The following is a 102,528-nucleotide window of genomic DNA, read 5'->3' on the forward strand; positions in this document are numbered from 1 at the left end:
ACGGTTCCCCAATTGATTTGCCAAAATCAGGCATAGATTCGTACACCCATATCTGCAGAGCTTCGACAAATCCGTCTATGGTGTAACTCTGCTTGTTTAAGTCCTTCTCCTTAACATACATAATCAGGTTCTTGAAATCAACTCTTCCCAAGGGATAATCAAGAAATGCATCTAAATCCATGACTAGCCTAGCCATATTTAGACGGGTGGGCGTTGATGATTTCCTAGCTTCTGTAAACCCAACGTAGATAGCTAAATAACCCAACCTAATACGCTCTATTCTATCCCAATCGTTTGAGTTCTTACATGCTGCAACCAATTGCTCAATACTCGGACCGTTGTCTAAATTGACTCCAAGCTTCTCCCAAAACTCTTCCATCTCGTCTGAAACCTCAACCTGTGGCTGCTCCAACGACTCGACATCATCACAGTTAAGTCCAGTGATGGCTTTAAACTCATTCAAAGAAAATCGTAAAGGGTTAGATCCAACCAGACTTCAGATTTCGTACTTTTTGTTGTAGACTATCTGAAAGGTGAGCATATGGTGAACCAGTCTGGAAGCCCATTCGAATTCGAGCTTGTAGAACTGTAACAAGACACCTAGTCGAGATTGATAAATCTCGTCCCATTCATCCGTCTCGAGAGCTTTGTACAGTTCAGCAAACAGCTTCGTATTGTTGTTGTAATAGCCGATGCTTTTTATTGGAAGCGGCTCATCACCTTTCGTGTAAAACCTCCGAGGAAATTCTGGTTTTCTCTCCTCGTCCATTCTGCAAGATAAGATTAGGTTTGGCGGGGAAATTAAAAAACGAGAGATTAAGAAAGAGGAAGACAAGTCCAATAAGTCTATGCGTCGAATTGAAAAAGAAGGCTACTATCGAATTGCAAAAGAAGTCAACCTTCGGTTTGATCGAAGAGGACAACGGCGGCGAAGATGCGGCGAAGATGAAGATAAAGCGGTTGGGTTGAAGAATATAGAGTTCGTCGAGATCTGGTACAAATAAGTTAAACAAAGTAAGTAAACTGACAATCCGAAAGATAGAGATTTAGGTTTAACATGAACAAAAAATGGGAAAATCAACCGTTAGTGCTAAGCGATATAGATAAGCGGAAGGGAATCGTTTTCTAATTCCTTATGAGGAAGAATTAGAGATAACTATCCTATGTTATCTCGGTTTTTTAAGTTGTATAAAATTACAATAATTATAATAATCCCGGTTTTATAAAACCAAAATCGTTTTATTAGAAACAGTACCAGAAAATTAGGAAGAAATTATAAAGAAACTGGTTAAAACCGGTTCCCGCTTATCGGTAAATTAAACATATAAATATTACCGCCAACTAACGTCGAATCAATTTATACCTTGTAATGATTATGTTGACGACTTCTCTGGCAGACTTCTCCACGGGAAACTGGACCGTCTGCAAATCCATCAAATCAAATTAATATTTGTACTATTATGCTGAAGACTTATCAAGTAGACTTCTTTCTGGTGAAACTAAAACATACTTTAAACTACAAATCCATCAAATCAATTAATTTTTGTACTATTATGCTGAAGACTTATCAAGTAGACTTCTTTTTGGGGAAACTAAAACATACTTTAAACTGCAAATCCATCAAATCAAATTAATTTTTGTACTATTATGCTGAAGACTTATCAAGTAGACTTCTTTCTGGAGAAACTGAAACATACTTTAAACTGTAAATCCGTCAAATCAAAATAATTAATGCATCGTTAACGACGATGAACGAGTTTCTATGGTACAGGGAAAAAAGTTGCGTGTATATAGAATTCTACACTTTTAAGTATAAAGTGATATGATATAGAAAATTTCTAAGAGTTACACAGACGTGAATGATAGATAATTATACACTTATATGATGAAGTGAAGTGATATAGAGAAAGTTTCAATTACCCAACCGTGATCAGTCTCCAATTAAGCGTGGATGATTTATATTGACCGATACAAGTATATTGACCAATCACCAATTTTCCGTCGTGAAGATGAACTACGTACTATTTTTTTTTAAAGAGAAAAGAAATGATTTACAAATAACTTTTTTGGTTGCAGTTTTAAAATAATCAAAAGGCCCGTGCTGGTTTATATATACGAGACGAATCAGTTACAATGAACAGCTACATAATTAATAACGCAAACCATCGTGTCGTAAATCATTAACGAGTAACACAAACCATCGTGTCGTAAATCATTAACGAGTAGACTTCGTCTACTGACTTCTTAATGTCAACGGGGGAAGTCTACTAAATAGGTCATCTAATGAAGTCAACGATATCGTCCAAATATTACAGAAACTGAAGCAAGTTCACAGATTACAGACATAAATACGCCATTCAAACAAACGGCCACGATAAAGAGAGGTTCACAGATTTTAATTGAAAGATCTACGAAGCAAAAGAGATTAATACAACAATAAAGATTATACCGGCGATTAAGACATTCTCGACCACCGCGCGTACACGACGGACTGACAGACGTAATTCCTTCATCTGATCTTTCACCTTGTCTAGCTCCTGCTGAACCCATAGCATTTCATCATTTTCCTGGATGGCTGTAATAGAATCCCTTTGGTCAGCAAGTCCACTTCTCATTGCTTGAAGTTCTTGCGTAACAGCCTCATCCCACCATTTCATAATATGGTCCTCTCCATCCTATACCGTACCATAGAAATAAATATACCATAAGAATATTATCTATACTCAAATAATAATTATACCAAACGAATAAACCATCATACAATCTAACAACCTCATGGTTATTGCATCTAAAGAAAATCTTTCCAGGATTGTCGGCTGTGGTGGAACATTTCATAACGGTTTCCCTTCCGCAGAAACATTTGTCAGGAATTCCAACTGTCAGGCCAAGAAAGTTTATTTCGGGTGGACCTTCACTCCATACTTGCAAAGAACTAGAAGATGGCTGAGTGTAGCTGTGTAACCCCATATCTGAGTGCAAAATGAACAAAAAACTATGAGAACATATATATTTTCGAAGAAAATTAGCTAAAGCGTTACAAAAGCAATTAGCCGACGATAAATGATGAGAATACTTATATGAGATGTCCTTGAGTTTCGAAAACGATAAATGATGAGGATAAAATCTGAATTTTCGAGAGCAATAATATCGGAATTTTAGAGAGAGAAATTGTGGAGAGAGAGAAAGCACATACAAACTAGGGTTGACTTACAGAAATAAGTATTTATATGGTTACTGAATCCGGTTAGGTTAAAATCAAGAAATCGGTACGCATTCGGTTAGGTTCAGCTATTGGTTTGGTTAAATTGTCTGTGAAATTAAAATAATATAATATTAATAGTTGATGACATTACAAAGTCAACCACCAATAGTCTACAGAGAAATCTACTTAAGCAAACCCTAAATCAAATAATTTTAACCTAATCAGCCTTTCCTCCCTTAATTTGACTAGTTTATATGTAAATTTATTTTATTTCAATGCAGGAATTCTATGTGGTTATTATTTGGTCAATAGGTTTACCAAATTATTTTTTATAATTTTTAAAATTAAAATTTAAACTATAATTAACGAGTAGACATATCTTTATGTCTACTCTTTGACGTCAATTAGAGTCTACCTTAAATGTATCTATTGCAGACTTCTTCCGGGTTACATTTGTCATTTCGGCTTCTGTTTTTTGTTTGGTTGTAACGGAGTCAACTGTAATTTTAGCACCCTTAGTGGTTATGTTTTTCGAAAATCGAATATAGGATCTACAATTTCATTCAAATGCAAATAAAAGTACAAAAAATGCAATTGTCCCATTTTGATTTGGGTTTGGTTGAATTTTATTGGGGGTTTTTGGTTCGTTTCAATCTCTTTTACAAGTTTAGCTAAAAGGACTTTCTAAGGTGTATAATTTACTGTAATATTGAAGTTCTGAATAATGACAAAAACAAATATATTTCTATTTCATCACCGTAAATATATTTTTAAATAAAAATATTAAAGTTGGCAAAACAGAAAGATACAAACGTATCGACACATTTCGTTATGAGGATAACTGGATAAGAGCTCGGACATTGGGTATATATGTGCATATATCGTAGGCTTCTCAATCTTATACGCACTTCCCCAATTTCCATATTTCTCACTTTTCTTACACGACTTGCTTAGAAGCTCAGTGTCTTTTTTTAGCTACGATTATGTATTGATCGAAGAGTGCTTTGGTCTACAAGTTATTTCACTTATCAAAATATAAATTGCTATAAGTAAGAAATTAATTTATATATTAACTAATATTTGACATATGCTGTCATTTCTTCATATAATCCACAACACAAATTCATGATCATTTAGAAATTAATGATTAGCCTCAACTAAGGCACAAATATAACAAATTCTTATTAGTGGTTAATATGTGGCTAAACATATGCATATGGATTTTTTTGAAAAAAACATATGCATATGGAAAATGCGTGGCTATGCAACAAAAATTTCAGATAGTGTTGAAAAACATAAATAATTGGTTCAATATAAAATGTAAAAACTTAACTTATTAGTATAAATAGTATTTATCTATAGTTTGTATTTATCATGTAAAGATAACTCTGAATATCTTTGGATTGTGATCTTAGCTTAGCAATCCTAACCACCTATTGTATAAATATGTAATTACCTTCTTCAATAAGAATCATCAATTATTATATTCTACATGGTATCAGAGCAACTGATCCAAACCTAATTTTTCTTTCTTACGCCTTCTTCTTCTTCTTATTCTTCTTCTTCCTTCTCAAATCAATCTCTTTTTCCATCTCTCGTCTTTCTCATCATGTCATTTGACGCCTCCTCCACCTCTTCTGAATCAGCCCCTGTTTTCAATGTTGCTGAACTTCACAAAACATTGATCTCTCTCAACATCACTAAGCTCACACCCAACAACTTCCTCACCTGGCGCCTTCAGATCCGCTCCTTACTTGAAGCACATGAGCTTCACTGCTTTATTGCTGATGAAAACAACACATCATCAGAAACGATCACCACTACTACTGCTGTCAACCAGATCAATCCTAACTTTGCTGCGTGGAAGCGACAAGACAAGCTTCTCTTCAGTGCCTTGCTTGGTTCTCTCTCTCTTCCCGTCCAGTCAATTGTTGCTCGTGCCACAACAACTCGCCACATCTGGGAGATTCTCTCCAACACTTATGGGAAGTCCTCCTGGGGTCACATCCGTCAGATCAACGATCAACTCAAGGACAGTGTCAAAGGGAACAAGTCTGTGAATGACTACATGCGTGGTATTATTGCTAAAACAGATCAGATTGCATTGCTTGATGAACCTTTACCACATGAAGACATTCTGGACTACATCACTACCGGTCTCAATGAAGACTACAGAGCTATTGTGGAACTGGTTCAAGGCCGTGACACACCTATCTCCATTGATGAGCTCCATGAAAAACTCATTGTCCGGAAAAATGCCTTGAAAGCTGCAGGCGACACCAACACCATCTATGTTCCTGCAACTGCGAACACAACACATCTCTCTCGCCAGTCAAGTGGTGGCTCTCATTCCTCTCTTGGTGGTTTTCGTCCCTCATGACCGTATCTTGGCAGGTGTCAAATATGTGGTGTCCAGGGGCATGGTGCTAAGCGTTGTCCACAATATCAGCAACCCACACAACAGTTTTCTTACCCTGATCCTCAATTCAACTCTTTTCGCGGGTCTGCTCCTTCTCTGGCTCCACATTTGCCACTTTCTGCTCCGCAGTGGCGACCTCAAGCTCATCATACCACCAGCGGTTACCCACCTAACCACACCCCTTGGCTCCTTGACAGTGCTGCCTCGCATCACATCACAAGTGACCTTGGCAACCTCTCTCTGCAGACACCTTACAGCGGTAACGACAATGTCATGATCGGTAATGGTACTGGACTCCCCATTACCTACACTAGTTCAGTTTCTTTTCCCTCTCATGTCAAACCTTTGCAACTTAAACATGTTTTATGTGTTCCCGATATGAAAAAGAATCTTATTTCGGTAAATAAGTTATGCAAAGCAAATAACATTATGGTTCAACTATGTCCGTATGATTTTCAGGTGAAGGATCTTCACACGGGGACAACACTGTTCAAAGACAAAGCCAATGAGGGAGTGTATGAGTGGCCTATTTCCTCTTCCAAGCCTTTTGCTTCAGCTTTCTCTGCAATAAAGTCATCTCCTTTTGAATGGCATTCTCGTTTAGGACATCCAAACATTCAAACTCTTCGTACTATGCTTTCTAAGTTTTCTTTACCATGTTCTTCCTCTGTATCGTCTTCCTTATTTTGCAATTCATGTTCCATCAATAAAAGTCACAAACTTCCCTTCTCCACTTCTACACTTACAACTACTACACCACTTGAAATTCTTTATTCTGACGTATGGACGTCTCCTATCACTTCAGTCGATGGCTATAAGTATTATGTTATTTTTGTCGACCATTATACTAGGTATACATGGCTCTATCCTCTCAAAACCAAGTCTCAAGTTGCTCATATCTTTCCTGTTTTCAAATCTCTTGTGGAAAACCGATTCAACAACAAGATTGTTACTCTCTTCTCCGATAATGGTGGTGAGTATATTGCCTTGCGTCAGTTTCTTGCCCATCACGGGATCTCTCATCTAACTAGTCCTCCTCACACTCCGGAACACAATGGAATGGCAGAACGAAAGCACCGCCATATTGTCGAAACAGGGCTCTCTCTACTCACCCATGCTCAACTACCACACTCCTATTGGACCTACTCCTTTGCGGCGGCAGTAGACCTCATAAATCGTCTCACTACTCTGAATCTCGCTGACAACACTCCTTATCAACTACTGTTTTGTGATACACCAAACTACTCTAAGCTGCGTACATTTGGATGCCTCTACTACCCTTGGATCAAGCCATATGGTCACAACAAGTTCGATCCAAAATCAAAACCGTGTGTCTTCTTGGGATACTCCCCTACACAGAGTGCATATCTCTGCCTTGATGTTGATACCTCCCGCATCTACATCTCTCGTCATGTTCACTTTGTTGAATTGGTATTTCCCTTCTCTCGTCTCCTTGCTCAAACACAATCCTCTCCTCCAAACACTACTTACTCTGATTATGTGATTGCTTCTCTTGTTCCAATCTTTCCTCAAACACCTATCCTGGCCACTCTCCCGTATTCTGCTTCTTCACTTGCGGCTTCTACGATACAAGAGTCGGATCATAATGTTGCTACTGAAACAGAGGAAGCGACTGATCTGGTTGACACAGCTTCGTCACTAGTTCCAGTGACTAACACTCATCCAATGGTTACTCGCTCTAAGAACAACATCAAGAAACCAAGCACCAAATACATTCTCCACACGGTTCTACAAGAACTGGAACCTGAAAATCTTACACAAGCCTTACAAGACAAAAAATGGCGGGGATCTATGAGCACAAAATATGATGCTTTCATCCGCAATCATACCTTTGATCTGGTTGATAGAGCTCTTGCTACTAAAATTGTTGGAAATAAATGGGTGTATAGGATCAAACGCAAGCTTGATGGTTCGGTGGAGAATTACAAATCTCGTCTTGTGGCAAAAGGCTTTCACCAACGTCCTGGCCTCGACTTTCAGGAAACGTTCAGTCCGGTTATCAAACATGCTACTATACGTCTTGTTCTTGGTATTGTTGTTGCTTCTAACTGGCCTCTTCAACAACTTGATGTTAACAATGCTTTTTTGCAAGGACCACTTGAAGAAGAGGTCTACATGCTCCAACCTCCAGGCTTTGTCGATAAAGATCACCCAAATCATGTGTGTCGTCTCAACAAAGCGGTGTATGGCCTAAAACAGGCGCCTCGTGCTTGGTACACTGCCCTCAAAGATTTTCTGGTGGGTCTTGGCTTCACAAAGTCGCTTGCTCATGAATCGCTCTTTGTCCTCCACTCCGGTAACTCCTTCGTCTACATGCTCATGTATGTCGACGATATTCTTATCACGGGTACAACCCTCTCTACCATCACATGTGTGACTGATCTTCTTGCTGACAAGTTTTCTCTCAAAGATTTGGGTGAGCTCTCCTACTTTCTTGGCATGGAAGCATATCAGACAAGTGAGGGTCTTCATCTTACACAGACGAAGTACATTACTGATCTTCTTCGCAAGACTCAAATGGCTGATGCAAAGTATGTTGCTACACCAATGTCTTCTGGTCAGGTTCTCACTCTCTCTTCTGGAGACATTCTCCCTGATCCTTCCGTGTATCGTGCAACAGTTGGGAGCCTCCAGTATCTTGGCTTGACTAGGCCTGACATTGCTTTTGCTGTCAACCGGTTATCTCAGTACATGCATCAGCCACGCACTCTTCACTGGGAGGCAGTCAAACGTGTTTTGCGATATCTTGCAGGCACAACGAACATGGGACTCTTCTTCTCTGCTACGTCTCCCCAAAATCTCCATGCGTTCTCCAATGATGATTGGGCTGGGAATCGTGATGACTACACTTCTACGGGAGCTTACATTACCTACTTAGGTCGACAGCCCATCTCCTGGTCCTCCAAGAAGCAGACTGGTGTTGCTCGGTCCTCGACAGAAGCAGAGTATCGTGCTCTCACTGCGGCTGCTTCTGAAGTTAAATGGCTCACATCTCTCATGATGGAACTTGATCTTAAGTCCACTGATGTTCCTATTATCTACTGTGATAACATTGGGGCTACTTATCTCTCGGCAAATCCGGTGTTTCATTCGCGCATGAAGCATCTCGCATTGGATTATCACTTCGTTCGGGAACAAGTTCAAGGCAAGCATTTTCGTGTTGCTCACATCTGCTCTGCTGATCAGCTCGCTGATGCGCTCACAAAACCCCTCCCTCGTGCTCGGTTTTTGGAACTTTCAGATAAGATTGGACTCTGTCGCCGCCGTCCATCTTGAGGGGGCATATTAGTATAGATAGTGTTTATCTATAGTTTGTATTTATCATGTAAAGATAACTCCGAATATCTTTGGATTGTGATCTTAGCTTAGCAATACTAACCACCTATTGTATAAATATGTGATCACCTTCTTCAATAAGAATCATCAATTATCATATTCTACGTAACTGACAACAACAAAAAAAAAATGAATAGTTTTCATTTAAAAGCACGAATGCTGCGGAATCACAAACTATGAAATATAATAAGCTACACGATTACAACAAAAGCTAAAAGACATGAAAGAGTCACACAAAGGGTGAACAAATGTCCTTAAGAGACATGAGACTCTCAATGTGATCCGGAATAGGTTCGAGACAATACATGGGCTCGTTACAAGATCCATAGAAGCGCCTAAATGTATCATATTCAAGTGCTTTGACACTTCGGACACTTTTTCTGACGGGGTCATAATAAAAAGCAGAAATATCCTTAAACCTTAATTTCATCCGTAGATAAATAAATTCACCAGTATCAGTCGCAACTTTTAACGTAGCACTCCTAAGCAAATCTCTTTGAGGTAGAGGTATAATATTATCTTTATACGACCATTCTTGTTTATCAGCATCCTGCAAAACCCATATCTTGATAAAATCAAAATTATTGCAAACCCATGCTAATTTTCCTTGGTAACTCATTATAGATTCATGAATCAAGTTATCAAGCGTTGATCCAACGACGTCACCAGGTATTTGGAGTGATTTGAACTGTTCAGACCTCACATCAAAACTCATAATGACTATCTCAATGCTCTTACGTGATATATTTGCCTTATAATACACAACTCCGTTGATGGAATACCCAAAACCTTTAGAAAAATGTAGAGGGCTATTCTCGGTCACCCTCCACGCTTCTTGACTGCCCAGTGTAAGAATTCGTGGCTTTTGAAATGTGTCCCGAAACGCAAGACCTTCTGCCAACGAAAGTAGCTTGTATGTATTCTCCGTAGGATCATATCCTAAAAAGCTTATTACGTACTTAGACATTAGTTCAATAGGCTTGGACAATGTTACATGCTCTTTCATGGTGGGATTCCAAATTATAACCTCTGTTTCATTTTGGAAAGAGATCAAGCCATGGACAGAGTTTCGATAGTACTCGTATCGACCTTTTATAGGGGGAGTAAAACGAAAACTTTTCACGTCAGAATAAGTTGTGATGGACTTCTCATCAAATGGAAGCGAGCAGAAGATTTGTGTTGTATCATCTTGGTTGAAGGTGAGAAGAAGTCTTTGGCGAGGAACTGATGATTGTCTAACCGCGAACGAGTTGATGAAATCTTGTTGGGTGGTGATCGACCACCATAGCTTTGATACACATCGGAATCTCAAGATAGATTTTGCAGGCAGTCTCATTAGTATCTCCCTCGTTAGATCAACGGGAATATATTCATGATCAGAAAATACTTCATCATCATCATCGCATTTGTTGTCGCCATGAAAACTAGTCGATAAAGATTGTGTAGTTGTTCTATGGATTTCTTTTGTCTTCTCTTCCATGGCTCTTGTTTTTAAAACCTTTAATTGATGGTATCTGTTTTTGGTTCAGTTTTGCATTTATATATATATATATATATATATAAATGTCTAGGTTCATATTAATTATTTATATCAGTTTGAATTAATGTAAAGCACAAAAAAAAAGTTAATTAGATTTGTTTCTTAAAACATTTAAACTATTGCATATGTAAGGTTGGATTTGAACTGAAATGAGGTGATATGGCGTCATCTCATAGAAACAATTAATAATATCTTATTATATTATATAATAAGAGAAAGTTTTTTCTAACTATGCCAAATAATGTGACATTTGGTACTCTACTTTTGTGATACATGTCATTCTTATTAATTTTAAATTTAATATTATAGTTTTTATTTAATTTTGTTTTATTTGTATCTTATATGATGTATAGTTTGTTAAAAAAAAGATAATTGTTGTATAGTTTGCTTTTTGAATTTCAACATTGTTACAAAAATATATTTTTTTCTATTTTTTTGTTTTATCAACTAATATATTTCATAATGAAATCATACACCATAAAACCTAAAAATCTTATATAATAAGAGGGGGTTATTGGTTCTATGATTTTAATGGATTTGGAAATCCAAACAAAAATCATATGTTATTCAATCATTGATTTTAAAATACTTATTAAAATTATGTGTTATTGGTTCTATGATTTACAAATACTTGTTAAAATCCCATGTTATTCATTTAATGATTTGTTTGGATTTCAAAATCCACAGTATGTTTTAAATGGATTTGTATGGATTTGAAAGTGTAAAATAGAAGGATTCAAATCCAAGGATAAAACATGTTATTTCAAAATCCATGTGTTTTGATTTTGAGAATTTACAATTCCATATGAATTTAGAAATCACTTCTCCAATAACAGCCCCAAAGAGAAGGTTTTTTCTAACTTTGCCTAACAATGTGATATTTGGCACTTTACTTTTGTGACACATGTCATTCCCATTAATTTTAAATTTAACATTCTATTTTTTTATTTGACTTTATTTTATTTGTATCTTATGTGGTGTATAGTTTGATAAAAAAAAAGATAATTGCTGTATAGTTTGCTTTTTGAATTTCAACATTGTTACAAAATATATTTTTTTCCATTTTTTAGTTTTATCAACTAATATATTTCATAATGAAATCATACACCATAGAACCTAAAAAAAAATATTGATCAACCCAACTAAAAAATATAAACAAATTAAAACCAAATAAAAATAGAAAATGGTTTCATACTTTTAAAGTAAAACATGAAACCAAATTAATTTATGATAGACTAATTTAAAAATATAAAATATTTTCAAATATATATATATATATATATTATATTATATTTAATAATCATATATAATGTATTAAAGACACAACTCAAATTTGTATTTAATAGTATTCTATAAGTTACAGTTTGAATGTCTTTAAAACATATGTACTAAAAGAAAATGGTATCATAACATAATTGTTTTATCTCCCTCAATAAATAATAGAAAACAATAATTTCAAAATTATTTTATTGTTAATTATACTATTTATTTTAAAATGATTAGAAATAGAGACAATTTATAGAAGAAAAAAATATTTATATTAAATTTGACACACTTTTATTATCATGAATTATTATAAAAAATTAGTTAGACTTAGAGTATAAGATATATGTTTTTGTGATATCGTTTTAATAAATTCTTTTAAAATTGACTTATCATATTATAAAATTATTTGTTGTTAACTATTACTTTTAGATATGAAAATAAAATTAATCTATAGGACAACATAATTTATCTATTTCTTAGATTACTTATCAGTTTTTTTTTTGGAAAAAAAACTATAAATAAATTAATTTTATCATAATTATTTAACGAACATAGAAAAATTAATTAACTTTGCTGTAACTAATTGTCCTATTACTATAAAATGGTTTCATACATTTCAAATAAAAACTAAAACCAAATTAATTTATGATAGAATAATTTAATATAAAATATTTTCTAATATATAAAAAACTCACATCATATTCAATAATCATATATATTGTATTAAAGACACAACTCAAATTTGTATTTAATAGTAATTTATAAGTTACATTTTGATTGTGCTTAAATTATTTGTACTACTAAAAAAACAGAATGGTATCATAACATAATTGCTATATCACCCAATGATATAACAGAAAACAATAATTTCAAAATTTAATTTATTATTAATCATACTATTTATATTAAAATAACTAGAAATAGAGACAATATATAGAAAATAAAAAAATATATTAAATTTCACACACTTTTATTTTCATGAATTATAAAAACTGGTTAAACTTATAGTATAAGATATTTTTTTTGTGATATCGTTTTAATAAATTATTATAAAATTGACTTATCATATATAAAACTATTTTTTGTTAACTATTAATTACTTTAGATGATGACAATAAAATTAATATATAGGACAACATAAAATTATCTATCAAAAAATCAAGTAAGATCTTACACTTTTCTTTCTAGACTATTTATTGGTTTTTTATTTTCCAAAAAATATAAAAATATAAAAAAATATATAATTTATCTTAACTATTTAACGAAAATACCATATATAGTTGACTTTGCTATAAGTAATGGTCTTATTACTATAGTAAATACTATTTAAATAATTTCAACAATACATTGTAATCAAAAATATCTTTAACTTTTCCTCTTTTTCATGAAGCTTCTATGAAACACTATATAACATATATAAATTATAAATTGTAGTTGAACTGTAGTATTATGAATATTATTTTTTAAGACATATATTAACAATTACATCTGTTCATTTCATAGATAATTGAATAAAAGCTTTATTTTATATTTCAAGTTAATAATTCATACATAAACCACGCATGGACTATATATCATTGTGTTGTGTGTTTATTGTTTATGGTGGTTTTTAAATTATTATTTGCCTCAACTTTTTGTAGGAGATTCTTATACCAAAACACCATACTAGCAACTTAATTGTAACAAACCAGTGGCTAAAAATATCCAAACGAATTAAACAATGCAGATCTGTAAATGGGATATAACTCACTTTTTGACAGCTATAAAGTATAAACCCATAGGGGAATTTTTTTTTTTTTTTTTTGACAACCCCATAGGGGAATTTGAAGTCTAGGATATGGCAATTTAATATTCCTTTTGTTTTCTGTGATGAATCACATATATATAATATCCAGTAGAAGATCTTATAAATATTAATATATATATATATATATATATATATATATATATAATTACAATTAGTTGATTGTATTCATTAACTGAATGTAGGATTTTTATTTTTATTTTTATTTGTGTGATCAGCATTTGATAACCACTGGATATATATATTTATGAAAATTTTAATATATCCATAACTCATTTTAATTATATTTTTTCTCTACTTTATGTCTTTATCCAACTTGCTATTTATTTAATTTGGTATACTTATACTTATATCAGATTGGCAACCGCATTTAAACATTATATGTTCGAGTCAAAATTAGAATAAATATTCAATAAAAAAAAGATCATTATACCACATACCAATAACTCAAAATTAATAAATCACCACGTCTCATATAAAATAACTTTTTTACATAATTCGGCCATATATAGTAGTATTCACTATTCAGTCGTATATTAAAAAGGCATTATTATTGTTAATTTTGATATTAGTGAATATATCAAATGCGAGTGACGGAAACGGCGATCATGTGGAAGAAACAAGGTTTGTCGATAAGAGTGGTGTCCAATTTAGCTACCTCTGCGTATCGTTCGAATAGCTTATTTTTCATATCCGAACCGAAACGATCCGTAATGAACTGGCCAGCAGCGTCTTCAGCCAACTCAGCCCTTTTCTTACCGTATAGTGACGGATCTGCAATCCACGTCATCGGAGTCGCGTTCATGTTGTCGGCTATCTTCAGATTGACCATTTTCTCTATTTGGAAACCACCACAACGATCGATCGCCGCCTTGACCTCCTCCGTACTTCTCAAGTACACTCGGATGTTGAAACCATCTCTTTTCTTCACGTCTAAGACATCCTTTTATACATGCACCAATAAATAAAAAAACGTTATATCTAAACTCCATATATTAAATTAATAATATACAAGTGACATCATCATGGACTTTTAATTATTGTCTAACCTGGTCTACTAGAAGTTGCAATGCTTGATCCATGTAACTTGTGAAAGGATGCTTGAGACTCGAGTCTTTGTCATTGTCACCTAATTGGTTCTTCGACCAGGAAGGTCGACCACCAATCATCATAAACAATGATCCTCCGATCTTGATCTCATTTTTCCGATACTTCAAGAAGTTCAGTAAGTCCTCTTCCGCTTGCTCCGCGTATGCCCTCACCACTTGCTGATCAGCCCCTTCTATCCACGCCTTCCCTTTGTTCCAGCCTTCCTCCTTTACTTTTGTCGGTACCGAGAAAAGAATATAATAACGCAGTTATAGAATTAATATGGATCTTTTTTTTTTGGTCTAGCTAAGATCTAATTTGTTATCAATTTTATTTTTGCTGATTAAATTGTTATATACCTTCGAGAGCCATTCCAAACCCCCGGCAGTGGCCACATGGAGGCTATCCGGCATATGCAGTTCAGAAAAGATGTTCTCGTGAAGTCCATGATAGATGGTGTGAAAATCAAGATTTTTCTTGTCATCGATCAAAATGTCTACCGCCATTGGATCTCCATAAAGTGAACCGTATGCTGACCTCAGCAGTGTACCAACAGTTTTCTCCAGAGCTTTGTCCTTGCCAAAGCTTCCTATCCTCACTTGCTCTCCTGACTCATGCACCTGAGGGAAGCGACTGTAGAATTCCATGGCTGAAGTAAGCATGATTAATTTCGCGGTAATTTTCTCTGTACTCTTCTAACTAATAATGAAACAAGGAAGGATCGTGAAACGTCTTTATATAGCCGCAGATACATGCACACACATACATGTATGCAATTGAAGGTGTTCTATGCGTCATCTACCAACGCTTACTTTTAAGTATATTCGGAATGCCGTAGAGAACCTTAACATCTAATTTCAAAAATGGACAATAGGGGAAAGTTTGAAAATGCTCAAAAACTCTCAATAAGTGGAATTCCAAGTAAGTTAATTGATGTTATGCAACTTATGTTCCAGCTGTGCCAAATAGATCGAGATACATGAATTGATGAAAGAAAAAAAATGAGTCTATCCTTGAAAATGTACATAAATAACAAGTAATATACTGTTGTAGTATCAGTTTATGAGTGGGCTAATATCACCAACAACTATAACATTGTACCTTTGTTATTATGTCATCGCATTTCGTCTACCAGGTACTCAAAACTACCTTATTTTAAAAATTTTAACTAACTGCATGCTATCCCCACTTGCAAGTTACAAAAACGCACACATACAACTTAGGTTTCCTTTATGTATTGTTTGGGATAATATTCAAATCAAATTTTCACTAGTGTGAAAATTGAGTTTTACTTTTGGTGTGATAAAAAGATATATATCTTTTTTTTTTTTTTTGTTCAAAAAGATATATATCCTTGAAGCAAAAAAAAAAAAAAACACGCACTAGAGAGTAGAGATGGGTGGACATTAATTAGGAGCAGTTTTGAAATTATGATCAAAACTTTATCTATAAGTAGAATTTCCACAGAAACAGTAAGCATTCATCATGAATACGTCCAAATTGACTTTGCATTCATGACGAGTAAGATAATCAGAGAGCAATTACGCAATCACTTAATTATCCATTAAGTAATGGTTTGGTATATATACTATATAGTTTGATAGTTTAATCAATAAGAAAACAATAACTCTCCATCATATAAAATATTCATTCGTTTTATCATAAAACACGAAATTATTCCACGGATGCTAACTAAAATCAATAACTAAATATTTTCTAGGGAATATTAATGTATATATATACTAGAGAGAGTCACCCTAATTCCCACTTGGACGTACGTTGTTTAATATTTCAATTGATCACCCTAATTAAAAAATAATGATATTCTATAATTTGGTCCATGAAAGAAATGTACATGATTTTGTTGTGATCCAATGTCGATAATAATAACTTTTGCATTTATATTTTTGTGCACAGTCAAACATTTTTTCGTACACTTTATGTATATATACGCATATGATCATCTGCAATTTTTCATTGTTACAATCTTGGACTTAGTTCATTTTTTCAGTCTACAAAAAATGTGAATGTATGGATGTTTCAGAGTGTTTTTGTCTCAAAAATTTGAGGGGCTTTCTGAATTAATTAGATATTTGGGGTTCTTAAAACAAATAAAACATAAGTTAACTTCCAAGGGTTTGTTTACTTTTTCATTCTAGTTGTTTAAGTATTTAATTCCTCTGACGTTTTCAAAACAAATACCGTTTAAATTAGGAAAACGTTAATTTTTCCTATGTTATCTGTCTCTCCCTAATAAGGTTTCGAAATTATAATTAGAAAAAAAAAAAAAAACCTTCCTCGAGTATTCTTTCATTTGGAATTTTTTCAGCTCATGTAACAAAAAATTTCATGGAGCTGACATTATTATTTCTTCTGATAGCATTATTATTGATATCTCTCTCCACTTCGAGTTCCATCTCGGGTATGTCTTTTATAATTGTCTTCCTTATTCCTCCATAAGTAGTATTTTGTTTAACTCTCTCAATTTCTAATTCAGATTAGATTTTGGGTGTTTGGAGATGCATGATAATGATCTATTGGGTCCTTAATTGTAGATAACGTGTTCGAATGTCAGACCTCGGTTAGTGGAAGGAACCTTCTTCATGCCAAGAAAAGTAAGTATGTAACGTATCCCTTTTAATTTGATGGTTAGATATATTTGGCAATTTACTTTTGCTTTTGTAAGCCGATGTGTGAGTAAGACAAGACTCATTGACATGTCTAATTAACAATATTGATGTGTGAGTAATATAACTCTATGAACTCATTTACTTTTGCTTTTGTATATGTGTGAGTAATATAAGTCTGATGGCATGTAATATTGATGTCTGTATAGTGTATACTACATGGACTCGTAACAAAACCAATTTACTCAATCTTGATTTTAATATCTAATAGTATTTTTGTGGGTGGGTTGTTGGGTTAAGTTTCAAATCTGATTGGATGGTATATCAAATTTGTGTCATATATAAGTGGTGTGACACTGCACTCGTGTTTTCGTTGGTTTGAAACAGAATGTGAAGTTAACTTTGAGTATCTGGACTACAAGGTCTTGACAAGGCGGTGCAAAGGTCCAGCGTTTCCAGCTAAAGAATGTTGTTTGGCGTTTAAAGAGTTTGCATGTCGTTATGCGACTGAGATCAACGACATGAATAGTGATTGTGCACAGACAATGTTCAGCTACATGAATATTTACGGTAACTACCCTCCTGGTCTTTTCGCTAACGAGTGCAGAGAAAGGAAAGATGGACTTGTTTGCCCTATACCACCTCTCTATTCACCTAACCTAAACGCCTCCTCAACCGCTGATTCGACCACACCTCGTCTCATCACGCTGTTGATCTCTGCTGCGACTGCTGTTTTGGCTTTCTTCGTGCTGACTTGATCAATCAAAGGAAAGTGAAAGAGCTAACGAACTGTTCTATTGACCACTCGTCGTCTCATCACCTTTCTATTTCACTTTGATACCTCATTAGCTAACAAAATAGATAGAATTCTCAAACTGTTCTGTTACTGACCAAGTGTAGAGACTAGTTTTATCTACAAAGAAAAGAAAAAACAACAAAAGAAGAAGCGAGACTTATCTTGATCAATTTTATTACCAGAGGCAAAACTTATAGCCGAAATGTTAACAAGAAAAGCCAAAAGCCAAGAAAAACTCAGTTTGCATCAAAAATCAAATGTCATGTGGGTACAGGAATATCTGGCTTCGGCAACAATTGAGACAGGAGCGACAAAACTACTGTTAGCATCAATACTAACTGTATAAGAAAGCATGAAGTGGTCTTACATGCTGTCTTCTTGATGGTTCCGGTGATTTCTATGCACTCGTTTTGCAGGTCTTGAGCTCTGTTTGTTAAATTTGCAGCCTTCATTTGTACTTTTCCTAGCTTGTTCAGCGTCTCATGCGTTTCCTCTTTTGCCAATGACTCTTGTTCATCAATCAACTTCATCTGACTGTTCAAGTTATCAATAGATCTTGAATATATCAGATATTCAATCTCGGCCTCAATCTTCTGCCGGAAGGTATCTTCAACCATGGTCTCTGTTCCTCCCAACGAGTGTTTGTTATGGTTCGCGGTGGATTCAAGCTCACGGATGTGTGATTCTTTCACCTCGAGCATGGACCTTGTTTCTTCTAGCTTGATCTCCAGTTGCTCAACATTGTTAACCAGGGTTACAATCTCCGAGTGAGGTGAACTTACTTCGCTGGCTTGTTCATGATGCTGTGGCATTGGTTCCTTCCCGATCTCCTGAAATTGCTGAACCTCTGCATCCCATTAAACATGATAAGTCATTTTTCATGTGATGTTATTAGTTGATTCCAACATGAGAATGCAGGCTCATAACAAGATATAGGTATGGAACAGACGTAAAAATAATGCAAGATTAGATTGCTATACCTTTCTCAAGAGCATCTCGCAAGGCCAAGAAACCGTCGATGGCCTCTGTTAGTGGATCAAGTTCTTCTGAATAACGATTGTTCGTGTTTACCGACTCTTCTCCTTCTCCTCCGGCATCATCTTTTCTCATTGAAGTTTCTCCGTTCATATCGGCTTCATCGCCATTTTCTCCACTGTTGAAATCCATCATTCTTCCACTCTGCTTTCTTGAATCAGATTCCAAGCTGGAATAAGAGTTATCCTTGTCAATATCGAGCCCCTTATCTCCTCTATGTTTCTTACTATTCTCTACACGACTGTTTCCTCTCTGACCTGAACTAATCATTGGCTTCTCATACCTAATAAACTTGGGAGCTCTTGCAGCCGTCGAGGACTTGCTGCTACTACGATCATCATCCTTTTCTAAATCAATACCAGCTGAAAAACCAGTCCCTGCCACAAACCTAGAGTCATAACCAGTACTCCCAAGTAAATCAAAACCATCACCGGTACTTTTCAACATATTCACAGACCCAACAGATCCTTGACTCTCTTGTTCGACTTGGGATGACTGAAACATTATCTGTTTACCATGTGAATGAGCAGCACCTGACACCCTTTTTTTCAAAACTTTGCTACTATTCTTCTCCGTATTGGCAGACGTGTCCTTAACAACAACAAGATCTCTCCTGATCCGTCTCCATTTTCTCAACCCTCGTCCCTTGGAAACAGGAGAAGAAGAACCACCAACAGCACCAGCACCAGGTGAATCAAAATCATCCATGGGTTTATTATTATTATCAGTACCGATTTCAACACAAGTAGAAGACGTGGAAACAAGTTTCACACTCTCATCTGAGAAAGACCCGTTGTCCAAACTCCTACCATCATCATCATCATCATCATCATCATCATCATCAGCAACGTTGTTGTTGCTGGCACTTTGTTGAATCAAAACATTATCGTCAACAGACTCAAGCGCAGAGCTTTCACTCTCCAAATCCATCAATAATCTCTCTCCCTCAAAAATTCACAAGATTCCAAAAATCATATCGGCTTCAGAAGCAAGGTAGCTCAAAATCAATAACCCAGAAAACAAAAAACCAATCAAGCGGGGAATAATCAAAAGTCAACTCACCACCAAAGTTACAAAACTCATTCGTTCCTTGACGAATATATAAAGGTGTGAAATTTGCCTACCATGCGCCCACCAACATCTACCAGATCAATCAAGAGCAATTGAATGATTCCCAAAAATGCAACAAGCTCGCTCAATCAATGGAAGAACAACACATACATACATACGTATGGTTCTGGGGAAAAAGGGTACGAAAACGCAAAAGAAGTGAAAACCCTAATCCCGATTCGATGATGATCGGATTCGCAGATCTATCTATATTAACAACCCCTTCAATGTGGAAAGTTGCATTGTCGGAATATAAAGTTTATTCCTTTTTCTTTTTTCCTCACGATCAATTTTGTTCCTTTTAGAAAAAAATTCGGTTTTTTCTTGTTTTGGAGAAAATAAACGAACACATACATAGAGACGTGTGGGTGGTTGGAATAAAACACGTGGCGAAATCGGATGCACTCTCAGTATCAACTTAGTCATTTATTGACCGTGAGATTGGACACCTCATTCATTCCTACAAAATATCATTTCATAATAATGCCTTGGGGCTTTGGTTATTTTCTTACATTGTTCTAGGACTGATATAAAAGTTGAATGATACCTTTCAACTACTAACCTAAAAACATAGGGTACACTGGACTGGAGAATAAACAGAAGATTACAAGGTTACGATCATAAAACACAAAACATCACAATCTTACATCCCAGAGGATTAACGCAAACGATATGGGCTACACACTCATTACACTGAGAGAGATAGAGAGAGAGAAATACATAATATAAGGCGAATCAGAAAGGCTTCTCGTAGCCTCGAGCTGGAGGTTGGTCCCAAGCTTGCAAGAATGCTGCACACACATAATTAGTCAATCAGCTGTGCTATATAAGAAGGTAATAACAAAGGCGAAATAAAACACTCTACAAGTTAACTGTTGCCGCCTTACTCAGTGGTATTTCGCCCAGTGACATGAATATCGAATCATCGTCTGTGTTATTTACTACTTGGTCATTTCCAATAGCTCCCTGAGACGTTTTCAGACGAAGTTAGTTAGCACCAAAGCCCAATTCTATCCTAGCCTAACACTTGACAAGTAGAGTAAGTACCTCTCGATCTTGAAGGCTAACTGTGTTGTTATTCTGTGGCACGCTACTGCTACCCGGGTTTATTGGAGGAATGTTTCCAAAGGAATCAAGAAACTCTACCATCATGAGCCCTTCATTGTAGTCTGTAACATCATCAATCCCCATATATGGAGCAGCTTCTTGCCTGTTAGATATGTCAGTCAAAAAACCCATTAGCCAAATGTAAAACATGTGTGTACATATATAGTTGTAAGAGTAGGACTTAGCCGCACTTTCTTCCCTGATCATTGTTGGACTTTACCACCTCTGGAGAATCATCATCCAAATCAATCACTTCTATCTCTTTACCATTGCTCATCCGAGTACTGGTACTGAACTCAAGAGACTTACTAGAACTGCTGATTGAGAGATCAAAATCAACAGCTTTACCAGATCCCCTTTTGCCATCATTCACATCTGACGCTCCCCCTAGATTTAGGTCACAGATCTTAAACGAAGCAGGAAACAGCTGATGTTCTTCAGCATACCCAGGACCTGTTTCGCCCGTGTGTGTAGAGTTATTAACCAGACTTTCATTGCTGAACCTTCTTCCAGCAGCACGGTCAATAAGTCTTTTGTTGAATGAGCTTGGCTCTTCTTCTTCTTCTTCTTCAGGTTTGCATTGGGTTTGGCGTTCATTGGCTTCAGAAACTGGCAAAGGAACCCAATCTCTCTGTCTTTTTGCTGCCTCCTCCAAGTCACTGTCTTCACAAGCCCGTTTATCACCTACTTTCCCCACCAAATGTGATCTGTGCAGATTAGGCAATTCTAATCCTGAATTTTTCTCACTATTATCCCTGAGAATGCTATTGGGGAAAGAATTAGACCTATGACATTTACTGTTCTCAACAAATTGAACAAAAGCCGAAGCTTCAGCTTGGTCACTGATATTTCCATCGCCAGTACTATCAGCTTTTCCAGATGATTGGTCTCGAGTCTCACATCGTTTTTGGGTTTGATCTTCTTCTAGGAGTCCAGAATTATGAGTGGTCTCCCTGATATTTTGACTCAAATAATGCCTTGGGCCCTTTGCAGTCAGAGAAGAGCGTGTCCTCGTAGGCACCTTCTCAAATTTACACAGTGTTGCCAAATCAATATCACTCTTGGTGAGTGATTCATCAGCCCCACAATGCTGATCAATAGATGCATCTTCAAAACGTTGATGGATTGATCCATCTTCGGTAGCGGTCTGGTTCTCATTCTCTCCACCATTATTACCAACAGACCTACCTTTCATCTCTCCTGATCCAGCGCTCAAGCTAGAAGAACCTTCAGATACTTTTGAGATTTCACAATCGTGTAATATCTCTTTCCCGGCACTTGAGGAACCTGTCTTGGACTGTGCCTCATCCTGGAGATTGTACTTGTCCAGCACAGACTCAGAGTCACCCGCTCCTTCACGCTTTCTCATGAACTCACCGGAGGCTGACCGCTGAACAGAACTAGCAATATCCTCAGCAAGTGGCTGCTCTTCTTGATGCCCAGACACAGAGTCATCACCTGTCTCGGCCTCAAAAGCTTTACTCCTCTCAGACGAAGATCCGCTCCTCCCAAAATCCGAATCATAACGGTGAGAGTGAGACCTCCTTCCTTTCAAACTATTCCTGGAGCCAGCTGAGCTATAGCCATCAATATACCTCCTTTTATCTGGGGGAGGAGGAGCTGAAGCATCCATTCGCGATGCATCTTGTGACCTGGAACTCTGAAACTCACCAGACTGCTTCCTGAAATTACTACCATTCTGCCATTTATTGGAAAGCACAGTTTGTGGCAAAACACCCTGAGAAACCAAGTACTCTGTTGCTAGACGACCTGCCTCCATGAAAACGTCGCCACCACCACCACCACTTCTACGTTGCACAGGTGGATGAGGGAGAGGCGGAGGCAGCTGATTCAGGTATGATTTAGAGCGTCCCCTTCCTCGTCCGTATCCACGGTTAAAGCCACGGTGCTGGTGATCAGAACCATAGAAACCATGTCCTCTCATAGGACGATCAGGGGAAATTCGAGAACCCATTCCAATAGAACCAGATCTATACCCATTCCCAAGATTACGTTGCCTAGCATGCATCTTTCTTTGATCCACTAAATATACACACACACACACACAAAAAAACCCCTAATATATATAACACAGTTCTGATTCCAAGGAACTCACAGTAGTAGTAGTAGCGAAACCATTTTTGTCTCAAAACCAAGGAGGGGAACTTTTGAGGTTATTATTGCAGCTTCACAGAACAGAGCAGCTTCAATCCGAACTTGTTATAATTGGGGGCAATCCCTTGTTCACAGTCCCAGCGAGAGAGAAAACAAAAAAAAAAAAAAAAAAGGAGAGAGGAAAAAATCAAACAGTACGATGATGGGATCTCGAGTTCGGTGAAGATCTAACCTCTTCTTCTCTCTTGTCCGATCATAGGGGTTTGTTTCCTTTTGTCCGATTAGGTAGAAGGAACGAGTAATCTGATTCAAGTTTTCTCACTTACATGTAAAATAAAGAAGAAGAACCCTAGAGAATAGTTTCCTCCTCCACCACCACAAAATGATACAACACAGTCAACAAAATCACAGGTAAGAGAAATCACAGGATTTAATATTCCGATCTCAGATGACGGGCACGAGTCTCAGTCACTGTAATTCTCAAATCAATCTCCAGATTTCAGCGGCGAAGATATCGATCGGCTCTATTAACGATTTTTGTTTCTTCTTTTTGGGGTTTTTTTTCTTTCACATTTTTATTTTTGCGTCTCTCCATCAAAAAAGTGTTTCTTTCTACAAATATATTTATTTTTTATTATTGGGATATAAAGAAGGAAAGCATGAACACGCCACGTCAGCTGCACTTGTACTAATATCATCTCACTTCACGCGCTTCCGTCGCACGTATGATTCAGTCTCTCTCTAAGGCCTACCATTACTATTTGCGATATGGACCAATCACATAAAAAATAATATAGTAGTGTTCAAGTGTGGACTTTGATTTGTACTAATTAAAATATCTAATTGTTTATTCTCTTTGGTTAACTTGGATTTTTGTAGAAACGAAATCTGTGTATATTGTTTGTCCCACGTTCTACTTGAACTCGATTGCACACGTAAATTAAACAACCTCTTAAATTAATATACATGGAGATAAAATGATATACAGAATTTTATTCTTGTTTTTAAAACATAATTCGGCTGTTTTCTATTATTATCATCTTTACTTCACGCGCCTTTTTTTTAATGTTAATTATATACTACTAGCACTTTTAAAAAATATGTAAAACATGATTAATTTACAAAAGCTAGTTTGTTAACATACTGTAAATAATTATTTTACAAAAACTTTTATACTCGTTTCCACTAAATTTGATGGTTATTCTGGTATTCTTTATTTTTTCTAACAAACAAGTCAAACCCTTAAATAACTTACCAAGATTGGATTAAAAAGTTTCTTGTTAGTAAAAATATTTTTCGTTTTACCATATGAGAAGTACTTACCATATCAACAAAAACATAAATTATCTATTAGTAACTATTGATAATGACTATTATTTTAGACTATAAAAATTTTCGGCTGTATGGACTTTACTGTAGTAATTGTCAATGTATTAAGATCAACTAGATTCGGATGATTTTAAAAACTAAGTTTACTAACTCATTTATAATTTATTATGTACATGCAGGTTATGTTTGTAAACATATTTTTTAAGAATGTTATTAACATTTATAATCCAAACTCGTACCAATTTAGTATTTAATTTGTTTTTAATTTGGTTTAGACAAAAAAAAATGATCAAATTTGTTTTGTTATTAGTAAAGACAACTCTATTTAAAAAATAGTAAACTAAAGATGGTATGTCTAATTTAGGACAAAAATCCAGCATATCCCTATGTGTCATGTTTTCCATCTCATAACTATGGTTTTAATAATAATTTTCCCATTTAAGATTGTATATTTTAGTCTAACAAATAAAGATATATGTGAAAATTACGATTTTAATTGTTTAAATATTTATTTGGTATAGCATTTATAACATGATCTGGATTAGTGATCAGCTATATTTTTATTAAACTCGTAAACCATCAAACCAAATAAAAACACTAAAAAATATTTAAATTTCATGAACTGGATAACCAATATATAGTTGTCAAAGGGATCAAACACGTCCGTTATACCAGCTCCGCAATGCACAAAAGCACTATTACCAGTAGAAAATATGTTCCACATATACGACATGAGTAAATATTATGTCTGATCGGCATGTACCCTGCTTGAATTCGCATTATCCATAATTCCCCTCATATATTTATCAGCAATATATTCGCTAATAGTTGACCTATTAATTCTTATTATTGAAAATATTGTCCATTTATATTGAATTACATTTATTTGTTTTAATTTTTTTATAACTATTATAGAACATAGTTTAATGTTTTTTCTTTTTTGTTTTGAAGTTTTTTATGTCAGATAAATTGAAATATATGTTACATAATATATTGGAAGCATTAACTTATTTTAATTCTAACATGACCCTGTATTTTGTTTTTTTTAAAATTTATATTTTCATCCTCTCCTTTCATCCCGTTTCAGTCCCATTATTCTTTTCTCATTTCCTCAAAATCATGTTCCCAAAATTTAGCACACAATCACGTTGATAAGTTATACAAACGTTTGTATATCATAATTAAGTATCCAAAATTTATACAATATACTGTATATATATATATACATATAGTTTGCATATAAGAATTATGAATTTTAAATTTTTTAACATTTGTAATACATACGTTTTATTTGTGAGATATTTAGAATCCCAAATTTTAATGTCTGATTTTTAAGTGTGACATAAAATAATTAAATACAATGTGGGAGATATATAATCAAAAGATTGCTATCTTCCCAATTATTTTTAAAATATATTTGAAAGATTGTTATGATAATAACATTAATATTTTTTATATACACCAACCAAAAAAAACTAAAAATAAACTCAAAGAAGAAAATAAGTATAAGAGGGTAAGAAATTCTATAACATTGAAGTTCTGAAAGTCAATTTAGTCATCCAAATTTTATGATCTCGAATCTAATAATTTTGACTCTAAGACCGAAACTAAATAACAATAGAATTGTTGGATATATAATATATTAGTGTGCTAAATTAAATTTGGAAGTATGAAAAATTACAAAAACTCTAATTGGATATATGAAGATTTAGTCGAATGACTCGTCAAGTTCTAATCGACTCCAAATAACACATAAATTAGAACCGAACACAATGTAACTTGAGGTATTAATGATCCCCACTAAGATACAAAGAAGAAAGCTCGATCAGGGAGGGGGAGTCATCTTCAACATTGTGGACATCATCGAGACATGCAAATCCATGTTATCTCTGAAAGATATATTTGTTTTGCCTCTTTCCCAGTTCACTGCAAAATTTATTATGATTTAAGAGTATATAAAGAAAAAATCAATCACACTAATATGATTTAATACCAATAGGCTATGTGTAACAATATAATCATAGATTGTTTTAAAAAAAAACAAAAAACAAATAATCATGCAGCAAAAGAACACTATATATATATTATAATTATTGTATATATAAGTACTAACATAAAAAAAACTGTAACTATTCAAAAGAATAGTAAGAGAAAATCAATTATAACTACTTAATTTTTTTACAACATCCGTATTTTAGAAGTTGAACAGTCTTGACTTTTATGTTTCACATGTTTTTGAAGAGTTTCAAATCTGAAACACTAAAAGATAATGAAAAATAAAAGTCAGAAAATTTAAAACTCAAAATATTGATGCTGGAAAAAGTTTTTGTGAATGAACGTAACTAAAGACTTCGACACGTCTTATATAGTGATGAAGATTAATATATCTTTCCTAACACAATATATTTTAGGATACTAACGAAAAAGATTTGAATAGTTATTTTAGATTTATTCATTTAGTTTTAAAATATAGATTTTAGTATAAGGAAAATCATAACATAAAATCATAAATATTCTTTACGCAGATATCTCACAATATATAACCAAATTAAATTTTTATACATATATACAATTTTGAATTTAATTGCTCGATTTTAAATTTTTAATTGAAACAGATTTTTGTTATTTCTATAAACAAATTTAGATGATTTTGTATATTAGGCAACATCAAAATCAGAAATTATTGTTTCCGGATCTTTCTCAAAATATATAATCAAATTAGGGAAATATGTTTACATATATACAATTTCAAATTTAATTGTCTCGATTCAACCTGTTTGGTTTCAAGGATTATACATATTCTTATTTCTATTTAAGTGGCATTTCATGCAATAATCTCTTAATCTATGTCTACTTATTAAAAATGCTTCCCTTTTAATAGTGTAGATTAGAACGTATATTGTTAGTAATTTGTGTACATTGTTAGTAATATCTTATAGAGATTGTGATTTTAAATCATAAGAGATTATATAGAATTTAAATTTGGACAATGATATAACAGAAATTATGTATGAATATTGCATGTTTATTATATTTTTTTCATCTTGATATCAAGTTCAATTTTTGTCTGTTTCCGTTTTATATAAAGAAATGCATCTTAAAATAACTGAAAACAATTCAAGTGTCAATTAATTTATCAATGAATTTATAAGAAGTTTTATATATTAGAGGAACAAAAAAAATTGTTGACCTTTATGTATTTTATTTCTAAAGCGAAGTTTATGAAGCTTTTAAAAATAATTGAAAGTAAAGAGTAAAAAGAAAGAAAAATGTTGTGAAGGCTTTAAAATTACTTAAAGTAAAAAAAAGTTTGATTGGGAAAAAATACAGTGAGGACTTTAAAAAAAAATTACGGTGTTAATAATGAACGTCAATCACCCCCTAAATGTGTGTGTATTTTTTTAGATAAAACCAAACTAAATGTGTTAATGCATGTTAAGTCGGAGATGTAAAACACAATCAATATTACTAGTGTGAGTACTAAAACCGAACTAAGGGGATGATTGGTAACGACTATTAGTTTAGACAATAGATATTTCGGCTTTATAGGCTTTGATTGTGGTAACTTTCAATGTACAAGGATCAATTGGTAAAGATTATGATTATAGAGGTTGTGACTTTAAATCATATAAGATTGTATAAAGAATTTAAATTTGGACAATGATATAACGACAAATTATGTATGAATATTGCATGTTTATCCTATTTTTTCTTGATATCAAATTCAATTTTTGTTTATTTCTGTTTTATATAGAGAAATGAATCTTAAGATAATTGAACACAATTCAAGTGTCAATTAATTCATCAATGAATCCCCTATATATTAAAAAAGAAGCATTTTTGAAGAAATGTTGATGTGTCGTCGCCAGAGAGCTTTGTGCCCAATTTATTATTTGCCCTTAATATTCTATAATATTACATAAAACTGTCATTATTATTCAATTTATTTATATACACAATATTTCGTTCCTATACATTCTAAAATTGGTAAATATTATTCAAATATTAATTAATATTATCTCCTACATATTTTCGAAATTATTTTCAAAACCTATGTATTATAATATAATAAAAAATTATAACATGAGATGTTTAAAATATATATTTAAATCATATTTTCAAAAATATAAATAATATTATATGACGAAAAAAAAATATTATTTTTTATTGTTTGAAAATTTTTAACCAAAAAAACATTGAAATTAATTTTGAATAATAGATATTGGAAAATCTTTAAAAAAACAATTTGACGGCATCTTAAATTTATTTTTAACTATAAAATATTTGAACTTATGCAAATCCTAATTTTCAGTTTTCCATATAGAAAATTGTTGATATATAAGACTAACGTATATTAAAGATTCCTTAATTTCAAAATTAACATATTAAAAAATATAAAATCTTATATTTTTTAATATTATTTCTTAAATATTTCGAGTAAAAAAATATTATATCCCTTATGGAGTATGGCTACCGGGACGGGTTTGACCCGCTAAAGAATTTAAGTCATTCGTTTTGTGAAGTTTTAATCTTTTTGATGGTTTTTATCCGTTTTATAATTTTACAAGTTTTATACAATTCTGATTGGTCACTAATTCGGTAAACGTTAGATTCGGGTACGTTGTTTTGTGAATCTTAATTTTATGGTGAAATCTTTATTATTTCAAAAATCACAAACTGAATGAAACCAAACTAATATAAATTTGAACTGTAAATGATTTAACAAATAATTATATCTATAAATCTCTATGTGTGCATAATATATTACAAACCTTAGAGTAAACATAGTTTTTGAAATCAATATGCGGGTTCGTACCTAGTTTTATTAGAAGTGTGTATCATAAGGGAACTGTGTATATTTCTAAAAATAGTTAAACGGTTGGTGAAATTTTTGCGGATTATTTTTTAAACATTGTAGAAAAAATATTAATTTTTTTTGTTCGGATCTTGAGAAAAATAGGGAGAAAATTTATCTAACCAAGCTGTGTAGTTTCTTTTGCCATACATCTTCATTGTGTTTAGGGTAACACCGATAATCAAGAACGAGAGAGAGAGCAAGAGACTTTTACTACACAAGGTTTCTTATATTCCTTTCGATCATTGTTTGTGAACAAACCCATAAGAAAAGAGAGAGACAGAGATAGGCAGAGGAACAGAGACCAGCCCCATGTTTCGATCTTTCGTACAGTCTAAACGGCGTCTGATCGGTGTCATTTACTGCATGCATTAATCAATCAATCCGGTATTTATCACTCTTTTATCTCCATCGTTGTACATTTTTCAGCATGAGTTCTCTCACGTTGTGTTTTTGGATTCGAAACTTATTACAGAAGCTAACAATTAACTTTTCTGCTATCATTTTAACTAATAGATTTTAAGGTAATAATAACTTGTGTCACATGTCAGGTTAAGCCCTGTAATGGCTGATTCTATGCAAACCAGCTTTCACAAGACACCAGGTTATTCAGGAGGAGCTCTTCGTGAAAGGATTGAAGCGAGATCCGGGTTTAGTGCACCAAGTTTAAACACTGAAGATATTTTTCAGTCAACATGTTTAACCATCTCTTCTCCTGGTGTTAGTCCTGCAACTCTGTTAGAGTCTCCTGTTTTCCTCTCAAACCCATTGGTAACTTCTTTCTTTTCAACATTGTCATTATCGTCTTTCTCTTTCGCCAATCCGTATCTGAAATCTTTTCTCACTTGTAAGCTCAGCCATCTCCGACAACTGGGAAGTTCTTATCACTACCTTCTGATAAGGCTAAAGATGAGTTATTTGACGACATTACCACATCCTTGGCCTTCCAATCCATTTCAGGAAGTAGCCTTGATCCTACAAACAACGGTTTAGAACCCGATGACTCCCAAGAGTATGAGCAACGACAGCTATGCGGTTTAGGAGACTCGATGGCTAGTGGTGCACCTGCAGATGATGGATACAACTGGAGAAAATACGGACAGAAGCTAGTTAAAGGAAGTGAGTATCCACGTAGTTATTACAAGTGCACGCACCCAAATTGTGAGGCCAAGAAGAAGGTTGAACGGTCTCGGGAGGGTCATATTATAGAGATCATATACACAGGATCTCATAATCACCCCAAACCTCCACCTAACCGCCGCTCAGGGATTGGATCCGAACAAGATGGTTTTGCTGGAACCAATGAGAACATAGACTGGACATCACCTGTATCTGAAGTCAAATACGGAAGCCATTCTGGATCAATGCAGGTAAAAAGCGAGACTCAGTTCGGATACGGTGATGCAGCAGCTGATGCCTTCTTTAGAGATGAAGAGGAAGATGATCGAACGTCCCACATGAGTGTTTCCCTGAGTTATGACGAAGAAGTAGATGAATCTGAGTCAAAGAGAAGGTAAGAAAAATCACCATTTAAAATACTTAGAAAGACGAGATGTTCTGAGTTCTGATGCCATTCGCGTATCAGGAAACTCGAAGCTTATCCAGCAGAAATGAGTGGATCAACCCGAGCCAGCCGTGAGCCAAGAGTCGTGGTGCAGACCACAAGTGACATTGACATCCTCGATGATGGTTATCGCTGGCGCAAGTATGGGCAAAAAGTTGTCAAAGGAAACCCGAATCCAAGGTTCTTGTATCCAAATGCTCTGTTCTGCTTGCTGCTCTCCCTTCGTTGCATCTTTTGTTCCATGAATTTCCATCATAATCTGCATTCTATATTACAGGAGTTACTATAAATGCACAGCTAATGGATGCACCGTAACAAAGCATGTAGAGAGAGTTTCTGATGACTTCAAGAGCGTTCTAACAACTTATATAGGCAAGCACACCCACGTTGTACCAGCAGCACGCAACAGCAGCCTCGTCGGTTCAGGCAGTTCAGGGACTCTCCAAGGCGGTTTAGCGACTCAGACCCACAACCACAATGTTGTGCATTATCCAGTGCCACATAGTAGATCTGAGGGACTAGTCAGAGCCAACTCATCTCTATTTGACTTACCGCCATGCCTAAAGCCTCCTGCAGGTTTCTCTGTTTACATAGGCCAATCTGAGCTTTCTGATTTTTCAATGCCTGGTTTAACTATTGGGCAAGAGAAGCTTCCCAACCAGCCAATGCCTGACATAGGTGATCCAGCTGGCGTAATGTTGCAGTTAAAAGCAGAGCCGAAGGTGGAACCAGTGTCACAACAGGGACTTGGATTGTCAGCGAGCTCACTGATATACAGAGAGATTATGAGTAGATTACCACAGATATGAAACAAATTTCTTTGTTCACTGGTTATTTTAATTTTGAATAAATGGTTTTTGAGGGAAGGTAAAAATTGATTTGTTTCCAAAGTCATTTCACAAAATTTGGTTAGACCTAAACTTGGCTTTTGTCTAAACAAAGCTGACGCAGAAGAAAAACTTCCTTAGCTGTTTGGTTCCCAAAAGTACAATGCCTTAAAGAGTTCTAACTTTCCCTTCACTTAGGGACCAGACCACCTAGAAAAAAAGGTTTTACACTGAAACTAATCTTTACATGAACGCAGTCCTACCGCCTCTTCGGCTGTTTCGCTCGTATGCAGTGTTGAACTTGTCAACCACCTCGTTCATGTTGCTGCAATTTATAAAGAAAACAAAAAAAGTGAGAGATCAATTTTACAAAGGATTCTTTCAACAAGACAAATTGACATCTGTATCGGTCAAGTTATAGCACAAGATTAGATTAAAGTAGAAGAAACGTTTAAATTTCCCTAGCTACGTGCTCATTATCTTAATTATAACAAGGATGGTTGAGCAAGGTCCTCAATTTACTTCTTAACCTAAGTAAATAAAACTATTACAATGTATGCCTACACCAAGTACAGGTGATTTTATCTGTCTTGGTATCGTAAAACATTTAGTGTATCAAGCAAAAGACAAAACATTGGCATGCCTGTCCATCGTTGTACTTCAAATAGTTTAGTTTAATGGAATAACATGTCGAGCACATACCTGACACAATTTGTGATCATTGCTAGGTAAGACATCAGCAATTTGTCGTTGTACTCCTGCAAAAGAATAGAACATCATGTTTTTAAGGATATCAATTCAGAACAACAAGATACAATAAGAATTTAGGAGATTCAAATTCTACTTTTTTCTAACCAACATTGCTAGAAAGAGGCAAGGCACTACTTACCATCATGAAATTTTCATGAAAATTTTCAGATTTTGCGGCAGGCAAACTTCTGAGCAGACTAGATACTTGTCTCAGAAGTGAGTTATCGCAAGCAATATCACCTAGATGCAGAAGAATCACACAAGAAATTAGTACCACATTACTCTTGATCAATATCAACTTCTAACCCCCTTTTTATTCTTTTTTTCCCCGTAGGGAAAACACATATAGATATATTCCAGGCAAGATTAAGGTACAAATTACAAAAACTTGATGAATAAATAATAGAGTGACCGACTGTTGGGACTTGAGTAAGAATATCAAAATACCTTTCTGCATAGCGACGAGATACTGATAGAGCACTCTGATTCTGCTATTTAGCATCTTGATAGCACTATGGATACCAGTAAGATGAGCAGCCACTGCAAAACATCGAGGAATCAACATAAAACTCCATGCAATAAAAAGTCAAGATAACAATAAATATGCAGTAGGGTACAATAATTGCTTACATTGAGTTGCTGCTGAGCCTCCATCAGATGGCTTAAGATGAGCAACATGATCAACCGATATCCTTTCAGCTTCAACAGTCTGCACGAATTTACAACCACTGCTATGTTATCAAAATTCCACTCTCATATCACACAGATAAATTAAAAATCAAGTGACTAAAACTCATACCTCAATCGTATAGCTTGTATGCACGAAAATCGACTGAGGGATCCCATCAATGACATGAAACTCTAGTTTTTGAAGACAATCAATTGATTCTAATAGTCAATAAGATGATAATCTCTAAAACAAAGAAGTCAATCAATGATGGAAAAAAAAACAATTTACCGCTTTCGTAGATAGTCACAGGAAGATCCTTCTGTGAGTGATTGATAGCCGGATTTAGAAGAACATATACAGGGGACTCATTAATGTCCATCAGCTGTAGATGAAAACACAATCAGTACTACAACAACAGAGAACCATATCAGATTGAAACAATGAAACTGCAACTCACAGCTTTGTGGATAAGCATATCAGATTCCGTAGCGTCGCTTCCCGTAGAGTACCATCCCAATATGTAGAACTTAGGGAACACCTTCTTATCTAAAAATCTCCAAAAACGTACAAATTAGAACCAAAGCGAGAACGATATAAAGAGAGAGAGAGAGAGAGTGTATGTAAAATAAAGCTTACAGAGTTCTTGCTTCTTCTCAAGGAAGGATCTATCGAGAGTATCAGTAGTAGGATCAAACAAAAGCTCGAAGCTGTTGAAGATCTCAACCGTACGGCCGATCTGGAGACCGATCACGCATCCATAAACCCTAGGGTTTTGCAGTAACATCGCGTCGGCGTTGCTGGAGCCATTACCGGTTGCGCAAGAAGCGGCGGGAGGGTTAAGCTGAGTTTTAACCCTAGTGAAGTGATCGGATATGTTGAGCATCACCAGAGGATGCAGCTTGAACGTGAGACCGCTCGACGAAGAAGGCGCCATTGATGTCGCTCTCGATTTTTTTTTTCCCGGCGCTTGTTAATTGTGTCTCCTGCTCCCAAATTCTGAAATCGGATCTTACACTCGGGTCATGAATCATTATATAGTCTTGGCCTCTTGGGCTTTCTTTCTATAAGCCTAGCCCATTTAACTTTTATTTTCCCCAAAAAAAAAGGACTAAAGCATGAACTTAATTTAGCAATTTTAGATACAGAATATATATAGTTTAAATAAAATAAATGTAAAAGAAATCTCTATTTTTAATATTAAGTTACTTTTGTTTTAGATAAATTTAAATATATGATACATAATAACTATGCTTTGATTTTTAATAATACTTTCTTGTGTTGGTTTAAGAATATAGAAATAAAAATTAAGTCAATAAAATAAAGATCATAATGACTTAATTTTATTTAATACTGTTGGATATTTTAATAAGGTTTACTTTTGAATTTTAATAGTACATTATATTTATAGATTTGTAATTATTGTTTTTTTTTATTTTAAGTTTCAATTAATAAGAAAAATAATGTCCACATATATAATTATGTACTACAAACTATCAATGTTTGACAGGAAATTACAGATTTGTATTCTAAATGCAACATAATATGTGATCTCATTTATTATCCAAAAAAAAAAATAGTTAAAACTTCATTTTAAAAATATCAGTTAGATTTATTTAATCAAAAAGATAATTCTATATAGTGTATGAGAAATCCCACATTAAAAGTGGAAGAAAATTTTGAGTAATACATTCACTAAGGAGCTACATAAACCAATCTACACATAGAAAATTAGTTGAGTTGGAACCCACAAAACTTAGCATAATGTATAAATAATGTTATAAGTTGGAACCCACATACTTATTTTAGTTTTTGTATCACTAGAAAATGAATGCTGAGGTATTACAAAAAAAATCATCAGCTCGGACTTGGCTTCCGTAGTGGTCATGTGAGTATGGAGACCACCAAACGGCCTTCAGTACTGCTCCCTTACTCATATCATTCGACACATTAGATTGGCTATCAATACTTCGTTAATCATGTGGTTAAAGTCATTGGGAGGCGCTGGCGAAGAAGCTCCTGCTGAACAAGTACACTACAGACTGGAAACAGATTATGGCGTTACTAGGAGGTGAGGAGCTTGACAAGACCACACAACTTCTCATCAGCTATGCCTTTCAGAACACACTTCACTCAATATGGTTAAAGAGAAATGCTCGGCGTCATGGGAACAACCTGTTACGGAGGCGAGATTACTAAAGCTCATTGACAAAAACGTCCACAATTGGCTAAGCACTCTTAGAACTGGAAGGATATAAACATCCAAACCTGGTTTGCAGCAAGATTTTATTAGCCTTGAACTTATGATTTCATAGGTTTATTTTGTTTGAAATGTGTTTAATAACAGCTTTGTAAAACGTTTATTTTCTTTTGAATATAATTTAACATTAAATTAAAAAAATAAACTTAGTTCATTTTACGGTTGATTTGTTAAACCTTACTTTTCAAATAAATTAGTCGATATTACAATCATGGAATCTCGTCAAACTCATACGACATGCTTTTTGACTTATGCTAACTTTTTTTCTCCATCGTCTTGACTTTGCAGAAGCGAGTAATTGTTTAAGTGTACATAGCAGTGCTATGAAGATGGATTTGGGCGGTATATAATTTAAATAACAGAGTAACAGACCTATGTTTCGTTTTCCCGAAATCAACTGCCAAAAGTTACAACAAACGATTAAGAAAAATGAAAGTGACACATTAACGACTTAGCTTATCTTTTTCTTCATTCTTCTTCTTTTTTACCTATGCTTTGTTTTCCAGGAGGGCAGAAATTGAACCAAAATTTTGTTGATATACCGAATAAAGAATCGACGACGTGACATTATACTAAACTCGCTCTATGGTAGAATGTCTCTGCACCATATAGCAAAAGTTCTCTGAGGATGCTAATTATCCGTAAAAAGATTACAAACATTGGAGATATATAAGATGTTGTTGCATATTTATAAATGTATTATCAAAAGAAAAAATAATCACTTTATCCAAAAAAATTAAAAACAAAAAATCTTAGTGTGGACACTGACTGACAAGTGACAGCGACTAATCTCTCGTAACCATCAACTCATATTTATAGATACCAAAATTAAACGCAACTGCTAATCTCTCTAATCTTTTCCTTTGTCAAAACCAACTGCTAATCTCTTTTAGACTCTAGAGATAGCGACATATCTTCATTATTTCGTAGTAATTCATACAATTTTATTAATATTTAATTTTAATTTCGTGGGAAACATTGAAATTTGAAAGCGTCTACTAACATAAAGTTTCTCTTAACAACTATTTATAAATCGCAAGTTAATAATATTTCTATATTGGTTCTAACAACATGAATTTATACTAGTTTAAAACCGCATAGTGAGTTAGTGACACATCAACGACTATGTTATTTTTAGACCATTAGGATTTTTGCTGGTAATTTCAAAAAATAAAGATCTTATATATTTTCTTTTTGAATATAAATGGTTCATAAAGTAACGCATCCAGTCCAATATTTTAAAGTTATATGTTATGTCTTAAATTGACGTTAAAACGACGACGAAGTAGCCTTTGAGTGGATAATGTTACCGATCGAGTAATATATATATAGAGACTAGAGAGAGATGTTTGATCCTCACTGAGAGTCAGTAAGTTCTAAAACCAAATAGATCCTTCTTTTAATTTATTTAACTACATTAGCATAACGTTCACACCTTTACACACAAAAATATGGAGTCGTCGCGGAGCCTCGAGCACGTGCTCTCCATGCAAGGAGGCGATGATGTCGTCAGCTACGTGAACAACTGTTACGGTCCCGCCGCAGCTTTAGCCTTGAGCAAACCAATGCTGACGTCAGCTATCCACTCTATTAAGCTTACCAAAGGATGCTCCTACTCTCACCTGAAGATAGCCGATCTAGGTTGCGCAATCGGAGACAACACCTTTTCCACGATCGACACGGTGGTTGAGGTGTTACGGCAGAAGCTGGCCGTGGATAAAGACGGCGCAACCGAGCCGGAGTTTGAGGTCTTTTTCTCTGACTTGCCTTCTAACGACTTCAACACGTTGTTTCTGTCGTTGGATGAGAAAGTGAACGGTTCCAGCCGGAAGTACTTCGCGGCTGGCGCTCCGGGGTCGTTCTATAAGCGGCTGTTTCCCAAAGGAGAGCTCCATGTCGTTGTGACTATGAGCGCCTTACAATGGCTCTCTCAGGTATATGTATTATCATCCGCTATTTATTCAACATCGTTTTAAGTACTTATGTTAATTTTGGTGAATATATGAAGGGTCATGAACAGTTAAATATATTTTGAAGATTTTCATAGCTTCATAAGGATACTAAAACTGATTTCTAAATGATCTTCATTTCTTATAATGTGAATGTTAATGAACGATATCAAAAAAAACAATTGATAAAGTCCGACGAACCAACTTTATTTCTGTAACCTACAATGTTTTCATTTTTTTAATGAAAAACCATAAAACGTTACATTTCCTTGTACATTGGATATGATGTTAGATACCCGAAAAGGTGATGGAGAAAGGATCGAAGTCATGGAATAAGGGAAGGGTGTGGATTGAAGGAGCAGAGAAAGAAGTCGTGGAGACATACGCGGAGCAATCAGACAAGGACTTAGCCGAGTTCTTGAAATGTCGCAAAGAGGAGATTGTGGTAGGAGGAGTGTTGTTCATGTTGATGGGTGGTCGACCATCTGGCTCAGTCAGCCAAATCGGAGATACTGACTCGAGTCTCAAGCACCCTTTCACAACTTTGATGGATCAAGCTTGGCAAAATCTGGTAGACGAGGTAATCTCATGATGACGTCATTATGTTTCTTTTGTGAAGACTTTCATGTTTTTATGTATGGATTTTACAAAACGTCTCTTTGTAAAAGGGTTTAATTGAAGAGGAGAAACGAGATGGTTTTAACATCCCGGTGTACTTTAGAAGCATGGATGATATCGTTGCTGCGATTGATCGTTGTAGTGGTTTTAAGATAGAGAAAATGGAAAATTTTAAAATAGCTGATCACATGAATGGTAAGCAGGACGAGTTTATGAAAGATCCGGATTCGTATGGTCGATCCAGGGCTAACTATGTTCAAGCCGGTTTAAAGCCGATTGTTCAGGCCTATCTCGGTCCTGACCTGACCCTTAAGCTCTTCAAACGTTACGCAATTCGAGCTGCTGCCGACAAAAATATTCTCAACAAAGACACTTTTTATCATATGATCGCTGTTTCAGCAATTAGGGTTTGATGTTATTATCTATGTAGTATTACCAGAGTAAGACCATTGTATTTCATATGTATTATACTGTTTTCCATAACTTTTGAAATTTTACAATCTTTCCCTATATACTTTTTTTTAGTGAACAATATTACTTCGGATAAGAAAAACTACAAAGAATGGATCGGAAAAGTGAAACAAACCATTTATGTATCACACAATACGTGAAAAATGAGAAAAAGAGAACCTCGTGACCGCCAATGACACTTTCCCACGTGACACTCATTAAAACTTCAAAATAAACTTAATTCTTTTTTAACCCAAAACTTAAAGAAACTATCTCCCACCAGGCAACAGCCCCGTATTCATTCCTATCACACCACACACCACCATGGCTTCTTGATCAATTTCAAATCCTTAAGACAATATCCCAAACAAAACAATGAAAGATCTCTCTCTCTTCTTCCTCAAGAAATACTCTATTGCCTCGAGAATGCGAGGAAGAGGTGCACGTAGCGGCTTCGGGAGCTCTTGTGGCGGCGATGGCTCGACCTCTACACTAAACCAACATCAAAAGAACGATGTGGGCCTTTCGGTTACTCCTGAAAACACTCCTTTCAGTGGAGGGTCGCCGAGAACGCTGGAGGAGATGATACTTCAGCTAGAGGTTGAAGAAGATCTTGTTCGAAGAGCTAGACTCCGTGAATCTTACTACGGTACTTATGATAACTACGATGATGATGATGATGATGATAAGTTATCTCATCAGCCCGTTCGGATGTCATGCGTTAACAGTTCCGATATTTTGAGGTGCGTCAAGCTTATTTATATACATAGAAAATATTCATGAGGACTCATGAACTCTTACGAATACTTGCATACTTGCTTTACCTATTACAGTATGGTAATACTAATAATTAAGACGAATATCCCGTTGTCGATAGGAAAACAACTACCGATTTTGATTTCGTTTTACGAAATAAGTTATTAGTTTTATGACAACAAGTTATATAATTTATTAATTTCAGAATGTTTCATTGTCTATTCCATATTATGTTTTGTTGCTTGTATATCTAACTTATGTTCTATTTGCGTAAGGTCTGCGAGGAACGCGTTGAATCAGTACCCACGTTTCTCGTTGGACGGTAAGGATGCGATGTACCGGTCATCGTTCCGGCGCCAGCTTGGCACCAGTGTTGACATGACATTACAGGAAGGACGGAGATCCCACTGCGGGGACCAACGGACATCGAAGAGATCAAGCCAAGCGAGCTTGGAGACAAAACGCCTGCCTCGGACGGTGGCTGGAGAAAGTGTGGTATGGTGCAAGACAGGGGTGGTTGCAAAGCTGATGGGCTTGGAGATGATACCTGTTCCGGTCAAGGGGAAGAAGGGAAAAGATAAGTTAGGGACTCTGCTCAAAAGGGAGCGTCTAAGGAGGAGAGAGCGGACGTTGGACATTAATGGTCGGATCGGTCCAACGACTGAAGCTTCTTGCTCGTCCGAAGGATTTAACATGACGAGCCCATTTAGAGCGGTTGGATCACCGAGTCGCGTGGGTGGATGGCCCACAGTCCCTTTCCCATAGAGTCGCGTTTCAAAACTAGCCTATTGAAAACCTTCATGTTATTTATATCTAGAAATTTTCATCACTGATGGATTTAGTAACTACTTTTTTGTTTCTTATAAATTTTCAAGACTAATAAAAATTAAGATTCTCAAAACTCGAGCACAAATATTTTTCTCACTCGATTAATTCTCTCCGAGACAGAAATCTTAGGAATCAGGTGAACAACACAGTATACTAGTTCTGTCTCAAGCTCAGATTTTTAGTTTCAGATAGAGTCAGATGTTCATGGACGAGAGTACACTGCGACTCAACTGGAAAAATACCTAACAAAGTTTGTTTGAGAAGCCCCAAAAAAATTATGGATTTGTGTTGGATATATCATACAGGAAGTCCTAGCTCAGACATACTCATGATCCTTTTGTTCAATGCAATCCTCTTCTGTCGCAAGAGCGAAGTCATGGAAGCCACCTAATGAGTCAAGACATGAGAATTTGATGAGACGTTCATTGCATTGAAGCTAAAACAATGGGAGAGAAGAATAAAGTCAGACTCACTTCGGCTCTAAGCTTGATAGCATCCCTTCCAGGAATTTGCCGAAGTCCGTCCATCAAATCTGCAGAGAACAGAGATCTCTGTGTAAAATTGAAATCTGACGTAGCGGCATCATCAAAGATACCATCGGAAGGGAGAAGGGAGTAAAAATAAATCTTGTTCAACATTACCTGCAGCTTCACATTCAACTTTGTGGACGGACTTAGCAAGACGATGTATATCATTTCCAGAGTTCCTATAGATATAACAGAAGTAGCCAATAGCCATATTAACACAAATGATGTCAATAGCTTAGTAAGATAAGTGGGAGCGTCGATGTTTGGAACATACATGAGTTCAGAGAGACCGCGTTTCATATCCTTCTCTGCTAAAGTCGCCCTCTCAAGCAATTTCTTGCTCTCCTTTTTCATCAAGTCTACAGACATGTTCAACTCCTGAACATGCTTCTCAGCTCTCAAGAACTGTGCCTGATGAGATGATTTTGAAGTGGATGTAAAAACAAGAGAAGGGACACAAACCAGGGAAAGTATAACAAAGAACAAATTTGAAGCCAATGGCATGGTAGACCTCTTCGCTTTGAAATCGGCCTAGTGTTTGACGAAACAAGAATCTTCTTGGGCCTGTAAGCAGTAGAACAACAGAAAATCAGATTCAAACAAGACACATCCAAGTAAAACAGATGTAATACTATTTGGATGCTCCTACGCAAAGGAAACTTGTAAGTTGTAAAAGCGATAAGAGAGTAGAGGTTATACCTCGCATCAGAACAAGACTAGCAGCGACACCAATCCCAACAGCAGCAGCTGGATGCTCTTTTGCGTATGTCAATTCTTCTGCAAAGAAAACAAAACCAGCAGAGGATACAATCGATAAACCGTGACAAATCTAGTGAATCATGCGAGGAAGATTATATAGTTTCAGATCACTATAAGATGCACTACAAGTACATATGAAGGTTTTTAGGCAAATATCTGTTATATGATTATATAACAATGGTTTGATCTAAAATACTCGTTCCTAAGCACTACATTAGTCTACAAGTATAATTTGGCTGCAAGTTACCTGTTACTTTGCTGAAGAAAGCATTCTCATAGGTCTTATATTGAGTCAAAGCATGTGGAATGAAATCCTGCAATTTCAGAAACCAAAATCAAAACTACAACAGGATTGTACGGGATACGAAGACACAATTGTAGACTGGGATCACTGCCAATAAGTTCTAATGCTATTATTCAACAAGAAGATTTCACCATATGAACAAAACTTAGCACCATGCCAATACATAGAAACGTCTAATCAGAGCAAATCCTGTTTTGAATCGAACTCATTTCAAGTAATTAAAGCTTATGAGATATTGAATTCCAAATCCATGGTTTTGTTGCTAAGAATCTCGATTCGTAAGAAACGTCATGGTGAACAAAAGAGAGAGATTAGTAACCTGTATAGAGCGGAACTGAGAGGTCGAGTTTTCACGGAAGGAACGAGCAGAGCGCATGGCGGAATCCGTCGATTCCTTCACCGTCTGTTGGAGATCACCCACCCATTTCTCTGCTCCTCCCATGGCTTCCCCCACCGAATCAACCACACCGATCGCTTTATGCTCCATCGCATCAGAAACAGTTTCAGTCGCGATCGCTGGAGCCGAATCGTCGGTAACGCCGGTTGCTTCGGTTTCGCTCATCGTCTCCGATTTGCCTTTTCTGACACCCGAGACAAACGCTACGCTTCTTCTTTCAACTTGAGAATCACCTTTCACCGGTTCGGTTCGATTCGATTCGGTTCAATTTGATTCTAAATTAGAAGTTGGTTTAAATCGGTTAAGGTCGACCCGGCCCCTTTATATATCAATTTGTAGTTAATGGGCTTTTAAGATTGGGTCTGCAACTTTACGTTGCATTTCTCTTTCTTCGTCTTCGTCTTCGTCTTCGTGTTCCTTTCCTCCATCATTTTTTTTTTTTTCTTCTCCCACCATTTCTGCAGACCTCTCCTCCCAGAAGATAAAAAAGACAACAATAAAAGAGGCTCTCTTTCATCTTGGTGGAGATCTCTCAATTAAAGAAGAGAAAATATTTCTTTCTCTCTGGATCTCCAAAAAGTAAGAACATTTACAAGGTTTGGTTTTGTATCTGTTTTGTTTAGATTACTCTATGATAATTGGGATTTTTTCTTTTCACGGATTAGCTCTAGTTCCAATTATTCATTGGTTGGTAAAGTTTATATTTTTTCGTCAATTATATAATTAGTTTATTCGTGTTTGCATTGAAAACTTGGTTTTCTTGCGTTTTCCTGTCTGAATATTGAGCTATTGATCTTAATGAAAATGAGTTTTTTTGGGAATGCCGTTATGTTTATTTAGATCTGCTGAAACTGAATATAATACGGATGGAACAAAGATGGGAAATTTATTAGGTTTTCATCATGTTCTTTCTAATTATTTTAGAAACGAGAGATTTGGGTGGGGAAGGAAAGCAGGAGGAAGAGGCAATGGCAGCTAGGTATTGGTGTCATATGTGTACACAAATGGTGAATCCAATCATTGATGCTGAGATCAAATGTCCCTTTTGCCAAAGCGGGTTTGTCGAGGAAATGAGCGGTGAGATTACTGGTGGCAGCAGCGGTGGTCTAAGGGAGGTTCAAGACCCTGAGATCGATTTTGGTACAGACCGTGCATTGTCTCTATGGGGTCCAATCTTGCTTGGAATGATGAGCAATCCTCGGAGACGTAGAAGGTTTAGGAGGACAGAGTTTGGTGTTGATAATGATGATGATGAGGAGGTCAATGGTGCTGCTGATGATGTTGTTGGTGGAAATGACCGCAATGTCCATCATCTTCATCATCATCGTCGTCATAGGCACAGGCAACAAGGTAGAGAGATTGATTTAGACAGAGAGTTTGAGTCTATCCTTAGGAGGAGACGGAGAAGCTCAGCTACCATACTGCAGTTGCTTCAGGGGATTCGTGAAGGGATTACTTCCGAGTATGAGAGCTCGGACCGAGACCCGTTTAATCAGTCAGCTGTTGTTCAGGGATCGACGAGTTTGAATCAAAACCGGAACAACACTTCTCTTTCTGCTATTGGAGATTACTTTGTTGGACCCAGTTTAGACCACTTGCTTGAACATCTAGCTGATAACGATCCTATCAGGCATGGGACTCTTCCAGCTCGAAAAGAAGCCGTGGAGAATCTCCCAACGGTCAAGATAAGTGAGCCATTGCAATGCTCGGTTTGTTTGGATGATTTTGACAAAGGAAGTGAAGCTAAAGAGATGCCGTGTAAGCACAAGTTTCACATCCGGTGTATAGTACCGTGGCTCGAGCTTCACAGTTCGTGTCCTGTCTGCCGTTATGAACTCCCTCCTGATGATGAGACAAAGATAGATCCGGTAAGACCGAGAACAAGAACTCTAGAGATCAACATAAGTAATGAGAATATGGAAGATGATGCAAGCATTAATAATGTGAGCGAGAGAAGGTTCTCTTTTCCGTGGCCATTCAGCGGATTATTCTCTTCCTCCTCTTCTTCATCCGCATCCGCCTCAGGGTCATCTCATCTTGGTGAGAACTCATAATCAGGGTGAAGGAAAACATCATCACTATTCCTCAGTTTGTAGTACATAAAATCTTGTTCACTCAGATTTTTGAATATAACAAATAAACACTTTGGATGAATGGAAACTTCTCTTTATTTGTTTTATATCATCTTGCTTGACTTAATGTGCTGCATAAACTCAAACTATTTGCATTTTGCACAGATGAATCTGATGATCATATGGGTTTGTTTGTGATTCAATAGTTTCCGTTAAAAGTACTTCTTTTTCTTTCTCTTTTGGTGTGTAAAACATAAAAAGATGGACACAGGTATTTATGTAGAGAGGGAGGGGCATGTGAATTTGGTTGTGGACTGCATGCAATATCTTCAAATACGAATCCCAAAGCTCTGTGATCACGAGCCAAATGATTCACGTTACACATTTTGGCAAGATATATTCAAAAAATAGACTTTAGTTATGCAATTGCACTCGTACCAAACAAAGCAGAGTATGGTCCAACAACATTATGTAATGTGTGAAGTTTCAACTTGTCAGCCAAACACAAAAAAAAATCAAAATCAAAAAAGACTTGGAGTTTCCATGAAAACTTTATGAATAATATCCAAAACGCTAAGAAACTCCGGAAAAACGCATAACGCAAAATGAGATCACTTGACAGTCAAGATCTTGATAACAATAGCGTTACCTGTGCGGAGGAGAGCCACCACGGAGTCTCCGGTCTTGCACAGCTGCTTCTTTTTCCCGTACTCTGTCGCGAACTCGATAGTCTCTTCTGTTGACTCGTCAATCGAGGCTCTAGCTGATCCAGCGTACAGCACCGGGACTAAACCGCGGAAGATGAGGCTGTGTCTTGCCGGTGCCTCGTTGCTACACGACCAATCAAAAGAGTCGGACGTGATTTCTGGAACTACAACAGACAAAATGGGTATCCCTGGTCTGTACTTAGCCACCAGTTTGGCCGTGCTACCTCCTCTGGTCAACACCAACATGAGAGTGGCTCTAGAGGAAGTAGCGGTTCTGACTGCAGAGGAAGCAAGTGACTCAATCGGGCTCATGGGAACCTCAGCGTGAAGCATTATTCTCTTGAAGATGTCTCCATTGTCCAGTGTGCTCTCTGCTTCCACACATATCTTCGCCATTGTACGGACAGCAAGCTCTGGATATGCTCCTGCTGCGGTTTCACCGCTCAGCATGACACAGTCCGTACCATCGAGGACAGCGTTTGCAACATCAGTAGCTTCTGCTCTTGTTGGTCGTGGGGATTTGATCATAGACTCGAGCATCTGAGTCGCTGTAACCACTGGCTTCCCCATGAAGTTGCACTTGTAGATCATCACTTTCTGAGCTAAGAATATCTTCTCGATTGGGATCTCCATTCCAAGGTCACCTCTTGCGATCATAAACGCATCCGAGTTTACCAAGATGTCATCAAAATTGGCCACACCTTCTTGGTTTTCAACCTGACAATATATAAAGTAACATATCATAAGAATTTGAACATAGAAATGTGATATTAGTTTGAGTGGCGTTTATATGTATACCTTTGACATGAGAAGAATGGTTTTGGCATGTTTCCCTAGTAGCTTCCTAACCTGCACCAAGTCTGAACCTTTTCTGACGAAAGACAGAGCAATCATGTCGATTTGATTTGGAACTCCCCATTCAAGAATGTCTTGCTTGTCTTTTTCAGTTAGAGTTGGGAGATCAACCACAACACCAGGGAGATTAACGTTCTTCCTCTCACCAAGCATTGATGTGTTCTCACAACGGCAACGGACCGTGCCCTTTGCTTTGTCACAAGAAAGAACCTTTAAGGAGATGGTACCATCGGCACAGAGTATCCCCATGCCTGGATTGACATCTTCAGCTAACTTTTTGTAGCTCATGCAAATCGTCTTATCATCACCTTTCAAGTCATAGTCTGTCGAAATGGTGATTTCTTGGCCTTGTTTCAACTGGATAGGTTTCCCATCCTTTAAGAACCCGGTTCGAATCTCTGGTCCCTGCCAAACAAATCCAAAATCCTTTGTTATAGCATTATTCAAAAAAACATACCCCAAAACATATAATCTATCAGGTTCATGATATTATTAATAATAAGGCCTCTACAAAAAAAAAGAGTACGTATCAGCTAACATTAAGCTACACATCCACTTCACATTTTTATTAACTTTCCTGTAAAAGACAAGAGAGTGAGAATTTCAAGCAAAGACTCTATTGACAGTTTCTATAACACAAACGTACCATATCACAAATATCAGGAAACAAAACAAGTGTCCTCAGATCAACAATGAAATACACCAAGCAATACAGAAACAGGCGTGAACAGAGCCCATCAGCCCAAATCAAAAGAAAACACCGCAATGGCATCCCTATAGAAATGCACATATATCACAGAAGTTTTTAATAAGATTGACCTTGGTGTCGAGCATGACAGCACAGAGCATGCCAGTGTTAAGCATAGCCTGACGAAGATTGTCGAGGGTCTCCTGGTGATATTCATAAGATCCATGAGAAAAGTTGAAGCGAGCCACGCTCATCCCCGCCCTAAGAAGCTTCTCAACCATTGGAACGGATCTGGACGCTGGCCCGAGTGTGCACACGATCTTAGTCTTTGGCCTCTGTTCCATAGCCATCGTAGTAGCGTAAACGATCTCAATACACAAAATAATAACAAAAGACGATCTGGCCGAGACGATCAAGGACTGTGATGATACTGTGTCAGAGAGATCTGATTTGGAGGACAAGGCAGAGACAGATCTCTTTGAAACCTTTGATGTGGAAATGCAAGTTTGTTGGTTGGTGGGAGGTGCAAAGGCAAAAACCTAAACGCAGGTTGCTGGAAGAAAAATAAAAATCACTTAGGGGCTAAAATGAAGAAATTATGTTGTAATTTTTTGGTTTTTTGTGATAGAAAATAAAATAGCCACGTAATAATAAAGATTAATAAATACATCATTTTTTTGTTTTTGTGATTTCACTCCGAACAACAATTATATCCGTTTTGTTATCATAGAATCTAGTATTTTGAATTCAGAAGTCTAGAGTAACAAAACATTAATCACATAAACCCCCAAAAAAATGTTAAAACTCAGCACACTTAACAAAGTACATTACAATGTGTAACACTTGATACTTGTCTTGAAAGAAACCTGCCTCATCAATTTTATACTAGTATATATATGTATCAGAGTATAACGTATTGGCCTATTAGCTCAGTTGGTTAGAGCGTCGTGCTAATAACGCGAAGGTCACAGGTTCGATCCCTGTATAGGCCATTTTAATTAAATTTAGTCAGGGCGACGATAAAACGTCGTCGTTTGTTTTCCCTGAGATATTTTTCTTTTCTTTTCAATTTACGGATATCGTTATCTGCTTCTTCTTCTTCTGATTAACACGACGAAGCAGAGAGAGAGAGAAGAAGAGCTCGAAACAAAAAAAATGGAGGGAACCATATCGCCGCTTTGCTTACGTTCGTCCTCGAGTCTCTGTTACTTCTCCAGTAACGTTTCACCAGATTCTCACCGTTCTATAGGATTTACATTGGTGGATTCGCTCCGGCCGACGAACTTGGTTTCCCTAAGGACTGGAAATAAACGGTCGTCGTCTCTACGGCTGTTTCTATCCCCGACGAGAAGCGCTCTACGTACGCCGAAGATTTCCGCGGAGGAGGTGAAAGATGTCCCGATGCCTAAGATAGATAAGAGCGGTCGATTGAGCAGTCCTCGAGCCGCACGCGAGCTCGCTCTGTAAGCTTCATTATCTCTCTTTGTTCGTTTCTTAATTCGTATTCGCTATTTCGCTGGTGAATTGGAGATTTTGCTGGAAAAAAGAAATCGTCTTTACTGAAATTGGGACGATTTTGGTTATCTTTGTGGCTTCGTGGGACTAGAATGAAGCTCAAATTAGAGTTCCATGAGTATTGGGTTTAAGGTCTTATCCAAAACCCTAAAACCTGAAATCAATTTTAGTTTAGATGGGATAACTCTAGACTATATACACTTTGGTTTCCACTGAAATGAACTAGTGTATGATTATTTGCTGTTGGTTTGAATCTGTTCTCTAATTTTCTTATTTTGGATGATCTTGACAGAGTAATACTTTATGCCGCATGCTTAGAAGGATCAGACCCTATTCGTCTCTTTGAGAAGAGAATAAATGCAAGAAGAGGCAAGTATCTCAACTAAACCATGTTTTTTTTTTAATCTTGTTTTTGTTTCCTGCTTCAACACAGTCATGAATATAGGACCCATTGTAATCTCTGTGATTTTTATTAGTACTATTTCCTACTTTGTGATTTCCTACTTTGTGAATCACTTGCTCAATTTTTTTTTCTGGATTTAGATGCTTGTGATGAGTATAATGTTTGGCTTTGTACAGAGCCTGGATACGAGTTTGACAAGAATTCTTTGTTGGAATACAACCACATGAGCTTTGGAGGACCCCCAGTTAAGACAGAAACAAAAGAAGAGGAAGATGAGCTTGTGCGCCATGATGAAAAAGAATCGAAAATCGGTTGGTCAAGTTTTTCTCTTCTGCTTTACTTATTATATATAGCAAAAAGACTCTTGTTTGGATCAGCTAATGGAAATTTCCCTTGTAAACGACATACTAATACCTGTTTTTTAATCCTCTTTTTTTTCTGCAGAAGCAGAAGTGCTTTCAGCTCCCCCAAAGCTGGTGTATAGCAAACTTGTATTACGGTAATCTATAACATGTATCGATGGATAGAAATTGCTGCTTACTTTACTCCAAAATAAATCTTGAATACCCTATTGCTACTATTTATTTTTCCAAAGGTTTGCAAAGAAACTCTTGGCTGCTGTGGTTGATAAATGGGATACTCATGTCGTTATCATCGAGAAAATCTCGCCCCCAGACTGGAAGGTATAAACTAAACACTTAAACTTCAACTACGGTCGAGTACTGGATCCTTTAAAATTAAGGAACCACCAAACTCAAAACTTCGTTGCTTAGCATTATCTTCCGGTGTCTCTTTATGTGATAGCTCACATTATTATTAGCTGTTTGGCACCCTGAGCTCAACAGTTGACTTTTGAATTAGCTTCTTTATTTTGGTTGTGTGATTGTATGCATATCTGTCTTTCTCTTACCACCGATAATAACCTTATGGATGTTTTGGCAACTATTCGCAGAGTGCACCAGCTGGAAGAATACTAGAGTTTTCAATTCTTCACTTGGCAATGTCTGAAGTGGCAGTACTTGAAACCCGACACCCAATAGTCATAAACGAGGTAACATACAGTTAGTTTTGCAATGTGATACACACCTTGCTCTTGTTGTGAACTAACACTTGTTACAAAAATGATGTGAAAAAAGGCTGTTGATCTTGCAAAACGGTTCTGCGATGGATCAGCGCCACGCATAATCAACGGATGCCTAAGGACATATGTCAAGGAAAGAGCGGCAACATCAACACCTCAAGCTTTAGAATCAAAGCAAGAAGTGTCAGTATAAGTTAGAAGTAAAACCTGCAATCTACGTTAGGAGGCAGGCAGGCAGGCAGCCTCAGGATTTTGGTCGTCGGAAAAAGCTCGTAGGCAAAGTGTTGATCCCATGATCTTATATATATATAGACGGAGTCACTATGAGGAGAGATTCTGTCTTCACAGACCGCTTCAGGTACGAAGGTTTTGATAAACCTGAGACTGAATCTCTATCAATTGCAGCTCAACATGAATATTTGCTAAGAAACACAAACATGCTCATGTCTGTATTATTAATATATATTACCCTAAGATTTTTATGATTTTATGTCGTAGTCGGTAGTTTTCATGTTTATGTCTTTGTATTCTCCTTCACTTGTGTCCCATATTTGAGAAACAAAAAACAAGCTGTATAAGTGTATAATCAGTTTTTTCGTAAAGTTTTCTTTGATTCCTCAAAATGGAGATGTTTTTTACTTACAGTAACAGAGAGGTAAGAGTTTTTTACTTTTTTTGTTGTTGTTGTCTTACTCACGTACTAAAAGGGCCCTTGACAAAAAAAAAAAAGCCCAAACCAAAAGATAGAACCCATGAGAGAGAGCTGATGCTAAAACGGGAGCGTAAAGCATAGAGATTAGGGCATCTTCTTGTAATCAAACCTACTCGTGGCCGTATATAAACTTCTTTGTATTATAAGTTCATAACAAACAACCTCGCGGCGTATTTATATATCTGTTTATCAATCGATTCGATTTTTGGTGAAATCTCATTAGCAATGGCTTATCTATAGTTTTCGTAGTCGTAGATTCGAAATGTTTTTTTTTTTTTTTTCGTTTTCTTGAGTCTTAAGAGAAAAGAGATGGTGAGGATGACGAAAAAAATCATTCGGATTCCCTTTGAATTCCCTACGGGAAAGATGTGATTATATAACCAGCTACTTCTGACTCATCCATCTTCTTTTTTTTTATTCCTTTGCTTACTCTGCCTTGGTTTGATTTAGTGTGAAGTCTTCTTATGAAATTTTTGTTTAGTTTAAGTAGTCTTTGATGATGAAAGATGACGAAAAAAAATCGTTCGGATTCCCTTTGAATTCCCTTCGACGGGAAAGATGTGATCACAAACCAGCTACTTCTGATTCATCCATCATTAGATTTTTACTAATTTTTTTCAAATCTTGATTTTCTAAGGAAAAAAAAGTAGGCCAGTGATGCAAGAAAATATTTGCTACTCTTGATGAAGAACTTTGTTCTTTCACTTGATGATTGGTTTTACCACCAAGATCTCTGAGGCCTTTTTTTTGTTTTCTTCTACTTTTTTTTTTATTCCAATTTTATCAGTCATGTTCTTGTGTTTTAATTTACAGATATCAATTCGAAGTAACCAAAGGTTTAGACTCGTGAACAAACTTTGAAATGTTTATCTTATTCGTCAATGGACTTATGATGTGAAACCACTCTAGCCACTATTCAGATTTTCTCAGGCCAAACAAGTTTAGATTAAACCAGACCAATTAAAAAGCAAGAGGGAAAAATATTAAAGAATATACGACATCTCTGATATTCAAAGCTAACATGTTCAATCGAGCAGAAGCCGACATGATGGGGAAGGCCTACGTACAGCTGCTAACTCCCGGACCATCCGATACTTCTCTCTAAAATCATTTGAGTCCAAAGAGAAACTTTTCTTTAAACCAGTTGCATTCCCTAGGACATATGTTGCCAATTCTTTATCTCTTACTCTACCTTTATACCCACTCCACTTGAAACCTTCAAGACTGGACAACAAACTCGCAGGAACAGAACTCGGCCGCTTCCAGCAATTCGGGATCTCTGAACTAGGAAGTCCACGGCAATAATGATGCTGATAACAATTACCAACAATTACACGGCAATGATCACGATCAAAAACATACTTGTGCTAAAAGTGACAGTAGAGAAAAAAAAAAAAGACTTATACATACATTGGTGAGTGTGAGAAACCGTAGTTTAGGGGAATCTTGGAGCATTTGAGTAAGAAGATCCCACCAACCTGGAGTACACGTACATATCTTAAGGTCAACAAGGTGACGGACGATTATTTCAGAAGGATTCATAACCTGTTAATATAAACAAAATTTTAAGTCAGAATAGTACGGAGGAACAATATATATATATACATGCTAATCACAAGATTTGTTATTACCTCTGGTAGTGATAAACATAGATAAAGGCCTCTGACCCAACTAAGCTTTCTGAGATACTTCTGAGCAACTGATTTATTACTAGTCCCAATACGTGCCATGACCAAATCAGGCATTTTCCGACGGGAGTCGAGAAGAACATAATTAGAAACAAAAAAATATTTCAAAGGAGCCTTGATCACATTACTACTACCCTTTCCAAACATCTCGTCGAACTTTTTCTCAAAAAAATGCCGTCCTCTTAAGGAAGACACATCAGCAGTGTATTCTATAGTGTGGCCTGCCATATGTATCGTACAGTCGCCATCGACATTAGGTCGTGCTAAACTCAACTCCTCAAGATTAGGGCAACCGTATATAAGCCTAAGAACAGAAGTTTTGTCTGCGAAACCGGGACTCCTAAGGTATAGTTTTTTGAGGCAAGGGAGGCAAACCGCTAAAGGAACATCCACAAGAACGCAATCTTTGATGTTGAGTAACAAGCTCTCGAGTGTTTCACATGTATATAAGCTACGAGGCAAACGGAAGGATCTTTCCTCAGCATAAGCAATAGAAATTTCAAGCTCACGCATACGACGACTAACTGCAATATCAATCCATAGCCCAACATCTACATCACGGCATTCAAGGTTAAGATTAAGATTCTTGAGAACCAACCTCTCTAGAACTGGACCGTTATGTTTTAGCAAAGATCTGTAAACAAACTGCGTGAATCTTTGGTTTTGACTTCTACAACAGTATTCAAGTTTTGGCACCGATCTCCAAAGGTATCGCCATCTTTTGGACAAACGACTCGTGACAATGACATCTTTTGTTGGTATAAATGACAGTATTTGCAAGAGCAAGTGATCCGGACATTGACTGATGATGTCCATATCAACACTACAAAACCAAAAGTCGAAAGACTTAAAAAGGATATATATACATATATGATTCGAAGCACAGACACACAACACATAAAAACAGAGAATCACAGTAAAAAAAAAAAAAAAAAAATTACACTGATTGTTTGGAGATATGCGTAGTTCCTTGTTTGTCAAGATCTTTAGCTCTTTGTTTCCTCGGCGACTAAGGACTAAAAATTGACGAGAAAAAACCTAAACCCTAGCAGAAAGTAAATCAGGGGGCTGTAAATCAAGTCAAAATTACATATATATATATATATATATAGATTGAAATGAACTGCAATCTACAATCTAGGAGAATCTAAACTACAAGAAGATATAATCTCTATGACTCTATCCTTCTGTTACGGAGCTACCAGACCTATGAAGATCCAATATACGCATCTCTTGTACCGAAGATGCTTTAGTATGTAAACCAGTGATGAACTGGTTTTAACCACAGTCTAATCTAACTCCAATATATAATGTCAAAATTACTCATTTGTACAATACAAGTCGTTATCTATAATTTAAAAACTTTATAGTGATTAACGATGTGAAGTTACCTTGATACAGACTGTCTACTGCTGGCTGTGAAGCCACATATCTTTTGAGAACGATTAATATTCCGCGTCAAACATGGATGCGAGGGTAAAAAGCTGAGGGAGTCAGATCAGAAGCTATATGTGTGTCATTGACACTATGCAAAAACAGAGATGATCGTGTTTCGTTTGAGATACTTACTTGAAAAAAAATAAACCGTTCATATCCAGACTTTCTAGTTTGAGGTACAGAGGAGAAGCAAGGCGGGTTTGACATGGTTCATCATGCCTTATTATTATTTTTTTTTGTTAAACCAGTCTTGACCAAAAACTAAACACAACCATGAAATAAAAGAGATACTACCAAAATGATATATATTATTCAGTCGAATAGAAGCTGAGACGAAGTTGAAGCTGTAGGTACTGATGCCAACTCCTTGAGCATACGATACTTTTCTCCCACATCAGTAGATTCTGGAGTAAACGTTGCTGTCCTCAAATTTGCAGCATTCTTTATGACATATGTTGCCAGCTCTCTGTCTCCTCGTCTCCCTTTGTACCCAATCCACTCAAATGCCTCAAGACTAGATAAAATACACTCGGGGACAGAACTCGGCAGCTCCCAACCAATTGGGGTTTCTTTGCCACAAAGACCAGAATCATGTTTCTAAGACAAACATCAGAGTTATCAGTCAATAATATTGGAAAACTAAATCAGACTAAAGCATATTAGAGAGACAACGTAGGCACGTACATCAATGAGTTTGAGAAATCTTAGTTTTGGGGAATCTTGGAGCATAGAAGTAAGAAGATTCCACCAACGTATAGCAAATGTATACAAACTCAGATGAACAAGCTGATTGAAGATCATACCAGAAGGACACCTAACCTGTTTTTTTAGTTATACACAACAGCAGAAAGTAAAACATTGAGAGGGATAATAATATGAAAAATCACAAGATTCAATTCTAAGGAGTTTCTAATTACCTTTGAAATTGATAAACATAGAGAAAGATGTCGGACAGAAGTAAGAGCCCTCAGAAACTTCTGAGTAACTCCTCTAGTAATCGCAATATTTGCCTCGACCAATTCAGGCATGTTCTCAATTTGACGGGACTTGTAAAGTGCTTCATCTACGATGTTAAGGTACTTCAAACAAGGGGCATCTATCACATATCGACTACGACTAACATCATTTGTGTCGAACATAGTTAACCGTTGTAAGGAAGGCACCACGACAGTGACATCCATTACAGAGTCTTCCTCATGTCGCTCCAAAAAAAATTCTTCAAGATTTGGACAGCCAGATAAAAGACTTGGAAGAGATGCATCGTCTACGTAATCAACACTTGTTAGGTGCAGAACTTTGAGAGACGGGAGACGAACTGAAGAAGGAACATCCAAAAGAACGTAACTGATGAGACTCAAGGTCTCTAGTGTATTAGAGGTGTATAGGCTACTCGGTAAAGTAACAGACACATCCTTGGAAGAACGAATATTAATTTCCAGCTCAATCACACGGCGACTAACTGCAATATCAATCCACAGTCTAATGTCTATAGCGGGACAGTGAGAGCCAAGATTGAGATGCAATTGTTGTAGAACAGGTGCCTTATTTGATAGCAACGACCTGTAAACAAACTGAGAGAAGCTCTTATAGTCACCCTTGTGATTGGTATCGTCGAATCGAAGTTGTGGCACTAACGTCCAAAGAAACCGCCATCTTTGGGACAAAAGACTTGTGGCCACAACATTTCTTGTCGGAACACATGACAAAATCCGCAAGAGCAAGTCATCCGAAAGCTGACTGATACGGTCCATTTGAGAAACAATGCTCTGAAATCTCAAACTTTGAGCTAGTGGCCAAAGGACCAAGTCTACGATTTGAGTCTACAGATTAAAGGGGTTTTATAAACAATACAGTGGAGAAACGATACAATTAAACAACAAACTGCAGTGGTCACAAAAACTTACAGTTCGATTGTTTGGAGATACACTCGTAGTTCCTTAGTGCTTGTTGGGTGTTCTCGAATGACAAAATGATGCGCTAGAAGAGTAAGAAGAGAGGGATGATTTAGGAGCTGACCAATGACCTAGGCCTCATTGATTTTACCCTATTTCTCTAGTCGCAAACTCTGTTTCGCAAAAAAAAAAAAAAAAAAAAAAAAAACCCTAAATCTAAAGTTGCTTTGCATTTCTCAGTAGAGGATAACAAAGGAGTTCCCTAGAGCATAACAGAGTGTCCCTAAAAATACCAAAACCCAGACGAAGACGAAGCTTGCCACAGGGGATAAAGTGCGGCAAATAGTGAAGCTGAAAGGTCTCAACTTTAAAAGTGAGAGAGAGACTGTAATCCCCGAAGTATGGCTTTGGGTGCAATCGTACTAAGTACTTAACCCACAATCTCAATCGAAAAGTAAACCGATTTAAGATATTCATTGGAGATGGTTAAAAGTTAAACCCGGAACCAAACCGTATATAGTCGAAATTGCAGTAACTTGTATAAGCGTAAACCAAGAACCAAACCAAACAAAGATTCACTGATACTATTGCGATTGGGTTAATCACAAATTCACAATATTCCCGGGAAAATTTGAATTTTGTTCTGAACCAGACTAAACCGAACTATATCTTCGGATAAAACGATGAGAACACACCATCCATCTATTTCAATGGGGGCAAATCATTTACATGACTTTCTCAACTGCTTGGAAAAAGACCACCGTTGCTCAAGAACACAACCAAAGGACTTCGAACACGATGAACCCCATCTGTCCAAATGATCTCCCCAAATACATACCGGGCAGAGGAAATCTTGGTGGGCTTGAATGTAACATAATATGAGTGTTCTTGTTGGCACTTCGAGAACACCATAATCTGCGGCCAGATCGCCACTTCCACTCCCACAGGTCTAATGATGTCCACGAAATAAACCGTGCTTTTGTTTGGACCAACGTTGCTTACAGTACGTTTTATGGTCCTGGTGAATCTCAGGCTCGGTATGGTTATAGATGGGTAGTTGAAATCCGCATTGGTTCGATACGAGTGAGAAGGAAAACATATTGTGGAAGACTCTGAGTGGAGAAGCATGGACTTGATTTGTTGATCCGTGTAGCCAATGTTGCACAAGAAGAGTACATAGTCTTCAGTTCTGGTATTATAAATCAGACCAGGGTCCATGGCTTTCAAAGGGTTTATATGCCCAGCACCAATATCAAACGGGTCAGTGGACTTCATCGACCCACCAGAGAGGATCAAGTCGTAGCTCGTGTCTCTTGTATACGCTGGAAACGGAAAGAAGATAGATCAATACCATATTTTGGTTTGTAAGAACAAAATGGGAGAGCCTATTAGAAGTAGAACCTGTGGTCATGATTGCGCTTCTGATTGCAGCTGGTGACCAGTCAGGGTGAGCTGACTGAAGAAGCGCCATAACTCCAGCCACATGAGGACATGACATTGACGTTCCAGACTGGAAATTCCACTCAATAGATCGGTGATCTCCTGGTAACATTGTAGGTGGAGTTTTAGAAGGCCATGCTGCTAATATCCCAATACCGGGCGCTGTAATATCTGGCTGCACAAACCAATAGACACACCAAAAACCAATATTCAGTAAGGTGACAAATCTAGCTCTGGTTTACACTCACTATATCTCAAATACTTCAACACAATTGCATCCTCAAACATACAACTTTATGAACCAAAGTAAATGAGTGTACCTTGAGAATATCAGGTGATTGTGAGCTAGGTCCTCTTGAAGAGAAATATGCAACAGTGGGTGCTGTAGTCTCTCCGATAACAGTTTTGCTCGGTCCAATTTTCACAACTGGCACTCTTCATTTTTACCAAAAGGAATCTGGTGAGTTTGTTTTCTATAATCATATATCAGCGTTGCGCTTGGTAGCAAAATGTATAACCGAAGAATGTGGCTTACGTAGGTGAACGAGCAAGATAGTTCCTAATCATTGTCCCGTGAAGAATATCAACACGAACTGTTGGGATCATGTCTACTTCTTCAGCGAGCTGTTTGGTGGGTGATGCTGCAAATATCAGTGCCGATGCATTCGCTCTTATTGCAGCAGCTTGTGCTTCTTCGATGAACTGAACGGGACCCAAAGTAGAGAAGCACAAAATGATTGTCTCACTGGCAATTATCTTCAACCAGTTCTCCCATTTGCAAACCCTGCACATAACAGTCCTTACAGTTATACACCAATGCTGCTATATAAACATGTATAGAAAGCGGCATGAATTGAATTTCAAATACAATTTAAAGAATTTTGAGATTAATACCCTCCACTGAAATACGTTGTTGCAACTTCTAATATACCAGTGATCTCCTGAGAAATCAAGCTCTGACCCTGAAATTATTCAAAGTTCTAATCTTTTAAATTCTGAGCCTAAAAAGAATCAATCTTTCAGAATTAGTTGTGGCCTACAATGAACTATATAGGTGAGTACCGTGAGAGTGAAACTGCCGTCGATAACAATTCTGGTGGGAAAACTCCGATCCACAGTCGAAGCTGCGACGGAAACAACCCAAGGAGAGACGTTCTGAACAACACCAGGATCAGGCCCGTCGTTTCCGCAAGAGAAAACCACGCTGATTCCTCTCTCCGCCGCGTGAAACGCCCCAATATCTGCGCTCGACTCGAAAAACGGAGATAACGGCGGAGATGAGCCGAAAGACGCGGAGATCACGTGAACACCATCGTGGATCGCATCGTCGAAAGCTGCCAAGATATCAGCCTCCGTGCAAACCCCTTCCAAATCCTTCCCCCAGCACGTTTTGAACACTGCAAGCCTCGCCAATGGAGCTCCGCCGCGAGCGGTGCCGCGTCCAAGATCGGAGAAGCCGGAGACGTTGCGAACAACGGATCCGACAGCGGTGGAAGCCGTGTGTGTGCCGTGACCGAGGTAATCACGCGGCGATCTGTATTCCGGATCTCGCGTGAAGTCAATCGGTCCGTACGTCTCTTCGAATCCTCTGAGGTAAAATCTAGCGCCGATCAATTTACGATTGCAATGTACGGTTGGATCGAAGTCTTCTCCTCCGACGCATATTCCGTTCCACGACGAAGGTATAGGTTTCGCCTCCGTCGGTTCCTTGAAACTCTCCGATTCCGGCCAAATCCCTAAATCGAAAGTAACAAAAATTTCAACGAAATGCTAACATTGAGAGCTCTGCAACAAGGAAAATTCGGGGACAAAGCAGAGACCAGTATCAAAAATCCCGACGATGATGTCGGAGCCATAGGCGAGCTGCGGCGGAGGAGTACGACGGACATTGTCGACGGTGAGACCTAAGAAATCCCAGCTCCTCGTTGTGTGTAACTTCAAGCTTTTGCTTTTGAAAACCGTTATGACCTGGTCCAATTCTATACCAAGTTCGGTTATCTTTACCGGTTTTCATTCTAATTTAATTACCGGTTTTAGTGTAACTGAACAAAACGGAACTAGATCGATTGGAATACATGTTACTGGTTCCGCTAAACCAAAACCAAACCGATTTCTTTAATAATGGGAATGATTTTGCCGCTATATAATATAAAGATGGAAGTATTACTTGCTAAAGAAGCAGCTTGTGTTGAGTTGAGTTTTGCGGAGAAGCCTGAGAAGCCATAGTTGTAACTGTACAACATCGATCGTTCCGCATCTTCTTTGCTACAATAATATCTCCAAAAATTCACGGACGAGATCATTGACCGACAAAAAAAAAAAAGATTGTAAAAGAAATGAGTTTTGAACAAGGTAACCTTGTGAAGACTTTGGAAAGAAGATGAAGGTGGTGGCTTGAAGCTAACGCAGAGTTTTCTAGCCGGTTAGCGCCTAAATATACAACGTAAACCTGGAAGACATGCCAAAGCCAATCCGGAGTTAAGTCTGCAAATGAAAAGATATTTCATACACAAGGTTTAGTGTTTAGTGATTTACATGAGAAATTGGTGTTGTTGCTTGAATTGATGAGTGAAGTAGTAATGTAAGAGCAAGAACAATAAAATTTTCCATTGATTTTATACGGCCCGAGAAAGATCTAGCTTGACACATTGCTGCTACCAATCACTCAGATTGAGATACTTATAACTAATTCACTCTCAAGCTTATATTAATCATTTATAAATCGATCATTGTGACAGACTCAACAAGGCATAGGCTCACGAACCACATCATTCTCACTTTTAGGTCTAAACTTGTTAATAGCTAGATGCCTAGATTGTTTAATTCCTCTAAGAGTAGACATGCTTTGAAAGATGTTTCCATTTTGTTATGTATAGCTTATCTTTTATCATTAAAGCTATCACAAATTGTTAGGGATCAATTAGAGCTAAATAAGCTATAAGTAGTTTAAGAACGTTCCTTAGAAGAGTTTTAATTAGATCAAAGAGTGGTAGCTTGCAATTGATAAGCAACCTGTAGAGAACAACTCAATGGATTAATTAAGGTGAAACCTACAGAGACAGTAGCTTACGAGTCCCATCATTCTACATCCACTAGAAGTTAACATTCCTACAAAATTTTGTTCCAAATTAACTAAGCTTTCATATATTAACAAATTCTTGCGAGATACAGCTTTATTTTTAGCATATGACCTCTACAAAACGTTTCTACCTATACGGTATAAGATCTCTGGTAAGTTAATTGCTTCTAATAATTTGCAATAATTCTGATTCTTAGGGATATTAAAACCAAACATGGTATAGAATCACTGACTTTTATTCAACCACTAAATCAACAGGCTTCATTTTGATTTTCCAGCTTTTTAAATTAATTAAACACTAAAAAAATGGATTAGGCCACTATTCGATTCATGATGATGTTGGGAACATAGAAGTCAACGTGGCAAGATCAGGAAGGGTGAAGAAAGATCTTGGAAAACAAACCCCAACCTTTGTGTATCGTATGCACAAACACAGACAAATCTGACGAAATTCTCGGGAAAATATCATCCAGTTACAGTTTTGTCGGAATAAAAAGTTTACGAACATGGTGTTCAACGGCCAGACAGTTGTGTCTGTAGCCCATTTGTCGGCGGAGATTTGGCAGCGATTACGGCGGATCCCACCGTCTGACCGCATAAGCAGCAGCGAGATGCTTGAGCTAGTCTGCTTCTTCCCGCTCCAGCAATTGGGTCGATTCGCTTTATGCTTCTTGACTTTTCTCTGTCTTCCTCATCCAGGTTTGCTCTATCCTGAACCCGACGATGACGATGGGAATCACGCTTTTGTTAATGGCTCCTCTTCATCTTCCATCGCTAGACATCAGCATCACTTTCATCTGCACTTTGAGTGATCAAAACCAAACTCGATCATGTTCTCTTCTTTGAGTTACTCTGTTTTCTCTCTGTGTTTGATGTATATACTATGTAGTTTTGGATTTGGTGTATATTGTCTAGATTTGGGTTTGTTTTAAGTCTAGTCCTTGATGATTGTAGACCATAAATGTGAGTTTAATCTGCACTTGAAGTCTTGAAATATTGTTGAATCGATTTTACCTCGAAATGTTAAGACTTGAAGTTGCATCCGATTTGTTTTGTGATGTTCATATCTTCTGTGGGAAATTGATCAGAGACCAAGAGAGTTTGTGGGTTTGAGAGTAAACAACTCTGGTTTTGGATCTTTACGACTCTGTGTCTGATGTAATTAGCTCTAAAGATCAAGAACGGTGTTTGTTCATAAACCAGCTTTATTGGATATCTAGGTTTGGTGAGTTTTTTGGTTTTCTTGGCTTCCAAGAAAGAAGCTTGGTAATACTAGTGTAAATCGGATACTTCATGGTTCCTCATTGTTTTCATCTCCTACGGTTTCAGTCAGAGTCTTGTATATATAATATAGGCAATAACATCAGCCTGTACCTGCTGATTAATCCGCTAATCAGAGAAATGTAGTGGAAGTTTATGTAAAATTAATTATAAGAATAACAGATACTTTCAAAATTCTGATGTAGAGTTACAAAATCATAAATACACCTTATTCCTCTTAATAGATCTTTAATAATATGAAGACTCACATTTTTAGGTTATTTGTGTGTATCGAATTTTTGAGCAATAATTGGGGGAGAAAGCGATTGAGCCAATTACATACCAGGTGAGAGCACATGGAACCATCAATCAAATTACATATTCTTTGCCTATAAAGAAACAACCAACCAAACAGCTCATTGCTTCTCTTATCTATACTCTATTCACTGTCACAGAAAAAAACAAACCGTTTCCTATTTCTTCCACTCTTTAATTTTTCTAAAGAATTGAAAAATACTACCTTTTGAACTGTATATAATCTTTGAACCAACATATTAATATCCATATCTCCAAGTATCACAACTTAATTCGGCTGCAGTACTATTCTTTCCAACTGTCTATTTTTCTTTCTTTTTTTCAACTAAAGAGATCTCAGTTGGCTTTACAGAGGTTCATGTGACAATAAAGTGTTTTGCTTTACCAAATACAAAGAATTCGCAAACTGAATAATTGTGTTGGTGTTAATAAAACTGTAAAGTGATAATTACAGAGTTGGCATTACATGCATCCATGTGTATATATAACCCACAATTCATAACATATCATAACACACCACAAAACAGTACTAAACATAAAATCTCTTCGTGATTTCTAAAGTAAAGAATCACTTAAAGAGAAACCAATGGAGGCAATGAAGATGAGACTCTTTGTGGCGGTTTTGGTGGCGACGATGGCTTTGTCAGCCATGCAACAGGTTGCCGCGGTGGAGGCTCCTGCCCCGAGTCCTACTTCGGACGCTTCCTTGTCCATCCCTGCTTTCTTCGCCTCTGTTGCCACTTTGGCCTTTGGGTTTCTCTTCTAAACAAATTTGTTTTGTCTTTCTAATTTTATGAAAATCATATTCTTGATTTTTTTTTTTTTGCGCTTATGTAATGTTCTAAGATTTTCCACGTCCAAATATCAATAAATTATTTCTATCACTTCTTTTTGTTTAATTGCAGTGCAGCTTTGACAAAATCGTTTTAGGAAAAAAAATTGGAGTTTGACAAATCGTAAGTTGTTGTTCGTGGTATAGTATTATTTTCTATAGTTTTGGTGATTAAATAAGAGATTAAACTAGTTAAAATCTTAATCTCAAAGCATTATAGTGGGGTGTGGGACAAACAAGCAGACAACTTGTAAGCTTTATAATCATGACATCTTCTAAGAAAAGTATAATATTTACCAAAAGGAAATTGTAACTAGGTGTTGATTTCTAATATCAATCTTGATCATAATTGCAATTGCTTTCATTCGTTTTGTTTTTCATGATTTCATCTCTAAAGTATTGAATAAGTGTAGATGAAGGGTTGTAATTGACAAAATAAATTTTTATGGGGTTACAATAGAAAAAAAACATTCGAGTGTGTGAGTAAATAACGTAAAAAAAGTGATTGTAATGGGCTACTTTTAAGGCCCACTAGATCAAGCAGGCCTTGTCCGTCAAACGTCCCCATTAGCGCCGGAGTAACAACGCCGTAGCCGCTATTTCTCTTAACGGCGTCAATACGAGTAATATATTCATCAGACAGCAACATTGAAACGACGCCGTAATCACTAGTTCTGTCTTAACGGGCGTCATTACGAGACATCAGGACATTCAAACGACGTCGTTTTTTCATATCGCGACGCCGCCTTCATTTTTATAGTTTTAGCGAGAATCATCAGTTTTCCCGATTGCTGAGTTAAACGGAGATGAGAGGGCTTTACCATTTCAAGAGAATCTCAATCTTTCGATCTCTCTTATCCTTCTCTGATGCCACTTATCCCGGAGCACTAACGACTAGGAGGTCACTGTATTCTTTGAGCCGGTCATTGTCATCATCCCCATACGCCGCCGGTGGATGCTGCCGAGAAACGTCTCTGCTTCACTCTCCGTGGTCTGCTCTGCAACGCCGAGGTGTTAAGGTTAACGCGATTCAGGTAAATTTTGATTGCGAAGTTTAAAGTTCCTGCTCATTTTGATTAGCGAATAAATTAGCACCTCTGGATTTGTTTGTTCTTCGAGAAGTGTTTTATATTAGACAAATTGAACTGTTTTTGAGTTGATACGAGTTTCTGTCAATTTGTAATTGCGTCGAGCATGTTGTTAGCGTCCATGTTCTCACTCTGATGTCTTTTGGGTTTTTAATTTCAGCTAAGGGCAGGGAATGTAATTGAACGGACAGGTTTGTTTTTGAAGTTTTCTCCTTTTGATTATACATCTGATCGTTTTTGGGTGGTTATATGCTGATTAAACTCAGTTTGATGGAACGTGGCCACCTTCAGGACGTACTTTTCGGGTTAGTCATTTGGACATTTGCTTTCTATCCTCAGTTTTTTTTTAGTTCCAAGTGTTGAGAAACAGTAATTATCCTTTTTGATGCGGTAGGTTGTAGAAGCAGAGCATAAACAACAAGGTAGAGGAGGAGCTTCCATACAGGTATGAAACTCTTCACCAGTTAACTACTCGAAATGTCAATTTATCATAGTCTCTGTGAGAGCACCAACTTAGGACATGTCAATCTGATTTAATGATTAGGCACGTGGGTTAGGATTTGATTCGTGCAGAGCATGACCATATTTGTTTAACAAGGGTCATCTTCTGTTATAGTCTATAGTACTTTACTTGTTTTATGCAATCAACAGTCCAATGTTTTGATCTTATTTTCTGTTAATATTCGGTCTCTTAGCCTCAACATTTGCGTCTCTCTTCTTTGTGGGAAACAGGTTGAGCTTCGTGATGTTGACAGTGGGAATAAGCTTAACTTGCGCTTTGGATCTGAGGAGTCGGTTGAGAGTATGTTGCTTCTTCCATAGCATTCGTAGCTTAGTGTAAATAAATCCTTTACGGCTTTACCTAAAAGTTGTTCTTTTGGGTGTTTCTAACTATTTTGTTATTAGCATTGTAGGGTAGGTCAGTTATTTTACTGTGATATTGATTGATTGTATCATTTACTGCAGAGGTTTTTGTTGAGGAGAAATCTTTCACGTGTTTATATACAGAGGGTGATACTGCATATCTGATCGAGTGAGTCCATTTTGTGTGTAGTTTCCTTACCTATTTTATATCAACTTAAACATTCTGTTGGACCTTGAGTTACTAAAGATTATTTCTTGAACTATGTATAACAAACAGGCCTAATACGTTTGAGCAAGTTGAAGTGCCATTGGACGTATTTGGCAAAGCTGCTGTATATTTAAAAGGTTGGTAGCACGGTGACGTCATTCATAGTGCATGTTGCTTTTTGAATCCTTTGTTGATGGTTTTCTAAACAACAATCTAAATAATCTGAGTGCAAAGCAGTCATTGTTTGATGATGAAACCCAGTTCTGTTGTTTTTGCTGAATGATTTGTGCTTGTGCTAAAAATAATAACGTATCTGCTGTGTAACTCTTTGTCCTTTCATTCCTCGTGATTGCAGAGGAAATGAAAGTTCAGTTGCAGCTGTATGATGGAAGAGCTTTATCTGCATCTATCCCTAAGCATATCACATGCACAGTGGTAGAAACACAACTTCCCATGAAAGGCCTAACATCAGCTCCTCGGTATGTCCTTATAAAAAGAAAAAAAAAGATCAGGAATTCGATTTCTCTATAACATATTGTTGATTCGCAGATGTACCATTTTTGTTTCTTCAACACCATGAATCAATCTTGACAAAAACGTCTTGTTTCTTAATATGCAGGTATAAGAGAGCTCTCCTGGATAATGGTTCCACTATACAGGTAAGTTGCAGCTATTAGTATTATTATTAGTTGATCTTCAAACGTCATGCGATCAGGAGCTAGTCTGGTTCATCTAAGTACCAAAGTAACTCTCGGTTCCACCTTGAGTTCCACAGGTACCATCTTATCTGGAGGCAGGTGAAAAGATTGTAATAAACACTGAAGATGACTCTTTTGTTAAAAGGTACCATTATTAAGTCAACTCTTTAAACCAATTAGACCGTTCATTATTGTTGTTATAGGCTTTTTCTCACGATAGTCCTCTTCTTGTTTTCTCTTAATACAGGGACAACAAATGAAACTCTTTAAGTAGTCGTTTAATACAACTCCTACGGAGGATAAAATTAGGAGTTTTAGTATTTATGAAGCTATAATCATTATTCATGTTCTCATAATCTCGGAGCTTTGAGATGTTGATTGTCACAAGTTCTTCTATATGAAGAAGACGTATCAGTGTGTAGAAAGATTTCAGAAATATAATAAAGGTTGGTTTCAGATTGCATACTGGGCCTACAATTTTTTTTTTTTTTTCAGACTATCCCTTGAAGCTAAACGTAGGAAATTATTGCATAAGATTTGCTTACATGAGATTAAGCTTTGCTCTGAAGCCTCTGATGGTGCAAAAGAATTTAGTGGGAGAAACTTGGTTTCTTAACAAAATCTCCACGTAGACACACACAACCATAGGAGAATATAGCATAGCATACTGATCAACCTTTTTTTATTCGGGTCGATCCTAATTGCATACTACTGGGCCTATTATATTTTCGGCCCAACGCCAAATATTTCCTTAATACTAATAAAAAGGATAAAGTAAATAAATAAAATAAAAAATAAAAAAGGAAAAAAAGGTTTGGAGATTAAAAAGAGTGAAGAGAAGAGAGCAATGGCAATATGTCTAACCCTTTTTCCGGTTACAGCAACGCCACCGCCGTCTTCTCTCTTCTCCTTCAATCGTTATTCTCGTTCTCACCATCACTTCTCTTCGTCTTCTCAGACTGGTAAAATCATTTCTCCTGAGCTCTCATCTCCCGATTTTGTCTCTCGTTATCTCTACTTGTGGTTATCTGTTACATTCCCCCATTTGCTTCTTAAGTTTTTTTTAGGTCATATGTTTAACTTTTCTATTGCAATATTTGTTGAAGATTATAATTGTTGTTATTTAGCATCTTGTAATTGTTGTCCTGCTTATAGTGTTTTTTAATATCGAAAACGCTGAAGATGGTAAGTGTACGTTTATAGTGCTGTTGATGGAACTCCAATTGAAGAGTGTAGCAATTTACAATCAAAGTTTTCATTGTTCTCTTGCTATTTTTTGCGTGTACTGATTTCGCTATGTGGTTTTGTAACCTAGACAGGAAAATTGAGAGTAACGGCTTGGAGATTTGCTTTCGCAACCAGAGCTAAGTCCTTGGCAACCATGGCAGCTGTAGTAAGTCACCATTTGTTTTTTTTTTTTTTTTGCTTTAATCCAAAAGAGAAAGTCTTAACAATATATAACTTTCCCTGTTTTTCGTGACTAATTTTGTTGAGTGCTGCTGATGACAGAATGAAGAATGTACCGGGAATCTTAAACGCCAACTCGCAAAGCTATTTGATGTGTCTCTCAAATTAACAGTTCCTGATGAACCTAGTGTTGAACCTTTGGTGGCTGCCTCCGCTCCTGGAAAATTTGGAGATTACCAATGGTCCTCTCTCTCTCTTTCATTTAATTCATTGAAATTATAGTTTCAGTTAAGCTCTTTTCTGTTTGCTGAATTAGTTCTTTTTTTTCATCAAAATTGTTGTCTGCAGCAACAATGCAATGGGTCTGTGGTCCATAATTAAAGGAAAGGGTACTCAGTTCAAGGGTCCTCCAGCTGTTGGACAGGTTGGTTTGGTCTTTATAAATTCATGGCGTTTTGTATGCTGTATGTCCTGAAGCAGATACGTTTAACTCTTATTCTATTTCCTTTTTCACGTAGGCCCTTGTTAAGAGTCTCCCTACTTCTGAGATGGTGGAATCATGCTCTGTAGCTGGACCTGGATTTATTAATGTTGTACTATCACCTAAGTGGATGGCTAAGGTGCTTATGCTGTATTTGTATTGTCATTTCTAGTGCTCACAGAAATAATGTATGTTTATTTTAATTGTTTTCTAATTTACCCGCAGAGTATTGAAAATATGCTTATCGATGGAGTTGACACATGGGCACCTTCTCTTCCGGTTAAGAGAGCTGTAGTTGATTTTTCCTCTCCCAACATTGCGAAAGAAATGCATGTTGGTCACCTAAGATCAACTATCATCGGTGACACGATAGCTCGCATGCTCGAGTACTCAAAGGTTGAAGTTCTACGCAGAAACCATGTTGGTGACTGGGGAACACAGGTAACTACTTTTCTGCTCTTCACATGATTTTTTAACCTTGAATTATTTTATTGTTGTATTCCAATATGTATCAAAGAATAAACGCTGATTTTATTCTGCAGTTTGGCATGCTGATTGAGTACCTCTTTGAGAAATTTCCTGATACAGATAGTGTGACCGAGACAGCAATTGGAGATCTTCAGGTCAGCTGCTTTACATCATCTGGCTTCTCAAGCTTTACTGATTTTGTTATGGCCTCACAAGCTTTACAGTTTTTATTATGTAGCAATATTGGTTTATATGCTGTGTGTGAAGATCCGAAGCAATTTAGTTTCTAATCTCAATGTCGTTTGATAGGTGTTCTACAAGGCATCAAAGCATAAATTTGATCTGGATGAGGAATTTAAGGAAAAAGCACAACAGGCTGTGGTTCGTTTACAGGTAAACAGCAATTCTCCTAAGCTAAATCATTGATGCATTTTTCTTTCGCAGTGCCTCAATTTGCAGCTGCCTTTGGTTGCAAGATCTAAATTACCCACTCGTCTATCTTTTTTTGTTTCTTCGGTGCAGGGTGGAGATCCTTTATACCGTAAGGCTTGGACTAAGATTTGTGACATCAGCCGAACTGAGTTTGCCATGGTTTATCAACGCCTTCGAGTTGAACTTGAAGAAAAGGTAAAGATATAGCTGGACCTATACTATACTATTTGAGATAAATTGGAAACAGAGATACATTAGTGGGTAAATGAAACATACATCGATTAATTCATGACAGGGAGAAAGCTTTTACAACCCTTATATTTCTAAAGTAATTGAAGAATTGAATACCAAGGGGTTGGTTGAAGAAAGCGAAGGTGCTCGTGTGATTTTCCTTGAAGGTTTTAACATCCCACTTATGATTGTTAAGAGTGATGGTGGTTTTAACTATGCCTCTACAGATCTGACTGCTCTTTGGTGAGTTGTCTTTAATTGTTCCATGAAATCCTGACTTTAGTAGCAATCTTTTGAAAATACATCCATTATGACTTTCCGTGTTTGTATTTGCTGGAGTGTGTGGCTTGATCTGAACTTGCTGTTGTTGAATGAATTGTCTGCTGGTGCTAAATTCTACTTGGCTCAGGTACCGGCTCAATGAAGAGAAAGCTGAGTGGATTATATATGTGACCGATGTTGGCCAGCAGCAGCACTTTAATATGTTCTTCAAAGTAGGTTTGATGAATGCTTATTTTTTTTGACGTCTTGTGAAATGTTATATCTTCATCGAAACTGTCAGTCGTAACTGTGGTTTTCATGTTACTCTGAATCAGGCTGCCAGAAAAGCAGGTTGGCTTCCAGACAATGATGAAACTTACCCTAGAGTTAACCATGTTGGTTTTGGTCTCGTCCTTGGCGAAGATGGCAAGCGATTTAGAACTCGGGCAACAGATGTGGTCCGCCTAGTTGATTTGCTAGATGAGGCCAAGACTCGCAGTAAAATTGCCCTTGTTGAGCACGGTACCTACTTTGTGTCAGCACTCTCTACGTTTTGAATTGTTATATTGTTCACGTATTCAGTTATTATTTGGTATATCCATCCCTTATATGTTGGTTCTCTGTTTAGGTAAGGACAAAGAATGGACACCCGAGGAACTGGACCAAACAGCTGAGGCAATTGGCTATGGTGCGGTGAAGTAAGTATCATCTCTATACTACTGCTGATGATAGTAAATTCAGTCAGTATCTTCTGGCTTTCGGTGACTTCTTGTAATTAAATTTGCACGGATTTGATGAGTGTTCTGCTCGACAGTTGGCATTATTTTATTTTCATGCTACAAGCTAACTTTGGGTTTTGTTTGTTTTTCCAAGGTATGCTGACCTGAAGAACAACAGATTGACAAATTATACTTTCAGCTTTGATCAAATGCTTAATGACAAGGTACTGGAATTTACCATCTTACATATTTGCATAGCAGTCATCTACACATGCTTACTGATCATATGTCATGAGCAGGGAAATACAGCCGTTTACCTTCTTTACGCCCATGCTCGGATCTGTTCAATCATCAGAAAGTCTGGCAAAGATATAGATGAGCTGAAAAAGGTATTTTTAGCCGCACGAACATAAATCACTTAATTTTATTCGTTGCTCGACTTGGCTGAACCTGAACCAGTGTCTCTATTAAGGAAGTGCTACATTAAAACCTATTTAATTTGAAAGCTTAAACAATTTCCAGAAGTGTTACAACTGTTAACTCCATGCCAGTGCTATAGTTTGTGCTATTTTTCACATTATCATAATAAATGGATCGGCGTACACCTACGTAGACCATTATTAGTTCCTACCCTACGCAGTACGATGAAGAGTTATTCTTATGTTTCAATATCTGCTACATTGCAGACAGGAAAGCTAGTGTTGGATCATCCAGATGAGCGAGCACTGGGGCTTCATTTGCTTCGATTTGCTGAGGTAACACATGCTCATTAGATACTACTTTCATATTTGACTTCCTTATCTTGGTAACGTGATGAACAATTGCATAACACATGTGTGAACGATCTGCAGACGGTTGAGGAAGCTTGCACCAACTTGTTACCGAGCGTACTGTGCGAGTACCTCTACAGTTTATCTGACTACTACACCAGATTCTACTCCAATTGTCAGGTGTGGATTCCCAACATTCCATGTTTTTTATTTGATATGTTGATATTGGACTGTAGCTGCATAATCAATCAACCACCAGTCGATGGTCTCACTTAAAACATGAACTTTTACAGGTAAATGGTTCACCAGAGGAGACGAGCCGTCTATTACTTTGTGAAGCAACGGCTATAGTCATGCGGAAATGCTTCCACCTTCTTGGAATCACCCCTGTTTACAAGATTTGATGCATCACATCACAATTAAACTACTCAAAAGATGAAAGGTTTTAATCCATTTTGACAATTTTCCGCACAATTAGTGAAAAGGCGTTCTTTAGCCCAAAATTTCTCGCATTTCTCATTTAGCTTGGGAAACTTGTATACAAATGAAATACAATGTTAAACTGAACCCAGAAAGTTTGTTTTTGTCATGTCATTGAACTGATTTTGGTGAATTATGAAATGGTTTTAAAAGTTAAATCTTGAATTGGAATGGCTTGAGGATGTTCTTGTGGCTTTCATGGAGATTGTGGCCTTTGGTCCATAGAAATAATCCCTTTTGCAGCTTGAATTCATTCTTGATCCTCTCTTCTTCACGAGATCCTGTAGGCTTGTGACATTTGCTAGAGATGTGAATGACTCAGATTTGCCTTCATAATACTTTGAAAGTCCTCCTTTCTTGACGTGTCTGTGAAAAAAAAAACACGATAAGAATACAAATTGTTAATATTTTCCGTGTCAATAGAAATAAACATCAAACAAAGTGAAGAAGCACATGGAGATGATTCTCTCGATATATTATTATTACTTATGGATGGTATTTCAAATTCGAAACATAAACAGAAACTGAAACAATTTGAGGACGAGATTAAAGAGAGCCATTACATGATAGGGAGCTGAGAGATGAGGTCAGATAGATCGTCAAAAGCCCCATTTGAAGAAGAAGCATCCTCTGTTAAATCAGATGAACACATGGATATAGAGGATGAGGATCCTGAAACTCCAACAACACCACCTTCTTCTTCTGTTGTCGAAATCATCATACCATCGTAAACATTCATTCTTTTTTTCTTTTTCTTTTGTCAATTTATGTTTGGTTTCTGATCTGCTCTTTCAGTCTTAACCAAAACGAAAAACAAGAGAAAAGTTTTTTTGAACAATAAGAACAGAACAGAGAGTTCTTGGCGAGATGTTTGTGTTCTGTTTTAGTTTTTTTTGTTTTGTTTGATTAAGGTGTGTTCTGTTGTTATATATATATAGATAGATATAGAGAGGTGTTAATTGTTTGTAGATAAGAGAAGAGATACGGTTTATTTGTAGTAAGAGAAATAAAAGGATAACGAACGAACGATAATGTATAGGTGTACTACTTACGTGCAAGCTGTGACCTATGGATAACGCTTTGCTCTGATTTGTCCTATCAAATTTATTAATTCCCATATAGTTATACCTTATTTATTTCTCTGACCTCACGTAAATAACATAACGTTCACTCTTTCATCTTGATCCCATATTTTTTTTTTTTTTTCAAAAAAAAAGAATTGCGAATTGCGTTTGAATAAAGATTTTGAATTACTGATTAAGTTATCTTTATATTAGAGGATAGGATTGATATAGAAAGATTAAAAGAGCAAATAAGAAGCAAATAGAAAATGCATTGTAATAAAGGGGATATCTTAATCATCACCATGGTTGTGTTGTCTTGTTTGTGTTTCCTAATTTTTAAATTAAAAAAAAAAAACGGATCGGTTAATGTACTAGTAATCACCACCAACACAAAAATATCAAACCGAGATTAAAACGAAGAAAAATCAAACCGGACCGCATTATACTCATCATGACTTTGACCTTCGACTTGACAACCAAGTCACAAAAGTTGGAAAGAAAAATCAATTAAAGGGTAACGAAAATACTAGAAAACAATAAATAAATAAAAAAGTAATAGTCTTTTCTAGAAAAAGTAATCATCGACCTTTCTTTCCAAGTACTCGATTAGAGACTAGTCGTCGTCGTCGTCGTCGTCGTTAGTACTGTCAAGTACTCACTCGTATACGTATTAGTTATTACTATATTCTTATTTTCGTTAACGGCGCCACATGTTTGATGGAATAATCAAATCTCTCCACCAAAACCACCATTTCCGTACATCCCTTTAATGGTTTCAGCTCTCTTTCTCTCTATCTGGATTTTGATTTGTTTAACCAAGCGACTACTCTAATGGTCAAGAATTCTCTAATCCTATAAAAAAGGGTCGCCTTGTCTTTGATCTACGGATTTGATTCCATCTTTCTAATTTTTCATTTTCTAATCGCAGTTTCTGTCTTTCTGATTTCGTATTCGATTTGTCTCGTTGACGAGTTCAAAGTCTCTCATACGAGAACCCAAAAAAAAAAAAAAAAAAAAAATCCCATTTTTATTAAAGTATTAGACTTTTCCCCTGAAGATTGTTGTTTCGTGATGAGTACTGTGGAGAGCAGCAAACCGAAGATCGTCGAAGGTTCTTGTGGTTATGTTCTACAAGACGTTCCTCATCTCTCTGATTACCTTCCTGGTCTTCCTGTATGTTATTACTTCTCCCATCTCTTGATTTTGAGCTTTACGGTTGCAAAAGGTTGAAACTTTGATTTAGATATATTGGTGGGTTTTTGTGCATGTCTCTGTGTATCAACTTCAGCTGATAACTGTTTACTTTTGTTTTTGGAACTTGAGATAGATGAAATGAATTTCCCCATACTCTGAATTAGTATAAGATAGCCTAATAGGAAAAAAGGAGGGATGGTTAAGTTTGGTAGTTGGGTTCCAAGGATTATGAATGTGACTCAATAATGATGGTTAAGTTTGATTAAGGTTCTTTTGGGTTTTATATTATTGCAGACTTATCCTAATCCATTGCAAGACAATCCAGCATACTCTGTGGTAAAGTAAGTCCTTTTCACCGATGTTTAGCTGACTATGGTTCCTATGGTGATTGAATCATTAGCTTCCCAGTTATTAAATGGGTTTTCGTTTTTGGAAATTTTCAGGCAATACTTTGTTGATGCTGATGACAGTGTTCCTCAAAAGGTATATACATATATTTGGTTTGAAGCTTTCTATAATATCCATGGCTCCCTGAGAGTTTAGAATTCATGTTTCTTTTATTGGCTCTTCTCCTTGTTGTTTTAGATTGTTGTTCATAAGGATGGACCAAGGGGAATTCATTTTAGACGAGCCGGGCCACGTCAAAAGGTTTTTCCTTTTCTCAGATTGCTTCATTGTTCATTAGTCCATTTAAATAGGATCTGTTGTTGACTTAGTTCTCTGCAGGTGTACTTTGAATCTGATGAAGTGCATGCTTGCATAGTTACCTGTGGGGGTCTTTGTCCCGGCCTTAATACCGTGATTAGAGAAATAGTGAGCAGTCTATCTTACATGTATGGAGTGAAGAGAATACTGGGAATAGATGTAAGCTTTTGTGATTGTAATCTCTTGCATATACCTAAACAAATACGGTCTTTGTTTGTTTCATTTTCTCATCCTTGAGTCCTTTTTTCAGGGAGGATATAGAGGCTTTTATGCTAAGAATACTGTCTCCTTAGACTCTAAAGTTGTAAATGATATCCATAAGCGCGGAGGTACTATCCTTGGGACCTCACGAGGGGGTCACGATACCACAAAGATAGTTGACAGCATTCAAGATCGAGGAATCAATCAGGTTTCGATAACACACTACCTATATTAAAGTGTCTCTTTCTAAAAGTACATATAAACTCATTGTTCATGTAGTCTTTTTCATCATTCAGGTTTACATTATAGGAGGAGATGGAACACAGCGAGGAGCATCAGTTATATTTGAGGTAAATTCCATTCTCATCTTTCAAATTTGTAAAGTCTCAGAATTTGCTGATCTTGTGATGGTACCTATGTAGGAAATAAGACGACGTGGACTGAAAGTTGCAGTCATTGGAATCCCGAAAACAATCGATAATGACATACCTGTATGTAGCCCTCTCTTTGTTTCATCTCTAGAGAAAAGCTGTATTTTCTATGTGAAGATATTGAGAAAATTCACCTTTGTTCTGTGCAGGTGATAGACAAATCTTTTGGGTTTGACACAGCTGTAGAAGAGGCTCAACGAGCTATTAACGCAGCACATGTGGAAGCCGAGAGTATAGAGAATGGTATTGGCGTTGTCAAGCTTATGGGTCGCTACAGCGGTGAGTAATCTACTCTTCTGCTTTATCTTTGTTTGCCTTATCAAGCTCTTTTATCATATTATTTCACAAGTGCATGAACTGCTTTAACAGGGTTCATAGCGATGTACGCTACTCTAGCAAGTAGAGATGTGGACTGTTGTTTGATTCCGGAGTCACCATTTTACCTAGAAGGAGAAGGCGGATTGTTTGAGTACATAGAGAAACGGCTCAAGGAGAGCGGTCACATGGTGATTGTGATTGCAGAAGGTGCAGGACAAGATCTAATGTCGAAGAGCATGGAAACACTCAAGGATGCATCTGGTAATAAACTTCTGAAAGATGTTGGTCTTTGGCTGTCACAGAGCATCAAGGTAAACCAGAAATTACAGAGAAAGCCACAAACATTGTTTGATAGTAAAATCAGACTAAACTTATCATGTGTTAAATTTCGTTTAACTTATACGTAGGATCATTTTAATAAGAAGATGGTGATGAACCTCAAGTACATTGGTACAATTCTTATCCCTTCCACTCTCTCCACCATGAGTTTCTTGTTCCCTAATCTTAGCGCATTTGTCTCATCTTACTTTCAGATCCAACATACATGATTCGAGCTGTTCCTAGCAATGCGTCAGACAATGTTTATTGTACACTTCTGGCTCAGAGTGCAGTGCACGGTGCAATGGCTGGATACACTGGCTATATTAGTGGTCTAGTGAACGGAAGACAAACCTACATTCCCTTCTATGTGAGTTATAAATCCGCTTTAAATTTGATGGGTCCAAGTGGTTAAACTAATGAATCGTTAAACCACCATGATCATCATGTTGTCGTTCATCACCATCACTATACCATTGTTGTCATGGCATCATCATCATCATCATCATCATCATCATGTCGATTGGTTGTGATGTTGCAGAGAATAACAGAGACCCAGAACCATGTGGTGATCACAGACAGGATGTGGGCGAGGCTACTCTCTTCGACGAACCAGCCAAGCTTCTTGTGCCCAAAAGATGTCTCTGATAACAAAGAGAAACCGATGTCGGCTCTTCTGGACGATGGCAACTGCAATGGCACGGTTGATGTTCCTCCAGTCACCAAAGATATCACAAAGTGACACTGAACTGAACATAAAAGAACTACAACATATGCTTTTGTTTGGCGTTTTCAAATGATGTCCCATGTCTTAGAAAGAGTAAAATAAGTTGAGGATTTTACCCTTTTAGTTTTGTTGGATGCCTCATATTGTAAATAAATTTTAAACCTTACTCTATCTGTCTATCCTCTGCCATGAAAACTCGCCATGTATGGTTCCTGTACTCATCCTCGGTAACGGTCTCTCTTTCAAAGTTATAAAACCGGTATTTTTTTAAAAAATAAAAATAAATAAAAATAATGTAAATAAATAAATATAAATATTTGTTCCATTCATTCTATTTTGCATTATACCTATGTAAATTTAACAATTTTTTTTTTGTTATAATTAAAAACTTTTCTGTCTTTGTGTATGAGCTATAAAAGTAATCACACTTGTTCATAGTGGATGAATCTTTTTGCACCTATATGTGCTATTATTCACTCTGTTAATATGTGCTATTATTCACTCTGTTATTATTCACTCCACTAGATAAATGATCACTGTTCGTAAACTTCTGTTTATTTTACAGTTTAAGATAAATTGTACATTTTACAGTTTATTTTACAACAAGTATTAAGCATGGATTTACTCTCGTTAACCAAGTTGTACACTTTCGATTATATATAAGATCTTATATTATTAAAGCGTATACACATACTCTTTAGCATTAAAGAGGAGGGATGATTGTGATAATAATATAATTAACATAAGAGCATATAATATTAATACAATTACCATAGATTCACATTAACTCAACAATGTGTAAATATTTATAAATGAATTAATCAAACGACAAATCATCCATGCATGGGAATTTTTTTTCACCATCTCAAGTTCTCCGGAAAATACTGTAAAACGAAAAACAGAAGAAAGGATCATAAGTTGCAAATTTCATAAACATATATGTGTATATATATATATTTATATACTATTTATTCTCATATTAATATTTTTTTGTACAGAACATGAATATAATACTCACTTTCTTGATAAGAGACATGTAGTAGGGCTTAACCTTCTCCACATCAATGTGCACTTTGCTCTTACTGTATAAGTCGTACTTGCTGTAATAACAATAATTAATATAGATAGCAATTTAGAGATTATATTAGGAGAAATAATGAAATCACTTGATAATATGTTTAATCATCAAAAAAACTTAATTACTTGAAAACGTGTAGCCACTTGAGGTTCTCCTTGTCTTCCTCGTTCATAAGATGGGTGTATTCTCCAGCCGTGTGCAATGCTGCAATTAGTTAATAAATTAATTCAAATAAAGATTTATTCTTATTTATAAATTTAAATGTTAATAAAATCATATTTTTTGTTGAAGTGCTTACGATAAAAGGAATGGTATCGTATAATAAACTGTCCTGCGGACGGCAATGTACTTCCGTTTTCTTTAGCTACCTACGAAAATATTAATATAAAAATAGAAAATCATTTTTCCCTTTACACTAATCAACATTGATCAAAATTTCTAAAAAAAGTCATTATTCTATACAATATAAAGTAAAATAATCACATAATTACCAGGTACATGTAGTCGTCATGGCCCCATGACATCATGACATTGTTCAGTCCACATCTTTGAGAGTAAATCCCATTTTTAGTGTTGTAGGCTTTGTTGTGAAAATCTTGGTTTTCCATAAAGTACTGCACAAAGAGAAATTGTTTAAGTCAGCTAATTCATTTTGAGTACAATTATTTTACCAAAATTTGAAAGTTGAGCAGTTATTAGAATGTATTAGAATGTATTGATTATTTACCTTGTGGTGTACGTTAGATTCATCAAACGCACACCCAACAGGGAATGTGTCACCTGCAAGTTTTTTGTGAGAGAAAAATAACAATAATTAGTTTCACATATAAAATTATAACCTGAATTGTAAAAAAAATAATCACAAAATTTTAAAGTGAATTACCAACAACAGCCCATTGAGGAAGTCCTCCGAATTGTGGAAGAGTAATAACCTTCCCAAGATCTGAAAAATTCATAAATCCATATATAAGTTTCCCATAATCTGATCCGATTTCGATCTACATTCTAGTTTTCTAGATATCATATTCATTTATTTTTTTAATGTCATAATGCAAAAAATCTTGACAAAAAACCAGATTAATTCATTAATAAAAATGACTATATATTGGTAAGAAGTTACAACAAAATTACCATGGATAAGAGCGGTTAGATGAAGCCAATCCTCATTAGGGTAATCCTTGCGGATGGCTTCAGCAGATTGAAGCAAGTGCTGAATCTGAGGCTCGTCAAGATCTGGATCACTCTCGTCCACGACCTCGTTGAGAAGCTCACAGCATTCCCAAATGCTCATCACCTTCTTATCTAATTTACCATATTCCGCCCTCATCTTTGTCACCTGAAAAATACACAATACTAAATTATAACACATGCACATATTCTTTACTTGGATCACATCAGTTTTGATTAGATGACTAAGTAAACGCATAAACCCGCGAATGAGGTTTTAAGAATCTTACAAAGTCGACAGTTTGGTTAATGTGTTGTAATCTATAAAACTCTTCAACCCTCTTCTGCCTCTCACTCTCAGCATCGAAGTCCCTGCGACCAAAATACCAACGTAAGCGTTATTGATAAAGTCAAGATCTATAAGATCCGGCCAACAAAAAAAAAGAAGAGAAAACTCGAAATAATTAAATTTAAATATTACTACTAGGATATAAAGATACGTAGAAGAAAAAGAAACCTGAACTGACGGCCAAATGCATTCATGTCAGGTGCCAAAAAGGCTTCGTCGTCTTTGGTGGCCATGTTTGGTATCAAAACTCCTCCGTCCAATTTCAAGTCTCCTGTCTTGTCCTCACTCTTCCTCTCGAATGCAGAAACCTTCTCTACTTTGAAAAGAAAACAAAAAAAACTTGTCAGAATTTAGAAATGAAGATACAAAAAAGATTCATAATTATTTTTTCATAATGGTTTTCCTAGAAAATCGTTGATTTAGCTGGAAAATAATATCTTGATAATTACGTTTTTTTTTTTTTTGTTAAATCCAATATACTGTAATCCCATAGTTTTTATTGAGAATATTGTGGGAATAAATTCTTACCAAAAATCGGGTTCTCAACAGAGATTGTCATCTTCTAAGAACAGATTTTTTAAAAAAGAGAAGAAACGAAAAGAAAGAGAATACTGGTTAATTACGATGATTTAGGAATTAATTGAGATAGGAAATGAAATAACTCGTTTTGCTTTTTAGATTATATATATATATACTTCTGCGATGATGACGTTACGGTATTTATATATAGTAGTGGATAAGGCTTAGGAGACAATTCCTTTCCTTAATATTTGGAGAAAATATAAGTCCTTGTTGACGAATTATGTATTTTTTCTTTCCAAAAACAATTGCTTTTATATTTATCCAAAACCAGAAACGACTTTCTTGTTTTTTTTTTTTTTAGTATTTTCGAATTTAAGTTTAGGATAAAGGAAACTAATGTCAGTCATGATTTGATTTTTTTGGTGTAATTTTTTTTGCTATTTTTGACCTATTAGATAAGATTTGGTCATTTCTATTCTTGTTTATATTTGATCGAATTTTCGTTTTGATCTGAAATTTTCCACTAAATAAACGTTTAACTAGATTTTTTTTTTTTTTTTTTTAAACAGATTTTCTAATTTACATGCAAAAAGGGGAAAAATGCTAAAAATTACAACAATGACAATGAGTTGTCCTTAAAAAGTGTATAACAATAACAATTAACAATGAGTTGTCCCTCAAAAAGTAGAGAAAAAGTGTTAATTACTTTATTGTAGTTTTGTTGTACAAGTCAAAATGTTCTTAAAATAAATATAGGTTTTGACTCAGCATTGCGTGGCTTATATTTTATATGTTATCTGAATCATACCGATTTGCTTTTACACACATGCATGACAAAATATCTAGTCACAATCTTCAACGACATGTAATTCAAATAGTACGTTTCTTTGATTAGGCTACCAATATTTTTCCACACATTAAATGTTAATATATCGCACACATCAACTATTTACTTTTTAAGCTAAAATATCTCATGTAATAACTAATATAATTTGTTAAACTAAAATAATAAAAAAAATTTAAGCAAAAACTATTATAAACAAATAAGCATAATTTCATTTGCGTGTTAGTCGTGAACATGTTCATCGTACCTTTCTTCTTGATGATCGGTCTTCTATTACACTCTTTCACCTTCTCTAGCTAAATTTTCCTAGCGATCCTCTCTCTCTCTCACTCTAGTCTCTAGTTGTTGCAATATATATTTTATAACTTCTCTTAATATGTGGTATCTTTTATATGAGAGAAGAAAACAAAAGATGCAATATAAATGTTTTTGTTAATTTACATTTCAAGTGAAAACTTTATTTTTTAATCATTTAACTATATATGAAATTCAGAAATAATGCCTAACATTAATAGCCAAATTAATCAAATAATAATTTTTTTGTAAATACGAAAAATCGATTTAATGACAATAAAAGAACAATGTTAATAAGTTATATGAATATATGTTTGTCTAATCTTAGTCAAATAATCAATTTTGAAAGATATTCACATAAAACAAATTTTAAATCATTATTCTAGAGAATAAAACACATAGATACAACAACCAAAATGATCAAAAAGATAAATTTATAAAAAATGGAAATTGCTTATTGCAAATTGTTTGCAATGAAATAGTAGCAGAGAAATTTTATGAAAAAAAAAAAAAAAAAAAAAAAAAAAAAAAAACATTGAATCAACAATAGGATAATAAAAAGAATATTAAAATCTTTGCAGCTGAAGCATTTTTCCAAATCTTAGTTACAAAGTTTGTGTCTTAGAATTGAAAACACATCTCCCCCATTGTTATATATTCTTTTTTGTTGTAAAAAGAGAGACATAAATAGGTACGATATGTTGGAAGTAATTTCACCTTTTTCAATCAAAAGTAAAGTATATATTCACTGGTTTTTCTCGTCTCTACAATTAGTTTGCTCGTCTGAACCATTGCTTTTGGAAGTCATATCATATATATATATATATTTTTTGTTAAAGGGTATTCTATTAAAAATATATGCCCAATATGCTATTTCTGGATATAAGTCTATACAAAATCTCCTAAGGGCCCGATCCGTTACATCAAACCGAACTAAACCAATGAAATACAAAATCGACTGGGTTTATAAATCGAACCAAACCGAATGCTGAAAACCCTAATCTACAAACGTAGAACACGTTGTAGCCGCCGTCCAACAGAGCTGCGGATGCTTACCGGATCAGGACCTCCGGTAAGCCTGGACGACGTTAGCCGAACGGAGATGGTGATCCAAGATCCATTTCCATCCCGCCACCGTAGAGTCGCGTTTAGGAGGAGGAAGAGAATCGAGCTCGTCGTCGTCGAGGAGAGTTCTTGCTCAGTCGTGAGGGAGAAAGACAGTAGGGAGTAGATAAAGAGACCTTCGACGGTAGCTTAGCCTCGCCGGATCGGAGTCTACCTCTCCTATCGAGACCGATCCGGCGAAACCTCCAGAATCTCCGATCCCAGATCTAATTGTCTTCCTCACCCGTTCCTCGCCGTGAATCTCCTTCTCCCACTCTGCGTCGCTATTCCGCCGATAGAGCTCTTACCAGTGGAATTTCGCAGATACTTCTCCCTTCCACTGCCCCCTTGATCTTGTTTCCATGGTGTCGCCGAGAAGATGCGGAGTCGCGGATGAAGCGCCATGAGCCGTAGGGTCCTCATCATCACCGGAATTAATAAAGGACCCGCCGTCGGTGCAAGTGGTTGTGATCAGAAGAAAGAAGTTTTTGGGAGAAAAAAATCGCCGCGAGTGAGTATCACGCGCTCGACTTCTCTCTCGTCTATGACTCTAAAGTTTATTTCCCATATCATATATATTTGTTGCTACAACTTTGTTACATATTTTTCCGCAGAGCGTATCTTTAAAATCCTTCAGAAAAATAAACTTCTCAGAAGAAACATGTATTTCTCGCCTAACTACGACAATATAATTCTCAAACCATCAGATGATTAAGATAATTCCTACATCCTCTTTCTCATCATTTTACGTTCATTCTTTTCTCATTCATTCTTTTCACAACCATGGCATGGCTCGCCAGCTGTTCCCACAACCTCCAGGATGTTTGGTCCACTCTCCCTCTCCTCACAGCTTTCTCTATTCGTGTTTTGATCGCTATCAATGTTCATTTTTAGTCTTTGTTGTAAAAATCAGGATTTTCCATAAAATACTGCCACCAGAAAAGAAAGACAAAGTGTACGTATAATTTCAGACTTAGAAAGATTAAGATTTAAGATTTAGAAAGAATTTTAATGACTTTAAAAGTTAGGTAAAATATGTTGTTATTTAATCAAGACTTTTAAAAACTCTTTAAAAATTTGGTGTTATTGGTTGTGGATTTGTAAAAAATTATCTAAAATCTTGATAAATCTAGTGTTATTGGATTAAGAGTTTTATAAAGTCATTAAAAGTTTTATGTTATTCAAGTAAAACAAAAGAATCTTGGATTGTTAATGAATTCAAATTTTATGTTATTGGTTTAAGATTTTATATCATTTCCTTAATAACAAAAGTCATAAAAACTCTTTCATCAAATAGAAAGATTTTACAAGATTAGAAAAAACAAATCATCAAGATTTTAAAAAACTTCCTAAACAATCTCTCAGAATCCTTCATTTTTAACTTTCAATTTTCTATGATTCTAACAATCAGCAAGAACATAAAGTCATTAAAATTCTTTCTAAATCCTAAATCAATACCTCCCCTTATGTACATATAAACTCGTGCTTTGGTATAATTTTTATTAAAAAATCATAAATTCTATTAAAATATTTACCTTGTGGTGTACGTTAGATTCATCAAACGCACACCCAACAGGGAACGTGTCACCTGCAAAATTTTGCGAGAGAAAATAAACAATTAGTTTCACCCATACATATATAACTCACATCACTAATTAAAATGTTAATGAAAATATATATATTTAGTTACCAACAACAGCCCATTGAGGAAGTCCACCGAACTGTGGAAGAGTCATAACCTTCCCAAGATCTGAAAATCCAATAACTTATTTAATGTGTGATTAATTCTGATACACAACTAGTTGTACTGTATAATCTAATTCATCAATCGGGAATCAAACCGAAACCATCACAGAAAAATGGATAAGAAAGCGTCAAAAGTGAATTATTGTACATGACATGACTAGATGATAGAGAAGATAGAAAATAACCAATTAAACTTCATCAAAAGACTTTTTTTTTTTTATAAACCAAAGAAGATCCGATTCCGGTATCTAAATAAAAATCTAGCTAACCTTGATACAGAGCATATACCCATATTGTTCTGATAAATAAATAAATAAAGGAGTACTATTAGTATAATAACAAATTTACCATGGATTAGAGCGGTTAGATGAAGCCAATCCTCATTAGGGTAATCCTTGCGGATGGCTTCGGCAGATTGAAGCAAGTGCTGAATCTGAGGCTCGTTAAGAAGATCTGGATCGCTCTCGTCCATATTCAGCCCTCATCTTTGTCACCTGAAAAATAACACAATAGATTATAACACATACACATATTCTATACGTGGATCACATAAGTTTTGATTAGATGACTAAGTAAACACGTAAATCCTAATGAGTTTTTTTAAGAATCTTACAAAGTCGACAGTTTGGTTAATGTGTTGTAATCTATAAAACTCTTGGACGCCCTTCTACCTCTCACTCTCTGCAGCATCGTAGTCCCTGCGACCAAATTAACAATTTTCACGTTATTGATCAAGTCAATTGGTCTAAGATCCAGCCAACCAAAAACAAAAGAACACGATTTTAATTAATATAAATATTCCTATTAAAATTTAAGATATAGATAAGTGGGAAGGTAAAAAAAGAAACCTGAATTGACGGCCAAATGCGTTCATCTCAGATGCCAAAAAGGCTTCATCACCTTCGGTAGCTATCTTTGACGACTTCGACATATTGAAAAGCCTCCGTCTAATTAATTTTAAACAAATGTTAGTAAACGGCAAAATGTTAGGACATGTTAACTAACAAAATTGATAGTAAACGTCAGAATTCGCCAGATAATTTAATAACTGAGAATTTTGTAAATCAGTTGAAAATTCTACATATATTAAATTATACGTGCAACAAAGAAAAAACATGTCAAACAATATATAATGATTAATTGGAGTTTTGTCTTTAATATGCATGAGTTATGAAAAAGTGTTAGCTTGTAGAAGTCAAAAAACAAAGCTAGGATTACACGTGGCCTCTCTAATTATATGTTATCTTAATTCTACGGATTTGCATACAAAACAAACAAAATTTCATTAGCGTGTGGTGAAGTCGAGGCAAAATTATTTTTAGACAGTCAGAGACTAGCTAAGTAGATTATGGTGTAAAGAGAAAAGTCGAGAACCCTCTCATCTCATCATACCTTTCTACGCATACTCACCTTCCTTTTTACACCATCTCTACTTAGCGAATCTCTCTGTCTTCTTCTTTTTTTTTTTTTTTTTTTTTTTTTTAACTCCTCTATCTCTCTCTCTCGCCTCTCCATTGTTTCAGCTGTTTGTGTTTTGACTTGTAACTTCCTCCATATATAGGGGATCGACTAATAAAATAAAAAAATGAATACACACGTGAATAGTACATATATGGCCTATAGTTGTGTGTATATTACTTTACACGCGTGAATAGTACTTTACAAATTCACGTGAATCGCTAATATGTAATAATAATGTAAATCGCTGCAAACATGTTCCCCTCCAAAAGGATCCTATGTTCAGCATCCAATGAAAAAAAACATTTGTCATATAAGCACTAAAACGGATTAATCTTGCTACAGTTTTTGTTGCCCTAAAACTCCATGCACTAACCAAAACCACAGTTTTTGTATATATATATATACTCCTTTTTATTTATAGGGATCGGATACAATAATTGGATATCAGACAAAGTCATTCAAGCTCAATGACACACTGTGTCGGAAAGCATGTATATAGAATAAATGGAAGCTGCACTTTCTCTTCCCAATGCATTGGCTATAACAAGAATATCTTAGTCATCTCTTTTTTATATATATTATTGAAAACCATGTTAAGTGTCATCATACTTATGTGAAATTCAACACTTAAAAATATCCCAATTAAACTGTCAAAAAACTTAAAATTATTGAAGCATATGCATGGATATATGTTTGACAAAAAAAAAATGCATGGATATATGAGCACTAACCAAAACGAGAGTTTATTTTTTTGTTTGTCATCCAAAATCACTAACTTAATTACTGTACTTCAAAACGATTTACTACATACTTTATGCTTTTTGTTGTTGTTAATTTTAATAACCTATATAAACAATGAGCTTGGAACGTAATGATTAATTGAGTTGCAATTACATAGATTGATATGAAATAATAAATAAATTCAAGAGAAGGTTCACACTATTTGACATATGGAAACTAAAATAATTAAAATGTACTTGGGAATAAAAAATTTCCAACTTATATGGAAACTAAAATAATTAAAATGTACTTGGGAAATTGTTTTCAGTTATAATCTCCCTATCTTCTATACTAAAATCCGCATAAATTTTAAAAGAGTCTTTTCAAAGCATAAGTTGCAACATTATCACGTATCAAATTACCATTGATGTATAAAAATGTTACTTAGTGTGTGGTGTAGTAGAGAATAAAAGAAAAGGATGAAATATAAATGTTTGTGTATTTTCCTTTTATTAATATGCTACAGGTACAATTATTGGATATGAGACAACACATTATGTGCGAATGAAACATGCATATATAATCAATCCAAAGTTTCCCTCTTCTTTATGGCTTGGCTAAAATAGGAATAGCTTAGTCATCATTTTATTTTTTATTTTATTTTATTTTTAATTGAAAATTATGTGAAGCGATGTGGACATGCATAAAACAATGTTTAGTGATTCATCGAGCTATGTGATTTTGTTTAACCAGACTCTTGCATGCATCGTGTTTTGATCGCTATCAATGTTTCTTTTTAGTCCAATATTTTGATCTTTCATCATCGTTTAATTGTTTGATATTCTTGTTTAGTGTTGTTGACATGTGATCTCTTTGTTTTTATTTTAATCTAATCTAATCTAATCTTTTATCTTAGGCATAATGTAATGTTGATTTGTGGGCTCAAGAAATAATGGACCGGAGGCGTATAACACAATATGGACTACACTTCTAAAAAGACTTGAGTAAAATGGCAAGTTTGGAAATCACACTAATATTAGTTCTATTTAGTATCCAAAACTGGAAATTGGCGAGGTATAAGGGACTCAAAATATATTTTACGGATCCTTAGTATATACAGAAAAATATAATATCTAAGTAATTTATTTTCCTTACCATATTGGTAGGTATCGGATAGTATTCATAATCGAAAATTTCCAACTTATATGGAAGCTAATATAAATAAAATGTCTTTGGGAAATTGTTCAGTTAAAATATTATCTCCCTAACTTCTATACTAATTTCAAGAAAGTCTTTTCAAAGCAAATATAAGTTGCAACATTATCACGCGTGATGTATAAAAATAAATTACCGCTAAAAATAAGCATATACGTACGTATCAAACTACCATTGATGTATAAAAATGTTACTTTCCGAATTATAGATGCAAAGAGAAAAAGAAAACGACCGAGGAGAATTAAAGCTAAATTGCATTCTTATTATTTGATTATAAAACAGAGATACGGTGGTCAAGGTCGACATTGACAAACAACACCAACCACACTCTATAATCTCACAAGTAAAACATAAAATCCCAAACGAGGTTGCTATATATAATTATGATAAAATTAATATATATAGCTAGACCTTTTATTAAAACCAAAAAGAAAACAAAAAAAAAAATGTTGCATAGATATAGCGTCCACATAAAACGATTAGGTTATGCGGCGGAAGGGGCAAGGTTGGTAAGAACAACACCAACATATTCTTTGGAAGCCAAGGGTGCAGTGATCGGATTCTGCTTAGAGTCAGTCTCAACGAAGTATTTGTTGTCTAAACTCGAATCCTCGTAAATCTCCCACCATTTTTTCACCAACATTTGTATGTCTTCTCGATCCATATGCTCTTCAGCCTCATTGTATTTCCAAGGCTTTGAACCCTATAAATATTGATTAGAAATATAAAACTTTAGTAAATCCTTACATATAATTAAGTACCTAGAGAATAAAATAAAATAAACAAAATAAAACGTACATTAGCACAGTAATGAACAACACTGATTTGGTCAAGGTCAACATGTTCAGGATGACGCCAAAGCATAGCCAATACAAGGTTGTAGGTCGAGGGGATTGGTTTGTAAATGTCTCTGAAGTACATATTCAGAAAATCCTATCAAAAACAAACATTAATATTAGAATCGTATGATAGAGAAAAAAAACTCAAATAATGAAAAACAAAAATTGCACCTGTTCGGCAAAAAGAGTTGGAGTCGTGATTTGAACAACACGAAGGAGATCCTTGTAAGTAAGGAGATTTGGTTCAAAAACCATCATATATGTTTGCGCATCTGTATTCAAATCGGTGTACTAAATGTTTGATGTATATATGGCATATATTGCGTTATCGAATTATTCGTTACGAATATTTTCTAGTCTGTTTGTGTATAAACTTGTTCTGGTTGAGCCGACAGTTTATGGCAACTATTTATTAATTGCTTTATTTTAGGCGTAAAGGATGTATCGCCTTTGGGGGTCAAGCAATGGACCGGCGTATATAGTAAGATGGGCTGGGCTTTTAAATAGACCGTGACTTAAAAGGCTTTTTTTGACTAGAGAAACTCTCGTTGGAATGGCGGCTTTGGAGGAGACTCCCCTCTACTAAAATTCTGAGTTTGTTTGCAATCTGAAGAAAGAAAAAATCAGATGAAGAAGCTAGCGAGAAAATGGCGGAGAACTCGTCGCGAAGAAGATGATGATAAGTTCGTCCTTCCTACTTCTGACGACGTCGATTCTCGGCCTATCGATACGCAAGGTTTTTTTTCTCTCATCCTTATGAATTTTTTTCGGCAGATTCGTAAAAGCGAGCTCGTAGTAACTCTTTCTCGTTGACATCTTCGTTTTACAGAGCAAGAGGAGTTTGTTAGGTCGCTCGAGGAAGCTCATGCTCAGCAAAGTCGGCAGTGGAGGGTAAGATCGGAGAACATTATTTAATTTCTAGGAAAATTTGAGGAGTTTTCTGGTTCTAAAAGAAGTTTGTATTTGTTTTTTTCTTTTGCGTAGAGTGTGTTCGTGGTTCTTCTGATCTGTTATGGAGCTTTCCTTTTCTACTCCATCTTCCAGCAGTTCGTTTCACCATGGGAATTGGTATGATCAACTCTCCCTTAAGTGTGTGTGGCCTTGTTTCGTCCTCTTGTTTTTCCAGTGGTCTTTCTATTGAATTGAATCCATAGGTAAAATTCAGATCAGATCACTTGTCTTCAGTTGCAGCGAAACCTTTGATCTTATAATTACGGATTTGAATTAAAACTTAAGAGTTCAGTTGAAAGTGAGTATTGTTTCTATGATAGGTGTTGGATTTAGAGTTTTGAATTTATTGCCTGACTATGGAGAGCTAATATAACTACCTGAGTGAGTACAGTCACATTCTGTGTATGATACACTAATTCTATGTATGGAGTTAAACAAATGCCTCTTTATATAATAAGATATTGTACAAGCATGAGTTCTTCTTACATTATGCCAATTATTTCTGTGCAGCGGTATCACGCCTACTTCATGGAAGATCTCAAGTCATGGATGGTCATTTTAGCTGGTTTGTCTTTCATCTATGTGTTTTTACTCTGTAACCATGGTTTACTAGATTTGACTCGTCATTCGATATTGTGATACAGCCAATACCGAGCTTGTGTAGAAGTTTCTGTGTAAATCGCTGGTACCAATATGGGAAATAAGGAGTAATGTTAGTTGTTAGATGCATATTAATCTAATGCTTACTTTCGCATGGTCGGTCTCTGGCTGTAATTTCCGAGTATCACTTTTCATAAGAGAGCATATCTATTGGTGGAATAGTGTAGAACGAGAAAGATTGACTGCATTATGAGTGTTTTTGACCTTAGGCATAAAAATCCTTCCTCATTCTCTGCTACTATAATTATAAGAACCCATTCATGGCCATACTGAAACCTTAAATCCACGGGAAGACTTTGCTGCTTGATCTTCAGTTATCTTTCTTTAAGTTTTAGCATGTTTGACTCTTACAACAATAACATTTCTGTCATTGGATTGTTGGATCAGAGTGGATCGCTATCATGGCGTGCTGTCTCTCCATTGTCGGGCTACGAGATAAGAAGAATGATCATAGACGATGGTTCTGGTACTCATGTGTTGTTGGATCTGCATTGACCAGCTTTTGGCTTTACTACTTGCTGAGGTACACACTAGAGAGTATACAATTCATTACTTCGGATATCACTGTACACTTAACAAACCTTCAGAATTACTACAAGTCTACTACTAAGAGAAGCTAAAATACATTCAGTCTCAATGTACTCCAGAGATGCTGGTTCATAGATAATAATGCAATTTTTAGTACCATTAATCTTTTTGTTAGCATTTATGGTAGATCAAAAATAGGGATACTTATGCTCTATGTATGATTGTGCTGATCTGTTCTCACTTGTGTTCTAGGCTTCCAAAGTTCCGGTGGGATGCTATATGGCTTCCGTTTGGACCTCTTTGGTATGCACATCTCTCACTTAGATACAACCTTGTGTATATATATAACATAATACCAAATGTATGTGACACTAACCTCTGTTCAACTCACTGTACTATGAAATCGCAGCGGAGCTGGAACTTGTCTATACGTGGACCATCTACTGGAGGAATCATCTGAAGAAGTGAAAAAACTAAGGAACTATATGTACGCATATAAATCAAGGTAGAGATCAAATGCCATCCCAATACTCTTCAGAGTAACTCTGTGATAGCCAGTGTGCAAGTTTTAACTCTATCATCCCCTGAAGAGCTTTTTTCTTTTGCTGTAAATAGAATCGAGACTTTCAAGTTCTGCATGAACAGCTATAAGATTCATTTTGTATAGAAGAGAACTCATGATTAACTAAAAGCAGATTCCAGGTCACATAGGCAAATCATGACGCAGATTTACAGGTATAGATACTCTCATGATGTGATCACTTCGATAATGATCACATCTGAGCATTAGCATTTACTACTATGCGAAGTTGTCACGCACAAGAGTAAAATTATGTCTTGCTCACATTTCATGAGATATGGTGGACAAGGATTCAAGAAGATAGATAAACGTTCTCTTCCATAACTGATTCGAAAAAACCAAAATTGAAAAGAAATAAAATCTGATAGGGAGATTACAAGATAGTTCAATCCTCTTCTTCAATGACCTTAGTGCCAAGACCAGAGAGTCCTTCAGCAGGGATTTCAGCAACCGTGACAAGAGAGAAGAACTCTTCCTTAGCATCTTCGTCATCATTTCTCTTACGAGCAACTCGGACTCTGATCCTCCTAGGTGGACCTCTGATACCTTTGCTCCAAATCTGCTTGTTCAACTTGACATCCACTCTCACATCCTTAGTCCCCATTGCCTTCTCTGCAAACTTCCTTATCTCCTTGATAGCATTTGGAGCCTTCTTCTTAAAGGTACTGTTTTAGAACACGAATCAAGGCAATGTTCAATTTCAACTCATGATATCAGACAATTCCAACTGCTATCGAATTTTTGAAGCAAAAGAGCAAAAAGTGAGATTGGTCTGGGAGTTACGAGCTATGAAGGCGTCTGTGAAGGTTGATGGTGTACTCTCTGGTCACCACCTCCTCTTTCCTTCCCTTCTTCTCCGACATTTTTATGTCTCTATAATATGTTCCTGCGAATATCAAAACTCAAGTCTGTTTAGTTCCGATATCTAATACTGAACTGAATAGCTCACTTTACTTGAAAAAAATCCATTGGCACGAATTTTAAAACAGATATTAAGGTACAGAGAGAGAAGAGTATACCTTCGTCTATCTAGGAACGCCGATAATACAGAGCCGGTGGTGGCGGAGGAGTGTGGATGCTTATATGCGGCGCTCTATAAACTATAGGATGAAGAACTAACCCTAGTCCATTTTATGGGCTTTTTACTTTACTAGACCTGTTTTCGTATGCCCCAACTGACAGTTTCTGATGGGATTGGGCATTCGGGTAATCCGTTCGGATTCGGATATTACCCATTCGGGTTCAGGTAAAAGAATTTAGAAAAATAGAACCTACTGGGTATTTTTAGATATATGGGTTCGGTTCGGTTTGGGTACTATCGGGTTCGGATCGGTTTGGGTTACAAATTTTAAAACCCGATTAGTACCCGAACTACCGGGTACCCGAAAAAATATAATTAAATTTAAATAAATTTAGTTAAATTTTGATTTACATAACAAAATATTTTAGATATTTCGATTATTTTTGATATTTAGGTATAAAACTAAATGAAATATTCAAAATTATAATCATAATTTTGGGGTAATTGCATTATATTAATGATAAGTATTATAAATATGTTTATATGTTCGGGTTTAATGGGTACCCAAACGGGTATCGGATATTAACCGATCCTAACCCGAATCCACGGGTATTAGAAAATAGAACTCGACAGGGTTTTATAGGCAAACTCATACCCAATCTGTACCCGGTTTTTCGGGTCGGATTCTAAATTGGATATTCGGGTATGGTTTTTATGTCCACGCCTAGTTTCTGAACTCCAAAAAAAACATTTATTATATCGTAAGATAAACGTCCGACGATTTTCAACTAATTTTTAGAATTTTAAACTTTTGTTTTAACCTTGGATGAACTATTGTCTTTTGACATTTCACCGCGGAGGCAAATACTGAATTCTTTGTTGTCGGTAGAATAAACTCTAACAAGGTTTGTAACAAAGTGGGCGTTTGGTCTAGTGGTATGATTCTCGCTTTGGGTGCGAGAGGTCCCGAGTTCGATTCTCGGAACGCCCCTTTACATGTTTAATTTTTTTATATAATCTTCATTGCAACTTTCAGAATTTCGAGTTTTGCCAAAGACTCACAAGTTTCTTCTTGGTACTTTTTTATCTACTCTTGAGTCTTGAAAGTTGAGAAATCCAAAACATCACAAAGAACAACACTCTACCATCACAATAGCTCTCAATATAAAAAGGTTTCACAAAACACAGTACCCCAAAGATCACAAAGAACCACACTCTAGCATCACAATAGCTCTCAATATAATCTCCTGCAAATAGTGATCCCATCTCCAAGTGCAGCATGCGAGATCTGCACACGCTGATCAGCCGAGAGTTTCTTGTTCAGCTCAAGGGTTGCGTTCTTCACTTCTCTCCTCCACTCGGGTGTGTCAGACTCCGGTTCAGCAACTGATCCTCCCCAGAGAGTGTTGTCATACACTATTATCCCACCAACCTTGATCAGCCTCATAAGCCTCTCATGGTAGTTCGAATAATTCACCTTGTCTGCATCCACAAATGCGAAATCAAATCCACCCTCGTTCCCTTTCTGCATCAAAAACACAAAGACCACCTCAGAGTATTACATACTAATTCTTGTTTTTCTCGAGAAAGACAAAGAAGTATGAAGTCTTACATCGTTTAAAAGCTCGTCAAGAGCTGGAAGAGCTTCAGACTCTCTGAAATCAATTTTGTGTTCAACACCAGCTTTCTTTATAACTGGCAATCCTATCTCATACGAGTCTCTGTTCACGTCAATGGCTATAACCTGCAGAGCTCGTGTACCAAATCAGTTGCAGAATCGGAACAACGGAAGAGCTTATGATAGATATATGCACATACCTTGCCATCTTCTGGTAACGTAAGAGCAGTGAGGAGAAGAGAGTATCCAGTGAAAACCCCAACCTCAATAGTCTTTTTTGCATTTACTAGATTCAGCAGCATCTCCATCAACTGGCCAGCATCCGGTGCAGTAGCCATACCAGCTCGAGGGTGGTTATGAGTAATGTTCCTAAGCTCCTTGAGAGGCTCTGGCTCGCGTGGGTACACACTGGTCTCTAGTATATACTGTAACATTGTTCAAAGACAGGAATCAGATAAATGGAAAGTCAAATGAAGAAATGTGAAAAATGAATGAGTAGGGGAACACACTTTGTAGAGCTCTTCACTCTTCAGCAATCCCTTAGAATAATCTGATGCCTTGGCTTCATCTTTAGCCATTGTAAATCACAGTCTTCTTCCCAAAACACACTCAAGTATCTGCTCAAGGATTAAGGTATAAATTAATAACCAAGCCATGACTTAAGACATTATGCAGAGAACAAGGGTTCTTTATGATTGATTCAGGGTTTGTGAAATTTAAAATCTTTCTTCTGAAATTGGCGATCTTTCTAGTTTTGAAGGAAAAGCATCTAAGCAGAGAGATAGAGGTGAAAGCACAGAGCCAGAGGGATCTTTTATTAAGATAAGTGGATTTGATCAGATGTTATCAAATCCAGTTGCTTGGTTCTTAGAACTAAACTACTTCAAAAACCAATTGATTTAGCAGATCGTTGACTTCTTAATGATACATAAAGAAGACTTATAGAGTTATAATGAGTAGAGAGATAGAGAGCGTACCCGTTTCCGATCTTCCGCTACAATTTTGAGTGATGCTTCTAACACCTTACAAGGCTTGCTTTTATAGGAAATTGCAAACAAAAAAATAATGACAGACGGAAGACGTTGCAAATTTGCTCGTATATTATACGACAACTGTCAATATTTTGATTCTTTTCCTTTTATGTGATTAACAACAAGGATCCGTGCATGATGCCGTTTTATACTTCTCTGGTAAGGTTAGTGAGTGCTGATGTTTCACGAAGGAGACATCTTACCAAACGGTCCAAACCCATTTCGAAATAACGGTTCGATGATACAACCACTAAATATTCCAAAGCACTATGCTTTTGATGATCTTGTTTTCTGGTTTCTTTAATGTGAGCAAGAAAAAAAATGGGCATTCACATAATTTTAAAACTGAAAAACAAACACCAAAAGCCAACATGGTTAGTCGACTGATATTATTAAAGCTACCTTGAGTGATGATGATGCATCAGCTTCAAAACTTTTTTGTGTATTAATTATCCTGAGAAAAAAGAAATTAACTCTGCTGCTAATGTCAAGCCGTGAGATAGTTTAGGCATTCAATGATTTTTTTTTCTTTCTTAAAGGCATGTTTGTTTATGGGAGGGTTGCTTTGTTTCTTCAAGGGTAGTAGCCTGTGAAAGTGAAGCCCCTTCCTACGATCTCTCCTGCACAGTACCAAGCAAAGCATTCCAGACCAAATAGTGCTGCAATTCCAGCATCTTCGACCTTCAAATCCTCCCGATTCTTCCACAAGCCCTTCACGTGATCGACTTCCTTCCAAAATGACTCCGTACGCCCAGGAATGCTGCAATCCAATTAAATTAAATAAGTCAGTCATAGCAACAATGTAGTTGTGAATAACATATTCTGATAAGAAAATATACACCAACACACTTTATAAAAGCAGGTAAACGTTTGGGATCTAATTAAGATGCAGCAAAGCAGAGACCATCGATTGGCATGCGATGTATTCATGGTTCAGGCCTAGAATGTATAGTTCCATCATCCTTTGATATCTAAGCAAACCATCCCTTAAGTCCTAAACCTAATAGAGAACGAGCTACAACCAAACCAACCATGGAAAATAAGCTGAAAACTAAGCCAAGATATAGCTTTTACAGCAGAACAACAACAACACACCAAAGTCTACTCTGCAGTCTCTGCTAGAAATCACACTACCACGCACATTGATTGTACTACTTAGATAAGAGAGCAAAGGTGAGAAAAGAGAGAAACCTAGCAAGACGAGTGTAGAGAAGCTGCTTAGACAACTCATTACATTTCTCAACAGTGGCTGGCTCCTGGATATACATCTTGTTCTTCTCAAGCAACTGTTTGTAGTAAGTTGTGCCATGCTTGGACACAAACTTGGATGCTTCACAAGCCTTGGATTTCAGTTGTAGCAACTTGGATGCCATCTCTCAAAAAAACAAAACTCTTTCCTAAACCCATAAAAACACGAGTTTTAGATTATAATTCAAAAGAGGAGCTAATGGATACAGTTATTATTAAACCCAATTCCAAAATCAAACTAGAATCACCAAAACAAAACCCTAATCATCAAAAGTTTAAGATCATTTATAAATCATTCATTGTTCCACACTCAATCTAATCCTGCATGATAGTAAACCGACACGAATGTGCAGATCTAGTAGCACTCAAATTCCCAAAACAGGGAAAAGTGGAAAAAGAAGAGATGAAGCTTCAAATCAGAAAAAAAAAACAAAAAAAAAAGTAATTTAGAGGTCGCTCACCTTTGCTGATGTTTACCGGCGACGGAGATTGTAGAACTGGTGTCTCACCCGTTTACCGCAGTGGGATCGATCAACAGAGTTTTGGGGTTTTGTTTTGTTACCTCTCTCTCTCTCTCGCTCGCTCTCGCTTCTTTCTCCGATGATAAATTATGGGCCTTATATGGGCCTTCAGAAACTCTTAATAGGCCGGTGATGACACTTAAGAAGCGGGGCCAATTAAGCTAAGAAATATGGACAAGTTTGTTTCACCAGCAAAATACCATTTTTATTCTTTTTTTAAAAAAAAAATGTTATAATTTGATTGTAATTTGTAGTGAAAATTATGTGGTAGAAGACTAGAAGCATTACGTTTTATATTTTTGTAAATGTTTAACATTGTGTACGTGTAATTTGTAAATGCTACTCAGCGACTCTGGCTAAGGTCAGGATTACCGGATATTCCTATAAAAATAAGTTGAACGTTTTCAATATTTTCTTTTACACCAATTAATACGAAACAATTAAACAATAATAACACTAACATCGTATTTGAGCTGACGTGAGGTCTCAAACATATAAATGTATCTCAAATGGTATATTATTTGCCAATCCAAAAAAAAAAACGAGTAATAAGACGACCATGCGTATAATATTCAATAAATTCAAGAAAAGATAAAATAATAATACTACAAGCAGTATATGTACAAAGTGAGTAACAACATAATATCTCTCACCCAAAACCATAATATATCTTCATTAAACACGCTAATCAAATATGTTAGTCAGTCATTGGATCGCATTTTTGCTTAATGATTAGGTGTACTTGCATAATTAATCTGACTAGATTGGCATCAAATAATACTTTGGACCACTTATATTTATCTTCTTTCTTCGTCTTAATAAAATCATCTGAATAGAAATAATCGTATGCAATAATACACATGACAATATAATGTAAACAAAATTTACAAATTACAATCTAAAATTTATTTATAGCCAACTTGTCTTGTTTTTTTTTCTGCCGTCTATAACTCGAACACGTACACATACAGATTATAATTAAGTTGTGATACGACGACTCGACGAGGATGCTAGTTACTACGAACCACAAGTATTACCAATCAGAAAACTAAGTTACTAATTAAGTAATGAGAAAATATACAGTAACATTCTATATATACTACTTGTACTAAAAAAAAAGTCCAATAGAAATGATATATCACTTATCCATACTATTAGTATTAACATAGTTTGTGGATGATATAAATTATGGAACTAGCATTTAAGCAATAAAGAAGTTCCCATTCAAAATCTGGTAACTAAAAGTACTGATACAATCATACAAAAACTTTTAACCAAACCACATTTGGGTCCATACGTACGTATAAAATGTGTATTCCTTTTTACAATTAAGATTTATAGGTTTCGGGTTGTTGTAAAGATAAGTCCATGGATATACTCCACGAAACAGCTCGTAATACGACACGAAGACGAGACCAACACCAATGTAGTGGTAGTAAAATTAGTGACGACGTTGATGATTAGTTCACACGGGGGACGTTGCCAATGATTTTTTGGAACCAGCCTGTCAGCGTGATCCGCGTGTGAGGTGGGGACTGATCTGACGGCTAAGATTCTTCCAGCTGTTCACTTTGACCTTCGACCCTTAAAAAGTAGTATTGAGTTGGAAAATCCTAACGACCACGACACACGTGTGGATGCGAGATTGGAATGTGTATCATCGGTAAGATCGATTTCTGAAATGTACTATCAGAATTCATAAGGGTAGAATAAACTTTCTTCATTCTATAGACCTTATCAAAAACATTTGTAAATTAGAATACTAAAAATAAATTAACGCAAAAGAGAAATGGCCTTACAAATTCTGAAAAGAGGTCGTGGGTTCGATTGTTTTTTTTTTTTTTTTTTTTTTTTTTTTTTTTTTTTTTTGTCATTTTCGTGGGTATAGATCAGAATTCGCATATTTGACAAAAAAAAAGAAAAAAAAAGATCAGAATTCGCATTGGACATGAATAAAACGATCCTATATGTTACTCTATAAACTTACATTGCATAAATATATATATATATATATATATATGTGTGTGTGTAATTATATGGTGTTGCATGTTGTTGTTGACAAAGATAAAAAGAAAATATGAAAAATAAATTGTCTCGCGGAAATTTTCTTATAGGGGAAGTTTGATAAGTCAATCCTCGCACTTGTCACACATGTTTTGGTACCATTTGTCACAAAACTACAATTATAAATATCGAAACTTTTGACCATTACGAGCAACAAATATCATAAATATATGTACATTATGATATACACGAACATAAAGTCAAAAGTATAAAAGGGGTAACAAGGGGAAGGTAAAGTTATTTTGACCCACAATTTCGAGTATAAGAAATTATAGTATTAGACACGTAGATAGAGACATGAGTATGTATAAAGTCAAGTGTATTACAAAGACATGACGAAACATGCAAATTGAGGAGACTAACTTTTAAGTCATAACGCTATGAAAACACCAACGGTGTTCTAAGCCCAAAAAAATTATAAAAATAATGAATAATAGCTTAAAACACTTTTTTTAGTTCTTTATGTAGAACTGACTTAAGCCCAGTTCTTCATGTGATTGGACGAGATTTTTTGGAAAAAAAAAAATATTTCATTTATATAAGTATGCAATTTAAATGTTAATTTATAAGTTTTTATAATTGTAATATGTTTAAGAATATTATATTAATTTATAAGTATATAATTGCTTTTATATAAGTATGCAATTTAAATGTTAATTTATAAGTTTTTATAATTGTAATATGTTTAAGAATATTATATTAATTTATAAGTATATAATTGCTTTTATATAAGTATGCAATTTAAATGTTAATTTATAAGTTTTTATAACTGTAATATGTTTAAGAATATTATATTAATTTATAAGTATACAATTGCTTTTATATAAGTAAACAATTTAAATGTTAATTTATAAGTTTTTATAATTGTAATATGTTTAAGAATATTATATTAATTTATAAGTATACAATTGCTTTTATATAAGTAAGCAATTTAAATGTTAATTTATAAGTTTTTATAATTGTAATATGTTTAAGAATATTATATTAATTTATAAGTATACAATTGCTTTTATATAAGTAAGCAATTTAAATGTTATTTTATAAGTTTTCCCAATTTGTAAAATGTTCATGAATATTATATTAATTTATAAGTATACAATTGCTTTTATATAAGTAAGCAATTTAAATGTTATTTTATAAGTTTTTATAATTTGTAAAATATTTATGAATATTATTTCACTATATCTTTATTTTAAGAACACTATAATTAGTTCTCCCATTTTTTTTATCTATAATCTTAACAACTGATCTAACATTATTTTTATTATATATTTAATCTAAGAACACAAAAAAAAATTCTCCCATTAGTGATGCCCTAACTAACGATGCAAATTGAAGAGACTAAGTGTCAAATCGGTGATTAATTTAAAAAGGACTATGCATGCAAAGTGCACTAGTCTTAAATTCTTAACATTTCTTTGACGCTTTCGACACTCATTTTAATAAGCTTAATTAAGAAGGTTTTCTTTTAGAATGACTAGTCAAATCAAACACTTCTCCTAATTAGCTGTAAGTGGAAGTATTATAACATTAATATAATATATATACCTTGTATAAGTCAAAGTATGTAATATATGTTTGTTATTTCTGCATGACATAACGAAAATGATTAGTCATAACTCATAACATAAAAGCTATATAGTAAATCTAATATAGGTCAAAGTATATACACACATACATATGGAAAATTTGGTGCAGTATAAAACATCTATTAATCGTAAATTTAGAGTTTTACTTAGGCCATATGCGTTGGAAGAACACCTTACCTGTTCTAAGCCTTTTTAAAATAAAAAATATAGAGAACAATGGGTGAAAAATATAGAGAACAATGGGTGAAGAACATGTTGTTGGTTCTTGATGTAGAACTGATTTTGGGCCAGTTCTTGGGTGACGTGGCAACTCGTGAATGAATACAATTTTTTGTAAAGGAGAAAATATTTATTTGTTTGGAGGAAGTTTTGTTTATTTTTTTAATGTATATCTTTAATATTTTTTTGTTTCATAAAATTTGGTATTGTATTTTGAATTTTAGTATAAGTCTTTTAAGTTTGCAATTTAAATGTTATTTTTTAAAGTTTTTAAAATTGTAATATGTTTAAGATTATTATATTATTAAATCTTATGATCTTAAACATGTTCTCCCAATATCCAACTTCTTAACAAAAGATCTAAACTAATGATTTTACATTATTTTTATAATATTTTTACTCTAAAAACACCCAAAAATGTTCTCCCAATGGAAATGACCTTATATATATATATATATATATATATGATTTATCTAAAGCAATTTTCAGTTTTGAATCATTATGATTCTTTTAGTTTTCGCTTGGTGCATGATGTAAGAAATGCATGCCTATATTTCTGTATTCTGTTGTATGCAACCTCTATACTATATACTCTATCAATACCATGCCTTTTTCTTATTTTTTGTGTGCAACAAAGCTACCATTCCCTGTCATTAAATTTATAGATGAACTCATTCAGAATACAATAATGTAATTTACACACTTCTTTTTGGAAAATATAAGTATCTATGTAAATAAATACATGCATGTAACAACAATTTGCATTATTTATATTCCTTTAATAGAGACCAATGTCTTTGCACTTAATTTCATTTGTTTTTATTCAACCAAGTGGTAAACGACCTCGTCTTGGCCAAGAAATGAAATAACTTGGGGACGTCAGCTAGGAATAAACCAACTATTTTGATATTTATTTCATGAAAATAATAAACTGACAAATCCCATATTTAAGCTTGTAAGTCGTTGTATTTAAGAAAACTATACATCCTTTCTGGTCAAAGACCACTACTTGTTCTCATTTCAACGTCGAAATTCAAATTTGTGAGCATATATAATGTAGTTCATTAGAGTTATTTGTTTTAGATATCACAATTCATGCGATTAGTGAATTCTTCTATGTGAGAGACTTGGGAGATAATCACTATGCTGATGGCTTAAAGCTGTGGTTCTCTATATTAGATACGGATACACATAAATCTTTATCGGATATACTTGTATCTCTAGAATGTATATCTCTTATGTTTAGATAGGTCCAACCATTGTACTATATATACCTTAGTCATGAATACAATAATCTCTACGGAGTTTTCCTTTCTACATGGTATCAGACGCTTTCTATTAGCCACCAAGCTAACAGCTATCGATCCTCTCCGCTCTGTTCCTCTCTAATTTCTTAGTTTTACTCTTCTCTTCTCTTACCTCTCACCTGTCGACATGACAACCCCAGTCCCTTCTAACAAAAAATCATTCTCCATCTCTCAAATCAAAGCATACATCCCTATTACCCTTGACATGACCAAACTTAACTATCAAGCTTGGCGAGAACTCTTTGAAACCCACTGCACGTGTTTTGGCGTTCTTGGTCACCTTGACGGCACATCTTCTTCAACTCCGGAAACTGCTAGAACATGGAAAGAACATGATGGATTGGTTAAGATGTGGATATATGGTACCATATTTGAGTCTATCCTTGACACGGTGCTCAAAACAAAGGCCTCTGCTCGCGAGTTGTGGCTCTCCATTGAAGGTCTGTTCCGAGACAACAAAGAGGCTCGTGCACTCGAACTTAAAAACAAGCTTCGTACCATCGTCATCAGCGATCTCACCGTTCACACCTATTGTCAGAAACTTAAAACGATCTCCGATCTCCTTGCTAATCTTCACTCCCCTGTCTCCGACCAAGCTCTGGTTCTGCATCTTCTCAACGGTCTGTCTGACAAGTTAGATAACATTATCAATGTTATCAAACACAAATCACCATTCCCCACCTTTCTTGAGGCTCGCTCAATCTTAACCATGGAAGAAAAGCGGCTCTCCAAACAGACTCCCTCCACGCTCGTCACCAACAACAATGCCTCCGCACCGTCTCTCCTCACGACCTCTGATCAACAACATCAACATCACCCACCCAGCTCCAACACCAACTTCGGTTCCAACAACACCGGCTACGGCGGCTACGGCTCCAACAACACCGGCTATAACAATCGAGGCCGCAGGCGTGGTCACGGCGGCAGAAACAACCGGGGACGTGGTCGATCCGACACCAACTGGCCACCTTTGTACTACTCTCCGCCATGGCAGATTGGAGGTTCCCCTTGGCCATCGTCGTATTTCCCTCCAACCACGATGTTGTACTCTAACCCTAACCACTATATGGGCTCACATCAACAAGTTCAGGCCCATAACAACAATGCTTTACAACCAAGTCTTCTTGGACCTGCTCCTTCACGGCCAAATCACGAAGCTCATCTGCTCCATGTTGTTCCATCTTCATCGTCCTCTTCGTTCCTTCCCACCAACATCACTCATGCTTTCAACACCATGTCACTTGTAGACCCATACAATTCTCCTTGGATTATGGACTCCGGAGCTACAAATCACATAACATCGAATCTAGGTACTCTTCGTTCAACGTTTAATTCGAGCTCTTTACCTTCAATAACTGTCAGAAACGGATCACTTGCACCTGTCACGACAATTAGTCATGGCATTGTTCCCTCTTATTCTCGTAATTTTCATCTTCGTAATGTCCTTGTTTGTCCTTCCATTATCAAGAACCTCATATCTGTTAGAAAATTTGTTACTGATAATTTTTCCTCACTTGAATTTGATCCTTTTGGTTTCACTGTTAAGGATCTACCTACTCGGACCCCTCTCCTCCGATGTAACAGTTCAGGACCCCTATATTCTTTCACTCCGTCTTCTCAAGTTTCTCATCCGAAGGATTTCACCGTTTCTGATTCGACTTCTCTCTTTGGCATCACAGACTTGGTCACCCCAACGACCAAATTCTTCGACAAATTCTTTCTTCTCTTTCTATTTCTTGCAATAAGACTGACTTGACGAATTTGTGTCAAGCATGTCAATTAGGTAAACCCACTAGACTTCCATTTTCTTCTTCTACAACTATTGTTTCTCATCCTTTTGAAGTTATTCATTCAGACATTTGGACCTCTCCTGTCATGAGTGTTAGTGGAATCAAATATTATCTTCTTTTTCTTGACCACTTTTCTCACTATGTTTGGGTTTATCCTCTTCATCGCAAAAGTGATACATTTTCCAAATTTGTTCAATTTTCTAATTATGTGCAGACACAATTTCAATGTTCTATCAAAGCTCTCCAATGTGACAATGGTGGAGAGTATGACAATCGCTCCATGCGAGCTTATTTGGCATCTACCGGCACCACCTTCAGGTTCTCTTGCCCATATACGTCACAACAAAATCGCCGCGCCGAACGCATGCTTCGCACCATCAACAACATGGTCCGGACGCTACTTCTTGAAGCTTCTATGCCTCTTACGTTTTGGGTTGAATCTCTTAATGCTGCAACTCATCTTCTCAACTTGCTACCATCATCCGCCATTGCTAATGAGGTTCCTCACACCAAATTGTTCAACACGGCTCCCCGCTACAATGACCTCAAGACATTTGGCTGTTTATGCTTCCTCATCCTTTTACTGACCACCACATCTCACAAGCTTTCACCACGCTCTACTCTGTGTGCTTTCTTGGGTATCCCACAGACCATCGCGGATACCGGTGCCTCAACATGAAGACTCAAAAGATCATACTCTCCCGCCATGTCACA

The 102,528-nt window shown here is 35.9% G+C and overlaps 28 protein-coding genes, 6 non-coding genes and 1 pseudogene across 41 annotated transcripts; 18 read left to right on the forward strand and 17 right to left on the reverse strand.

Annotated features, from left to right (window-relative positions):
- Window positions 1–9,101: 9,101 nt before the first annotated feature.
- LOC104722306 (putative F-box protein At4g21240) lies at window positions 9,102–10,497 on the reverse strand. The gene has a single exon (XM_010440448.3). The coding sequence runs from the start codon at window positions 10,456–10,458 to the stop codon at window positions 9,208–9,210; it is 1,251 nt and encodes a 416-aa protein (XP_010438750.1). The 5' UTR covers window positions 10,459–10,497; the 3' UTR covers window positions 9,102–9,207.
- A 3,544-nt stretch (window positions 10,498–14,041) lies between these two features.
- Window positions 14,042–15,493, reverse strand: LOC104722307 (gibberellic acid methyltransferase 1-like). 2 transcript variants are annotated; one of them, XM_010440449.2, is made up of 3 exons: window positions 15,037–15,493; window positions 14,638–14,904; window positions 14,042–14,531 (listed from the first exon to the last, which is right to left on the reverse strand). In XM_010440449.2, exons 1-3 carry the CDS (start codon window positions 15,337–15,339, stop codon window positions 14,169–14,171), a joined length of 933 nt encoding a protein of 310 aa, XP_010438751.1. In that variant the 5' UTR covers window positions 15,340–15,493; the 3' UTR covers window positions 14,042–14,168. The 2 variants fall into 2 exon arrangements, with proteins under 2 accessions (XP_010438751.1, XP_010438752.1); XM_010440450.2 differs by having other exon boundaries at window positions 14,638–14,909; window positions 15,037–15,385.
- Window positions 15,494–17,026: 1,533 nt separating this feature from the next.
- On the forward strand, window positions 17,027–18,171 carry LRE (lorelei). Its single transcript, XM_010440453.3, has 3 exons — window positions 17,027–17,099; window positions 17,233–17,292; window positions 17,692–18,171. The coding sequence occupies exons 1-3, from the start codon at window positions 17,027–17,029 to the stop codon at window positions 18,060–18,062; spliced, it is 504 nt and encodes a 167-aa protein (XP_010438755.1). The 3' UTR covers window positions 18,063–18,171.
- An 86-nt stretch (window positions 18,172–18,257) lies between these two features.
- LOC104722308 (WPP domain-interacting protein 1) lies at window positions 18,258–20,700 on the reverse strand. 2 transcript variants are annotated; one of them, XM_010440452.3, is made up of 3 exons: window positions 20,198–20,566; window positions 19,081–20,115; window positions 18,258–18,947 (listed from the first exon to the last, which is right to left on the reverse strand). In XM_010440452.3, exons 2-3 carry the CDS (start codon window positions 20,063–20,065, stop codon window positions 18,361–18,363), a joined length of 1,572 nt encoding a protein of 523 aa, XP_010438754.1. In that variant the 5' UTR covers window positions 20,066–20,115; window positions 20,198–20,566; the 3' UTR covers window positions 18,258–18,360. The 2 variants fall into 2 exon arrangements, with proteins under 2 accessions (XP_010438754.1, XP_010438753.1); XM_010440451.3 differs by having other exon boundaries at window positions 19,081–20,700.
- Window positions 20,701–20,702: 2 nt separating this feature from the next.
- Window positions 20,703–24,155, reverse strand: LOC104722310 (uncharacterized protein At4g26450). Its single transcript, XM_010440454.3, has 4 exons — window positions 21,544–24,155; window positions 21,293–21,455; window positions 21,133–21,211; window positions 20,703–21,036 (listed from the first exon to the last, which is right to left on the reverse strand). Exons 1-4 carry the CDS (start codon window positions 23,379–23,381, stop codon window positions 20,981–20,983), a joined length of 2,136 nt encoding a protein of 711 aa, XP_010438756.2. The 5' UTR covers window positions 23,382–24,155; the 3' UTR covers window positions 20,703–20,980.
- A 5,662-nt stretch (window positions 24,156–29,817) lies between these two features.
- LOC104722313 (putative WRKY transcription factor 34) lies at window positions 29,818–32,089 on the forward strand. The gene is made up of 5 exons (XM_087475484.1): window positions 29,818–30,038; window positions 30,203–30,422; window positions 30,509–31,164; window positions 31,237–31,395; window positions 31,493–32,089. The coding sequence occupies exons 2-5, from the start codon at window positions 30,216–30,218 to the stop codon at window positions 32,022–32,024; spliced, it is 1,554 nt and encodes a 517-aa protein (XP_087331610.1). The 5' UTR covers window positions 29,818–30,038; window positions 30,203–30,215; the 3' UTR covers window positions 32,025–32,089.
- On the reverse strand, window positions 32,070–34,470 carry LOC104722311 (COP9 signalosome complex subunit 6b). Its single transcript, XM_010440455.3, has 9 exons — window positions 34,099–34,470; window positions 33,920–34,008; window positions 33,751–33,844; window positions 33,592–33,653; window positions 33,423–33,501; window positions 33,240–33,332; window positions 32,932–33,032; window positions 32,745–32,800; window positions 32,070–32,367 (listed from the first exon to the last, which is right to left on the reverse strand). Exons 1-9 carry the CDS (start codon window positions 34,394–34,396, stop codon window positions 32,286–32,288), a joined length of 954 nt encoding a protein of 317 aa, XP_010438757.1. The 5' UTR covers window positions 34,397–34,470; the 3' UTR covers window positions 32,070–32,285.
- A 2,467-nt stretch (window positions 34,471–36,937) lies between these two features.
- On the forward strand, window positions 36,938–38,796 carry LOC104722314 (gibberellic acid methyltransferase 1). The gene is made up of 3 exons (XM_010440458.3): window positions 36,938–37,653; window positions 37,961–38,248; window positions 38,337–38,796. The coding sequence occupies exons 1-3, from the start codon at window positions 37,171–37,173 to the stop codon at window positions 38,697–38,699; spliced, it is 1,134 nt and encodes a 377-aa protein (XP_010438760.2). The 5' UTR covers window positions 36,938–37,170; the 3' UTR covers window positions 38,700–38,796.
- A 219-nt stretch (window positions 38,797–39,015) lies between these two features.
- Window positions 39,016–40,393, forward strand: LOC104730769 (uncharacterized). Its single transcript, XM_010449976.3, has 2 exons — window positions 39,016–39,479; window positions 39,768–40,393. The coding sequence occupies exons 1-2, from the start codon at window positions 39,112–39,114 to the stop codon at window positions 40,255–40,257; spliced, it is 858 nt and encodes a 285-aa protein (XP_010448278.2). The 5' UTR covers window positions 39,016–39,111; the 3' UTR covers window positions 40,258–40,393.
- A 1-nt stretch (window position 40,394) lies between these two features.
- LOC104722317 (RGS1-HXK1-interacting protein 1) lies at window positions 40,395–42,601 on the reverse strand. The gene is made up of 8 exons (XM_087474001.1): window positions 42,230–42,601; window positions 41,854–41,920; window positions 41,547–41,624; window positions 41,359–41,411; window positions 41,122–41,258; window positions 40,962–41,026; window positions 40,794–40,852; window positions 40,395–40,707 (listed from the first exon to the last, which is right to left on the reverse strand). Exons 1-8 carry the CDS (start codon window positions 42,470–42,472, stop codon window positions 40,618–40,620), a joined length of 792 nt encoding a protein of 263 aa, XP_087330127.1. The 5' UTR covers window positions 42,473–42,601; the 3' UTR covers window positions 40,395–40,617.
- Window positions 42,602–42,659: 58 nt separating this feature from the next.
- Window positions 42,660–44,486, forward strand: LOC104722318 (E3 ubiquitin-protein ligase SIRP1). 2 transcript variants are annotated; one of them, XM_010440463.3, is made up of 2 exons: window positions 42,660–42,903; window positions 43,232–44,486. In XM_010440463.3, the coding sequence occupies exon 2, from the start codon at window positions 43,276–43,278 to the stop codon at window positions 44,359–44,361; it is 1,086 nt and encodes a 361-aa protein (XP_010438765.2). In that variant the 5' UTR covers window positions 42,660–42,903; window positions 43,232–43,275; the 3' UTR covers window positions 44,362–44,486. The 2 variants fall into 2 exon arrangements, with proteins under 2 accessions (XP_010438765.2, XP_010438764.2); XM_010440462.2 differs by having other exon boundaries at window positions 42,660–42,886.
- A 292-nt stretch (window positions 44,487–44,778) lies between these two features.
- LOC104722319 (putative pyruvate kinase, cytosolic isozyme) lies at window positions 44,779–47,234 on the reverse strand. The gene is made up of 3 exons (XM_010440465.3): window positions 46,761–47,234; window positions 45,885–46,346; window positions 44,779–45,803 (listed from the first exon to the last, which is right to left on the reverse strand). The coding sequence occupies exons 1-3, from the start codon at window positions 46,977–46,979 to the stop codon at window positions 44,991–44,993; spliced, it is 1,494 nt and encodes a 497-aa protein (XP_010438767.1). The 5' UTR covers window positions 46,980–47,234; the 3' UTR covers window positions 44,779–44,990.
- Window positions 47,235–47,547: 313 nt separating this feature from the next.
- Window positions 47,548–47,621, forward strand: TRNAI-AAU (transfer RNA isoleucine (anticodon AAU)). Its single transcript has one exon. It is a non-coding gene; the product is annotated as a tRNA-Ile (tRNA).
- Window positions 47,622–47,682: 61 nt separating this feature from the next.
- On the forward strand, window positions 47,683–50,251 carry LOC104722320 (uncharacterized). Its single transcript, XM_010440466.3, has 7 exons — window positions 47,683–48,092; window positions 48,437–48,513; window positions 48,724–48,858; window positions 48,992–49,046; window positions 49,143–49,230; window positions 49,500–49,598; window positions 49,684–50,251. Exons 1-7 carry the CDS (start codon window positions 47,785–47,787, stop codon window positions 49,819–49,821), a joined length of 900 nt encoding a protein of 299 aa, XP_010438768.2. The 5' UTR covers window positions 47,683–47,784; the 3' UTR covers window positions 49,822–50,251.
- Window positions 50,252–50,652: 401 nt separating this feature from the next.
- On the forward strand, window positions 50,653–50,739 carry LOC147933719 (small nucleolar RNA R12). Its single transcript, XR_015573214.1, has one exon. It is a non-coding gene; the product is annotated as a small nucleolar RNA R12 (small nucleolar RNA).
- A 100-nt stretch (window positions 50,740–50,839) lies between these two features.
- Window positions 50,840–50,930, forward strand: LOC147933720 (small nucleolar RNA R12). Its single transcript, XR_015573227.1, has one exon. It is a non-coding gene; the product is annotated as a small nucleolar RNA R12 (small nucleolar RNA).
- A 59-nt stretch (window positions 50,931–50,989) lies between these two features.
- On the forward strand, window positions 50,990–51,081 carry LOC147933721 (small nucleolar RNA SNORD24). Its single transcript, XR_015573253.1, has one exon. It is a non-coding gene; the product is annotated as a small nucleolar RNA SNORD24 (small nucleolar RNA).
- Window positions 51,082–51,192: 111 nt separating this feature from the next.
- Window positions 51,193–53,512, reverse strand: LOC104722321 (putative F-box/FBD/LRR-repeat protein At4g26350). Its single transcript, XM_019232538.2, has 5 exons — window positions 53,420–53,512; window positions 52,970–53,073; window positions 51,972–52,851; window positions 51,751–51,885; window positions 51,193–51,650 (listed from the first exon to the last, which is right to left on the reverse strand). Exons 3-5 carry the CDS (start codon window positions 52,842–52,844, stop codon window positions 51,366–51,368), a joined length of 1,293 nt encoding a protein of 430 aa, XP_019088083.1. The 5' UTR covers window positions 52,845–52,851; window positions 52,970–53,073; window positions 53,420–53,512; the 3' UTR covers window positions 51,193–51,365.
- Window positions 53,513–53,562: 50 nt separating this feature from the next.
- Window positions 53,563–55,760, reverse strand: LOC104722322 (F-box/FBD/LRR-repeat protein At4g26340-like). The gene is made up of 4 exons (XM_010440468.3): window positions 55,370–55,760; window positions 54,383–55,285; window positions 54,150–54,284; window positions 53,563–54,062 (listed from the first exon to the last, which is right to left on the reverse strand). The coding sequence occupies exons 2-4, from the start codon at window positions 55,214–55,216 to the stop codon at window positions 53,778–53,780; spliced, it is 1,254 nt and encodes a 417-aa protein (XP_010438770.1). The 5' UTR covers window positions 55,217–55,285; window positions 55,370–55,760; the 3' UTR covers window positions 53,563–53,777.
- Window positions 55,761–55,874: 114 nt separating this feature from the next.
- LOC104722323 (subtilisin-like protease SBT3.18) lies at window positions 55,875–59,441 on the reverse strand. The gene is made up of 10 exons (XM_019231793.2): window positions 59,333–59,441; window positions 59,155–59,246; window positions 58,965–59,062; window positions 58,618–58,776; window positions 57,860–58,533; window positions 57,692–57,759; window positions 57,333–57,581; window positions 57,118–57,232; window positions 56,759–56,972; window positions 55,875–56,679 (listed from the first exon to the last, which is right to left on the reverse strand). The coding sequence occupies exons 1-10, from the start codon at window positions 59,405–59,407 to the stop codon at window positions 56,096–56,098; spliced, it is 2,328 nt and encodes a 775-aa protein (XP_019087338.2). The 5' UTR covers window positions 59,408–59,441; the 3' UTR covers window positions 55,875–56,095.
- An 803-nt stretch (window positions 59,442–60,244) lies between these two features.
- Window positions 60,245–60,922, forward strand: LOC147933722 (uncharacterized). Its single transcript, XM_087474002.1, has one exon. It carries the CDS (start codon window positions 60,383–60,385, stop codon window positions 60,686–60,688), a length of 306 nt encoding a protein of 101 aa, XP_087330128.1. The 5' UTR covers window positions 60,245–60,382; the 3' UTR covers window positions 60,689–60,922.
- A 1,023-nt stretch (window positions 60,923–61,945) lies between these two features.
- On the forward strand, window positions 61,946–62,335 carry LOC109127174 (arabinogalactan protein 13). Its single transcript, XM_019231578.2, has one exon. It carries the CDS (start codon window positions 62,038–62,040, stop codon window positions 62,215–62,217), a length of 180 nt encoding a protein of 59 aa, XP_019087123.1. The 5' UTR covers window positions 61,946–62,037; the 3' UTR covers window positions 62,218–62,335.
- A 662-nt stretch (window positions 62,336–62,997) lies between these two features.
- LOC104722324 (uncharacterized) lies at window positions 62,998–65,604 on the forward strand. Its single transcript, XM_010440470.3, has 11 exons — window positions 62,998–63,317; window positions 63,532–63,562; window positions 63,663–63,676; window positions 63,766–63,816; window positions 64,104–64,173; window positions 64,338–64,404; window positions 64,513–64,580; window positions 64,799–64,922; window positions 65,063–65,102; window positions 65,219–65,286; window positions 65,389–65,604. Exons 1-11 carry the CDS (start codon window positions 63,090–63,092, stop codon window positions 65,399–65,401), a joined length of 774 nt encoding a protein of 257 aa, XP_010438772.1. The 5' UTR covers window positions 62,998–63,089; the 3' UTR covers window positions 65,402–65,604.
- Window positions 65,605–65,922: 318 nt separating this feature from the next.
- Window positions 65,923–70,548, forward strand: LOC104722327 (arginine--tRNA ligase, chloroplastic/mitochondrial). 2 transcript variants are annotated; one of them, XM_010440473.3, is made up of 18 exons: window positions 65,923–66,103; window positions 66,461–66,534; window positions 66,651–66,790; window positions 66,897–66,972; window positions 67,067–67,168; window positions 67,255–67,470; window positions 67,572–67,652; window positions 67,807–67,890; window positions 68,020–68,124; window positions 68,225–68,403; window positions 68,570–68,654; window positions 68,757–68,943; window positions 69,050–69,119; window positions 69,295–69,364; window positions 69,440–69,529; window positions 69,827–69,895; window positions 69,992–70,090; window positions 70,204–70,548. In XM_010440473.3, the coding sequence occupies exons 1-18, from the start codon at window positions 65,989–65,991 to the stop codon at window positions 70,312–70,314; spliced, it is 1,953 nt and encodes a 650-aa protein (XP_010438775.2). In that variant the 5' UTR covers window positions 65,923–65,988; the 3' UTR covers window positions 70,315–70,548. The 2 variants fall into 2 exon arrangements, with proteins under 2 accessions (XP_010438775.2, XP_010438776.1); XM_010440474.3 differs by having other exon boundaries at window positions 65,933–66,103; window positions 66,457–66,534.
- On the reverse strand, window positions 70,402–71,288 carry LOC104722326 (protein OXIDATIVE STRESS 3). Its single transcript, XR_015571813.1, has 2 exons — window positions 70,954–71,288; window positions 70,402–70,756 (listed from the first exon to the last, which is right to left on the reverse strand). It is a non-coding gene; the product is annotated as a protein OXIDATIVE STRESS 3 (transcript).
- Window positions 71,289–71,982: 694 nt separating this feature from the next.
- Window positions 71,983–75,604, forward strand: LOC104722328 (ATP-dependent 6-phosphofructokinase 3). The gene is made up of 13 exons (XM_010440475.3): window positions 71,983–72,627; window positions 72,943–72,989; window positions 73,092–73,131; window positions 73,234–73,296; window positions 73,375–73,512; window positions 73,604–73,762; window positions 73,851–73,904; window positions 73,977–74,045; window positions 74,135–74,264; window positions 74,355–74,614; window positions 74,711–74,753; window positions 74,837–74,991; window positions 75,163–75,604. The coding sequence occupies exons 1-13, from the start codon at window positions 72,526–72,528 to the stop codon at window positions 75,361–75,363; spliced, it is 1,461 nt and encodes a 486-aa protein (XP_010438777.2). The 5' UTR covers window positions 71,983–72,525; the 3' UTR covers window positions 75,364–75,604.
- A 397-nt stretch (window positions 75,605–76,001) lies between these two features.
- Window positions 76,002–78,746, reverse strand: LOC104722330 (inositol oxygenase 4). Of its 2 annotated transcripts, none has more exons than XM_010440478.2 (11): window positions 78,471–78,746; window positions 78,111–78,258; window positions 77,884–77,965; window positions 77,558–77,762; window positions 77,310–77,369; window positions 77,154–77,206; window positions 76,918–77,040; window positions 76,725–76,794; window positions 76,552–76,630; window positions 76,367–76,448; window positions 76,002–76,232 (listed from the first exon to the last, which is right to left on the reverse strand). In XM_010440478.2, the coding sequence occupies exons 1-11, from the start codon at window positions 78,499–78,501 to the stop codon at window positions 76,206–76,208; spliced, it is 960 nt and encodes a 319-aa protein (XP_010438780.2). In that variant the 5' UTR covers window positions 78,502–78,746; the 3' UTR covers window positions 76,002–76,205. The 2 variants fall into 2 exon arrangements, with proteins under 2 accessions (XP_010438780.2, XP_010438781.2); XM_010440479.3 differs by having other exon boundaries at window positions 78,111–78,255; window positions 78,471–78,710.
- Window positions 78,747–81,251: 2,505 nt separating this feature from the next.
- LOC104722329 (inositol oxygenase 5-like) lies at window positions 81,252–83,983 on the reverse strand. Of its 2 annotated transcripts, none has more exons than XM_087474004.1 (7): window positions 83,863–83,983; window positions 83,301–83,399; window positions 83,066–83,150; window positions 82,801–82,946; window positions 82,397–82,456; window positions 82,242–82,294; window positions 81,252–81,635 (listed from the first exon to the last, which is right to left on the reverse strand). In XM_087474004.1, the coding sequence occupies exons 4-7, from the start codon at window positions 82,922–82,924 to the stop codon at window positions 81,597–81,599; spliced, it is 276 nt and encodes a 91-aa protein (XP_087330130.1). In that variant the 5' UTR covers window positions 82,925–82,946; window positions 83,066–83,150; window positions 83,301–83,399; window positions 83,863–83,983; the 3' UTR covers window positions 81,252–81,596. The 2 variants fall into 2 exon arrangements, with proteins under 2 accessions (XP_087330130.1, XP_010438779.1); XM_010440477.3 differs by having other exon boundaries at window positions 83,845–83,983.
- A 2,349-nt stretch (window positions 83,984–86,332) lies between these two features.
- On the reverse strand, window positions 86,333–86,942 carry LOC104727736 (galactinol synthase 5 pseudogene; annotated as a pseudogene).
- A 283-nt stretch (window positions 86,943–87,225) lies between these two features.
- On the forward strand, window positions 87,226–89,532 carry LOC104722332 (uncharacterized). 2 transcript variants are annotated; one of them, XM_087474003.1, is made up of 8 exons: window positions 87,280–87,423; window positions 87,517–87,578; window positions 87,672–87,755; window positions 87,959–88,019; window positions 88,149–88,203; window positions 88,686–88,821; window positions 89,079–89,129; window positions 89,236–89,532. In XM_087474003.1, exons 5-8 carry the CDS (start codon window positions 88,167–88,169, stop codon window positions 89,333–89,335), a joined length of 324 nt encoding a protein of 107 aa, XP_087330129.1. In that variant the 5' UTR covers window positions 87,280–87,423; window positions 87,517–87,578; window positions 87,672–87,755; window positions 87,959–88,019; window positions 88,149–88,166; the 3' UTR covers window positions 89,336–89,532. The 2 variants fall into 2 exon arrangements, with proteins under 2 accessions (XP_010438784.1, XP_087330129.1); XM_010440482.3 differs by lacking the exon at window positions 87,959–88,019 and having other exon boundaries at window positions 87,226–87,423.
- Window positions 89,533–89,649: 117 nt separating this feature from the next.
- LOC104722331 (large ribosomal subunit protein eL31x) lies at window positions 89,650–90,606 on the reverse strand. The gene is made up of 3 exons (XM_010440481.2): window positions 90,426–90,606; window positions 90,190–90,292; window positions 89,650–90,071 (listed from the first exon to the last, which is right to left on the reverse strand). The coding sequence occupies exons 2-3, from the start codon at window positions 90,267–90,269 to the stop codon at window positions 89,792–89,794; spliced, it is 360 nt and encodes a 119-aa protein (XP_010438783.2). The 5' UTR covers window positions 90,270–90,292; window positions 90,426–90,606; the 3' UTR covers window positions 89,650–89,791.
- Window positions 90,607–91,346: 740 nt separating this feature from the next.
- TRNAP-UGG (transfer RNA proline (anticodon UGG)) lies at window positions 91,347–91,418 on the forward strand. The gene has a single exon. It is a non-coding gene; the product is annotated as a tRNA-Pro (tRNA).
- Window positions 91,419–91,492: 74 nt separating this feature from the next.
- LOC104722333 (putative caffeoyl-CoA O-methyltransferase At4g26220) lies at window positions 91,493–93,203 on the reverse strand. The gene is made up of 5 exons (XM_010440483.3): window positions 93,023–93,203; window positions 92,555–92,662; window positions 92,246–92,470; window positions 92,040–92,171; window positions 91,493–91,952 (listed from the first exon to the last, which is right to left on the reverse strand). The coding sequence occupies exons 2-5, from the start codon at window positions 92,621–92,623 to the stop codon at window positions 91,662–91,664; spliced, it is 717 nt and encodes a 238-aa protein (XP_010438785.1). The 5' UTR covers window positions 92,624–92,662; window positions 93,023–93,203; the 3' UTR covers window positions 91,493–91,661.
- A 227-nt stretch (window positions 93,204–93,430) lies between these two features.
- Window positions 93,431–94,957, reverse strand: LOC104722335 (uncharacterized). The gene is made up of 3 exons (XM_010440484.3): window positions 94,786–94,957; window positions 94,268–94,473; window positions 93,431–93,836 (listed from the first exon to the last, which is right to left on the reverse strand). Exons 2-3 carry the CDS (start codon window positions 94,447–94,449, stop codon window positions 93,650–93,652), a joined length of 369 nt encoding a protein of 122 aa, XP_010438786.1. The 5' UTR covers window positions 94,450–94,473; window positions 94,786–94,957; the 3' UTR covers window positions 93,431–93,649.
- A 4,871-nt stretch (window positions 94,958–99,828) lies between these two features.
- LOC109127243 (uncharacterized) lies at window positions 99,829–101,941 on the forward strand. The gene is made up of 2 exons (XM_087476356.1): window positions 99,829–101,334; window positions 101,571–101,941. Exons 1-2 carry the CDS (start codon window positions 100,152–100,154, stop codon window positions 101,603–101,605), a joined length of 1,218 nt encoding a protein of 405 aa, XP_087332482.1. The 5' UTR covers window positions 99,829–100,151; the 3' UTR covers window positions 101,606–101,941.
- The last annotated feature ends 587 nt before the right edge of the window (window positions 101,942–102,528 follow it).

The sequence above is a fragment of the Camelina sativa genome, chromosome 11 (genome assembly GCF_030686135.1).
Source record: "Camelina sativa cultivar CO46 ecotype springtype chromosome 11, ASM3068613v1".
NCBI lineage: Eukaryota > Viridiplantae > Streptophyta > Magnoliopsida > Brassicales > Brassicaceae > Camelina > Camelina sativa.

Excerpts from the sequence above, each read along its gene's own strand:
- LOC104722306 (XM_010440448.3), bottom strand. The coding sequence starts at position 10,458 with ATGGAAGAGAAGACAAAAGAAATCCATAGAACAACTACACAATCTTTA.
- LOC104722307 (XM_010440449.2), bottom strand. The coding sequence starts at position 15,339 with ATGCTTACTTCAGCCATGGAATTCTACAGTCGCTTCCCTCAGGTGCAT. Across the intron at positions 14,905-15,036 it reads GTTTGGAATGGCTCTCGAAG|GAGGAAGGCTGGAACAAAGG; the intron begins GTATATAACAAT and ends ACAAAAGTAAAG. Across the intron at positions 14,532-14,637 it reads TGCAACTTCTAGTAGACCAG|GATGTCTTAGACGTGAAGAA; the intron begins GTTAGACAATAA and ends CATGTATAAAAG.
- LRE (XM_010440453.3), top strand. The coding sequence starts at position 17,027 with ATGGAGCTGACATTATTATTTCTTCTGATAGCATTATTATTGATATCT. Across the intron at positions 17,100-17,232 it reads CACTTCGAGTTCCATCTCGG|ATAACGTGTTCGAATGTCAG; the intron begins GTATGTCTTTTA and ends CCTTAATTGTAG. Across the intron at positions 17,293-17,691 it reads CCTTCTTCATGCCAAGAAAA|AATGTGAAGTTAACTTTGAG; the intron begins GTAAGTATGTAA and ends GGTTTGAAACAG.
- LOC104722308 (XM_010440451.3), bottom strand. The coding sequence starts at position 20,065 with ATGGATTTGGAGAGTGAAAGCTCTGCGCTTGAGTCTGTTGACGATAAT. Across the intron at positions 18,948-19,080 it reads GCGAGATGCTCTTGAGAAAG|AGGTTCAGCAATTTCAGGAG; the intron begins GTATAGCAATCT and ends AATGGGATGCAG.
- LOC104722310 (XM_010440454.3), bottom strand. The coding sequence starts at position 23,381 with ATGCATGCTAGGCAACGTAATCTTGGGAATGGGTATAGATCTGGTTCT. Across the intron at positions 21,456-21,543 it reads AACAATGATCAGGGAAGAAA|GCAAGAAGCTGCTCCATATA; the intron begins GTGCGGCTAAGT and ends CATATCTAACAG. Across the intron at positions 21,037-21,132 it reads ACTGGGCGAAATACCACTGA|CATTCTTGCAAGCTTGGGAC; the intron begins GTAAGGCGGCAA and ends ATGTGTGTGCAG.
- LOC104722313 (XM_087475484.1), top strand. The coding sequence starts at position 30,216 with ATGGCTGATTCTATGCAAACCAGCTTTCACAAGACACCAGGTTATTCA. Across the intron at positions 30,423-30,508 it reads TTTTCCTCTCAAACCCATTG|CCATCTCCGACAACTGGGAA; the intron begins GTAACTTCTTTC and ends TTGTAAGCTCAG. Across the intron at positions 31,165-31,236 it reads GAATCTGAGTCAAAGAGAAG|GAAACTCGAAGCTTATCCAG; the intron begins GTAAGAAAAATC and ends TTCGCGTATCAG.
- LOC104722311 (XM_010440455.3), bottom strand. The coding sequence starts at position 34,396 with ATGGCGCCTTCTTCGTCGAGCGGTCTCACGTTCAAGCTGCATCCTCTG. Across the intron at positions 33,845-33,919 it reads ATATGCTTATCCACAAAGCT|CTGATGGACATTAATGAGTC; the intron begins GTGAGTTGCAGT and ends TTTCATCTACAG. Across the intron at positions 33,502-33,591 it reads ATACAAGCTATACGATTGAG|ACTGTTGAAGCTGAAAGGAT; the intron begins GTATGAGTTTTA and ends AAATTCGTGCAG.
- LOC104722314 (XM_010440458.3), top strand. The coding sequence starts at position 37,171 with ATGGAGTCGTCGCGGAGCCTCGAGCACGTGCTCTCCATGCAAGGAGGC. Across the intron at positions 37,654-37,960 it reads CCTTACAATGGCTCTCTCAG|ATACCCGAAAAGGTGATGGA; the intron begins GTATATGTATTA and ends ATATGATGTTAG. Across the intron at positions 38,249-38,336 it reads GGCAAAATCTGGTAGACGAG|GGTTTAATTGAAGAGGAGAA; the intron begins GTAATCTCATGA and ends TCTTTGTAAAAG.
- LOC104730769 (XM_010449976.3), top strand. The coding sequence starts at position 39,112 with ATGAAAGATCTCTCTCTCTTCTTCCTCAAGAAATACTCTATTGCCTCG. Across the intron at positions 39,480-39,767 it reads AACAGTTCCGATATTTTGAG|GTCTGCGAGGAACGCGTTGA; the intron begins GTGCGTCAAGCT and ends TATTTGCGTAAG.
- LOC104722317 (XM_087474001.1), bottom strand. The coding sequence starts at position 42,472 with ATGAGCGAAACCGAAGCAACCGGCGTTACCGACGATTCGGCTCCAGCG. Across the intron at positions 41,921-42,229 it reads CTCAGTTCCGCTCTATACAG|GATTTCATTCCACATGCTTT; the intron begins GTTACTAATCTC and ends CTGAAATTGCAG. Across the intron at positions 41,259-41,358 it reads GCCGATTTCAAAGCGAAGAG|GCACAGTTCTTGAGAGCTGA; the intron begins GTCTACCATGCC and ends TCATCTCATCAG.
- LOC104722318 (XM_010440463.3), top strand. The coding sequence starts at position 43,276 with ATGGCAGCTAGGTATTGGTGTCATATGTGTACACAAATGGTGAATCCA.
- LOC104722319 (XM_010440465.3), bottom strand. The coding sequence starts at position 46,979 with ATGGCTATGGAACAGAGGCCAAAGACTAAGATCGTGTGCACACTCGGG. Across the intron at positions 46,347-46,760 it reads CTGTCATGCTCGACACCAAG|GGACCAGAGATTCGAACCGG; the intron begins GTCAATCTTATT and ends TTTGTTTGGCAG. Across the intron at positions 45,804-45,884 it reads CCATTCTTCTCATGTCAAAG|GTTGAAAACCAAGAAGGTGT; the intron begins GTATACATATAA and ends ATATATTGTCAG.
- LOC104722320 (XM_010440466.3), top strand. The coding sequence starts at position 47,785 with ATGGAGGGAACCATATCGCCGCTTTGCTTACGTTCGTCCTCGAGTCTC. Across the intron at positions 48,093-48,436 it reads GCCGCACGCGAGCTCGCTCT|AGTAATACTTTATGCCGCAT; the intron begins GTAAGCTTCATT and ends TGATCTTGACAG. Across the intron at positions 48,859-48,991 it reads TGAAAAAGAATCGAAAATCG|AAGCAGAAGTGCTTTCAGCT; the intron begins GTTGGTCAAGTT and ends TTTTTTCTGCAG.
- LOC104722321 (XM_019232538.2), bottom strand. The coding sequence starts at position 52,844 with ATGGACATCATCAGTCAATGTCCGGATCACTTGCTCTTGCAAATACTG. Across the intron at positions 51,886-51,971 it reads TATGTTTATCACTACCAGAG|GTTATGAATCCTTCTGAAAT; the intron begins GTAATAACAAAT and ends TTATATTAACAG. Across the intron at positions 51,651-51,750 it reads GGTTTCTCACACTCACCAAT|CATCATTATTGCCGTGGACT; the intron begins GTATGTATAAGT and ends AATTGTTATCAG.
- LOC104722322 (XM_010440468.3), bottom strand. The coding sequence starts at position 55,216 with ATGGACCGTATCAGTCAGCTTTCGGATGACTTGCTCTTGCGGATTTTG. Across the intron at positions 54,285-54,382 it reads TATGTTTATCAATTTCAAAG|GTTAGGTGTCCTTCTGGTAT; the intron begins GTAATTAGAAAC and ends CTAAAAAAACAG. Across the intron at positions 54,063-54,149 it reads GATTTCTCAAACTCATTGAT|AAACATGATTCTGGTCTTTG; the intron begins GTACGTGCCTAC and ends TGTTTGTCTTAG.
- LOC104722323 (XM_019231793.2), bottom strand. The coding sequence starts at position 59,407 with ATGGAAAATTTTATTGTTCTTGCTCTTACATTACTACTTCACTCATCA. Across the intron at positions 58,534-58,617 it reads CGTCGGGATTTTTGATACTG|GGATTTGGCCGGAATCGGAG; the intron begins GTCTCTGCTTTG and ends CTTTCGATTTAG. Across the intron at positions 57,582-57,691 it reads ACAACGTATTTCAGTGGAGG|GGTTTGCAAATGGGAGAACT; the intron begins GTATTAATCTCA and ends TGTTATGTGCAG.
- LOC147933722 (XM_087474002.1), top strand. The coding sequence starts at position 60,383 with ATGGTGTTCAACGGCCAGACAGTTGTGTCTGTAGCCCATTTGTCGGCG.
- LOC109127174 (XM_019231578.2), top strand. The coding sequence starts at position 62,038 with ATGGAGGCAATGAAGATGAGACTCTTTGTGGCGGTTTTGGTGGCGACG.
- LOC104722324 (XM_010440470.3), top strand. The coding sequence starts at position 63,090 with ATGAGAGGGCTTTACCATTTCAAGAGAATCTCAATCTTTCGATCTCTC. Across the intron at positions 63,318-63,531 it reads TTAAGGTTAACGCGATTCAG|CTAAGGGCAGGGAATGTAAT; the intron begins GTAAATTTTGAT and ends TTTTAATTTCAG. Across the intron at positions 63,817-64,103 it reads GAGGAGGAGCTTCCATACAG|GTTGAGCTTCGTGATGTTGA; the intron begins GTATGAAACTCT and ends TGTGGGAAACAG.
- LOC104722327 (XM_010440473.3), top strand. The coding sequence starts at position 65,989 with ATGGCAATATGTCTAACCCTTTTTCCGGTTACAGCAACGCCACCGCCG. Across the intron at positions 67,471-67,571 it reads TTGGTGACTGGGGAACACAG|TTTGGCATGCTGATTGAGTA; the intron begins GTAACTACTTTT and ends TTTATTCTGCAG. Across the intron at positions 67,891-68,019 it reads AGGCTGTGGTTCGTTTACAG|GGTGGAGATCCTTTATACCG; the intron begins GTAAACAGCAAT and ends TCTTCGGTGCAG.
- LOC104722328 (XM_010440475.3), top strand. The coding sequence starts at position 72,526 with ATGAGTACTGTGGAGAGCAGCAAACCGAAGATCGTCGAAGGTTCTTGT. Across the intron at positions 72,628-72,942 it reads ATTACCTTCCTGGTCTTCCT|ACTTATCCTAATCCATTGCA; the intron begins GTATGTTATTAC and ends ATATTATTGCAG. Across the intron at positions 73,297-73,374 it reads GAGCCGGGCCACGTCAAAAG|GTGTACTTTGAATCTGATGA; the intron begins GTTTTTCCTTTT and ends AGTTCTCTGCAG.
- LOC104722330 (XM_010440478.2), bottom strand. The coding sequence starts at position 78,501 with ATGACAATCTCTGTTGAGAACCCGATTTTTG. Across the intron at positions 77,966-78,110 it reads GCATTTGGCCGTCAGTTCAG|GGACTTCGATGCTGAGAGTG; the intron begins GTTTCTTTTTCT and ends TTTTGGTCGCAG. Across the intron at positions 76,631-76,724 it reads ACGATACCATTCCTTTTATC|CATTGCACACGGCTGGAGAA; the intron begins GTAAGCACTTCA and ends AACTAATTGCAG.
- LOC104722329 (XM_087474004.1), bottom strand. The coding sequence starts at position 82,924 with ATGGACGAGAGCGATCCAGATCTTCTTAACGAGCCTCAGATTCAGCAC. Across the intron at positions 82,457-82,800 it reads TCTAACCGCTCTAATCCATG|ATCTTGGGAAGGTTATGACT; the intron begins GTAAATTTGTTA and ends TTGGATTTTCAG. Across the intron at positions 82,295-82,396 it reads TCCTCAATGGGCTGTTGTTG|GTGACACGTTCCCTGTTGGG; the intron begins GTAACTAAATAT and ends AAAATTTTGCAG.
- LOC104722332 (XM_010440482.3), top strand. The coding sequence starts at position 87,315 with ATGAAGAAGCTAGCGAGAAAATGGCGGAGAACTCGTCGCGAAGAAGAT. Across the intron at positions 87,579-87,671 it reads AGCAAAGTCGGCAGTGGAGG|AGTGTGTTCGTGGTTCTTCT; the intron begins GTAAGATCGGAG and ends TCTTTTGCGTAG. Across the intron at positions 88,204-88,685 it reads ATGGATGGTCATTTTAGCTG|AGTGGATCGCTATCATGGCG; the intron begins GTTTGTCTTTCA and ends TTGTTGGATCAG.
- LOC104722331 (XM_010440481.2), bottom strand. The coding sequence starts at position 90,269 with ATGTCGGAGAAGAAGGGAAGGAAAGAGGAGGTGGTGACCAGAGAGTAC. Across the intron at positions 90,072-90,189 it reads CACAGACGCCTTCATAGCTC|TACCTTTAAGAAGAAGGCTC; the intron begins GTAACTCCCAGA and ends GTTCTAAAACAG.
- LOC104722333 (XM_010440483.3), bottom strand. The coding sequence starts at position 92,623 with ATGGCTAAAGATGAAGCCAAGGCATCAGATTATTCTAAGGGATTGCTG. Across the intron at positions 92,172-92,245 it reads CGTTACCAGAAGATGGCAAG|GTTATAGCCATTGACGTGAA; the intron begins GTATGTGCATAT and ends CGAGCTCTGCAG. Across the intron at positions 91,953-92,039 it reads TTGACGAGCTTTTAAACGAT|AAAGGGAACGAGGGTGGATT; the intron begins GTAAGACTTCAT and ends TTTTTGATGCAG.
- LOC104722335 (XM_010440484.3), bottom strand. The coding sequence starts at position 94,449 with ATGGCATCCAAGTTGCTACAACTGAAATCCAAGGCTTGTGAAGCATCC. Across the intron at positions 93,837-94,267 it reads CTCTACACTCGTCTTGCTAG|CATTCCTGGGCGTACGGAGT; the intron begins GTTTCTCTCTTT and ends ATTGGATTGCAG.
- LOC109127243 (XM_087476356.1), top strand. The coding sequence starts at position 100,152 with ATGACAACCCCAGTCCCTTCTAACAAAAAATCATTCTCCATCTCTCAA. Across the intron at positions 101,335-101,570 it reads TCACATAACATCGAATCTAG|GATCTACCTACTCGGACCCC; the intron begins GTACTCTTCGTT and ends TTCACTGTTAAG.